Genomic DNA, 144,179 nt, shown 5'->3' on the forward strand with positions numbered 1-144,179 from the left:
CATATGTCAGTTTGATTGGGTGCTTTAGTGTTTTATGGGTGTGTAAATGGTGTGTGAGTACCTCTCTAAGTGTGATAGCAGGTTTGTTAGTTGCTCTAGGGGTATGTCAGTGGCTGTATTAGTGTGTGGCTGGGTGTATGAGTGGCTGCATTGGTGAGTATGTGGCTGGGTGTGTTAGTGGTGTATTGGTGTTTCGGTGAGTGTGTGAGTGGCTGAATCAGTGTATGAGTGGGTGTGACAGTGGGTGTATCACTGTGTAGCTGCATGTGTGTTAGGGTTTGTACACAGCAAAGAGCATGTCCTCTCTCACTGCACTAGTGGGTTCTGTAATAGCTCCCTTTTAAACTTACTATTGAAAGTCTTTCTTGTTATCTCACCTTCCCCCCCCCCAGGCTTCTGTGTATGTTGTTTAATGTGCTGTTTTGTTTACACATTGGGCCTTGCTTTTACCAAGGCTTCTTTAAAACACTCCTCCCTAGGCCATGTGTTAATCCAACTCATTTGCATAATAACTGAAACTCTGCACACCTTTCAAGAACATGTGCAGCATGTGAGGACCACACCCAGCTCTTCAAACCACACCCAGCTCTGCACACCTTCCAAGAACATGTGCAGCATGTGAGGACCACACCCAGCCCTTCAAACCACACCCAGCCCTGTCTATAAAAGGCATCCCCCGAGCCTCACCCAGTGCTTGTGCTCGTCTACCTCCCGCTTACCTGAGAACAGATCCCTCGGCGCTGGCACTCCTGCTCTTTACAGACTTTCATTGACTTCAATGGGCGCAGCTTCTGGCTCTTCCTTCTTCCGGTTCCTCCTTGCTTCAGCCTCTCTCCTATGAGTAACCTGCAAAAGAGAAAGAAGACAAGGTTAGACTGATCAGTATCTCTTGCCAGCAACAAGTAAGTGCAAAACCTTGTGATTCAAACTCTTTGTTACAAGAATATTTTGCAGAACTTTGTGAAGCAAACATTGTTTTTTCTCATGGAACTTTTAAGAATCGAACAGTGGAAACCATTAACAGCAAGGCAAACAGTAAATCAAGGACTTGCACAAATTACATGCTGTATTTTGATGTAAAAGTACAGTATTTGTTTTATAAAAGATTCTGGAAATATGGGAAAAAAGTTTTACAGTAATAGAAAACACATCCCAGAGCAGTAACACATTCCAAACCTGGAAACTAGAGACCAGGATCCAAGAGGTACTTTTAGAAGAGAATTTCTAATAAATAAAGGGATAGTCAGGAACCCATTTAGGAATAGGTTGCACTTATCTGTTCTTTGTTTATGTTTCATTAGGCACCAGTTTCTACAGAAGTCAGAAAGGGCCGCAGATTTGTGCAGCACTTCAACAGTGGAAACGCAAGAACGGTGTTGTCTCTCTTTTTTTTATTTTATCCACTTCCCCCCTTCCCTTGAGCTTCTGTTCTTAGTGCACTGTTTTAAAAACTAGTGTGCTGGAACAAGCAGTTCCAGGGTGGGGTCGGATTGTCTTCAACCTCCATCAGAACTGAACAAGAACTCAGGTGAGCTGGGCTTTGACAGAAGCACAAGCCTTTAAAAAATTTCAGTTCTGGTGGACGATGAATACCGGGGAAGAAATAGAGGGCATTGTCGTCACGGATATGGCAGAGGCCCTAAATGAGGACTTGGCTCATAATGAATCAGTGTCTGGCATCTTGCAACATATGCAAGAGGAAATAGAGAGATTAAAGATGGAGAATACCTCTTTAAAACAGGATTTAAGCAGGTATAAATTTAGGGGATCTCAGTGGAACACAGCTTCTACGCCTTTGTTTAAAACCTCCTCAGAGACAGGGGCGCCATCAAAACATACAACTTTGCCTTCCCCAGTTGAGGTTACTGTTAATGTTCCTAATGTTGTGCCCTTAGCAGCACCTGAACGTTTTCATGGAGATAGTAACAAATTCCATGTTTTTATCAATCAATGTCAATTACACTTCATTTGGAAGCCACAACAGTTCCCTACTGATGATACGAAAGTGGCATTCGTCTTGTCTTATTTGGGTGGCACAGCAGCCAATTGGTCAATTCCTTTCGTGGATAGAGATGATCCCATCCTCCATAATTGGAATCAATTTAAACGTACCATGACCAGCCTTTTTGCAAAACACACTTTCATGCAGGCAAGTGATAATGAGCTTTTAAATCTTAAACAAGGTAACAAGGATTTATTGACCTATCTCACTAGTTTTAATCGTTTACTCACCGAGACACAGTGGCCAGAAGAAAAGCGTGTCTCCCTTTTTTATAAAGGTTTGAGAGACGAGTTAAAAGACGCGCTGGCTCATATCGTTGATTTGCCAAAAGACTATTCAGACTTTGTAGATTTAGTTGTGAAATTAGAACATAGACTAGGAGAAAGAAAGGGAGATAAATACAAACTGGAATCACGGTTAACTTTTATTAGACACGAGAAGAAAGACACAGATAATAAACTCCCTGAACCAGAGCCTATGCAAATAGGGACACTCAGAGGTCCACTCACATCAGAGGAAAAAGAAAGAAGGAGAAAATTTAAATTATGTTTATATTGTGGCAGGGCAGGTCACTTTGCCAGAGAATGTCCAGTAAAGCCTAAAACTCCACGAAAGGGTGCTGTTTCCTCCACCTCCTCAACTGAATCGGGAAACGATTAAGCTCGACAAGGGGAGAGGTTACTTGTTCGAGAAAACATCTTAATCAAACCTCTAATGCTGCAGCCTTCAGGGTACCGCACATACCTAGACATTTCATAATTCAGGTCGTTTTAATTGTTACTACCCAAGTGAGGCATTCTCTTCCTGTCCTACTGGACTCAGGCGCGACAGGAAATTTTGTGGATAATAAGTTAGCTGAAATCTTAGGACTTCCTATGTGCCTAAAGCCTTGTCCAGAAGCAGTATGTGCAGTGGATGGGTCAGAATTGACCTCTGGATTAATCACAAAACAAACAAGTCCACTTGTTATGGTCTGTCAGAACGGGCACACAGAGGTGATTAGCTTTGATCTGATAGATACTCCTCATTTTGGTTTGATTCTCGGGGTACCCTGGTTAACAACTCATAACCCAAAAATTGATTGGGTGAATAGAACTGTTACTTTGGATTCCTCTTTCTGTAGAACCAATTGCTATCAAGAAGCAGGTACAGAACAGAGCACAGTATTACACTGTGCTAGTGTTACACAAGATGAACCAAGTCTCCCTCCTGAATATTCTGACTTTAAAGACGTCTTTGATCCAGTAAAGGCTAGTGTGCTGCCCCCACATCGGTCTTATGACTGTGACTGCCGAATAGATCTTATCCCAGGGGCCCCTTTACCTAATAACAGAGTATATGCTTTGACTGACGAAGAAACCAAATACTTAAGAACCTACCTAGATGACCTACTACAGTCTGGGTTTATCCGTCATTCCACATCTCCGGTGTCATCTCCACTCTTTTTTATCCCGAAGCCGGATAAATCCCTGCGCGCGTGTATCGATTATAGAGGACTAAATAAGGCTACAATAAAGAATAAATATCCTCTTCCTCTAATACCTGTGTTGTTGGATCAATTAAGACATTCTACTGTATACAATAAACTAGATCTGCGGGGAGCATACCACCTGGTCCGAGTAAAAGAGGGGGATGAGTGGAAGACAGCTTTCAAGACAAAGTTTGGTTTATTTGAGTACACAGTAATGCCCTTTGGGTTATGTAATGCCCCTGCGGCCTTTCAGTTCTTTATAAATGAGGTCCTACATGAATTCCTGGACGTTTGTGTCATAGTATACATAGACGACATCCTCATTTACTCTAAGAACTCAGAAGAACATACCCAACATGTTCGTGCAGTATTATCAAAGTTAAAAGAAAATCATCTTTTTGCTAAGTTAGAAAAGTGTACTTTTAATGTCAACAAGGTGGACTTTTTAGGATACTGCCTGTCACCTCAAGGAATAACTATGGATGTAAAGAAAATCAGTGCTATTGCTGATTGGCCAGAACCATCCTCTGTAAAAGATATTCAGAAATTTCTGGGTTTCGCCAATTTTTATAGGAGGTTTATTGCACATTTTGCAGACATTGCGGCCCCAATAACTACCTTGTTGGGGAAAGGGCAACGATTTCTTTGGACTGATGAGGCGGCACACGCCTTTCAACTCCTAAAACAAAAGTTCACTTCAGTCCCAATTCTGAAACATCCTGATCCTGACTTGCCCTTTTTTGTTGAAGCGGATGCTTCACAAGTAGCTTTAGGAGGAGTTCTCTCTCAACGAGATGCAGTAGATGGCCAGTTACATCCTATAGCCTTCTATTCCAAAAAGTTATTGCCAGCTTAACAAAATTACACTGTGGCTGAAAGGGAACTACTAGCTATCAAAGTAGCCTTTTCAGAATGGAGGCACCATTTAATGGGAGCCAAGTACCCAGTTACAATCTTTTCTGACCATAAGAACCTACAGTTTTTTGGATCACTTAAAGCACTAACACCACGTCAGATGCGCTGGTTAAATTTTTTTAGCACATTTGACTTTGTTATAACCTATAGACCAGGTGCACAACAAATTCAATCTGATGTGTTATCTAGATACGGACATACCTCAGACATGAAACAAGATAAAATAGGAGAACCCATTATTCCTCCCCAAAAGTTGTTGGCACCAGTACAACAGAAGGATTTCATCACAGATCTATATAATGCACACATGCAAATAGCACCTCAGGATTGGTTAAAGGATTCCCATAACACAATACAACGAGGTTTATTGTATCACGACAACATGCTGTTAGTGCCCACCTCTGAATTACAAACACAGGTGATAATTTGGCATCACGCCTCACCCTTGGCAGGTCATCCTGGTTGGGTAAAAACCCTGGAAAATGTGCAAAAACACTTTTGGTGGGACACTATAAGAAAGGACATTAAGCAATTTGTCACTACCTGTCCAATTTGTGCAAGACATAAATCATCTCATAAGGCTCCTGACGGCTTGTTAATACCAATGCCAACACCCAAACAACCTTGGCACACTGTGAGCGTAGACTTTATTGTAGGTTTACCACCTGTAAAATCCTTCACAACAGTGTTGGTTATAGTGGATTTTTTATCTAAAATGGCACATTTTGTACCATTACGGAAATTACCCACGGCGGCAGAATTTGACGATATTTTTATAAGGGAAATTGTGCGTTTACATGGTTTGCCAAGCAAAGTCGTTTCAGACCGAGGGAGCCAGTTCAACTCCAGATTTTGGAAACATTTTTGGGAAAAACTGAAAATAGATGTGGCCTTATCCACTGCTTTCCACCCAGAGACAGATGGACAGACTGAACGACTGAACCAAACCTTACTTCAAACGCTACGTTGTTTATTGGCTGATTATTCTAGTGAATGGTTGGAAGCTCTCCCTGTAGCAGAGTTTGTTTATAATAATACTGAGCATTCAGCTCTACTTTGCTCACCATTCTATTTCTTGCAGGGGTATCATCCAAGAGCTATACCCATTTTGTTAGAAGATTCCCTGTTGCCTACAGGAACGGATAGACTAACGAGGTTAGGTGACATACAAGACAAAGCCAGGAAACATTTATTAAAGTACAAGGAAAGCATGAAAAGACAAGCAGACAAACACAGGTCTGAGGCCCCAATGTATAAAATTGGTGACAAGGTATGGCTCTCCACAAAGAACCTAAACATAGAGGGATCCCGAAAGCTGCAACCACGTTTCATTGGACCCTTTAGTATAACTGCCATAGTAAACCCGGTAACAGTAAAATTAGATTTACCAAAAGAATATCCAGTACATACTACATTCCATGTATCCTTGCTTAAGCCGTACAACTCAAAAACCCGACCTGAACCACCACCTCCACCCATACCAATTAAGGGAAATCTGGAATATGAAGTGAAAAGCATAAAAGACTCAAAAAGAATTAGTGGACGTCTGTTTTATTTAGTAGAATGGAAAGGATATGATGAATCTGAGAATTCATGGGAACCAGCATCATATGTACATGCCCCACAGCTGATTAGACAGTTTTATTTAAAAAATCTAGGAAAACCCCGTCCTGTAGGAGGGCCTTTGAGGGGGGCAACTGTTAGGGTTTGTACACAGCAAAGAGCATGTCCCCTCTCACTGCACTAGTGGGGTCTGTAATAGCTCCCTTTTAAACTTACTATTGAAAGCCTTTCCAGTTATCTCACCTCCCCCCCCCCTAGGCTTCTGTGTATGTTGTTTAATGTGCTGTTTTGTTTACACATTGGGCCTTGCTTTTACCAAGGCTTCTTTAAAACACTCCTCCCTAGGCCATGTGTTAATCCAACTCATTTGCATAATAACTGAAACTCTGCACACCTTTCAAGAACATGTGCAGCATGTGAGGACCACACCCAGCTCTTCAAACCACACCCAGCTCTGCACACCTTCCAAGAACATGTGCAGCATGTGAGGACCACACCCAGCCCTTCAAACCACACCCAGCCCTGTCTATAAAAGGCATCCCCCGAGCCTCACCCAGTGCTTGTGCTCGTCTACCTCCCGCTTACCTGAGAACAGATCCCTCGGCGCTGGCACTCCTGCTCTTTACAGACTTTCATTGACTTCAATGGGCGCAGCTTCTGGCTCTTCCTTCTAACGGTTTCCGGTTCCTCCTTGCCTCAGCCTCTCTCCTATGAGTAACCTGCAAAAGAGAAAGAAGACAAGGTTAGACTGATCAGTATCTCTTGCCAGCAACAAGTAAGTGCAAAACCTTTTATTACCTGAAAGAACTTTGACAACAATTTCTGGATTCGTGTATAGACAATTTGAAACGAAATACCCTCCACGAACATTGTGATTCAAACTCTTTGTTACAAGAATATTTTGCAGAACTTTGTGAAGCAAACATTGTTTTTTCTCATGGAACTTTTAAGAATCGAACAGTGGAAACCATTAACAGCAAGGCAAACAGTAAATCAAGGACTTGCACAAATTACATGCTGTATTTTGATGTAAAAGTACAGTATTTGTTTTATAAAAGATTCTGGAAATATGGGAAAAAAGTTTTACAGTAATAGAAAACACATCCCAGAGCAGTAACACATTCCAAACCTCGAAACTAGAGACCAGGATCAAAGAGGTACTTTTAGAAGAGAATTTCTAATAAATAAAGGGATAGTCAGGAACCCATTTAGGAATAGGTTGCACTTATCTGTTCTTTGTTTATGTTTCATTAGGCACCAGTTTCTACAGAAGTCAGAAAGGGCCGCAGATTTGTGCAGCACTTCAACAGTGGAAACGCAAGAACGGTGTTGTCTCTCTTTTTTTTATTTTATCCACTTCCCCCCTTCCCTTGAGCTTCTGTTCTTAGTGCACTGTTTTAAAAACTAGTGTGCTGGAACAAGCAGTTCCAGGGTGGGGTCGGATTGTCTTCAACCTCCATCAGAACTGAACAAGAACTCAGGTGAGCTGGGCTTTGACAATGTGTGAGTGGCTTTATCAGTGTGTGGCTGGCTGTGTTGTTGGCTATATCGATCTGTGAGCGGTTACGTTAGTTGTTGTATCCGTGTGTGCATGGGTGTGTCAGCACCTATATTGGTGTGTTTGCATGCGTGTGTTAGTGGCTGTATCAGTGTGTGCCTGGGTGTGTCAGTGTTTGCGTGGGTATCTCAGTGGCTGTATCCGTGTGTGTCTGGGTGTGTCAGGGGCTGTGCTGGTGTCTCTCTGGGTGTGTCAGTGACTGTATTGGTGTGTGTGTCCGTGGTTGTACCAGTGTTTAGCTGAGTGCGTGAGTAGCTATTTTTATGTTGGGCTGGGTGTGTCACTGGCTGTATCTGCGTGTGTCAGTGGCTGTATCTGTGTGTGTCAGTGGGAGTTTCAGTTGCTGTATCAATTTGTGTCCAGGTGTGTCAATGACTGTATTAGAGTGTGTCACTGGATGTATCAGTGGCTATATCCATTTGTACCTGGTTGTGTCAGTGCCTTTATTAGGCTGTTGCTGGGTGTGTGAGTGGCTATTTCGGTGATTGGCTGTATGTGTCAGTAGCTGTATCAGTGGATGTCTAGGTGTGTCAATGGCTGTATTGGTGTGGGTCACTGGGTTTGTCAGTGGCTGCATCAATGCGTGTCTGGTTGTGCCAGTGGCTATATCAGTTGTTATTTCGATGTTTAGCTGTGTGTGTCAGTAGCTGTATCACTGTGTGTCTGGGTGTGTCAGTGGCTCTATCGGTGTGTGTCAGTGGGTGTGTCAGTGGTTGTATCAATGTGTACCTGATTGTGTCTCTGCCTGTGTTGGTGTGTGTCAGTGGGTATGTCAGAGGCTGTATCAGTATGTGCCTGCATGTGTCAGTGGTTGTATCAGTGTGTGCCTGGTTGTGTCATTAGCTATATCGGTCTGTGTAAGTGGGAGTATCAGTGGCTGTATTAGTGTGTGCCTGGGTGTGTCAGTGGCTGTATATGTTTATGGATTGGTGGGTCAGTGGCTATTTCTATGTTTGGCTGTGTGTGTCAGTGGCTGTATTAGTGTGTGTCCGGGTCTGTCAGTAGCTATATCGGTGTGTGTCTGGGTGTTTCAGTACCCATATCACTGTGTCAGTATTGTATCAGAGTGCACCTGGGTTTATCAGAGTCTGAATCAGTATGTTCCTGAGTGTATCAAAGTTAGCATCAATGTGTCACTGGACGTGCCAGTGGCTGTATCAGTATGTGCTTGAGTGTCTGTCCTGAGAATGTAATGTTACAGTACAACACTGAAAGAACGAATTACTAAAGTACATTATTCAAATAGATTGTGGCATTAATATGTATAAAAATAAAAAGTTCACAAATATGAGTTAGTGTTACAGTTAATAAAATTACACAAAGTTATACTTTCAACAATACATACTTTTATTAGAGAAACAAAATACTATGCATTTCTTATGCTTTAATACTATGGGGGTCATTCTGACCCTGGCGGTCGGTGACCGCCAGGGTCACCGACCACGGGAGCACCGCCAACAGGCTGGCGGTGCTCCTAAGGGCATTCTGACCGCGGCGGTTCTGTTGCGGTCAGATGCGGGAAACCGGCATTCTCCCGCCGGTTTCCCGCTGCCCTGCAGAATCCTCCATGGCGGCGGAGCGCGCTCCGCCACCATGGGGATTCTGACACCCCCTACCGCCATCCTGTTCCTGGCGGGTCTCCCACCAGGAACAGGATGGCGTTAGGGGGTGCCGCGTGGCCCCTGGGGGCCCCTGCAGTGCCCATGCCAATGGCATGGGCACTGCAGGGGCCCCCGTAAGAGGGCCCCACTCAGTATTTCAGTGTCTGCTACGCAGACACTGAAATACGCGACGGGTGCAACAGCACCCGTCGCACCTTCCCACTACGCCGGCTCAATTCTGAGCCGGCGTCCTCGTGGGAAGGTTGATTTGCCCTGGGCTGGCGGGCGGCCTTTTGGCGGCCGCCCGCCAGCCCAGGGCAAATCCCAAAATACCCTCCGCGGTCTTTAGACCGCGGAGCGGTATTTTGGTGGGGGAACTTCGGCGGGTGGCCTCCGCCGCCCGTCGAAGTTAGAATGACCCCCAATGTTACATTAAATTCAAACGTTTCATTTTCCCTTTTGTACTGTTCTCAAGTTCTTTACTTATACACTGTATATGATGTACTGTACAAAGAATCATCTTTGAACAATGGGAAAAAACAATTAAATAGATTGTAGGGAAAAACCCAGAACTGCACAGTATATGACTGTAATGAAGCAACACTATTCATTGCACTCACTACAATTCTTCAAACCATGTTTTTACCTATGCTTACTCCACTAATCTAAAGAAACATATGCTAAAAATATCCTTCATCATTGCACATGCTACAGTACTAATATTAGACATATAAAAAGCCTTTTAAAGACATCACCCCTGGTAGGCCCTATGATGTCATAAACACTGCTAATGCATCTACTACAATTCGACCATTTCACTTTCATACAATTGTAACCTTCCTTAGAAGTTTGGGTCAGAAACAAAAGATAAAAATTTAGTAGTTTATAAGGCAATCTTCGCATGAATTTGAGGCTGCTGTGATTACATTGTGTCCATCCAGTTTTACTTTTTAAATAGACATTGTAGTGTCCAGATGTAATAAAAACTCCTTCATGAAATATGATAGCCATAGTAGTATATCTTTTTCCAGGAATAGATATTTGTCCTGCTTTACAGTTTGTAATCTCTGTTTACAATTTAGTGCCATCTGCTCTGCATCGTTGTAGCATTAACTGCACCCCAGCATATAAAAAGCCTTCTAAGGACATCACCCCAGACGGTCGTATGATGTTAAATACTGATCATGCATCTAATACAACTACACTATTTCACTTTCACAATTGTAATCCTCCTCAGGTCTTTGGTTCAAGAAACAAAAGATAAGAATTTGGTGGTTATAAGTCAATCTTTGCTTGAATTTAAGGTTGCTATCATTACATTCTGTCCACCCAGTTTCACTTTTCAAATAGACAGTGCAGTGTCCATATGTAACACTAAGTACTTCATGAAATATGATAGCATTAGTAGTATATGTTTTTCCAGCAGTAGATATTTGTCCTGCTTTAAAGTTTTAAATCTCTGTTTCCAATTTACTGGCATCTGCCTTGCATCCTTGCAGCTTTAGAATAAGATACTTGGTCAATCTTTGATAATTTAAATCTGACATAAAATCTGATTGAGATTATAACAGGTATTGTTTTGTGTAGCTTGTTTAAACAATTGCAATATGATAATGTTAAATAACAAAATCACTCTGAATCTATTTCTTTACTTGACATGAGCAATCTTCAAACTCATGTTTTTATGAGTAACTAAGTTCAAATAACTCCTCAGTAGGTATTTATCTTCTTCTTAATCAGCAAACATCACAGTTAAAAACTCCTGTCCGTCTTCTTGAGTGTTTTGTGTAAACTGTACAGATCCACTGCATACATCTACAAGGTCTCAAATCTGTGAAGCACAATGTGTTTTAGTTCTGTCACTACGCAGATGTTGCAAAAAAACAAATAGTGCAGAACACAATGTCTTCGGTTGTTTCTGTTCAACTTCATGAACAACATGAGGCAATATTAAGAGCATGTTTCGAACAACATTAGCTCAGAGGTTGATACCGGATGGGTTTGACAACTGGTAATGAACAATATCATCTTCATTCTCTTTTTTTTCACTTAGCAACTTCTTTGCTCTCTTTATTTTCCTTATTTTCAACATCACTTTGGACCGATAGTGCATTTTTCATAAAGTGGGGACTGTCCTAACTGAGGAACATAAAGACTCCCTAATCGTTTATATTCTTTCACACAACTTGGATCAGCATTTACTTTACTGTCACCATATTCAATGAGATACAAACTGAACAATGCCCGAGCTCATGATAAGGCTACATTTGAAATTCCTTACTTAAACACAGTGCTACCAATGTTATTAAATGCTGCATCTACACTTACACCTTGAAGTTTATGAATAGACACAGCATATGGTAGAGAAAATGGAAACTATTGTGATCGATTATATAAGTCTTTTGTGAGCAAAACATGAACATCGGACCTAACAATCTGCTTTACGCCATCAATCTGATCAAATGGTATCACTAGGTATTCCACCTCATTCCTATTAGGTAAGGAAATAAAATCAATACATTTGCCCACAGTACCATTACCAAATTCTTCCTCAACATTTACATTTAGATGCAAAATTACTCTACAGTTCTTGCAAACACTTAAACATTTTTCCAATCCTGCAGTTCTTGAAACATATTTTTCCAATGAATCCAGTTTCACTTGTAACTTTCATTTAGGAATACTGTCACACCCTGGTGCAACATTTTATCTATTGCTGTCAGATCCAAAATTTCTTCTTTCTCCAGTTCCAGCAATTGCTTGTTCAAAGAGGTACATTCCCCCAGTGTAAGGATTAGGCACACAATTGATTTTACTTCCTGAATAAAAATGAACATTAGCTCTGCTGCTGTCTTGATTATTGGAAACAGATTTTTAAGAAGCTGACTTTCTAGCAGGTGCTTTCCCTCTTTTGGGAGAACACCTACTCTAATATCATTTATAATATTCCCATATTGAACGTCAGAGGCTTGTCGCATGTTCCTAAGTAGTTCTTTGTATTGGAAGTGTATCCAAATGTTCACATTTCTAATACTTCCCAAAGAATTCTGAGTTTCATGATGGATCAGTGTTTTGAAAATAGGGTGTCCTTTTAAGGGTGTGAGTTGTAGTAGGTTTCCAAAAACAATCAAGTGTTTGCTCTAAATAGCACATCATAGTCCGTTCTTAGAAGCTGTTGCATTCTCAAATGTACAAAGGCAAGTACCAAGTTTGAGACCTCACCTCATCAATGAATACAAGCTTTAACTTTTTTAGTACTCTTTGACACTTCATGACAAGCTTCACTGGATAACATTTGATACTCCAGTTTGTTGTCATGTTCCACAGGCAGCATAAGAAGTCAATGGAAGTAAATTCATTTAATGTTGTGGGCAGCTAATCCAGTGGGTGCTGTCACGACACATGACATATTACCCTCTATAGTCTCTTGTAGGAAGGTGGTGAGAGCTTCTATTAAAAATCTTTTACCAGTGCCAGCTTGACCAGTGACATACAACACTATAGGTTTAAGTGATATACATGCACACTCATCTTTGTGATGGAGGAAACAATGCTCAACTCTGTCTTTCCCCTCTATATACATTTCTTTATGCTCTTAATTTTGTCCAACTAACTCTTCAAAATCAATAGTTGTCTGTCTTGCTTGTTCCATAGCAGTCTCCACCTCATGCATTGCAATTGCAGCTTCATTTTCAATCATTGACTGTGCAAGAGGATCTTAACTTAGCAGACCTAAACTTTGGCTGCTTTGCAAACTCTCCTTAGCTATCTCAGCAGCAGTTGTTTTCTCCTGTTCAATGCCATCTTTTAAGATTTTCAGATAGTTAGGAAATACTGAACACTCAATGCTATATTTAGGAGCATTGAAAGAGTCAAGGGGCCTGATTACAACTTTGGAGGAGGGTGTTGATCCGTCCCAAATGTGACGGATAGCCTGCCCACCACATTACGAGTTCCATAGGATATAATGGACTCGTAATACGGCGGTGGTATATCCGTCACATTTGGGACGGATTAACACCCTCCTCCAATGTTGTATTCAGGCCCAAACTCTCCAAGTATTTCTGATTCAGAATACTAACGTTTAAATAACTGCAAAAATGCCAAATAGAAAAACTCACCTTTTTCAGCAGTCTGGCAGCTCAGTGTTTTATGATTGACTAAACTGCCTTTGCTGTATCTTACCAAACAACCATCACAACTAACTATTGCAAATTGAGCTTCATCTACATTTCCTATGACATTGTTTCTATATCTGTAGTTTTGAAGTATTTAATAAAGACATGCATTTTCAAGATGTGGACTTCTTTTTGGATAGTAAGTATCCAGCATGTTTGTTTTCACAATGTTAGTACTTTCTGGGTCAAATTCTGCAAGGTACTGAATTTCTGTAAAAGACTTCAACACTCTATTGTGCGTGCATGCTAGGCCTAGACTCACCCAAACAATTCCTCTTGACTTTGAATATAAACTAGTTGAACTCAATTGGTCACAGAACTGATAGGATCCGGTTTCCATGTATGAAAGCATGTTCAAACTGAAGCTGTACAATTTTTTTTGTTAAAGACTTTTCAGTAAAAATCTCTCCCCACATATTTTTTATCTCCGTCTTCTCTGATTTTTTTATTGATAAAGTCACATAATGAGCAACAGCAATGGAGTTGTCTGCCACAAATTGAATATTCATTTTGGCATTCCACATTTTCAGAATGACAGGATTGAAGTTATTAATATTTTTTGAAGCCTCTGTTCTTCTCAGGCTTTACGCATTTGTGGGTGATTTTCAAGAAAGTGTATGTCTCCTTACAGATAAAAAACTATTGACTCTTCCATTTGAAATATCAAGTCTAGGAAATACAAAATGACATTTCTTGTAAATGTTTTTTTTTCTCTGTGTTTCTGCTGGCAGTACTTTCCCCAACTATGTGATTGAAAATGCAGAACTTGCTGTTTTAGCCCTTTTTCCTCACTGATGTTTGGGATGCTACATGCAGCATACTGTTCTATGTAAGAAAGACAGACACATCTGTGTCTGTTCCAAATTTTGGTGCATCTTTTATCCACAACAACATATGAATATGAGGAGGGCATCTTGCTTGGTACTCTTTCCCCCAAAAGAAATCTGTAACTTCTCCCAGAGGTGGATTTTTCTTGTTGCAGATGAAGGAGAGCATGACTTGAAATCTGTGGTTAAAATACTTTAAAAAATGTGCAGGATTCATAGAGCAAAGTTCTCCTGATGTCTTCAAATTGATGCCCTAATTATTATATTTTGCTTCTCGTCTTGTAAGTCATCCCAATGCACAGTCTGCACAACTGAGGGCCACAAACCAAGTTGGTGCATCTAAATTTCGTAACATACACTTCAGCTCACCATGATGATGATACCAATATTCATACCGTCCACTTGCTCAAGTTGCCAACAGTTGTGGAAAACAGCAAACCTGTAAACTTTTATCCCACACACACATTGGAGCTCTTTTAGCTTGTTTCATCTGATAATGTTATATGGCATCCCCCTTCATTTATTTTGAATGAAGTGCATGGATACTGTAGCACACATACACTTCTTAACATATAGTTTTATCCACTTTTTCAAGCTGTCCACTTGAAGGCAACATGTCTTCATTTATACCAATTTCAAGTGCAAGAACATCTATAATTATTCTGTTTGAGACAAAATGTGTGACGCCGCGCTTTACCACAGTGTCCCTTTTGTAAGCCGCGGTCGGGCCGCCACTCCGAGTATCGGAGCGCTGTCATTACTGTGGCCCACATTTTTGTATTTCTTTGATGGTGCATTTCAGGAAGCACATTTTGTGCTCCCGGTGGCGCTGCCAGTATAGCCTGTTTTCCTGAAATGTTTTCTCTCCTTACCTGGTGGGGAGGACCCCTCTTCTTTCTTCTCTTTACTTGTTTTTCTCTGTTCACTTTGCCTTTTCTTTCTTCTGGTCTCTATGTTGTTTTCTTAGTGTGTTCTTTTTCCCAGCATGCCCTTTTCTTTTACACTGTTACCTTTTTCCTATTCTTTCCCAATCCAAGATGGTGTTGCTCTTTTTTCCTGTTTTGTCACTTCCTATCTCCTGGTACATACGCCCTTCAGTCCTGGTCTTCTTTGCATTGCAAACACTTCTGGTTGGTGGTGATCCTCGCTCCTGTTTCTTTGTGTTTTTCTCCAGTTCCTGTTGCTTTGATTGAGATTTCCCATTTTTTCCCCTTTTTTCATTCTTAGTTTTTTCCTCTTTTTCAGGAGTTCCTGTGTAGAGGGTTTTCCCACATTTTTTTTTTTTTTTCTCCTCTGGGACTCCTTCTGGAGGGGCAGGTCTGCTTAGACGTTCCCTGTCAAGCAGCCCCGTGGCTACTAGAAAGGATCCCCCTTTTCTTGGTCAGTCCAGAACCAGCAGAAGACCGGGTGCTCTTTCAAGTTCTCCAGCCAAAGATGAAAAGTGACGTGCAGACCGTGACAGAATGTAACTTTCTTCATCTTATTCACATCCACTAGTTTCTACCAGATATTTTGGTTTTCATGGGCACACCATTGACTAGAATAATAAGTGGTTCATCTACAACTCTCTCTACACCCACAGTTTCAATATTGAATTTACAATCTAAAGGTAAGTACACAATTCTACACTTAAGGCCTTTCTGTAGCTCAGTTGGTGAGGGTCCCCAGTCTTTGATGCCATATGAACTGTTGCTTGACAATTGATGTATAGATTGTATCAGTATTGTTTCATAAACATTTAAATGTCAAAGTTCTTCTGGTATTTGTACCAACTCTAACTTACTGAGTGTTGCTCTGGCAGACATTATGTTGTCTCCTAGTCTGTCATAGCAATACTTACACATAATCTGGCATTCAGACAAATCAAAACATTCTTCTACAAACAAGTACACTGCAAATTGTAACCACTTTTCTATATTTTCATGTTCACTTTTTAATAACACATCAACTTTTCTAGTTTGTAGATTGTAGTGAGTTTGCTGATAAATACAAACATAGCTTGGTTTCTCTGTAGAAACTGCATTAAACTTTACTATTGCTTGTGCAAAGTTATCAGTACTAATATCTGTGTTCTCTTCCACTACACCTGAACAAACCAACTCCTCACATTGCCTACACTCCTCCTCAGGGCCAAAGAAACATAACTGAATATCTTTACAAACATTTACAACCTGTGTCACTGTACCAAGCAACAGAGTTTTGTTAATTTCTCCTAAAGACAGTACAGGACTTTATACAAAGTACAGTCTTCTAATAAAATTTCACATTTTGAAATTATGAATAGCCAATATTTGACAATGATGAAAGGTGCTAGTGCACACTTTCCATTATAAATATGCCATTGAGTGTCTTTGTAAATTGCTGTATTTCCTGGCTTTGCTTCAATCTAAACCTTGCAAGATTGTAATTTTCGGCTTCACCCTTCTATCTCGAAATTGGCAAAGAAATCTTCTTAATACATCAATTGATTCCTGTTGAACACTACAAATTCTTCAGTCGTCCCTTTTATAGACAGGGACATATCTACGCCTTGCTTATACCTCTTCAGCTATCTCTTTTCTGTACATTTCTAGGAACCAGCTCCTCTTTTGGAATTGGAGTACCATATTTCACCTCATAGCAGTGGCCAGTTGTTTCAGCTGCATGCACTAATGTGTTCTCTTCTAGGTAGCTTTCTTCACTAAAGAAAGCCTCAGCACTAGATTCTCCTTTGAAATGTTTACAAAAATGACTTTTTTAATGATCCTTTTCTTTTTAACTATTTCTCTTCATGCGCAACACTGTTTTATCCTGTTATCCAGTGTTATGATCCTGTTGTGTGTTAAGATAAATAGTTTTTGGTTCAGGGCAAACACTTTATCATCCACACTTTTGATATGCTGTTTTTGATTCAGTCCTGTATTTCCCATCTTACTCTCCCTCATATTTTGTAACAAATTCTGTGTTACCCTACTTCTAAACATTCTCATTCATAGTTCCCTAAATTGCTTCTTTCTTCTTGTCAAACTAGGGCTTGTTTTAGGAAATGTCCTACTTTCAGTGTGAGCTAATTCTTCTGCGTTGTCATTTGACTGTAAATCTGACTTTTTATTTGAAAATATTTCCACATTTTAATATATACTGTTTTTAAAAAAATCTCCTTTGTTCTCTTACCAGCAGCTCTTTTTTATAGGTACATTCTCCACATCTCACACTTGTTTACTTTCATTTTCAGGCAGATACCAGTGTTTCCTCAGTTTTTTCTCTTCTCTATCTTTCTGGGCATTTTAAATCTTGTTCTTTATACACAAGTATCTGAAAAGAAGTCATAAAATACATGCAACTCTATATTAATTAATACTTCATTACCTACTATAGGCAAATTAATAGATATATAAAAGCTTATGTCAGTTCATAACAAGCTCTCTAACTATAAATTTATGTTTATAAGTTGTTCTACAGGCAGGAGTTTGAGTGTGCTACTGGTCCAATTGTTATCTCACTAACTGTAACACAGTATGTGTCACTGTTAATGTAAGTAACCCTTTGGGTATATAGCTGGCTGGGTTATTGACTGTATATGTATATACATGGCTATATAAGTATGTGTATGGAGTGGTAACTGTCTGAGTTTGTCCATCTTTGAATGTACAACTCTGTTAAGTACTGTCTATATTAGTGGTGTACTTAACACCTATGTGAGTGTGTGAGCAGATGGGCAATTGCCTCTGTTTCTGTGACACTGGGTTTCTAAGTAACGGTTTGGTTATATAGACATGTCAGTGCTTATATGTGTACCTGGCTCAGTGTGTAACTGAAAACATGCAAGTGCAACTGTCTGTTTTGCAGAATGTCTGAGTGCTGGATTTATGAATGGCTGGATAGGTGCATAACTGTATATAGCATTGCCTGTATGGATCTCTAAATGGCTATGTAAGTTGTTCTATAGCTAAGTACATCCATGTATGAATAATTCTATGGATACATTTCTGAGTGTCTTAGGGCCTGATTTAGGTTTTAGTGGCTGGGTTACTATGTTACAATGGTGACGGTGTAGCCCGTCTGTTGAAACCTAAATCAGGTCCTCAGTCTGTTTATACTTCACATCAGTAGTGGATGTAGAAATGATTTTCTGCTCATGTAACTGGGTGTATCAGTCACCACCTTACTGTGTTTAACCAAGTGAGTCCCTAAACAGCTGAATATATGTTTTTGTAAGAGTCTGTGTAAGTTTGTCACTATTCCTGTACAAATAGGTATCCTGGGTCTGTTTCAATCACCACACTAACCTGTGTACTGTTAGGACCTGTGCTTTATCTCAAGGTTACAATTTAAATCTACCACCATCCACTCTGCCTTTTATGCTTTGAAGGTCTTGTGAATCAGTAACATTCAGTTGGGTAATAATAAACATATTTTATTCTGTGCTAACATACCCTTACGGACAAGCATGTCCTTTAAAAATACACATATTTTGATCACTTTTATGAATGCCTCTATGGTGGGTAAATAGTACTATGAGTAGTTTTGGACATAAATCCTCTCTGACTATGTCAGAGTATATCGAAGTGCCTCTATCACTCTCTGACTGAGTGTACAATTGTCTCTATGATTTTGTAAATATGTATGTGAGTGGCTGTATTGGTGGGTGACTGCATATATAACTGGGTGTATGGCTGTGTAAATCTCTCTGTAACTGACTGAGTACTTGGTACATGAAAAGCTTTATGTCTGCCTCCGAGGGTCTGATAGTACCTCTGCTATTTTATTTCACCTCATATACACTCATAAGTTTTTATATGCATATACTTTTTCCTCAATTGATATACCTGTGAACTCTCCTTCCTGTTCTCCAATTGTTATCTCAGTATCAGATAGATTCTCTTGTCAGTAACAATCTGAAGTACAGAATGGTATACTACTCTCAGTACAGAGGAAGCATTAATGACAACCCTTCCCACTCTGATTTCAGTGATACTGATATACTAAGCAAATTCTAACCTTCCTTTTCAAAATATGATTTTCTTATACCGCTTCTGAATGGTCACTCTTTATTAACTCTTTGTGAGACTGCTGGTATGAAGTCCAATTATGTACTGTTCAAACATGAGATAGTTGACTTGGAAAGAACTTCTGTAGTACATTTTCACTAACAGCCTTGACGAAACATGTGTTGGTAAAGATTTAAAAGATGTTTTGAGATTACTAAAGGATGTTGGTGAAAACATACTGTGGAACTCAGCGTTGATTTATTTTGGAGTGCTCAAAGTTACTTCTTATGACCCAGTGTGGAAGTGGATTTGGGCAGATTTGTGGATCTGCTGCGGCACTCAGCAAGGCCCCCCCCCATGTAAAACTGGTGAAGATCTGCAAATCCATATGGGAGACCGTGAAAACATTTAATAGTCTGCAAATAAAGCATGGCCTTTACAGTTCACTTTATAAACATTAGTGAATTTGAATGCATAATGAGCAATATTTCCCTATCTAACTGCTTTTAAGATTAACAGTCTGTTTGCTCCCTTCATCCACGCTCTTTTAGCCCTGTTTTAATGGTGACCATGTTTGGAACATTCTCTGCTGGCACTAGGTCAAAAATTCACAACACTTTCTCTGAGCAGCATCCTAGCCTCAAATTCAACTTTAGCAGGTGCGGTTGACTGTCTGGAATCATAAGCATATCCCAAACAGCATAACTGTTTTTTATTTCTCCAAAGCCAATCACACCTGTAGATATCACTACCTCATTTTAACCACTTGCATGTTTACACAATCCAATCAATTATGTTTCTAAAATTTTAGGTGCTGTCCTCCAATTTAACTGCCTTTTATTTTGAAAACGGTCTCCTTCAGCAGCCTCCAAAATGTCCAGAGTGTGGATAGTGGGTCATGGTTTTATGTTTTAAGCCAGAGCAAATGCTAGAAAGAAAAAGTGGTATTGACAGGGACTTGGGATTACCTAATATAGACATAACTTGGGCTGGCCAGGGAGAGCTAAAGTGGCATCAATCGCTCCCTTAGCTTGTAAGCATTATGGACTGCCAACATCACGGTCTTATGATTGTGTACTGTGGTAGCAATGACCTAGGCACAATTACTGGGGTAGGATTGGAAACACTAATGATAGATAGCTTTGGAAAATTAATGTCATATTTCCCACACACTGCCTTGGTGTTTGCAACATTTGCCAAAGGTGGAAATGGTCAAACAAATTCTGTCCACAATATAAAATCCAGGAAACATGTCAATAAAATGTTTTCTGCATTTCTCAGAGACCACAATATGGGATCTATATATAACAACAATTTGCGCATTGATATGGAGGGAATATATAGAAAATATGGGAGTTTATTTCACAAACAGAGGCAACAGGGAGTACTTGAAAGTCTGCATCCTGTTCTATGTAATAATCAACTACATCATAAACACAAAGGCTCTTTTCAGAGCCAATCCTTTTTCCAAACACTGTTTTCTTTAATATTCTAGTCCTTTTTGTTAAATCTCATTAGAATTCACGGTTCCGTCGCAGATTCACAAACCAAAAACACACATCCACTACACAACAGCAACACTTATTGACATTCAGTGGATGTGGGAGTAGTCTATGACTGAGTTAGTGGGTGTTTAAATTGTGGTTTCTGGTTGGTTAGGCTATGCACCTAAGCCAGGCAGAAACCAGGGAAAGTCAGTTAAACACCAAAGATAACCTGTGCTCACCCACCAGTAGCTTGGAGCAGAGCAGGCAGGCTTATCATCTGAGGCAATGTGCAAAGCGTTTGTGCAACACACTCATACAGCAACACAATGAATGCACCACAAACGAGACTCCACACAGGATTATATGAAAATAACTTGTTAGATTATATATCCAACATGACCGAAAATGTCAAATCATCAATAATATGCAATTATTCAGAGAGTACTCGTTATCCTGATCACTCCAAGGCTAAAATGACATACATCATAAATACTTTCCAGGTAACGTAGGTTGTTATGGTGAATCGCATAAATTGTAGTAAACCATAGGGCACATCTCATCTGCACCCCTATTATACGTTATATGGTAAATGCGTGTGAGCCCTGTGGATACAATTGCATTTGGAAGAGAATGTATGGGGCAGAAGCACCTGCATGACTATTGCATTTAATAAGGTATTCTGGTGCCTCACTAAGCAATGCTGTACCTAACGGTGGCTCTACACTGCTCTCTGTGTCCCCTTCAAGGTTTTACCCCACAATGTCAGAAACGGAACAAGTGCCCCCAAGTCCTAGCTGTTCCTGGGACACCCGGGTCACAACTCTTCAGTCCAACATGGAGCTGTCCATGGAGGCGTGCGGGACGGTGAGCGGGACCAGGGGGGTCCGATATCGAGTTACAGTACCTTGCTCAATGCAGGTTTCAGTCCAGCCACATGAGCGTGCAGCACGGTTTTACTTTGCACGCAGTACCTCTCCTTGTCCGATCCAGATGATTACTCCCTCTTGCTGGGGTCCAAGTTAAGACTGCTCTCTCCAGATAAGCAACGTGCAGCCCACCCCACATCGGATTTTATTCTCTGAGGCCAACCGGAGTTGGGGTGGCGCTGGCATCATCTGGGCCTCCTCGTTGCCTAGGCAATGCAGCTCTGTTGGGAAATGCGACTCAGCGCACCTAATCAGTGCAGCGCAAGTCTGAAAGAGGACATGCCGGTCCCAGGGGCTATATCTGATCCTTAGAGGGCTCAGGGGCTCAGCCAGCTGAGCACCAGCCTGGCCAGGACAGTGTCAGTCCTTGATGAGGCACTTGTCCTGGTGATGCAGTGAACACGCAGTTCTCAGCAAAGAAACACTGGTGGATCAGTCATGCGCTGACGGAGACAACAACCCACTGACGGATTCATCAGTTACTGAGTCCCACCTGGGGGCAGAAAGAGGGAATCTGTGTTGGCCCTAAAATTTCATGAACAAGGGGCAAGACAACAAGCCCTTGGAGAACACCTGGGGGCACAAAGGGAGCAGCAAGCAGCAGGCCAGCACATAAAGCCAGGTTACAGAGTGGCAGTCCCTCTAGCTGCCCATCAGTCAGCAGGCAGCCAGCCAGCACAACAAAGCAGGTAGTCCAAACAGCAGTTCCTCCTGGCAGCACAGCAGTCATCCCGGCAATGTGCAGAATGTAGAGCCTGTTAACATGTCCCAAGCAGTGTCTAATAACAAGGGGTCAGGGACCCTGTACCTATACTCAAATATGCCTTTGATGTGAGGGGTGAATTCAAAGGGTCCCTCTGAAGTGCACAAAAATCCTTTTCAGTCTGGCCCTGGCGCCAAACAATCAGTAGGGGGTAAATCAGCCCTTTGTGTGAAGGCAAGACACAACTTATTCATGTGTTAGTATAAACCACCAATCCATCTCCCAGCCCCGGAAGATTATCAGTTTGCAGAGAAATACAGATGCATCCCTGTCACAACGAGCCATCCCTGTGTTGTGGATGTCTACAGAGAATGCACAAACTGTAGCCGTCACCCAGGCCAGATATGTTTTAGAAACAGGCTGCAACAACAAGATTAAGCACAGAGAAATGACTTTCTAAAAGTGCCATTTCTAAAATAGTAATATGAAATCCAGTTTCACCAGTAAGTAGGATATATAATTACCATTCTAAACATATACCAAACATGACAAAGCTACTTTTTTCTGATCATTACCACTGAAAATGGTATAATGGAATTCCCAATGCTCACCTATGAAAGGAGCAGGCCTCACAGACGTGAAAAACAAAATAGGCTGTTTGTCACTACAAGGACATGCATAGCATAAAAGTACATGTCCTACCTTTTACTTACACAGCACTCTGCCCAAAGGGCTACCCAAGGCCTATCTTAGGGGTAGCATATGTGTAGTAATAGGGGTGTTTAAGGCTTGGCAAGTAGTTCTAAATGCCAAGTGGAAGTGGCAGTAAACTGTGCACACAGGCACTGCAGAGGCAGACCTGAGACAGGTTTAAAAGGCCCCTTCTGCAGGTGGCAGAATCGGTGCTGCATGCCCACGACTAGCATTTATTTTACAGGCCCTGGGCATATTGTACGCCCCTTTACAAGGGATTTACAAGTAAATCAAATATGCCAAACAGGTGTAGACCAATTATACCATGGTTATAGGAGCGAGCAGATGCACTTTAGCACTGGTTAGCGGTGATATAGTGCTTAGAGCCCTAAATCCAACAAAAATGTCAGAAAAATAGGAGGAGGATGGCAAAAGGTTTGGGGCAACCCTGCAAAAAGGACCAGGTCCAGCAGTGGGTGAGTGAGTGTCTGAGTCTGTGTGTGAGTGGGTGTGTGAGTGTCTGAGTGGGTCCGTCAGTGAGTGTGTGACTGTCTGAGTGGGTATGTCAATGGGTGTGTGACTGTCTGAGTGGGACTGTGAGTGAGTGTGTGATTGTCTGTGTGGGTCTGTGAGTGGGTGTCTAAGTCTGTTTGGTTCTGTGAGTGGATATGTGGTTGTCTGATTGGGTGTGCGAGTGGGTCTGTGAGTGCCTGTATGGGTCTGTGAGTGGGTGCCCCAGTGTCTGTTTGGGTCTGTGAGTGGGTATGTGAGTGTCTGAGTGGCTCTGTAAGTAGGTGGGTGAATGAGTGGGTCTGTGAGTGGGTGTGTGACTGTCTGTGCAAGTCTGTGAATAGGTGTGTGAGTTGCTGTGTGGGTTTGTGAGTGAGTTTCTGAGTGTCATAGTAGTTCTGTGAGTGGGTGTGTGAGTATCTGAGTGGGTCTGTGAGTCAGCGTGTAACTGTTTGTGTGGGTCTGTGAGTGGGTGTATGTATATCTGAGAGGGCCTGTGAGTGAGTGTGTCAGTGTCTGTGTGGGTCTGTGAGTGTCTGTGTGGGTCTGTGAGCAGGTGTGTGAGTGTGTGGGTCTTTGAGTGGATGTGCACATGTCTGAGTGGGTCTGTGAGTGGGTGTGAAAGTGTTTGTGTAGTTTTGTGAGTGGATCTGTGAGTGTCTGTGTGGATTTGTGAGTGGGTGTGTGAGTATCTGAGTGGGTCTGTGACTGTGTGTGTGAATGTCTGTGTGGGTCTGTCAGTGGGTGTGTGAGTGTCTGTGTGGGTTTGTGACAGATGTCTGAGTGTTGTAGTAGTTCTGTGAGTGGATGTGTGAGTGTCCAAGTGGGTCTGTGAGTCAGTGTGTAAGTGTCTGGGTCTGTGAGAGGTCTGTGTGGGTATGTGAGTGGGTGCGTAAGTGTGTGGGTCTGTGAGTGGGTGTGTGAGTGTTGGTATGGTTCTGTGAGTGGGTGTGTGAGTGTCTGTGTGGGTCTGTGAGTGGGTTTGTGAGTGTCTGAGCGGTTCTGTGAGTGGGTGTATTTGTGTCTGTGTGTGTCTGTAAGTGGGTGTGTGAGTGTCTGTGTGGGTCTGTGAGCGGGTGTGAGTGTCTGTATGGGTCTTTAAAATGGTATGTGCGTATCTGAGTGGGTGTGTGAGTGGATGTGTGAGTGTCTGTGTCTGTTTGTGGGTGTGTGAGTGTATGTGTGGATCTGTGAGTGAGCGTGTGAGTGGGTCTGTGAGTGAGTGTGTGAGTGTCTGTGAGTCTGTCAGTGGGTGTGTGAGGGTCTCTATTGACCTGTGAGTGAGTGTGTACATGTCTTAGTGGTTCTATGAGTGGGTGTGTGTCTGAGGGGGCTGTGAGTCAGTATGTAAGTGTCTGTGTGTTTCTGTCAGTGGGTGTGTGAGTGTCTGTGTGGGTGTGTGAGTGTGTGGGTCTGTGAGTGGGTATGTTTTTTCTTTTAATTTATCGCCGAATTTGCAGATTTGTTGTGGATTCACAGGGATGCGTGCTGAGCAGGTCCGCGGATTCACACATGGAAAAACAATTGTGTGGGGGCATTTTCATGCCCATCAGGGATCTCTCCTAGACATCTATTTTAACCCCCATGGTATCATGGTACCTCTACTATGACTCCTTTAATTACTTTTTATTTCATTTGGCTTACTCCTGGGCCATTCCAAGATATATATCAAATAGTGGCCACCAGTTTCCAGTCCGGTTTCAGCCAGCCAATCAGGGCATGAGGCTCCGCGCATGAGGATCCGCGGATCTGCCTTGGGGGATCTGCAATATATCTGCATCCCCAGATTTCTATATTTCTTTCTTCTTTAATAATTCCAAAGCTACTGAACAGATTTGCACTAAATAACAAAAAGAGATCTTTCTGTACCAGGGGCCAGATGTAGAAAAATCCGGCATTGCGACTCGCAATTTGCAAGTCGCAATGCCGGATGCACGACACCATCTGCGAGTCTCAAGGGTGTCGCAAATGCCCACCTCATTAATATTTTGAGGTGGGTCGCAATTTGCGACCCCCTTGCGAGTCGCAGCACTCACAGGGATGGTGGCCTGCTGGAGACAGCAGACCACCATGTCTGTGACTGCTTTTAAATAAAGCAGTTTCTTTTTTTGTAATGCAGCCCGTTTTCCTTAAAGGAAAACGAGATGCATTACAAATGAAAAAATGAAATGTATCAGTTTCATTTTTTCACAGCAGGCAGTGGACCATAGAACCACTGCCTGCTCTGAAAACACGTTTTCAAGGCCATTCACAACGAATGGGTAATCACCAGTGTGACACTGGTGGTGACTGCGATTGCTTTGCGACTGCGTTCGCGGTCACAAAGCAATCTTACATCGCGCTGTGACTCACAAATAGGAAGGGGAACACCAGGTTACCGACTCGCAAAATGGGAATGGGCATTGCGATGTGGGTTTTGCGCCTCGCAAACAGCGATTTTTGCTGTTTGTGACGCGTAAAAGCCTTGCTACATCTGGCCCCAAGTTCTAGCTTTCTGACAAATTTGGGGTAATTCTGTTCGGCAGTTCGGGCCGTAGTCATGTTCAAAATCAACATGGGAAAGTGCATAGGAAAATGAGTTTTGGAACCCTCACCTTTTATTCAGCCTCCACTTAACAAATCACCCCAAAACTTTTAAGACAGCAACTGAAGTGAGTGGCAAACTAGTTCAGAAACATTTGTGAAGATTCATCAAACTGCACCAAAGTTATTGTCAAAACAAAAAAAACTTTGTTTATGAGAATTGGGTCCTAACACACAATCTTTTCACCATATAATAACAACTTTTTAACACTAATTTGCATGTGGTATACACACCTTTTGCACATAGAAATAGTTTAGATCACATAGCACCTTGCACTTTAGGCTGAGGCCTCTTCCTAAGTCCATATTGAATACATGCATTTATGGAGCAACCTATAATATAGATCGGGACAGAGAAGATTTATCTACACAATACATGGTTCGCTTTTTAGATATGTATTCATGTACTATGATACAATTAGACACAATTTTGGTTCAAGATATTTATTGATTAGACATAGAAAACAAAGTGTAGGTTGACAGTAAAATGGGAAATTGAAACAAAAGATCAGACTTCACTGAAGTTAACTTAGAAACTGTAATTTTTAATCGATAGGAGATCGAATTGATAATATATAATTGGTTTTTATTCTGAATTCAATGATGAACTTGATTCTACATATTTAAATTATAACTTAATTGATTATTATCTTATCTATTGTTTTTAGATATTGAGGAATTTTGTACAACAAACCATTTATAAGATTTTACAGTACTTTGCATTATTTAAAATATTTGTGAGAAATTGATTAATCTTAACAATTGAAAGAATTACAAATATTGGTATACCTACAGAGATAAATATATCTCACAACCATATATCCCAAAAAACATACTCTAAAAATATTTCATGTATGCAATTCATGTAGGTTGACTAGAATAACTGATGATAATGGTTCTAATGATGCATTAACATGCAAGGTTATGCATAGAATAGTTAACCTATGATTTTCATGAAAATGAATTAATGATATGTACTACACATTTGGGATATCTATGTGACATACATGATATATCTATGTTTAAATTATTTGAATTATTGTAAGCGATTCATTTACCAATTGTAGATTTTAAATCTTAAATTGTAGTTTTTTTCATGTTTTAAGATGGCCGCTGCATTGGATCAAATCACTATGTCATGAAAATAAAGGAAGGATTTAAACTTGTATTTATATGGTGCCGGCCTGATAGCCGGATTTGTCCAGTAGAAGGCGTTCTGCCGAAACACGTTGACATCTTACTTTAGGACTCTGTGATACCCTCATAAGAAATAAATTCAATGAACTGAATTGGCTCTTGCTCCATACGATGTTGTTTCAATAATTGGGATCTGAGTAACGGGATCGGTGCAGCCGTCAGATGGTTATCGTTCCATCTGTTGAAGATTATTATTATATATATATATATATATATATTCAAAAAACAAGATTCTCTTTCTGTTTTAGCAAGAGAAAACCGCACTCTGTCGTTGTGCCAAAAATACCTTAACTTTTAATACATTAGTGAGATCATAAACAAACAAACAGGAATCCCCTGACGCGTTTCGGTCTCACCAGACCTTGTTCACAGGACACTTTCCCGTGGGGGGGGGCACAGGAAGGCAATTCTTCAGCTGGCGCCTCTCAGAAACACGTGCATGTTTTCTATTCATTACTCTATTTATGGAGCCGTTTTAAAAGCACTGCAAATTCATCCACCAGCTTTCACGCCAAAATAAAAGTGTCAACATAACTCTGGTAATTAATGTTCCTGCTGGACAGAGATGGGACTTTTGTCGGGTGGCAGTTTTGACTCATCTAAGGTAGCACAGATGGTTAATATGCCTGCTGCAAAGACGTGCATCATGCAAAGAACAGTATTTTATGTGCATAACACAGTGGGTTATTGCTTTTATGACAGAGATTATTTTGCCACTGTGCATTTCAGAAGTTACAATCGCAATGTAGCATAGAGAGCTAGGAACTGCCATCAAAGAGCTACATGCAACTATGTTTTTACCCTTGTCTTTCATTATCCTAATGCTTGTAAAAAATTTACTTACGTAGAGATACATTCTTATTATTAAAGTCAACGCTAACCACTGTGTTACTTTCTGAATCCCGAGTTTGTGTGTCTCCAGACCAAGCACTCTAAGAAAATGCCTACCAGTAAAGATGACATGTGAATCCTACACCTTGTAGTCCAAAGTAAAGCGCTCCAAAACCCTACATAAGAGGTGCTATAAAACAAATGAATTACATGTGACAGCAAGTTTATAGAGAGACGAGAGGCTCATATGCTTTTACTTCTTTTCTCCACCACATTTATATGTGGAAAACCTTCTCAGATCGTATGTACCTAAAAATAGAAACAAATGGCTTGGGAAATGTAGAATCTGACCTGAGGATTTTGCTTCCCTAAAAAAGACCAAACATTGAAAAGTTAGTCATTGAGATGCAGTGCAAACTTTCCCCTTAAAATGTTTCTATTTTTGCATAATTGTCAATATAAAATAATGATATCTTCAGTAGTTTGAGTATGTGTTTGGTTTATACTGGTTTGTGTATTTTTGCAAATTACTGTTTGAAATTTATATTGTACAAGATGCTTGGGGATCCCCGGCTTCCAATAGTGATTCAGTGGGAGTCCTCAGGAGACAAAAGGTTGGGAACCACTGAATAGAGCATTCTGACAGGCTGAAAGGGCTTTTGTTCCTGTGGGATCCCATAGGATCTCAGTTCCCATAAAAAAATATCAAAAGAGCCCAAAACATTTATTTGTACCGCAGGTACACTGGAAACTCCCAAATGACCCAGCAATGCCTCCTGTGAGGTCCTATAGGACCTAGCATTACCCTCCTGTGTGGTGCCGCAGAAATACAGTTGGGTACTGCAAGACTGTACAAACATTAAAAAGTGAATCTTGCCCTGTCCCGCAGTACCTTGGCATGCTACTTATGCGGTAGACCAGTGAAAATGTTTTTTAAAAATACAGAAATGGAAACTATGGATTGCAGAGATTTGTGATTTTTTCCAACCCTAGGGGGTCAGCCAGCACTGGAGCTCGGATGACCACTCGCAGGAGGTTGGGTGCAGAGTCTGCAGCTATTCCCACACCGCACATGGCCAAAGGTAGAGTGTGGTGTGGGGTGGGGTGCAGGACCTGACCTGTAGCCAGGCCCTGAATTTAATCCCCTGCAGGTGACCCACCTCCACCCCACACTGCCTTTGGCACCTCAGTAGTAGTAAAAATAGAGTATAATATCACATCATTGTGGATGATTTCACAGATATGCTTCATATTCAATTTGCTGAGAAATTATATGCTCATTAGTACTACTATTGTTATGGAAACTCTGGCCTACATATATGTTGCTGAATACATTGCAGTATGAAAAGCTTACAGAAAACTGTCATATCCAGTGGATGATGTGATCATTGATGTCATCAGTGATGTCATGTGAGATGTCATCAGTAACATCATCAATTAATTTATTTAACATGTTATGAGTCATGTAATATGTGATGTCATAAGCATTGCATAGTGGGGGTGCAATTTATACTTAAGTCGGTAAAGTATAACTGGTGAATGTCATTGTTTTTGGGGGTTTTAGATGTTAGTTTTTATATTATCAGAAGACATAACTTTAGCATCAGTGTAACCTTTGTTTTTTTCAGTGTATTTTCCATTTTTTTTATATAAGCTAAAATCATAGGCCCAGATCTACAAGAAATGGCGTAAAACTTTCCTAGCGCAGTTTTGCACCAAAAAATGTAACGCTGCTTTACACCATTTCCCTGCACCATGTAAGTAACAAAAGTGAATGTCGCAATTGCTGAAAAAGTGGTGCTAACCTGATTTGCAAGAACAACAGATGATGGACGGGATGCAGAGCAAATCAAACATTCACCCCCAGTCACAGATCTGGGTTTAATCCATCAGTTTTTTTGCTTGCCATGCCATTCCAGTTTGCCTTATTTGCAGCATGTTACATGACGGTAATCGTAAAAGAATCACTTTTCAGGAACTAGACATCATTTTCCAAAGTCAAGCCATACGAGTCCAGTGGGTGCTGGCCCAAAATGTGCAGGTGGAGAGGTAGACCATGACGGGCAGTTTAGCTGAAGTACAGAGGTGCCTCAGTCCCACTAGGGACAACTCTGCTGCCATCAGAGACACCCACTCCATGCTGCATACACTGAAGCAGTTCCTGGCCGAAATCACTGGTGTCCTTAGGCAGAGGCACAAACAAATTCTCTACCAAAGTAGCACCAGAGAGGTTGCCAGCAGGCTGGGGGAAATGCTCACTGTAATGCAGTCCATGCATCAGGAGCTGGTATCCATCAAGAAGTATTTGGCTGCCTACCACTATGACGTTGCTGCTGTGTGCTGAGAAACCAGCAGTTTCTCCTTGCTGCATTGATGCCTTACATCTTCCCACAGATGACAGCTACTGGGACCTGAGATTCAACTTCTTCTGCCCCTAATGTGTTTGCGACTCACTCAACTCCAACTCCAGCATAATCCCTGGCACACAGGGAATCACACTCTTCAGAGAATGAAGATGTTGAAGAAATAAATCTCACCGGTAAAACATCCTGGTAGCTATAGTCAGTGGCCCATGGACAGTTTTTTGTTAGCTCTGTGTTTAAGATCATGCCAGTGTCACTAGAACAATCTACGTCCCCACTTCTCTTACACACTGTTGACCAATCAGACCTATGGTCTGTCAATGTGACCCATCCTACATAATGGTAATGTGACCACCTCCCGACTGAAGCACTTCTCTTCCACACCTGTCTGATTACATGTTCCCCTACCTCTTGTATCTCATTGGCCGTCTCTCCTGGGGTCTATCTCCTGTGCAATGAACTAAATCAGTAACCCACAATAGGACATGTAAATAAATGCATGTTATACATGACCTGTGTCAATCTGTGTCTGAGGTTGAAAGTATTGGAATAGAATGCATCATGTGATGGCAAAAAAATGGAGCTGTGCGTTTCTACAAGTGAAATAAATATACTGAGGTGTGTCACTCACAAAGTGCAGGGCGGGACATATAAAAAACAGCAAAGTGAAAGCGTGTGCCTACAGTAGCTCATGTGTATGATCTACAGCCCAGCCCAAATGCAGACATCATGGCTACAATGTATGACAGGCTTGCAGGTAATAGTTGTATTATGTCCCTTTAAGAATGACAACAGTCCTTAATGTATCTTTGCACTCTTCATGTGTGTTGGAAAATTGAGCACACATAGTGAAAGCTAATCTGTGAAGCAATCATCGTATTACTCACAAATGTGTCAGGCAAGCCACTCCCCTGGGTTGGTGTTAGTAAATTATCCATTTCCTCAGGTATACATATCATCGTATGGCTGATGCTGTGTCAAACGTCATGAAATGTGCTTGGGTATGGCCAAGTCACCCGTCATTGAGTGCCCCTCTACTGCATCACCTTACTGCAGGGGAGCTACACCAGAAAAGTTGCATTGTGCACCCAATGTGCCACAGTGCCCATTTGTACATATGTGTAAGTAATCAGCACCACTGCATTGTTGCAACAAATGCAGGCATAATGGTGTCAGTGCATTGCACATATGCCACTGAGTATTTCCCAAAGGAATATGTGTGTCTATGTGTCTGTAATAATGCCAGGTATACTGACTGCAACATGATTAAAGTGACTAAGAACTATGAGGAGAACCAAGTGATACATGAGGCATCCAAGCATGGCTTGTGTCCTGTAGCATGCATGTATTGTGACACCTGATCCCAAATACAACACATAGGGCTGGGCTACGCAAGTCTGTTAGTTACATAGCACTATCTATATGACAAAGACATAGGGGGTCATTCCGACGGGATGCGGGAGCACCGCCAACAGGCTGGCGGTGCCCCGCAGGGCATTCTGACCGCGGCGGTGTGGCCGCGGTCAGAACAGGAAAACCGTCGGTCTCCCGCCGGTTTTCCGATGCCCTCAGGAATCCTCCATGGCGGCGCAGCTTGCTGCGCCACAATGGGGATTCTGACACCCCATACCGCCATCCTGTTCCTGGCGGTTCACCCGCCAGGAACAGGATGGCGGTATGGGGTGTCGTGGGGCCCCTGGGGGCCCCAGCAGTGCCCATGCCAATGGCATGGGCACTGCAGGGCCCCCCGTAAGAGGGCCCCACAAAGAATTTCAGTGTCTGCTCAGCAGACACTGAAATTCGCGACGGGTGCAACTGCACCCGTCGCACCTTCCCACTCCGCCGGCTCCATTCGGAGCCGGCTTCCTCGTGGGAAGGGGTTTCCCGCTGGGCTGGCGGGCGGCCTTCTGGCGGTCGCCCGCCAGCCCAGCGGGAAAGCCAGAATGGCCTCCGCGGTCTTTCGACCTCGGAGCGGCCATATGGCGGTTCCCTACAGGCGGGCGGCTCCCGCCGCCCGCCGGGGTCTGAATGACCCCCATAATGTATATGTAAGGTTGTGAGGGCCAGGCATGAGTGACCCTGTCGTAAAAACCTTGATGTAGGCGGGATCCATTGACAAATATTCCATTGAGATGGCAAGTCACATACCTTCAAGATACAGTCAATTTAAATTAGATTACCTGTGTCAGGATGTGTCTTCAATAGCTGACATCACACTATTGGCAACTTGACAGGAACTTTAGCGCAGGTGAGACACATTGTCACATTTGTCACAAAGTACTGCTGGTCAGGTCACTGCAATGTGTAAAATAAATTACTGTATATAGACATGCTATCACCTACACAATAGAGAGGAAGCTATATTGTACAACAAGATTTATTAAACAACATACTTAAGTCTACACACTAACTAAATGTACTAACTAAACCATGCTAACCTACCTTGGGCCAGATGTAGGAGGAAAAATATTTGCGAGTCGGAAATAGCGACTCCTTGCGAATCGCTATTTCCGACTCGCAAAACAAGATGCATGAAAAAATCGCTATACCAAATTGCGATTCGGTGCAGAGTCGAACCACAATTTGCGACCTCGCAATTTGAAAAATCGCTATTTGCGAGGTGGCAAATTGCTCAAGGGTGTGGTCCGGAGTCGCAAATTGTGACTGAGTTGCGAATTGCACGCAGGTGCAAATAAAATAGTGAAAAACACACTTCCTGGTTCTGAGTGATGACATCAGAACCAGGAACTACCCCTATGGAACAGGGAGGAGCCTACCCAGCACAAACAACAGAGTTACACCCAGCTGAGAGGACCTACTAGAACAATGGCATCTCAGGACAAGGAGACACCCAGTGCTGGCAGGAAAAGAAAACTGAAGTTTTCTGAGAAGGAGCTGGAGGTGCTAACAGAGGAGTGCTGCCTGCACCATGATGTTTTGTTTGGAAAGGCAGCAATGATTGTCCCTGACACCCAAAAGAAGAAAATCTGGCAGGACATCCTCAATATTAATGCCATTGGAGTCAGCCACTGCACAATAGATGAGGTCGACAAAAGCTGGTACGACCTCCGGTCCAGGACCAAGGAAAGGGTGGCCGAGCGTATGAGGGTGATGCATGGCCCTGGAGGAGGTCCATCTACAGTACAACCCCCTACAGCCATAAAGACCATGGTGGAGACCACTCTGGAGCCGGAGCCAGTAATTGGAATTGGAGACCTTGACAGTTCAGCTCTAGGAACATCCAAAAGTAAGTACCAAAATTACTTTATTTACACCATTCTATGCACCATGCACACAACCACAGCACACATAAGCATGCATCCTCCAGATTTGCTCCATGCCTATGTTGCAACCTATAGAACAGTGCATTATGGGCAATGTGGTACCGTAGTCCAAATATTGAGAAATATTTATTCTGAGACATCAAACATATGTGAGGCACTGGCAGTGTATCCCCTGTGTCCCACAGGTCTTCCACAAGGACCCACCAACAGCCCTACTGTGCAGGGAGATGAACCAGCCACACACATAGCAGACGAGGCAGCCACAGAACTGCTGGGGAGTGCATGACTACACCACCCTTCCAACATGCACCAGAGAACATGGATGAGCCTGATCTGGGTCTTGAGGCAGCCAACGTGACACCGGGGCCACTGATGAGGGAGAGTCGGCCACATAGGTCAGCTGGCTCTGTGCAGAGACAGCAATGCCCAATGCAGTCAGTAAGTGAGGAGGATGTCACCGACAAACAATTGTTAAGACTGGAGGCATCCTTACTGCAAAGTCACCGGCTGCAAAACAGACACATGCGGGTGATGAATAGGAACCTGAACAGACTGCAGCAGACACTCTCCCAGGGTGTTGCCAATGTGGACAACTAGTTTACTGCTATGAACACAAACATGACAAACCTTACTAGCTCCATAAATTATTTAGTAAGGGAAATGGTGGCAGATAAGGCACATGCAAGATGCAGGGAGTGCAACGCTGCTGCTCGTTTGGACAGACTGAGTGTATCAATTGGGCGCCTTGCAACCACAACAACCTGCCTGTCAAGGCGCACAGTGAAGCTGCAGGTGGAACTTGGCCATTTTGCTGGTGATATGGCAAGAGGACTTGGGCGCATCAGCCATGCAGTGGACCTGATAGAGACCAGCCAGGCAGCAAGGGGCATTGGCGTAGTCGCAGGAGGCTGTGAGCTACCAATTTGTGTTTTGACTGAGGCACATGAACTAAATGTGTCAGACTTTACTTTTTGCTTTCTTCATGCAGTTTAGTTGACAATATTTTCTGCATTATATTCCTGAAATTAAAGGGATCATTTGTAGTACTACACAATTGGGCTATGTGTGCCTTACATGTGTGAGTGTTGTCACGGTTGCCACATACCTGCCAAAGTAGTGGGTTGCCATGTGGTTCCGTCTCTGTCTGTCCTCCATTGCAATGCTTCCATCCCCAGGCTGTCGGTGTGGTAGCTCTTGCTCCTCATCCTCCGAATCTGTGTCGTCAGGTGGAGGATGGCACAAGTTGCAATGATCTTGCATGCAGTTTCTGGGTATACTGGAGTGCCCCTCCACTTTTGTGCAGGCATTCGAAACATGACTGCAACAAGCTGAACGTCCTCTCTATGACAGCTCTGGTCCGCCAATGTCCTATGTTGTATTGCCTCTCATTCTGATTGCCAGGTGTTAGTATGGGGTGAGTATCCATGGTCTCAGGGCATATGCACTGTCACCTGTGTGACAAAAGAGGCAAAATTATCAGGGCATCACAGGGTTACGCAGTGACATGTATTTAAGGCATCAGAATGTACTCGACAGTACCTAATAAATATCCTTCGCCAAACTCCCCACGTTCTAGGCGTTGATGTATCCCACTGTGCCTGAATATGTATGCATCATGTGTATTCCCTGGATATTTAGCCACAATGTCAGTCATGGCATTATGGACGTCACATACCACCTGGATGTTTAGTGAGTGGGTACATTTCCTATTGCGGAACACATATTCCAGATTTGCTGGTGGGAAAATTGATATATGTGTCCCGTCCACACACCCTATTACATGGGGGAAGTTGGCAATTCTGTAGAAGTCCAATTTGGTGCTGTTAATTTCCGCCTCATTCCTGGGAAGGTATATATAGCTGGACATGTGTGCGAGTATGGCATCTAGGAAACGTCTGAAGAATCATAAGAGGGCACTTTGGGATACCCCACCTGCCACTGCAATCACCCCCTGATAGCTACCCGAGGCCAAGAGGTGCAGTGAGCAGAGCACTTGCACATGTGTGGGGATAGAGCAGCCGCGCATTGTCTGGCGTTCAAGGTGAGCTTTCAGCAGTTCAATGATCTCTAGGATAACTGCGCTGCTCAGTCTGTATTTATCATATATCTCATCCTCAGTTTGTTGAAATAGTGTCTGCCTGGTTTGGTATATCCTCTCCTGTCTCTGCCTCCTCCTCCTCTGCTGGGCAGCCTGGACTCTCCTCCATGAAATCACGTATAGTGCAGCCATTTTGAGAAACCCAGATGCCTTCTGGGTCTCCTTTTATACTTTGGTTCTGGTTACCACCTGTTCGTAATCAGTGCTAATCTGGGTTTGAATTTTCAAAGAATAAGAGTCTTACTCCATAGTTGATTTTACACAAAGTACTTGGTTTGCATCAAAAATAAAGTTGCATGGACGAGCGTGCGACGGAAAAATCAACATCATTTCTTCTACGGTCGGGTAGGAGATGTGCTGTTTTTTCTCCCCCGCAAGAAAGTGATGCAACGATTTCTGGACAGGGCACCTCGGATCCACACAGGTTCACAATGACTTTGACGCCCAGCGACGATGTGTGAGAAATCCGGTCGCACACTGCATAGGGTTTGCATTGCTATCAGCAGCCACAAGCAGGTGTTGTGTTGTTTCTCCAGCCATGAAGCATCGATCTCCCAGTCACGATGCAGGTGAAGCGTCGATTTTAGCTGCGAAGCGGGTGGCATGTTGTTTTTTAGCTGCATTGCAGGTGGTGCGTCGAAAATTTCCCTGCACGGTGTTCTGTGCGTAGATTTCAGTCCTTTTTCTGCCAACATCACCTTGGAAGGGCCGAGGGACTGAATAGGACACCACTTGGCAGGGCAGGAGTCTCAGCAGAGAGACCAGGTGCTGGCAGAGGAAGTCTTTGGAGGCCCTGAGACTTCAAAACAGGAGGCAAGCTCAGTTCAAGCCCTTGGAGATTCTTCACAAGCAGAGATATACCACAAAGTCCAGTCTTTGTCGTCTTTCGGGCAGAAGCAGGAACTGTAGGCCAACCCAGCAAAGCACAGTCACAGGCAAAGGGGCAGTATTCCTCCTCCAGCTCTTTAGCTCTTCTCCTCGCCAGAGGTTCCTCTTGGGTCTACTACTTATACTCCTTTCTGCCTTTGAAGTAGGCAAACTTCAAACAAAAGTCTCTGTTGTTCACACGATCCTGCCTTGTGCAGGCCTTCCCCCAGACACACAACAGAAGGCTGAGACTGCGTTGTGTGAGGGCAGACACAGCCCATTCAGGTGTATGTGACCACTCGTCCCTCCACTCTAGCTCAGATGGTCCATCAGGATATGCAGGCTACAACCCAGCTCCCTTTGTCTCACTGTCTAGAAGGGATTCACAAACAGCCCAACTGTCAGTCTGACCCAGGCAGGGAATCCAGAAACAGGCAAAGTCACAGAATGGTTTAAACAAGAACATGCCCACTTTCTAAAAGTGGCATTTTCAAACTGACAATTTAAAAACAAACTTTACCAAAAGATCTATTTTTAAATTGTGAGTTCAGAGACTCCAAACTCCAAATTTCCATCTGCTCCCAAAGGGAAAATGCATTTAAAAGTTATTTAAAGGCAGCTCCCATGTTAATATATAAGAGAGATAGACCTTGCAATCGTAAAATCCGAAGTGGGCAGTATTTCACTGTTAGGACATATAAAACACATCAGTACCAGTCCCACCTTTAACATACACTGCCCCCTGCCCATGGGGCTGCCCAAGGCTTACATTAGGGATGCCTTACATGTATAAAAGGGGAAGGTTTGCCCCTGGCAAGTGGGTGCACTTGCCAGGTCCAATTGGCAGTTTAAAACTGCACACACAGACAGTTCGGTGGCAGGTCTGAGCCATGTTTACAGGGCTACTTATATGGGTGGCACAGCCAGTGCTGGAGGCCCACTAGTAGCATTTGATTTATAGGTCCTGGGCATATCTAGTGCACTTTACTAGAGACGTATTAGTAAATCAAATATGCCAATCATGGGAAAGCCAATTACACATACAATTTACACAGGAGCACTTGCACTTTAGCACTGGTCAGCAGTGGTAAAGTTCCCAGAGCACCAAAAACAGCAAAAGCAGAGTCCAGTACCCAGTCAAAACATGGGAAACAGAGGAAAAAAAGATAGGGGAGACCACACCAAGGTGCCAGATCTAGCAGACACTTACTGGCAAAATCGAGGTCAGCAAAAGTGGAGACTTCTCCGATGGTATAGGGAGGGGGACCACCTGCAAGAGTAAGCATGAGACATAGCATTGTGGATCCTGATCACTTAACAGCATAGTTACATATTGCACATCACACAGATTTACCAGACGTACATGGGGGACTTAGAATAATAAAACCCCAAAAAGGCAAAATGAGATGTGTGACATAAATTGCATAGGCCAGCTTGACATGTTAAAATTCATGCAGGGACAAAACATACACATATCAGCCACATTGTACAAATTTTGCAAAGGTCTCATCAGTGCATCATTTACTAATCATGGAAAATCCTCATGTCACCCAGTACATACGTGACTCAAGGGAAACACTCAGGCATGTTTCCTTTACTCCTGCATCACTTCCATCATCACATGTACATGACTATGCAACATCTGACATCTGTCAATCCCTTAGTGGTCAAGGACATATCTTCTAGTGTAAGTGTTCTATACATCCATGACACAGTTATTCCAACAGTTCTACTCATCATCCCTTTGTCAAAGGACCATACATACTACACTGGGGATAAGGTGAGTGATGAGCTATTTTGCCAACAACATGTTGCATCACTGGCCTTTTCATGGTTGCATATGTTCAAATTGGACCCCACCCACTAGGCAGCACTGATGCTTCACTTTTAAAATTGGGCATATGTCAAAGAGACATGCAGTAGCATTCGCTCAACTGGAGTAACTCACAAAGTAAGTATACTCGACAACTGTTTCGCCAACCTCAATTCTGAGGAAGTCCAGCAGGTCACACTCATGTGCAATTAGGACTGCCCATTGATGTTTTAGTTGCCAGAAAGTCCTATTCACCTGAAAGATACAATTTATGTGGCCCAGAACCTTGCCCCAATGCAGCTTTCTGGCCTCTGTGCAGTAACCCTGGATCACCCTACCACCTTGGGCTACCATGTGGGGGAGGTAGTGCAGGACCAACCATATGAAACCCCTACCTCATCAGCTCCAAAATGATGGACTCTACCTTTCCCCAACATTCTACCCTCACACAGCACCGTATACTCCCAAAACTATACATACTTTACCCTAACCCCAACTTACATAACTACCTAAATACCCCTAATACAAACACCCCACAATACAATGTCCACACAGTAGGCAAAATAATTATTACACACCAAATGGACACAAAGAACAAAACAGGGACACAACACTCCAATGCACTTCAAATCTCTCCACAAAAAAATAACGACCTCCCTCCAAGACAGACAAAACGACTGTGAGTAGAAAATGAAAGTAAAAGTAAGTTTGCAGGTCCTGTTTTGCATCATGCCAGATCTATGACATCAGTCACTGTGCACATGCAGGACATTTTTGGGAATGCATCTTTTTTTGACGCAACGCTCAACTGCATTATTTGTCCATGTTGTCACCATAGTAAAACATAGGATAGTACATATGCCTTGCATGGTATGCTTCATATTTTTCACACACAACATGTGTAAAAAACACGCATATGACCAATGTGTTGTTTTTTTAGGTGGAAATGTGTGTAATGTGTGTTTGCAGACGTATAGTGTCATGTAGTACACTTGTTCACATTTTTCATGCCTTGTGGATTAATATACTGCTTATGTCTGTTCGTATGACACATACTGTTCTCTACACGTGGACAATGTATGTGTCAACTGTGTACAGGGATGATGATACATCATGCTAAGGCTACATTTTGTTATATCATTGTACATGTGCACTACAGGTATTTGTTTCATGTACTGACATTGTGTTGTCATCAAATTCCAATCCCCATATCACACCCACGGGTGGCATGTACTTGACATGGAATGTGATTGTCACATTAACCTGTAGACTTGTGCACATGTCACATATTGTGTCCAATACCCTAAAGTGCAGGGTGCATGCCGTCATGCAAGGCTGTGGGTGGGTGGTTTCATTTAGTGCTGCAGATGTGTATTGTGATGTGATTGACGGAAAATTGTAATGGTGTATTTTTTAATGACATGACATGCATGTGAATGACAATTGTTTCTCGTGTATCTTCATCTTCTGCAAACTACTGTAGTATGTTCTGGGTTGTCGCTTTTACAATCCATGTACTGAATAATGGGTCAATGCAGACCTTCTGTGCACTGTCTTTGCACATAATGATGTATTACATGTTGTCCAATGTTGAAACATCTCTCCTGTACCTAGGTGTGCAGAGACGGTTTCAGCATACACCAGGTCCATCTTTGCAATTACGCATGTTCAACTTTGCAATACACACAATGAAGGGGCAACAAGGGAGTACAATTGCGAAGTAATTTGTGTAACGGTTCCTTATACAAACACTTTTGACAGTGGCTTTGCTCTTCATGTGTCATTTCACTGACATAGTTTTGACACACACTTTGTATGGCAGGGCTGTTGCCAGACAAGCAGTGCAGAGTATACATCAATGCACAATGATGTGCAGTGACACGAAACCATTGGCTACACTCCCCAGCCCTATTATCTACTAGGGACTTGCAGGTCGATTGGTGTCTGCCATACCCATTTTCTACTGGGACGGTGGTCAATCAGTGTTAGCCATGCCCTATTATCTACTAGGGACATACAGGTCGATTGGTGTCAGCCGGACTCAGTGGACAGTTGGTGTTAGCCATGCCCTATTTTCTACTAGGGATTAACAGGTCGATTGGTGTCAGCTAAACCTATTATCTACTGGGACTCAGTGGTTAATTGGTGTTAGCCATGCCCTATTATCTACTAGGGACTTACATGACACTGTGATATGTGGTTTTCATGTCTTCCCTCTGTGATGTTATACTTCATTTGTAGACATTTGGACGGGGACATGTGTTGCAACCTAGGGTACAAAGAGTGTCAGTGCCAACATGCCTCACTCATACTTGTTAGTTCGGGACTATCATACTGGGGGACTTGCCTACAGTGAGAGTGTCACGTAAAGTAGCATACACAATGTGAAAACTTGTGTGTGGGCTCACATGGCTAGAGTGTTGATTGGAGACTAAAGCCCTTATTTATACCTTTTGGTGCAAAACTGCACGAAAGCAGTTTTGCACCAAAAGGTTTAGCACCGGCTTGCAACATTTCTGTGCACCAGCCAGTGACCATATTTATGGAATGGTGCAAGCCGGTGCAAAGGGTAGGCTACAGTAAAAAAAAAAATACTTAAGTCGGGTGGGGCTGGCAGTATAGAAGAAGGGAGTTTAGCACCAAAACATGATTTTAGGCAGGTGAGAGTAAAGAAAAATGACTCTAACCAGATTAGCGTCATTTTATGGAGCTAAACCTACGATGCAACATTCATGCCCACCACCCCAATCGCCAGCACAGGGGACAAGGGTCCCCTGGGCATGGCCATTGCACCCTGTGCCATGTATAGGGGCCCATTACAGGGCCCCCTATGGCACTTTAAAAAATAAAATGCAATACTTACCTGTACTTCTCTGTACTTACCTGGGATGGGGTCCCCCATCCTCTGCAATTCCTCTGGTGTGGGTGGGGGTGCCCTTGGGCCTGGGGAGGACACCTGTGGGCTTATTCCATGGTGTTGCACCAAAGAAATAGGCCCACAGATCCCCTAATGCTTGCCCTGACCCAGGAATGAAAAAAATGGGCAAAGCAAGCTTTGCACCATTTTTTAACCCCTCCTCCCTCCCGTGCACCATTTTTGCACAGGAGTATAAATATGGCGTTAAGGCCATAGAGTAATTTTTTGCACGGGAACGCCTACCTTGCATCTCATCAAGGCAAGGTAGGTTTCCACTTCCAAAAAATGACTTTAACTCTATTAATTTGGTGCTAGACTGGTCTAGCACCAAAGTATACATATGGAGTTAGTTTTTCACCGAATTAGAGTAAAAAAATGTATGCTAATTCAGTGCAAATAGAGTATAAATATACCCCTAAATTTGACATTTTGTGGTGATTCCCACACGTTGCAGCTTCCTTGTGTACTGTAGGTATCTGTTGTCACTTGGCTGCCACTGTTTGCTGATTTTTATTTAGCTCCTTCTGTTCCTCAAACTAACTGTCCAGCCCTTCATGCACATTGCAGTATTTGGTTAACACAAAACTTGCTCATACACTTTGGTTCATATCCAGGACTATCAGTATTTGCTGTGGCATTTACATTCTACGCAGGATTGGTGGCTGGCTCCCACACATTTACAGACTTCAGCCATAACACTTGTGCAATCTGTGAGTGACCTTGTAAGAATGACCAGCGGGAGTCAACGCTTGCAGAGGTTAAATGAAAAGCAGGTTTATTCTGAAATAGGTTGTATAACAAGTCCTACACCAACCACGTCCTTATCTCTTCATGCCATCTCTCTCTCTCTCTCTCTCAACGGCCTCCTCACCAATGCCTCCCACATTCCACTTACCAACATTCCACATTCTCCCTATTCTTACGCTCGTGTTGGCTCTCACATTCTTATGCTCGTGCCAGAGCAACCCACATAGAGGATACCACACCATCTTCCTCATATCAACTCGAAAAAGAATAATTAAATACATAAATAAATAAATAGCATATTAACGGAACTACACATTAATAACACTTAAACATCAATAACACTTGAGTAATAAGAAGATTATGTTACATGCAAACCAACACAAACCGCCTGAAGTTAGCATCACAAAATCCATGAAGAAAGAGCAAAGTTCAATTTTCACGTTATATAGTCTTTGAACCATAACGGTGTTGATGCATTTCTCTTCGGTCGAGTCTCAGTAGGATCTCGTATGCTAGGAACACTTAAAGCATTTCGACCCTCTCGAGCAGTAACATCTGAGAACATGCTTTGACCTACAACAGGCCCCAAACATTTGGCCACTCTATTCAAGTTCCAAATCCTGTGATCATCTGTTTTCACAGCATTTTTGAACAATTTTATGACTTTAAAAGGACCTTTAAATTTAGATGATTTCCCTTCCTTTCTAGGAGACTTTGGGGGTCATTCTAACCCTGGCGGTAAAAACCGCCAGGGCGAACGACCGCGGTAGCACCGCCAACAGGCTGGCGGTGCACCGCTGGGCATTCTGACCGCGGCGGTTCAGCCGCGGCCAGAAACTGAAAGTCGGCGGTGTACCGCCGACTTTCCGCTGCCCTTGAGAATCCTCCATGGCGGCGGAGCGCGCTCCGCCGCCATGGGGATTCTGACACCCCCTACCGCCATCCTGTTCCTGGTGGTTCCCCCGCCGGGAACAGGATGGCAGTAGGGGGTGCCACGGGGCCCCTGGGGGCCCCTGCAGTGCCCATGCCAATGGCATGCGCACTGCAGGGGCCCCCGTAAGAGGGCCCCAAAAAGAATTTCAGTGTCTGCCTAGCAGACACTGAAATTCGCGACGGGTGCAATTGTACCCGTCGCACCTTCCCACTCCGCCGGCTCAATTCTGAGCCGGCGTCCTCGTGGGAAGGGTTTTTCCCGCTGGGCTGGCGGGCGGACTTTCGGCGGTCGCCCGCCAGCCCAGTGGGAAACCCAGAATGACCGCCGCGGTCTTTTGACCGCGGTACGGTCTTCTGGCGGTTCCCGCTTGGCGGGCGGCGGTCGCCCGCCAAGCTCAGAATCACCCCCTTTATTTTAACATAATCACCTTCACACAATACTGTTCTCTTTACAGCTTTACGCTGGTCATACCACGACTTTCTTTTCGCTTTCACCTCTCTCTCTCTCTCTTTCCAACCTTCAATGTTACCCACTTGATCATTGACCTCCTTTCTTTTCTCCGTTACCCACCTAGGTTCCATCTCACTGTAGTGTGCCCTACCCTTAAACAATTGAAAAGGAGTGACCCCTGTGGTGGAGTGTGGCGTTAAACGATATTCTCGAACTTTTTTCTTCACATCACCCTCCCACTCAACACCATTAACTAGCGCTAATTGCATGCATTGCTTCAACACCTTAATAAAGCGCTCAACAACTCCATTGGACTCTGGGTGATAAAGAGCTGTTCTCTTATGTTCTACATTTCTTTCTTTCATGAAGGACTCCGTTGCTTCAGAAACAAATTGCACTCCATTGTCAGTTAACAAAGTACAGGGGAAACCCTCTCTTTCAAATAGGTCATCTAAAAAATTAATGATGTCCTTTGATTCAACAGAATTCACGAATTTGACTTCTGGCCAACGTGAAAACATGTCAATGCAGACTAATATATAACGGTCAGTAGAATTCAGTCTTATTGGACCTAAAATGTCCAAAGCTATATCAACCCAGGGACCGGAGGACTCTTCACGCATGACCATGGGTTGAATCCTACACTTCAATACTTTATCAGAACACATGCACTCATGACAATTCCTCTCTGCCCTTTCTACCATCATGTCCATGGCAGGCCACCAGTAGGCATTCCTTAATCTCTCCTTTGTTTTGGATATGCCCATGTGACTTGAGTGAGCACAATTTACAAGTTCCATTCTCAAGCTAGTTGGGGGAACCAACTTGCTGCCTCTCATTAAAAGCCCTTTCACCACAGATAATTCATTTTTAACCTGCCAGTAACCTGACAATTCTTCATCTAGTTTTTCATTGACACCCCAACCATTAATGACCTTATCCTGCACTAGCTGCAACGTGGCATCTTTAGACAATTCATCCATCCATGTTGGTTCTGAAATCGCTCCCTCCGTAACTATACAAACTTTTATCTCCTCATCAGCCACTATGTCTGCAAAACACCCTCCTTCAAAAATCTCATCTTCTTTTCCTGTGTTTATACAAAGTCTCGAAAGACAATCCGCCTGAATATTTAATGTGCCAGGCATGTAGGAGATCACAAAAATAAATTCTTGCAGTGCCACTACCCACTTTCTGATCCTATGAGAAATCATCTCTATTCCTTTTTTAGTAAATACCTCTATGAGAGGCTTGTGGTCCGTCACTATCTGAAATTTATGTCCCCACAAAAATTTCCTCAGTTTTCTCACTGCCCAAAAGACACTAAGCGCCTCTTTTTCAACAACAGAATAGTTGAATTCTGCTTCCTTCAAACATCTGGACACAAAAAGAATCGTCCTCACTTGACCTTGTTTTTTTTGCAATAAAACCGCACCAAGCCCTTTTGAGCTAGCGTCAGTCATTAGAATGATATCATCACGTGCATCAAAACTTCCTAAATCCACTGCCTTATCTAGCCTGACTTTGATGTCTTGATACTCTCTTTCACATGCCTGATCCCACTTAAATTCCGCTCTTTTCCTTAATAACTGTCTCATGTTATAAGTTCTTTCTGCAAAGCATGGGACAAATTTATTATAAAACTCCGCCATCCCTAAAAATTTCAAGTTCTTCTTTATTTTGTGGACTTGGTAAATTTTTTATAGTATTGACTAAACTTGCCTTGGGACGAATTCCTCTTGCCTAAATTTCATGACCCAAGTATTCGATGTTGGGAATGTTTATCTTGCACTTCTCAGCCTTGAGTGTCAGACCATTGTTGCGTAGCTTCTCTGAGACCATTCTCATTCTCGTATTGTGTTCCACTAGATTGGTCCCTGTGACAATTAGGTCATCCTGATATACTTTCACCCCTTCCATGCCTCCCAAAATTCTTTCCATGACCATCTGAAAGACTGATGCTGCTGAAATTAACCCAAACGGCATTCTTAGGAACTTAAAGGTACCAAATGGTGTGATAAAAGTGGTCAGTTCCTGAGAAGACCTATGCAAATTAATCTGATGGTAAGCAGAGGTCAAATCTAGGGTAGAGAAGTGCCTTGCCCCACAAAGTGAACACAACAACTCAGTAATATTTGGGAGTGGATAGCGATCTATTATGACATTCTTGTTTAGATCTCTAAGGTCAACACAGAGCCTAGCGTCACCATTGGCTTTCCTTGCCATCACCACTGGTGCCACCCATTCTGAAGCCTCCACCTCCTGAATAATTCCACTCGCAATGAGTTTGTCAATCTCAGCTTTCATTTTTTCCCTTACCAACAAGGGAACATTCCTTACTTTCGTTGCCTTCGGCTGTGCTCCTGGTTTAAGCCTGATTCTATGTATATAGTTCTTAAGACAACCTAAACTCTTGCTAAATACATCTGGAAACTCTTCCACTCAACCACATAGATCTTCTGACACAGATTGAACCATGTGATTTTCCTTAAGTCTTACCGGGGGATCTTCATTTGGATCAAGCAAAATTCAAAGATCACGTTGATGAAACCAACTAATTAAAGAGTCTCCTTTTTCAGAAATATATATCTTTGCTGGAATTAGGCGTTCTTTGAATTCTATACTTCCCCAAAAGTAACCCAACAGTTTTATTGGCTCACCACCATATCCCTTGGGTATCACGTCTGGTTTGAATAACTCAACCGACCCTTTTAAATTCTGATCATAAAATGTTTTTGGTACTAATGTGATTTTTGCCCCAGAGTCAAAGAGAATTTTAAGAGATTTACCGTTAACCAAGATTGACTCTACGGGACCACCAGAAGACCCAACACCCATCTGCAAAACCTGGACAACATTCACTGCTTCTGTAACATTTGTGTCACTATCACACCACACTATTCTCATTTTTTTTACGTTATTCTTCATCCTGCAACATTTTGCCAAATGTCCAACTCTACCGCAACTTCTGCAGAGCATTTTTAGGGCAGGACAATCTTTGTTATTGGCCATATGGCCGATATTCCCACACCTAAAACACTTCCCAGTAAAAGTTTTCTTCGTCAATGTCATTGCTGATTCTCCAGCACCTTTATTGTCAGTATTGTTGCATCGTATCACTTTCACAGACGCTCCTTCTTCTCTTGTTGTGTCCGATACAATGGAGTCTTTACGAAGGACCTCAACACATTTCTTGGAGTGTTCACAAGTTCTGGCCAATACTAGGACTTCATCTAGGGATGGATTATCTTTCTGCCACATGCTCTCCTTTGCTTTTTCCAAGGAGCGCCCTAGCATGAATTGATCCCTTAAACGTTCTTCATAAGTACCTCCAAACACACAAGTGGAAGCAAGTCTTCTGAGTTCTGTTATATACTGTTCCATGGTCTCCCCTTGACGTTGCATCCTCTTCCCAAACTGGTACCTTTCTAGAACAGTACTCACTTTTGGTAGAAAATGTAAATCCAGTTTTTTCAACGAAATTTCAAACTCATTGAGACCATTTGAATCTCCATCAGAGAGCTCCGGAAGATTTTCAAAGACTTCTTGGCCCTCAGTCCCTAAACAGTGCATTAACAGTGATGTCTTCCTTTCCGCACTCAGAGAAGTACCACACACCCTAGCATAATTGTTAAAAACTTTTTTCCACTTCTGCCATGGAATAGGTGGATCCCCTGGAGAGGTTAAAACAAACGGTGCAGCCGGTACGTTCTGCATGACTGTTGGATTAGAAGTCAAGTGAGTAGATACAGTTACCCTAGCCTCAAGACAAAGAAATTATTCATGGAAGTCTTGTCTTTTCGTTCTGAACTGAATTTCAATACAGCATTCCCAAAGATAAAATTCAAAATCCCAGTGAAAAAACGCGTTGAATCAAAAATGTTAAAACATTTTCCTGCAAATAACAGTTGCTGAAACTGAATCCATTAAATTTCGTGCCTCGGATAAGACGCGACGGCCCAGCGCGTCCTAGTTACTGTTGCTATGTGCGAGGTTTGTGCTCACGGCGCGAAGGCCCAACGCGTGATGGTTACTTTTGCTATGCGCGAGACATGTGCTTCCTGAAAGACGCATTGCTAAGCGTCGCCAGGGCCGCGCATGAACACTCTCGCGCTGTAACAATTTACGGGCGGAGAGCGAAAATAATACACAGGTGCAAGCGCAAAGTACCTTGGATGACTGAAGTCTCAAGGATCGTTTTGTCAGGACTGCCGAGACCTGTTCTTCACCATATGGAATTTGCCTGCATCTGCTCTCTCTTCATTTTCTCGGTGGATCCTCGTCGCCAAATGTAAGAATGACCAGCGGGAGTCAACGCTTGCAGAGGTTAAATGAAAAGCAGGTTTATTCTGAAATAGGTTGTATAACAAGTCCTACACCAACCACGTCCTTATCTCTTCATGCCATCTCTCTCTCTCTCTCTCAACGGCCTCCTCACCATGCCTCCCACATTCCACTTACCAACATTCCACATTCTCCCTATTCTTACGCTCGTGCTGGCTCTCACATTCTTATGCTCGTGCCAGAGCAACACACATAGAGGATACCACAGACCTCCACAAAGTAGCTGGGCCAGTTGAGTAGGGGAGTGTTTCAGATGTCCTTCAAAATGTGTGGGTTTCACATGTGTACTCACACACAGTTGCAGCCAATATCCTTTATCAGATGCACAATGAGTGTGGATTGCATGTCTGATTAGTTCTGACAGATATGAATGCAACAAGCCTGTGGTAATATGTCTGTGTCCTGTGTGCCACATGCATATATCCTAGGATTTGGAACATGAAAGCTCATACTTTTACATACATGCGAGATGACAATTGACTTGAGTGTTAAAGGGCTAGACATTGAGGTGTTTTGCCCTCTGTATTTCAATCAGTATTTGTCACACATGGGATTGACACTGAGGGGTGTGTTGGTATTTTTCTCCTGTGAAAGTGCCAGTCAGACATTGATTTGTCACATAGCTCACAGTGACCCACTGACGCAGGCACTGCCTACTGCCGACCTTTGCCTAACCCATGGATGGCATTCATCACTTGGATCTTACATTTTTCTGCTGTCATGTTTTATTCTGACAGACTTGTGTGACATAAGTGTAGCTATGAATTGATAAGTATGTTCAAATGTCAATGCATACATTTCACTTGCACATACCTTCCTTAGTGCATTGTGTGTGCATGTGGGAACTTCTAGAGCGTGTGAATCATTGTCTACGAACTGTTGTGGGCTGCTTTTGGTTTCAGATTTGTGGATGGTTTACTGTTGCATGCTAAGGTCTAAAATTGCTCCAAGACAGTTGTGAGGAAAAGTGATTTATTTATAGCAATTGTAAATAGTGGCTATATCTTGGCAGCATTCATGAACCTTTTTGTTTGCACTAATACTGCCCTTCTGTGTGCTCCAGCAGCTGTATTAAGTAGTCCTCTTTAAGATGGTGGGGCATCATTGTCCTCATCCTCTTCCCTGGGGACCTTCACCTCTTCCTCCAAGGGAACATTGGTCCTCACACATATTTTGTGCAATATGACACACACAACTATAAGTTTGCACACAAGTGGTGGTGAATACAAGTGGTGGCCAGATAAACCAATGCATCTGAACTGGCCCTTTAGAATGCCAAATGTCCTCTCCACCACGTTCCTGGTCTTTTTGTGTGCCTCACTATATGCCTTCTCAGAGTCGGTTTGTGGGTTGGTAAACGGGGTCACCACCCAGGTTTGGAAGCCATATCCCTGGTCTGCTGCAATGGGAGAGGAAAGACAGTGTTAGACTTGCTCTTGCGTATCTTTTCAACTGCCTGACACAGTATTGGTGAATGAGTTAGGAGATCAGACTTACTTCTCAAGTTGTGTGAGTTCCTGTTTGCATACATGATTACAGTGGTGTGTTGTGGCACACCTTACAGTTGAGTGTGTAGCCTCGGGGGCATGGGAGTTGTGTTTTTTGAATGGCATTACAGTTCACCCATGAAGGATGTGTGTGATGTTATGGCATGTGTTATTTAACTGTGTATCAATGAGTGTGCATGTGCTTTTTTTATATGAAATATGACGTGATGTGCCCTTGTGCGTTTGTTGTGACTGATGTTACTTGAGGCATTTATCCACTAATACTTTTTTTTTTTAAGTACATATTTACTTTACTGATATTTAGCATCTATTTATTGAAATTTGCCAGTTTGACATTTCTACATTGTAAAGTTACAGATTGTTGCTGTTAGGATTTGTTGCTTGTGGTATTGTTATTCTCTGTCACCAGAGATGACTACTACTTGAGTGGATGTGGATATCTTTTTAATACTGCAACCAACTTGCCTTTCTGTAGGCATGCTTTTGTAGTTGCATGACCCTCCTCACCTCTTTTTTCACTTTTATTTTCCCCCAACCACTCCCATTTAGTAATCAATATTCTCAATTTTCCAGACACTGTCATTGCCCCTAAAACATTTACATCAAAATGGTGTATTCAATGCTGAATCTTCTGCACATGTGAGGGGGAACTATGAAAAAGGATAGGCATGGAGATCTCGGGAGATGCCCTAGTGCATTACACTTGTGAGTACTTTAAGAAGCACTAAGGAAGCACTACACGCCATTTCATAAATGTCTTTGTGCTTCAGACTATTAGGATCATGAAATCCATGTTAGATAGTAGTGGTTTTAACAAAACGCATGAACACAAAAAAAAGAACGATTCACTTTTCCAAGAGTTCTCTCATATAGCAGCTGGAGATTAATGAACCATTTACATTGGGCAATAAATATTTGCTTAAGATTAAACACATTCCCACAATGAGATGGATTGAGAATGAGGGAAACCTGGCTACTGATATCCAGCAAACATTTTGATGCTAGTAACATAAACCTAGATTTATTCCGCAGACCTTGATGGGTAAGTTACTAAGTATTTGGACATAGATCCACGGGCATGGAAAAGAGACAAAACAGTACAGGCCCTCTCTTTAGTGTGATTGATAACAATGTTGATAGCCAAAAGGACTGGACCTCCACATTCAAACATCCATTACTGGAAGCGGAATCTCACAAGGTTTACGTTCTGGTGCACAAATGTAATGCAGCATTTTCAGAACCTTCTTGTGTTTATCATGGTATAGCAAAATGCAAATGTACCAATTACAATGGTTAACAATATGTAACAATGAAGTATAACAATTACAATAGTTAAGAGGAGGGAGTAATTCCAGTTCACAATGCTTAATAAAAATATTCATTTTTTCACATATCTTGAATCAGGCAATTTGAAGTCTTTTTGCCACGTATGCCTTAACCTTTAGTTGGGGTCACTGAATTTATGCGGCGGGGGAGGACCAATTTACATGGCAGGGTTGCCTACATTAAGTGGCAAGAAAATACAAATTATGTGGCATAATGTGGCACAATTTGTGATAATATTACTTTATTATTTTGCCATTTTTACACCTGGTAACAGTGCCTGAGAAAATAGTTCACCTTTATTAGTACCAATTTAAGACTCAAATACAGCAATAAGCAACTGCAAGATGACCAGTCAACCTTTGTGAAAAGCCTGCCGGTGCACCAGAACGTGAGTTGCCATATTTTTTTGTAACTTTAGATATGTTTGAGGGGCGTGCCCAAGCAATATGGCTGATAGGACATGCTTCTGAGGCGGTCCACATGAGCTTTGTACAAATCCTGCACAATCCTGACACAAAGGCATAATTTGACACGGGACCCTTTGGAAAAGCACCATGGGGCTTACCTGGCGCTCCCCTGAGAGGTTTTCGGATTCTGGACGGTGCCCCACGCCTTGCTTTCTTTGGTTCTGAGGCTATTGACAGCAGGTCTGCCGTGGAGAGTAGCATTTCCCTGTGCCTGCCACAGTGCAGGGAGATGCCTGGGGGATGCGAGCTGGGTGTGGCACCTGGGGGTTATTCCTTTTGGGGCATGGCCATTGGCCGCAGGGCATCAGAATGGCAGGCTCCCACTGCCCTTTGAAGGAAAACGGAAAGCTGCTCCCTGTGTGAAGCGTGCCGCAGGGCATTGCTGTAGCATGACAGCACTGGAGGCATGACCGCTGGCCCCGCCAAGATCCTGTGGGGGCCCTGGAAAACAGGGGCAGGGTCACAGGCTGCCTACTAGGTCAGAGGTCGGACACCAGAAGAAGAAGACGCAGCCCTACCCAGGGACCCCCACTGCAGACAAGGACACCCGAGGCCTCACTGGGTCTTCTGAGGAGAATCTGGTAGGTGGGCTGTGCATTCCCCCCATCATCCTGAAGATGCTGGTCAGGGCAGTCACATCTTTGGGGGACTCCAGAAACTCTGTGCAAAAGGGTTATACATAAAGACACACACTTCAGCAGGCATTTTGCCCCCTTATGGGTACTGGTCCCACTTGCAGGCTGGGAGGACACCATACATTGTTTGCAGGAGTCCTGCTGAATTGCCTACCCATGGCATTGTTTAGAAACATTAGTTGGTGCTCATTGAGGGCTCTCTCTTCTGCAGAGTGTGACACAATTGGCCTTGCACCATACACGCCAAGAATAATCTTATGGTGAAAAGCAAAACCCAGGGCCCCCAACAGAGCAACACGATTGACCACTTTACCAGGACCCGGGTCAGCACTCCCCGAATGATGCATAAGGACCTACACCGGGACCCTAACCTTGTGGTGTAGATGGGGTTCTTCTAGTCCGGATGACGGCTGCCTCGTCACCTCCGTACTGGAGTTGTGGCAGTACAACTACCCTGCTCAATATCAGGCCCTTAGTCATTTTCATACAGTAAATGTCTTGCACAATATTACTATATTGACGTTCTTTGAGTTGTCATAGGTTATCTTAGATCTTTCCGTAATCTGTGCTTTTTAAAAACATTAGGTTTTCTTTGTTAAAGGAAGTAAATGAAGAGTTTTAGGATATACGTGTAAAGTTAGAATTTTTATGCTTGTGGCAAATACTTTTTTGTCTTGATATTTTTTGAGCGTCTTTGTATAATAATTTGTGCAGTGGTCTCTTGTGGAGAATATTTGCATAAATTCGGACTTCCTGTTGGAATCACAGATCTTCTCTGTATAAAAGAAAATGGTTGAATAATTAATTGAATGAATTAAGTAATCGGGTTGAGAATTAAACTTTGACGGTGTGCATGCAAGGTTTAACAGGGTTACTCTTTAAATAAAATTAAGAAACTGGCTTTAGACACATATGCCAAAGAATGAAGGAAGCCCACTTCAGTAACATAAAATACGCAGAAATAGATTTTGGAAACTGCACCACATAGTGTCATAATAACATAAGTAATGTGACAGAATTGTATATGCAAATCGGAATGTGCTGCATCCCTGACTCTACAGCAATTAATTTATCCCTCAGGAGAAAATTAATAAGATGCAGTTCTATGACTGCTGAGCTCTATCGCATGCCTGAGTTCATTTTTGATAGATAGTGTGTAGGGCTCTGAAAATACATGATAGTAATATTTCATTAGTCTGCACGAATACGTTTTCTTTATTCTGCTTAACAAATTATGTTGCAGCCTTTTACACGCAGACCAGACCTTACCAGTCAATTCTTCTTTGCTGGCTGAAAACTGGGAGGAAAAGTGACCTTGAGCCATTGTCCTGAAAAATTAGACATGAACTGTGATCTGAATTATGCATGTTTCCGTAGGTAATAATGGGCCTCATTCACAAAGGTAGACTTACACGTTTGTGTGTTTATTCTTTTTCTGGATTCACAAAACTGCAATTTAAGAGTAAGTTTAGGACTTTGGAGACCCACAGAGGGGGCGGAGAACTCCACACATAAGAAGATAGGCTGGGCCTATCTTCTCATGTGTGGAGTTCTCGGCCCTGTTGTAAAATGACTATTAAATTGCAGTTTGTGAATACTGAAAACGAGTAATCTTACCCACACTGTGTAAGTTTACTTTGGGAATCAGGCCCTAGGAGTTTAAAGTTGTGCAATCAATGACTCGTATATTTTGCAGGCCACATACACACTATTGAAATGCCATCTTGTAAAGCAGAAACCATGACTGAGAAAATCATTTGGGTGTCAACTCCAGGTCTAAACCTTTTCCAAAAGAACCTTAATCTGCCTATGGTTAGGGCAAGGTGATATAAGGCCAAAAGGGTCTTCCCAATAGTTTGAACTTCTGAGCCTGATTTAAGAAAAATGGCACTGCACCCAGTGCAGAGCCACTTTTCTTGCACCCGTAGAGCCCCCCCTAATGCCACCATGACCATGTGTGCACCGTACCTAAGATACGGTGCACCATCGCAGTAGTTGGGGAACTACCGTCAAAATCTTTGATGCTAGTTCGTAGCTTTGCAGGAGTAGCATAAAAAATGTTGATGTTAATCCTGCAAAACCCATTGAGGCCTATTGCAAACAATGGTGTGCCTCCTTTTAATGCCTGCTCTTAAATTTCTTAAATTTTTTCAGCTCCCCAATGGAGGAACACTCCCTTTGCATACATTATGCCTGGGGCAGGCATAATGTAGGGCAAAGGGTTACAAAGTGGTGCACTGCATGCATTGCACCACTTTTTAAATTTGGCGCAGTGATTTTGGTCATAATGGGCCACATTAGCGTAAAAGAAATTACCCTAATGTGGTGGAAGGAGGGGCTAGGGGATCTTAAATCTGACCCTCTGTGTCTTGAGGCTGTGGGGGATAATGTAGTGGCATTCTTGTACAAATCTATGAGGTGTCCAGCTTCCCTATTCATCCACCTAGTCTAGACTGTGCCTTACGTTAGCAGATGTGTCCCAGCATGCTGCATTCTCATGTCTGACAATGTACATGGGTTTATGATACTGCACATGGATGTCTGATTGTGCATGAGCATTGCACAGTGGGGGAAATCTAAACAACAGTCCTTGCGCAATGGCGGAGGAAAAAACTGAATTTATTTAAGCCCCCATCCCTGCCTTGCTCAAGGGTGAAGGGTCTCAACTGGAGAGGAGTTGTTTTTATGCCTACATACCAGCCTCGCCCCAGAGGGCTTTTAGGGCCTTAAGCCTCTATACCTTGACCCAGGGCGGGAGGGTTGGTCGGGTGAGGCAGGTTCAGATTCAGATCACATATAGGCCCGAGCACCCCCCCAAAAAGTTTCCCCCATTTGTGGACCATATCTTTTTGCAAAGTATTTGTTAGTCAATGCCACCAGTTTGATTAATAGGGTCATAGGGTTGCTTAAAAAAATGTAACTTCAGAGTTGCACCTGAAAAAAGGAAATTGTTTAAATAAAACGTGAGAAATGTAATAAGGTCCCCATCACTGACCACGACTAGTAAGTTAAGGGTGTATAAATAGGGCCCTGTAGAGACCTGTTTCAGTGTCTATTTTTGCTGCTGCTTCTTAGCAATGCCACTGCCAGGACCATCCTCCTCTGACGGAAGCCTTAAAACTTGAACCAGCGTTTGTGTGCTTTAAACATAGAGATTAAATAATAATCTAAAACAAAGGTAAAATAACGCCTTACTTTTGTGAAAAACAGGAGTCTCCCGCCGAAACTGAGAGACTTACCTCCCAAGGTGTAGAAAAAATTGAAAGGTGTTCTTTCCACCCTCTACCCAGCAGACTTGTGGATTGACCTGGTCCTCCAGGGAATAAAGAAGCAAAGGGCAGTCTTGCCTCAACCGCCTGGTTTAGCCAGTAATGGATTTGCCCAGCAGGGAGGAGGGGTGAAAATGACCTGCCTGGCAGCTGCTTTTGCTCTCTAGTGAGGTCGCTTAGCCTTCCCTACCCCCACTCTGTGACCACCCAGCGGGGGAGGTGAAGAGACAAACCACAAGCAGTTTATTTTTCCCCCATGAGGATCAATGATTCCTCCACCCCCATTTGCCAAACGGTCCACGCCCCTTCCCTTTAGTGCAAGTTTCCAGGCCAGCATTATGTTGCAATGGAACTGAGGCCACCAAATGGGCCTGTAGTGAATAGGCAAACTCAAAACCGCACAAAATATTGGACGCCTTACAGCACAAAATAAACGCCTAACTGACCCCTTTCCAATCTGACTCAGGGGTGTAGGGTGTTAGTGAAGCATGTCTCCCTGCCTTGCAAAAACCTCGGAGTTCATTTTCTGGGTGACTCAGCCTTGATCAGTGGCAGGTAGGGGAGTCAATAGAGGAAGTGGGCTTGCATTTGCATTTTTGTAATGTGCCAGTGTTTAGTACACCTAAAGAGATTGATTTGATTATGATATCCTCACTGATTAACTACGGATTTTGAAAGCTTAAGTCTGATCTCGTCTAGAGCTATTGTAAAAGTGGTAGAAAAAATTAGACCTTTAAGTAGTAAAGATGACATCCTTCTAACAGCGTTTAACAAGCTATATATGTCAAAGCTACCCTTAGTCATTTCATACTTAGTAAATGCCTTTTTCAATGTGTCTTTTCAATCAGCTTTTTGCCCTGGCACGAGTAATGAAACTCCAGTGCTGGATGGATATTTGAGAACAACTTCTCCCTCACCAGCATCAAAGGTGTCCTGCTGCATCGATTTAATTACATCTAGATGCGGGAACGGTGGCCCATGGGTTGTTGTCCAGGCACCTAACCAACAATTGGGAATCTAGGGAAAAGCACTGGATTAGAGTTACTAATTTCTTAAAAGGCATACCAAGGTGGCTCATGTGGGGCATTTATCATCTGCTCCTCCTGGATTGGCGTGTGGCGACCCTCAGGATTATCATGTGCCTGCATTGTCCCCCTAACTCATTTAATTTCAGCCTATGGCCTGCAGTATCAAGTGTGTGTAGGAGATACCCAGATTATGTTGAATCTTTCCGACTCTGCCATAGATCATCATTTCATCACGAATCTGTCTGTCTGGAATATATAAAAGCACTGGATGACTTCAAACTACTTATACTTAAATGGAAGGGAACTTAACTTTTGTTTGTAGGCAGTCACCCAGCTTCCTTGAGGTTTCCTGCCTTCTGATTTAGGTGCTCCCCCTTTTACAATGGATCGTTAGAAATCTGAGTATTTTTGGGAAATCCATTCTTTGCTTTGCCTCCAAGTTCTCACTGTTGCTAAACCAACCCATTTTCACCTTTACAATGTTTCTAAGACTGAGCCTTTTATGAGCCCTGAAGGACTTCAGAATTGGTTCAAGTGATAGTGTTCTTTTGGCTTTTATTTTTACTGCTTAGAAATATGCATGAATTTCACCCACAAATATATTTAAATTCTGCAAGCAGTACAAAATTGAGCTTTAAACTCATATTTGAGCTAGTAAAATGTGATTATAGGTCAAGCTGCCTGGCCCGACTGGCCTGATTAAACGCTGAGGAACAAATCGAATTCAGAGTTCTATTTGCAGTCTGAAATGTCGTTTGTGGTGTCTCTCCATTTTACTTGGCAATCAATTTTATTTTCACCAGCACTCACAGTTTTTATGTTCCTCTTCTGACACTAAGAGACAGATTTATGGAAAGTGGTGCTGCACCGAGTGCAGCACCACTTTCCCTGCGCCCCGTAGCACCCCCTACCACCACCATGTGTGTGCCTGTATTTAAAATATGGCGCACCATGGTGCAGGTTAAGGGGCAATAGCGTCACCTTTCATGACGCTATTGCTGTATTCTGCATGAGTAGAGCCAAAATATTGGTGCTACTCCTGCTGAGTACGTAGGGCCCCATTCTAAAGAATGGAAGGCCCCTTTTAATGCTTGCTCTTGAGCAGGCGTTAAAAGTGCTTGAAAAAATGGCTAAAGCAAATCTCATAGATTTCCTTTTTTCGGGCTCCCCTAACAGAGGTATGGCCCCTTTGCATACATTATGCCTGGTGCAGGCATAATGTAGTGAAAAGGTTGCAGGGTGGTGCAATGCATGCATTTCGCCACCCTGTAAATACAGAGCAGGGATTTTGGCCTCGTTGGCACACATTAACATCTGAATAAATTGTTTTAATGTGGCGCAAGGTGGCGCTAGGGGCCTATAAATATGCCCCTAACTTAGTGCTGCCAAAATGGCATCATGAGAAATCAGGAGGCAAGCTGTTGAGTGTAGTTGGGGTGAAATATTTGAACAAGCTCTATGCACAGTAAACAGAAACATTCCCCTGCCCTGAGTGCCCAACAGCATGTCTAATTTGTATCCCAAATTTGTATTTGCCTGTCACAGTCATAAACCCAACTTCTGATGGGCAGGCACATTCAGGTAGATCTCCTAATCCCTAAAAGGAATAATATCTAGAGTACCCTCTTTGGAGAAAAGACGAACAGGAAGGTTTCTCTCCTCAGCACAAGATAGGCTCATACAGATAAGGAGTGTTAGGAGACAGATAACCTTATGAGAGAACTCTCATCTTCAGGACAAGTACGGTATATCGAAAACAAATCCATACCCTGGCCTCGTAAAACAATTGTTGGTATTTTACAATAGAAGATTATTTATTATGCACTATTTTTAAATAGATTTTATGTATCAGAATGATGATAATTATCATGGTAATCTCGAAAGCCATAATAGAAAACAAGGTGAGGATCAGAAATATCTCAATTGCACTGTTTTTCTTTTCATTAGATTATGCTAGCGCCTGCATTATATTTACATATACATTATCAGCCCCATCATTTTTGTTTTGTCTGAATGGTTATTAGAATGCCCTAACTATTTATGTTCCAAGCCATTTAAGTATCCTAACATATTTCAGAAAGCCATGAGGTCTGCAATCGGATCGTGGTACTTCATCATGTTCGCCTGAAAACCAGTCATTGTGGCTGCCCCACCAAAATCTTCAGTACTCTTTATACCTTCTCCTCCAATTATTTTCTATGGAGAGGGGGAACTCCTGCGCAGCTTCTCATATCACTGCTTCTCAGTACTAGCAGAGCTCCTGTAACAGAAGTACATAGAAGGCAGGTAAATGTTACCATTATATTTCCTTCCAAGTCTGATTTCTAAAAGGCCAGATGGCAGTTTTCAGAAAACAGAAATGTTAACTTCTCTATTTTGTTAGCGCGACTAATGTCATCTTGCAGTTCGGAAATTAATATGGTGATCTCACATACACTGTTAACATTACCATTCAAAACATTAATTTTATTGTCTCTAAGCCTGGAACACACACACTTTAAAGAGTTAGTGCTGTTGTGATGACATACAGTCTGGGATGGTTTGTATGTAACTTGCATGTACTACGAGGAAAGCCTTTCCACACAACAGCATCACACTATCTACTGTGTCTGTACAACCTATTCTGTGACCTGAAGGATGCTCTAAATAGTCCCTCATAATAGTTGTAGGACTGATGTCCTTACACTAGGCGAATCACATAAAGCTGTGGTGGTAGCATGACCGTTTTGTAAATTTGTAGTGTAGCATGACCTTTTTCTGTGTTTCAGAGAGAGTGCAGTCTACTGGTTCCATCCATGGAATGTTCCACTGCTATGTGAAAACCAAAAACCTTGCACTGATATTCCATATGCTTGTTGAGTGCATGTATATGCAATAAGTGTTTAGCATAGGACTCTGTGTGTTAATCGTCTGAGTACTGGGTCCAGTCAGATACATTTTAGATGCTCCTGGTTTAGCATGGCACAGTGTATTACCTGCATTCATGTGGCTGGAAACTCACGAACCAGACACTGAAGCATTAGTGACAGAGCTACCATTAGAAATTCAATGAGTACTTGTCAGCAAACCGCTCCTGATTTGTTCTGAGCACTGCCGTTTGGCAGATGGTACAGGTGAGGTGTGGGATGGCAGTTTCTGTTTTTGCAAAGTGAGGTAGTTTCAAAGCAAATCTTGCCCTTTTGTCTGTTCTCAGTTGTGGATTCAGCAAGGCTAATGCCAGCCAGCTGCAGAAGCCTCACACTTCATTGTGCCCTTGTTCCAGACACTCATGCTTGGAGCCAGCCCCATTTGGAGAACAATCACTTTGCACAAAGCTGTCTGAAGAATAGCTAAACATTGTATTTGAAACAGAAACATCCTAAACCTGTTCTGAAGCCTCAGACAGTGGATCGACATTCCCTGTCTGGAAAAAATGCATAAAAGTGGGATCCAACCCATTCAACTTTGCTCCAGATCCAAATTCCTTTTGAACCACAGGAATGTTCTACAGAGTTTTCAGAGAGCTGTTGAGTAACTAGGGTTTGTGTTTGTCTCACTGCTAGTTTTCCAGTGGTTGGGGAAACTACATAAGGACTTCACTTTCTTCAGGAGGGGGGGTGTTACTAAATTGTTTTGCATGAAGCCCAACATGCCGATGCTAATTAGAGGTTAGTTGAGAGGGGTTCACTAAAACTGACGCAAATAGACAAGTGACCAAATCTATGCTTTGTTGAATAACGTGATGATGATACTATGCTGGAATAACCTATGCTGATGCTGTGTTATGTTCTAATGTTTGTGATTCTTGCTTTGATGAAATCTTATCAGAGTTGCCATATTGTGACTATGCTAATGTGTTTCTTGGTTTTGAGATTAATAAACTTACTAGTAGAATTGTAATCAATAAGGAATAAAATCCACAAAACTCATATAATTCTGGTGTGGTTATTCATGACTGAAAGGTCATGGTGTTTCTGAGTTTCATTAAATGTCATTGACTAGGTGAATTGCATTGTTTTAATAAATATTGATGACGTTAGTGACATATTGATTGACATGTTGATTAGCTATCTGGTCCTAAGGTGTCTTCAAACGGTCAAAAGATTCATTGGCCTAAAACGAGTCCCAAAGTGAGTAAAATAATCATAAAGGGACGCGTTAACAGTTCTGGTAGCAGAGCAACGGTTTAGGCCCTTTGGGGACCTAGGACGGAGGATTATTGTTTAATTTGTTTTTTCAAGATAATGCAAATTGGAGGTATGATGTGTTTCTAAATTCCCCATGACTTTCCCGGGATCTCGGAGCCTGACTAAGTGAGTTGGGTATGTTCTTGGCGTTTTAGTATATATGGTGTAGAATTTGCGCTTGCTTAGCTTTTGCATATTGCAGGTGTTTTATGAGATTTGTGTGAATTTAGGCCAAGTAATGTTGTTTTAGTAGGAGTGGGCGTACTCCACAGTATGAGAGTAGGGAAGTCGGCGAACTTCATGTGAGTGTGGCGCTTTGTGCTCAAAATTATCCACGTGGTTGTTGTTGGTGATGTACGGACCCATCGTGGTCTAAGACTCCGGAGTATATCGACAAAGTGTAGGAGACACTTGGGTTTATGTTGTAATTTGTGCGGTTTATTAGGTCAATCGGGCATGGTTGACAAGTCGAGTTTGAGTCATATTGTGTGAATGAAACCTTCGATGAAGATTTGGCAAGTTCTAAAGTGCACTAGAACGAACCATTGACAAGTCGAGAGTAGGATTTGCGGGTCGAATTCTGCTTGCGTATGCGGGAGCTGAGAAGGAGAGAGTAGCGGCCGAGGCTTCAAGGGAAATGTCTGTAAAGTTCTGAAGCAAATGTGTTACCCTTCCTGTAGTAAACCGACAAATTTGGGTTTTGTTGTTAAAGGTGCTCGCAATATATTGCATAAGTTTTGTGTGAGGAGGACAAGCCGCAAGGCTTTGTCAGCTGCAGTGTGTGAGTGTGACATCAGTGGTGCCGCGCTGGGATAGGTCAGTTGCCGAGAGGGGTCGCGCACGGATTGGCAGCCGTCCGTGAGAGGTAATAAGTTGAGAAAGGTGGGTGAAGAGTGTTCTGGGAATTAAAGTCACTTTCTGATTAGATTCAAAACAAAATAAAAGATGTGAAAATGAAGTTTTTCAAGGCTTTAAAGAGTGCATGGAAGGGAGATACATACATTAGGGCGAGTGAAGGGGAGCCTACACCGCCTGAGGGTACTCCAGCTTATATTGTAATGGAGGAAAAGGGAGTCGCGCAATGTCTTTGGATGAAGCAGTGGCGCAAATTAACAGAGAAGGAGGGATGTTTAGCGTTTCCAGAGCATGGAACATTCAATACAAGAATTTTAGAAAACTTGAGGTGGATGTTAAGTGTACAGAAACCACCTCCGAGACCAGCACAGTTTGAAGCATTAGAAGTCTGGAATTTAATGGCCATATGACAAAGACAGCAAAAATTCGAAAGGAAAATGAAAAGGGCAGGAAAGACTTTAGCTGAGGCTAGGTGGGACAATGAGAGCAGAATGTGAAGAAGGGGAATAGTTGACGGACTTAAATTGTTTCCAGCAATAACCCAGGAAGATGAGACGCAGGGGAAAAAAAGCCACCTGTAAGACAGACAAGGGTTCTAGCAAGTCAAAGGAGACTCAGAGGTCTTGGGTAGATGAAGATGATTCAGATGACAAAGAGTTTCTTAATCAGTTGTTACATGATCGCCCGCCACCATACGCTATAAATTATACTACTCCGAGTACTAGTGCGGGTCCTGAGGATTCGACACAGAGTAAGAGAATTACAAGTACAGTGCAGACAAGCGATACAGTTTTGATACGAAATGATGACAGTGTACCCACTGCACCAGATATGCAGACACAGTTGCAACCTCTGCCAAAGATTCAAAGGATCTATCCAGATGTCCCAGTATTAGAAACAAACACTAGTTTGATGGTGCCGCCTGATCCGATATATACGAGATCAAAGCAAGTACAGATTGAGCTGACTCCGCAATTGCTGCCCCAGCCGCAGCTACAGCTGATTCTGGGCTACAATCCAGTGGCAGGACCGCAGTCAGTACCTGCACCAGCCACAGTGAGTCAAACTTTGTGAGTTACTGCTCCACGGGGTTTGGGACCTGGTCAGACGCCAGCTGCCATATCATTACCAATTACTGTCGGTCCGCCAGTACCACTGTATGCGCAGGGTAAACCTGTCATGTGCGATCAGGTAGCGAGGACCCAAGAGGTAATAAGAGGAGGGTTCATAGGAACTCCCCAGCCAGTGACATTAAGGGAACGAGCAGCAGAAGGAATCAGATCTTTGCTAGACCTCAGTCCGATTGGGGCTCCTTTAGAGGGAATGAGACAAGCAGGGCTAAGTGTGCTAGCCCCACAGACACTGAGTACAAATACATCACAATCACCATTAATGCAATCAGGAAACATTTCATTGCAAGGCTTTTCTGTATAACAGTTGAATGAGTGGTTAGAAAGGACCAATGCTTCACAAACTACTACAGTGACCGCAGAGAGGTCAGAAAGGGATGAATACCTGAATTTTGTGGGACTGGGTGTAGAAGCTGCAGAACTGGTGGAAGGAACAATGGGGGTGAACAGATTAGAGTCATACATAGAAGCAGAATTGAGGTATCTGTGCCCCAAAAATCACTAAAGAAGTGAGTAAGATACATCAGAGGTTGGCAAACCTGGCGGATAAATACAACATTGATATTGAGAATACTAAACATTTGAAAAGAAGCTACAGATTAGACTTTGATTCTAAAGATTTTGATCACATGAGATCTGCCGCAATGAAAGCGCATCTTAAAGAAATACTGCAAAGCGCGCAGATCTAGGAAGCCTTAGAGAAATGGGAAGGCAGATGGGCAAAGAAAAGAGATAAAGAGAAAGGCGATGATCCGGAACTAAAGCAGGGTAAAGCCGCACCGGACACGGGGACAATAAAAATTTTACCAATGAGAGAGACAGCCGGAGGGGTTCTAGTCCACGTATCGTGGTCTAGGGGAGACATCCTATCATTCACAAATGATTATCCCAGGTTGAGGGAGAAGCCAATAGAATGGTACCAACAGACGGACAGGTTTGTGAAGCTTGCGAAATGTCTCTGAGAGGACTTGAATACCCTGTTTGAGATCATAGTTCCACCTGACTTATGGCTTGAGTGCAAGAGAGGTGTGGACTGGCCGACACAGGAACCGGCAAGGGATAAGGTGACTGGAGTACCATCGGAGGAAGTGATGAAGTATTATCATAAGGTAATTGAATTTTTAAAGCAGAAAGTGTCGCCGAAAGTGACTGATTGGCAGAAAATCGATCGAACCTCACAGGAGGCCAAAGAGTCGATTCATGCTTACTATGAGAGACTGTTGAAAGCGTTCAAACATTACAGTGGCACTGAGACCATAGAGGCGAAAGACATGAACCATCTTGTGTTCAGGTTTGTTGAAGGGTTGGGACCAGAGATTAGCCAGATGATTAAGAATCATTTGATCTGTTGGCAGGCAAAGCCGATTGATGAGGTGTTGCAATATGTGAAATACTGTAGTGACGAGATTGAGCTGAAGCAGAGAAAGTTGAAAGAAAAAGTGATGATGATGCAGATTAAGGCAGCGCAAGCAGGGATGCAGGGAAATGGAGTGTTTCAGGCACAACCAAGAGGTCGAGGTCGGGGTTTTGTGAACCGTGGCTCAGATTTGAATACTGGTGTGGTTCAAAATGATGTGCAGGGAATGAAAAAGGTGTCACCATGTCACGCGTGCGGGGGCGTCGGGCATTTGAAGCGGGAATGCCCAAATATGGTGCAGGATGGTGTTGTTCAACAAAGCAATGATGTCGGTACATTTCGAAATGTGAGGGGTCCAAAACTGAGGGGTCCAAATCAGAACTTCCAGAATAACATGGTGCAGATGCAGGGGTTACAGCCCATGTAGCAAATGCAAATGCCGCGTGTTCAACCAGCACAAATGCAGCAGGTACAACAGCAGGTTCCCATGGTACCTAGACAGCAAATGCAATTACCATTAGCTCCAATGGGACAGCAACAGGTGATGCTTCCTCAACAGGTCACAGGCAAACGATGAGTCAAAATAACACAGTACAACAGTTCCCATTGCGTGGTGAGGATGGAATAAACAATGAATGGTCAGAGAGGGCCCTATGTAGAGGGGAAGGTAATGGGTCATAAGGTTTCATTCCTAGTTGATGCAGGAGCTACACGCTCTACAGTCAGGAGTGCAGAGGTTCCGAATTTACCACTTTCGGGGCGTACCATAAGAGTGGTAGGAGTAGCAAATCAGTTTTTTACAAATCCGATTACAGACCCGGTCCAAGATGAGATTGGCAACTTCCAGGGACTGCACAAATTTGTAGTCTGTGATTCTAGTCCAGTATCCCTACTGGGAAGAGACTTGCTGTGCAAAACGAGGTGTTCCATTACCTGTTCCAATGAAGGGATTGAAGTCCAGACAAACAGTGATGATGAAGGGGACGATAGGCAGTTTTCAGAGTCAGAGAGGGAGACTGCAAATGAAGATTACCCTCTGATAACTTTATTGCAAATGCTTAGAGTACTTGACTTGCCACCCGAGTTGCAGGGAACACTAACAGAGAAAGTGTGGGACCTGACAGGAAAAGAAGTGGGATTGATAAAAGGAGTAGAACCGGTCAAAGTACAGGTCAAGCCGAATGCAGTGTTTCCGCAGGTACCGCAGTACCACATGACACAAGATGTCCTCATTCAGGTAGCACAGATAATTGCGGACTTTGTGAAGCAAGGGGTTCTGAAAGAAGTGATGAGCAGCCCGTGTAATTCACCAATAATGGGTCTGAAAAAGCCTTGTGGGAAGGTTCGAATTGTGCAGAACTTGAGGAAAATAAACGAGATTGTGATCAAATGTTGCCCCATAGTGCCAAATCCAGCAGTAATCATGTTTCAGGTTCCGTGTGATGCAGAGTGGTTCACAGTTGTGGACCTGTCTCAAGCATTCTTTTCGGTGTCACTTCATGAGGACAGCCAATTTCTCTTCAGTTTCAAATTCCTGGACAAGGTGTACAGTTGGTGCAGAATTCCTCAAGGGTTTTCTGAGTCACCTTCCATCTTCAATCAGATATTGAAGAAGGACTTGGAGTCATTAGAACTGCCTTTCAGTTCGACTCTGGTACAGTACATTGATGATCTGTTAATTGCGTCCAGAACTAGAGACGACTGCAGGTATGACACAATTGCCTTACTGAACCATTTGGGAAAGAACGGACATAAAGTGTCCCCAAAGAAGCTGCAATACTGTCAGAGAGAGGTGAAGTACTTAGGTCACCTGATTGAGAAAGGGTCAAGAAAAATATCCAAAGAGAGAGTGACAGCCTTACTGCAGATGAATCCCCCGACAACCAAGAGAGATGTCAGAATGTTTCTGGGAATGGTGGGCTACTGTTGTCAGTGGATTCCCAACTTCTCGATTATCTCTAAACCATTGATAAAACTGACAGGCAAGGAAGTTCAGGATGACCCGGGTAACATAATCTTGTCCGAAAAGGAGATGAAAGCATTCATGGAGTTGAGAGAATGAATATGCAGGGAACCAGCCTTAGGTATGCCTGATTACACAAAGCCTTTTCTACTGTTTTGTCATGAACGTGATGCATGTTCTTTGTCTGCTTTAACACAGGTCCATGGAGGTGCAAACCGCCCAGTAGCATATTTTTCAGCTACTTTGGACCCAGTCGCAGCTGCCTTACCGGGTTGTTTGCGTGCAGTTGCAGCAGTTGGTCAAAGCCTCACACAGTGTGAAGGCATAGTGATGGGACATCCCTTAACAGTAATGGTTCCTCATTCAGTTGAAATTTTGCTAACCCGAACCAAGACACAGCATATGACAAATGCTAGGCTGACTAGATACGAGACCATTATTCTGGGGTCTCCGAATGTTTCTCTCAAGAGATGTACTGTATTGAACCCGGCAACTTTACTTCCTATTGAAAATGCAGACATTAGTGATGCTGAGGAAGTAGAACATGATTGTCTTGAGGTAACGGAACTGTGCACCAAACCAAGACCTGACATTAAAGATACCCAGTTAGAAGAAAATTATTTCATTATGTTTGTTGATGGTTCATGCTTGAGAGACTCAGGCCCTCATTCTGACCTTGGCGGGCGGCGGAGGCCGCCCGCCAAAGTCCCGCCGTCAGGTTACCGTTCCGCGGTCGAAAGACCGCGGCGGTAATTCTGACTTTCCCGCTGGGCTGGCGGGCGGTCGCCTTCAGACCGCCAGCCAGCCCAGCGGGAAAGAGGCTTCCACGATGAAGCCGGCTCGGAATCGAGCCGGCGGAGTGGAAGCTGTGCGACGGGTGCAGTTGCACCCGTCGCGTATTTCACTGTCTGCGCAGCAGACAGTGAAATACATGTAGGGGCCCTCTTACGGGGGCCCCTGCAATGCCCATGCCAGTGGCATGGGCACTGCAGGGGCCCCCAGGGGCCCCGCGACCCCCCCTACCGCCATCCGGATCTCGGCGGTCCGACCGCCGGGATCTGGATGGCGGTAGGGGGGGTCGGAATCCCCGCGGCGGTGCAGCAAGCTGCGCCGCCGCGGAGGATTCAATGGGGCCGCGGTACACTGGCGGGACCCCGCCAGTGGTGCCGGTCCGACCGCGGCTTTACCGCCGCGGTCGGAATCCCCATTGGAGCACCGCCGGCCTGTCGGCGGTGCTCCCGCGGTCCTCCGCCCTGGCGGTCAAAGACCGCCAGGGTCAGAATGACCACCTCAGTGGGAGTACTGAGAGCTGGGTATGCCGTGTGCACAATCACCGGTATTCTAGAAGCTTCCTGGCTTGAAAGAGTGTACTCTGCACAAGTGGCTGAATTAATTGCCCTTACTAAGGCATGCCACGCAGCTGAAAACCTGAAAGTCACTATCTATACTGACAGCAGACACGGATTTGGAATTGTACATGATTTTGGCCAATTATGGTCACAGTAGGGTTTCATGACCTCTTCTGGCTCACCAGTGAAAAATGGCGAAAAGATTAAGGATTTGTTGCATGCGATTCAGTTACCTCTTGAAATTGCCGTGGTGAAATGCAATGCTCATGTTAAGTCACAGGACTTTGTGTCAATGGGAAACGGCAATGCCGATCAAGTCGCAAGGTTTTGCGCATTGAACTGCATATCGTTCCGAGATCAGTGGGAATTGTTACCTGAAACGGAGAATGAAACATGTTTGAATTTTGCATTAAGGGTGGTTGACACATTAGATGAGCTAAAGTTACTGCAGGGACGTGATGGTAAAGAAGAGAAACGCTCGTGGCAGACAATGCACTGTGAACAAAGAGCTGATGACATATGGGTCTCAAATGAGGGGAAAATGTTTTGCCAAACAGTCTTCTGTCACAGTTTGCGAGGTTCTATCATGGCCAAGCCCATATAGGGAGAGATGCAATTATCAGATTGTTCAAAATTGATTGGTTCAACCCAAAATTCAGACAAGCTGCAGAGGTTATCTGTCACAGGTGCATCATCTGTCAACAGATGAATGCAGGAAAAGGGACTGTGGTAAATATGAGCCACGTTGGGAGAGCTGGTGGTCCATTTAGCAGGATGCAGATGGACTTTATTGAAATGCCTGTGTGTGGAGGACTGAGATATGTGTTGGTGATTGTGTGTGTTTTCAGTCATTGGATTGAAGCTTACCCTACATGTAGGAATGACAGTCTCACAGTAGCAAAGCTGTTGCTTAGAGAGTTAATACCACGTTTTGGATTCCCAATCTCTTTAGAATCAGATAGGGGCAGACACTTCGAAAATGAGGTGATTAAGCTCTTGTGTGCCGCATTGAACATTGAGCAAAAGCTGCATTGTAGCTATCGCCCTGAAGCATCAGGACTAGTGAAACAGATGAATGGTACCTTGAAGTCGAGAATGGCAAAAATGTGTGCAGCTACCAATCTGAAGTGGCCAGATGCATTGCCCTTAGTACTGATGTCAATGAGAAATACACCTGACAAGAAAACTGGACTATCCCCCCATGAAATTCTGATGGGTCGAGCTATGCGATTGCCCACAGTACCTGCGAATGCTCTTGTAAATATCACAGATGATATGGTGCTGGACTACTGCAAGGGTCTGGCTGATGTGGTCCGCTCTTTCTCTCACCAGGTGGAGGCTAACACACTGCCACCGATCAGTGATCCAGCTCACACCCTGAAACCTGGTGACTGGGTTGTTGTCAAGAAACACGTGAGGAAGTTGTGTTTGGAACCGCGCTGGAAAGGGCCATATCAAGTAATACTGACAACCACTACTGCTGTGAAATGTGCAGGACTTCCGAATTGGATACATGCCAGTCACACAAAGAGGGTAACGTCTCCAACTGACGGGGAACTTGAAGTATCCAAGACAACAGCTGCAGAAAAGGAAGTCTCAGGGCCAGAGAGTATTCAAAGGGGAACTGAGACTGAAGGAGAGCCCACTGAGGACGGCTCAGTCACTCAAAGTGAGTTCCAGAGGGGTGACAGTGAGCCTATCTCAGCTGAGGTAACAGGGGAACCAACGCAAAGAGATGTTCTCCCAGAAGCAGACGGATTCAGGTTTGAAGTTGAGCCTGTGACAGACCCTGAAGGCGATGGAGAAGAAGCAGAGGGAGGTCAAAGTGAACTGACTCCTCCTAAGCCGATTGCAGGTCCATCAAGAGAAAATACCATAGCACAAGAGGAGGGCGCTGTTCAACGTTCTGAAAAGCCAAGCAAGAAGAAAACACATAAAGGAGATAACTGGCCGAAGCCACAAGCTGCAATAGAGAAGGTGATCCCTGGAGACACAATTGAGGAAGAAGTTGATACAACCAGAAAAGAGGATCTCAGTGAAGGAGAATTACAAAGTGAACGCAGGCTGAAAAGAAAAAGAGTAGCAAACAAAAGGTACGCAGGTCCTGAATGGGCGTATGCAACATCAGCTGAATGGCAACAAGAATTCTTGGCGTTCTGTTTTGATCGAGAGGTACCAGGTCAATACTACGGCACCTGAATTCAACTCTAGAAAGAGACTGTGTTAAAATATTGAAATTAAAATTGAAAGCCGAGAAGCTGAGAAAAGAGACTGATAAACTACTGGATGTGACACTGATAACCTGAATTGACTTTGAAAACCGATTATGACAAGCTGCTAAACTTGATTTGACAAAAGGGTCCTGGAGTGAGTGAAACGCTGTAAATACTCGCAGAGAGAGAGAGAGACTATTGAAAAAAAAAAAAGAGAGCTTTTATATCGTCCTCAAGTTGATTGTTTGCTTTATATTATTCTGCTATTGATTCTTTACAGATCATGAGTTGCACTAAGAGTAAGAATAAAAAGGGTAGAATGTGTGGTTGGTTGAGCGTTATTCTAGGTATTGTGTGTGCAATAATAATTATAGGTGTGATTGTGGGAATGCCATGGATAGATAAGAAAGTGACTAACAATGCTTCAAAACCTGAGACTGCTACATTAACACCGTGGGAGACGTTGGAGCAGGATGCAAAATATTTGCATGAGGGAACTAATTCAAAAGGGGAACTATCTACTAATGTCTTCCATCGCCTGTTAAATGAGTATGTTGACACAATGGATGCAAAGAATTGTTATGTGTGCACAAAGATTCCTTCGTCAGTACAAGAAGGGGTTACTTATCATAGCTTGCCTCTAACTTACAGGATAAGCTGTAGCTTGCTATTAACAAGATTCTATGAACAAGAGCATGTGCAATATTTCTATTCTAACTTGGATGTAGTGTTTTCTTTTGTACCTGTGATTGAGTTTCTAAACAAATTAGCTAAAGAACATAGCATAAAATTAGTTTGGGGTTTCTTTGAACCAACACTAACATTTGGGACAGCTTATGCGCACTGCAATAACCTAACCTGCTTACTAACACCTGTAGAGAAGAACTTCTTAGATCACACTGATGATAGACGAAAGGCATTAAAGGAAAGGTTAGAAAAGGGATTAGAAAAACGCATGCATGCAAATGATTATGCTTATACTGCAATAAAGACGCAAGGCAAATTAGCTATAGACGCATTACATGTAGGTAGGCTTTGTATATATAGGCCAAAATCTGAGCATGACACTTTATCTGTGGGAACGAGTGAATACAAGCATGTGTTTTTGTTTCAGAGTAAATGGACATTCATGTTAAATGGACGGGATCCATCGATCCCTGGGATCTATTATATATGTGGACTTAATGCTTATTACCGTCTTCCTAAAGGATGGTATGGGACATGTTATTTGGGAGTAGTTTTCCTAAAGATTTACCAGATTGATGACTTAAAGCAAATTCCTAAAATGTCTGAATAACAACACAATAGACAAAAGAGAGAGACAGCGGCTGCTGTCGTGGGTGACATATTTGGAGCTATAATTCCTTTAGTAGGGGTTATCTTAAACTCCATAAAGATTCAAAAGTTGTCTACTATTGTGGATAACATGCTGACAAACTTCACAGGGGCTATACTCCTGATGGATACTGAACTTGCTGCGGAAAGAGCTATGACTCTTCAAAACCGGCTTGCTTTAGACATTCTTTTAGCAAAGAGTGGCGGAGTCTGTAAGATGTTTAACGAGCGTCATTGCTGTGCGTTCATTCCTGACAATAGCAACAAGATTAGAGGTATGCTTACTAACCTAACAAGAGATAGTGCAGATTTGAAGGAGCTGAAGGAACCTGGAGTTTGGGAGAAAGTTGGGAAAGGAATTACAAAAATAGGGAATTGGTTTAGTAATATTTGGAATGGGGTTCTTGCAAAAATATTAGGGGGTCTATTGATTGTTCTGATTTGTTTATTGGGATTATGGGGATCATGCTAAATGAATAAAAGAATTAAACGAAATTGGACAAAACGAAATAAAAGAAATGAAGAAAATGAAAGGGAGAAAATATTTAATGAAATTTGGGAAAGCTCACACAAACGACAGGATTTTGAAATGCGCATTATGCGCAAGGTGAAAGGTTAAGGGAAAGGTTCGTGTGATGACAAGTGTCATTGGAGGAGGGACTGAGAGAGCGTGAAATGTTTATGTACTAATGTATAATAATGTCACCCAGAAACTGTATTAATGTACTTTGCAAAAAATGTGCACTTGAAATGTGCCCACAGGAAGTGGCCGCCAATATATACGGGGACTAATGAAAACTGACTAATAATGTTAAGGTGATATGTTATGATATGATTTTACACTAACAACAATAGCTATATGTAAAGGTTTTGCTAACAAATCACTAGGCCTTAGTTAGCATGAGTTGAGCCTAGCTGCCTGACTCACATATTAAGTGTGTTTTTCTAACGTGCAATGTGCTGACTTGCTGAAGGACATGAACTCTTGTTTTTTTCTCTAAACTAGAAGCTGAATGTAACTGTAGTAGATCCTGTTATCATGAAATTCGACTAGCTTATAGAAACATTTTAGCTGAATGCAACACTGTAGACCAGTCGTAGGTACAAGGTCGCCTGAACCGGTACAGACAATAGAGCCACTGACCGAAGATGTGCAAAGGACCTATGAAATCATACCGGACATTCCACCCACTAAAGACGTCAATCATAAGGACCAATAAAATACGTGAGAACTGTTATGGGGTGACACATTCAATGACCTAATGTGAAGTTAATTGGTTAAAGATAGTGGGGTGCAACCCCTTGTCCAATAGAATTTTAGGGGAATGTACAACGAAAAGGGGATAAAAAACCCTTGACACCAGGAAGTAGATTAGAACTAGGGAGAACTAGATAGGAGAGGGGGAGATTTTGATGTGATTTGCTATGATCCAGAGACTTTGTCACTTTGTTTAGTGACTTGCTAATTTTACTTAGAACCATCCTTGCCCTTAGATTGCCCATTTACCCTTTACCTCCTTATGAGGGAAGTGCCCCTTTTACCTGATTGCTGAATTCCTGATGGCGAATCAACTGATGTCCTGAGGACGAAGACCGAACCTGAGTGCTGACCTCAAACTGGAAGGTAACTATATGACAATGAAATTGTGATTGTCTGTTTGCTTTTCCTTTCTAGGTACCAACTGCTTCTTTTGACAGAGACCATAGTTAGATGTATTTCAAATTGGTGTTACTAAATTGTTTTGCATGAAGCCCAACATGCCAATGCTAATTAGAGGTTAGTTAAGAGGGGTTCACTAAAACTGACGCAAATAGACAAGTGACCGAATCTTTGCTTTGTTGAATAACATGATGATGATACTATGCTGGAATAACCTATGCTGACGCTGTGTTATATTCTAATGTTTGTGATTCTTGCTTTGATGAAATCTTATCAAAGTTGCCATATTGTGACTATGCTAATGTGTTTCTTGGTTTTGAGATTAATAAACTTACTAGTAGAATTGTAATCAATAGGGAATAAAATCCACAAAACTCATATCATTCTGGTGTGGTTATTCATTACTGAAAGGTCATGGTGTTTCTGAGTTTCATTAAATGTCATTGACAAGGGTGAATTGCACTGTTTTAATAAATATTGATGACGTTATTGACATATTGATTGACATGTTGATTAGCTATCTCGTCCTAAGGTGTCTTCAAACAGGGTCAAAAGATTCATTGGCCTAAAACAAGTCCCAAAGTGAGTAAAATAATCATAAAGGGACGCGTTAACAAGAGTATCATGGAGCCAGAGGCTTTGGCTTGAACTTGTGTTTTTTAGTTGGAGCATCATCATCATCATCATATGGAGACACATCCACCATCATACGGCCTCTGTGAGAAAGTCATCCTTTTTGCCCTGATCACCCACATTTTGTGACTAATACTGGTGGTTATTGACTTGGAATGCATCCTGAGCCCTACTAACTAGGGTCAGTGCTCTGTTTAAAAGGTACAGGATAATTGGTGTAATTACAATTGGTTGAGACAACATACCTGTAGGACTTTAGTATATGGTAGGACATGTAGGTTTAGAGACTTCAAATCAAATCAAATCATAAACATTTATAAAGCGCGCTACTCACCCGTGAGGGTCTCAAGGTGCTAGGGGGATGGGGTTACTACTGCTCGAAGAGCCAGGTCTTGAGTTGCCTCCGGAATGCGAGGTGGTCCTGGGTGGTCCTGAGGTTGGTGGGGAGGGAATTCCATGTCTTGGCCGCCAGGTAGGAGAAGGATTTCCCACCTGCCGTGGTGCAGCGGATGTGAGGGACGTCGGCGTGAGCGAGGTTGGCGGAGCGAAGTTGACGGGTGGGTGTGTAGAAACTGAGGCGACGGTTGAGGTATTCGGGTCCCTTGTTGTGGAGGGCTTTGTGTGTGTGGGTGAGGAGTCGGAAGGTGATCCTTTTGTTGACGGGAAGCCAGTGCAGGTGTCTCAGGTGGGCGGAGATGTGGCTGTTGCGGGGTATGTCGAGGACGAGGTGGGCGGAGGCGTTTTGAATTCGCTGCAGACGTTTCAGGAGTTTAGCGGTGGTTCCTGCGTATAGGGTGTTGCCGTAGTCCAGGCGGCTCGTGACGAGGGCGTGGGTCACGGTCTTTCTGGTGTCGGCGGGGATCCAGCGGAAGATCTTTCGGAGCATGTGGAGGGTGAGGAAACAGGAGGATGATACGGCGTTGACTTGTTTGGTCATAGTGAGAAGTGGGTCCAGGATGAATCCGAGGTTGCGTGCGTGGTCTGAGGGGGTTGGTGCAGTGCCAAGTGCCGTGGGCCACCAGGAGTTGTCCCAGGCCGACGGGGTGTTTCCGAGGATGAGGACTTCCGTTTTGTCTGAGTTCAGTTTCAGACGGCTGAGTTTCATCCATTCTGCGACGTCTTTCATTCCATCTAGCAGGTTGGTCTTGGCACTGGTGGGGTCCTTGGTGAGGGAAAGTATCAGCTGAGTGTCGTCGGCATAGGAGGTGATGTTGATGTTGTGTTTGCGTACGATGTCGGCGAGGGGGCTCATGTAGACATTGAAGAGAGTCGGGCTGAGCGAGGAGCCTTGTGGGACGCCGCAGATGATCTCGGTGGGGTCTGAGCGGAAAGGTGGGAGGTAGACTCTTTGGGAGCGGTTGGAGAGGAAGGAGGTAATCCAGTCCAGGGCCTGTTCTTGGATCCTGATGGAGCGGAGGCGGGATATTAGGGTTTGGTGGCAGACGGTGTAGAAGGCAGCCGAGAGGTCGAGGAGGATGAGGGCGACTGTTTCTCCGTTGTCCATCAGAGGTCTGATGTCGTCTGTGACTAAGATGAGGGCGGTTTCTGTGCTGTGATTGGCTCGGAATCCAGACTGAGAGGGGTCGAGTAGGTTGTTGTCTTCAAGGAAGTTGCTAAGTTACTTGTTGACGGTCTTCTCTATGACTTTGGCAGGGAAGGGGAGGAGCGAGATGGGGCAGAAGTTCTTCAGGTCGCTGGGGTAGGCCGTAGGTTTCTTCAGTAGGGCGTTGACTTCTGCGTGTTTCCAGCTCTCGGGGAAGGTGGCAGAAGCAAACGAGCTGTTGATGATGGTCTGGAGATGCGGGGCAATGATGTCGTCAGCTTTGTTGAAGATGAAGTGTGGGCAGGGGTCCGAGGGGGCACCGGAGTGGATGGAGTTCATGGTGGCTTTGGTCTCTTCCGTGTTGATGTGAGTCCAGGCGTTGAGGGTGATGGCTGGGGTTGTAGGTTCTGTGGTGGTTGGCTGGGTCTGGTGTCCGAAGCTGCCGTGTAGGTCGGTGATCTTACGATGGAAGAAGGTGGCGAGGGAGTTGCAGAGGTCTTGTGAGGGCGTGATGGCGTTGGCGTTAGGGTTGGAGAGCTCTTTGACAATGTTGAAGAGTTCTTTGCTGTTGTGAGTGTACTTGTTCAGTCTGTCTGTGAAGGAATTTCTTTTGGTGGCACGGATCAGTTGGTGGTGTTCGCGGGTAGCGTTCTTGAGGGCAGACATGTTATCTGCGGTGTGGTCCTTGCGCCAGGCTTTCTCGAGGGTGCGGCAGGTTTTTTAGATTCCTTGAGGGTGTCTGTGAACCAGAGAGGTTTTTTGGTGTTGGTCTGTCTTGGGAGGCGTCTGAGGGGAGCGAGGTTGTCTGCGCAGTTGGTGATCCAATGCGTGAGGCTGAGAGCTGCGTCGTTGGGGTCGTGGAGAAGGTGGGTTGGTTGTCGCTGAGAGTGGACAGAAGCTGTTCCACAGGGATTTTGTTCCAATGTCGGCGTGGGATGGATTGTGTGCGGAGGTGGCGAGTCTCGCGTCGGAAGGTGAAGTGGACACATCTGTGGTCGGTCCAGTGTATTACGGAGGAGTGGCTGAAGGATACGTGGTTGCTGGCGGAGAAGATGGGGTCGAGCGTGTGTCCGGCGATGTGGGTGGGGGTGTTCACCAGTTGCTTGAGACCGAGGTTGGCGAGGTTGTCGAGCAGGGCGGTGGTGTTGGGGTCGTTGTTCTGTTCCAGGTGGAAGTTGAGGTCACCGAGGAGGATGTAGTCCGGCGAGGCAAGGGCTTGCGGGGAGATGAAGTCAGTGATAGAGTCGCTGAAGAGGGCGCGTGGTCCAGGGGGTCTGTAGATGAGAGTTCCTCTGAGGGTGGTCCTGGGGTCGGTGTGGATCTGGAAGTGCAGGTGTGGCGAGGGGTGTGTCTTCGGTGGAGGTGGTGACGTTGATGAAGTCCTTGAAGACGATGGCGATTCCTCCACCTACTTGGTTGGTGCGGTCTCTCCTGGAGATCTTGTAGCCGTCGGGGATGGCTATGGCGATGTCGGGGGCCGAAGAGGAGTTCATCCAGGTCTCAGTGATGAAGGCGACGTCCGGTGCGGTGGAGTCCAGGAGGTCCCATAGTTCAACGGCGTGCTTGTGGACGGAGCGTGCGTTGATCAGGATGCATTTGAGGTGGTTGTTTGCGCGTGGGCTGGCGGACAGGGTGGTTTCGCAGTGGAAGGTGAGTTTGCAGGTGAGGCATGCGAAGGGTCCATGGGTGCGTTTAGGGTTGGCTTGGAAGCAGGTACTGGAGCGCCCCGGGTTGAGGGCATGGAGGGTGTTGGGGTCGTAGCGGTGCTGTGGAGATTGGGGGTGCTGGGGGCTACGGGTCATGGCGCTGTGCGCGGTCCAGGCGCGGACGGGCACAGACGGGTTTGCCTTTGGCGCGCCAGCGGCACGGCCGCGCAGCGGCCGCCATAAGAGGGAGGAGGGGGGAGGAGGGGTCAGCTGGGGGTGGGGGGTGGTAGGGGGGCGACGAATGGGAGCGGGGCCGAGCAGGAGGTGGCGGCGGGAAAGTGGAGGGTGGGGGGGTCAGGTAGAGGGGAGGGGAGAAAAGATAGGGGAGGGGGAGTTACAGAGGTGGAGGGGAGTAAGGAAGAACAGAAGAGGAGAAGAGTCAAGAAGAAGAGTAAAGAAGAAGAGAAGAGTCAAGAACCGAAGAGAGAAGAGTCAAGAAGAAGAGTAAAGAAGAAGAGAAGAGTCAAGAACAGAAGAGAGAAGAGTCAAGAGAGAAGAGAGAAGAGTCAAGAGTGAAGAGAGAAGAGTGAAGAAGAAGAGGAGAAGAGTCCGGAGAGAAGAGAGAAGAATCAAGAAGAAGAAGAGTCAGGCAGAAGAGGAGAGACCTGAGAAGCAGAGGGGAAGCGTCCAGAAGCTGAGGAGAGGCCACAGAGGAAGAGAAGGAACACGCAGAGAAAAGTACAGAGGAGGAGAAAGAACACGCAGGTCGGGGTGCAGAGAAGAACACAGAAGAAGAGAGAACACGCAGGACGGGGTGCAGAGGAGAAAGAAGAAACAAAGATGAAGAATACCGATGAGGAACACAGATGAAGAAACAAGAAAGGACACGCAGGTCGCAGTGCAGAGGAGAAAGAAGAAACACAGATGAAGAACGCAGATGAAGAACACAGATGAAGAAAGAAGAAAGGACACGCAGGTCGCGGTGCAGAGGAGAAAGAAGAAACACAGATGAAGAACACAGATGAAGAACACAGAAGAAGGACACAGAAGAAGAGAGAACACGCAGGACGGGGTGCAGAAGAGGAAGAAGAAACACAGATGAAGAATACAGATGAAGAACACAGAAGAAGGACACAGAAGAAGAGAGAACACGCAGTGGATTTGATGCCCTTAAGTGTGCACTGCTGTTGTGTCTGCTGTCATTTTAAAGCCAGCAGTGCCATGTAGGATGGTTCAAAAATACAACTATGCCCAAATTTGACTTTGGAATTAAAAGTACTTCCAAAGTCTAAAATGGCCTTTTTAATACATATGTCACCGTTAAGGTCTGTCCTAAGTGCCCCAAGTGTAATATGCCTTGCTATATAAAGCAGGGACATGTTACGATATGTTTTATACGCCCTGGTGAGTTAAAAACTTCCAAATGTGTGTTTCCCTCTCACAGTGCTGCTGGCTACATGGGCTAACATTGGAAGGCTTTATTAAACTTTAATAAAGTCTAACTTTTGAAAGGAGTGAACTAGCCACCTCATTCAAAGTATCAATATAATAGTTACAATAAATCCCAAAACTTGCCAAGGTCAGATTTATTGTAACTATTGCAGGAAAGTAGTTTTAGATATTCCTTTCATGAAGTTACCTACAACAGTCCTGTAGCAGCCCCTTCTGAGTGGCCAGCCTTTGACAGCCTGAGCCAATCTGCTTACTGATTAGGGGTGAAGGGGCCTGGGGCTGAAACAATAGAGACATCTGGTGGGTGGAGATTTGCTGCCTGCAGATGCCAGGCCAGGAAGGGGGGTGGGTAGCCAAACTGGTCTTTAAAGGGAGAAGCACAGATAGTACAGGAACCAGGCCCACCCCCTACTTCTTGTGCCCGCAGCTAGATAAGAGCCTCTCTAATTAGTTTAGGACTTGGGCTAGAAGGGAAGTGTAGGGAAAAGTTAGCCACATCTGTAGGTTGGGTTAGCCAGATCTGAACTCCAATTAAAGATTTTCTCCATTTAGATTTTTGTGGAAATGTGCATTCTGGGACAGAAATATGCCACACATTTTCCAGGAAGTGGTTATAGCACTGGGTGGCAACTTGAACCCCATTGCCCCACCTCTTGCCAGCCCAGAATCTGGAATAAATATGGGAGTGCTACACCTCTCCTCAGATCCCTGCTTGGAAGCATCTGGAGATGAAGGACTGCCCTGCTGAAACCTTGGACTGCTGAAAGAGAGGACTGCAAACAAAGGACTGCACCTACTGCACTCTCAATGCGTCTCAAAAGAGGTCTTTTACTATCTTAAAAGATCAAGGAATGGACTCTTTAATCAGTAACCACAAGAAAAGTGTTGGAAGAAGTCACCTGCATCAACTAACACAGGACAAGCCCAGCTGACCAGCTTCACCTGGACTTTACTTGGAATTGACCAGTTGCATTGTGGGAATTGTAGTCCCCAAACCTCAAGAGAAAAATCAGAGCTTATTGACCGTTGGCTGGTGCTGGGGACCCTTCAAGACCCTCAAAGGACCTTTCAGCAGATGTTCAGAAAGTTTGAGAACTTTTGGATAACTTTTTCGAAAAAGCTCCAGAAGAAGAGAGTCAGGCTGCCAATGTCAAACCGCAACTCAGCCTGACTGTGCTGGGATGTCTAGCTGAAAACTCTGGAGCTCCTGTCTGTCAGGGATGAAGACAAGACCTCCAGGAGGTTACCAAAGCATCGTGCTGCAGCAGGCCACCATAGTGGAACCAAAGTCTGGATCCAGGAATCCGCTTGCTCGATATCGAGAGAAAAGCTCAAAAAAATGACTAATTACAAAGGTCAAATCTTTACCAGGACCTCCCTCCTACCCTACCTGACCCATGACCCATTGACCTAACACTCTGACTTGGTCCCTGTCCAGCGTGACCAGATTGCTGCGGTTGGAGCTTTTCACTTTTGGGTGCTAGAAAGCCCATTTTTGTATTTAATCTTTAAAAAATCATATCTCTGGATCCCTACACTGGATGTTTGCCATTTTGGTGTCATTTTAAAGATAACAATATTCATCATTTTTATGAATTGGAGTTGGAATTTTATTATGTGTTGTGTCTTTCTTATTTACTGTTTTCATGATATTAAATGCTTTACACACCTGTCTACTAAGTTAAACCTGACTGTTCATCAGCGAAGCTAACAAGGGTTGAGCAAGCATTCATTTATTGAGACTTGATTGAACTTTATTTGTGATTGTTGTGTTATTGCTAGTTGTGGGTACCTACCTATATCTACTTACAAACCACCTTCTAAGAGCCTCCCATCCAACACCATGCTTATCTGTACATCTACTGTTAAAGGTATGCACAACTGCTAATATATACCCACATGCACACATCAGTCACACAGATATATATACAATCACACCCAGTATTATACTTCATACATGCACCAGCAAAGCCACTTACTATTGTATATGCAGGGGCTACCATCACCTCCTTTCCCAAATCCACCATACTAAGGGGGTCATTCTGACACCGGCCGCCGGCCTGGCTGGAACCGCCAGAATACCGCTGCGCGGTTAAAAGACCGCCGCGGGTATTCTGGGTTTCCCGCTGGGCTGGCGGGCGACCGCCAGAAGGCCGCCCGCCAGCCCAGCGGGAAACACCCTTCCATGAGGATGCCGGCTCCGAGTGGAAGGGGTGCGACGGGTGCAGTTGCACCCGTCGCGATTTTCAGTGTCTGCATGGCAGACACTGAAAATCTTTGTGGGGCCCTGTTACGGGGGCCCCTGCAGTGCCCATGCCATTGGCATGGGCACTGCAGGGGCCCCCAGGGGCCCCACAACACCCCATACCACCATTCTGTTCCTGGCGGCCAAAACCGCCAGGAACAGGATGGCGGTATGGGGGTCGGAATCCCCCATACTAAGGGGGTCATTCTGACACCGGCCGGCGGCAGAAGCCGCCGGCCTGGCTGGAACCGCCAGAATACCGCTGCGCGGTTAAAAGACCGCCGCGGGTATTCTGGGTTTCCCGCTGGGCTGGCGGGCGACCGCCAGAAGGCCGCCCGCCAGCCCAGCGGGAAACACCCTTCCATGAGGATGCCGGCTCCGAGTGGAAGGGGTGCGACGGGTGCACCCGTCGCGATTTTCAGTGTCTGCATGGCAGACACTGAAAATCTTTGTGGGGCCCTGTTACGGGCGCCCCTGCAGTGCCCATGCCATTGGCATGGGCACTGCAGGGGCCCCCAGGGGCCCCACAACACCCCATACCACCATTCTGTTCCTGGCGGCCAAAACCGCCAGGAACAGGATGGCGGTATGGGGGTCGGAATCCCCATGCGCCGCCATGGAGGATTCCCCAGGGCAGCGGGAAACCGGCGGTACACCGCCGGTTTTCCGTTTCTGACCGCGGCGAATGCCCATGGGAGCACCGCCAGCCTGTTGGCGGTGCTCCCGCGGTCGTTGGCCCTGGCCGATTTTACCTCCAGGGTAGGAATGACCCCCTAAGTCACTTTTAAATCCCTTCCCTGTTACCACTTAAAGAAGCTTGTGTGTCAAAGGATCTACAATAGCATTAGAACATTTCTGAATTGAGAATGTTAGTGCATTAGTTGAAGTTTTGCTATACTATGGTGGTGGTGACGGTGTATGTTGTAGCTGTGTGCGTGTATGATAGACTGTGTTTAGATGTATGATGCTATTTGGTCAGATGTATAATTGTCGCTTTGTTGGTATATGATAATAGCTGTGTCACCGCTTTTATTACTTGAGTAAGCTTTCAATGTGATGGTCTGGAATCAATCTTTTATTATACTAGTCAGTGTGAAAAATGTTCTATGGCTTACATGTATTGTTCCTGTAGTCACACTATAAAGCACTGATAACTGCTGGCTGTCTAGGTGTATGACACTCGTTTTGGCATATTATAGTGTTTTGTTGCATTATGGTTGTTGTGAGTTTCTACCATTATGTGTATTTGGATATTTGAGGGTAAGTGTGTTTCCATATAAAGGAGTGTGTTTGGGGAAAGAGGGTGGTGGCTGTGGGGCAATTAGATGATGGTTATACAGATGTATGTGACCGGGATTGGGTATTTGAAAGTACATATGTGGTTGAGTGACAGAATGCCTGTGATCACATACAGGTATTAGTGTGCACGAATAACTGCACGTGTGCCATCAAATGTGATATTCTGCTATTGGCTGCTTTATTGTGATTGTGTTGTCATATGATATTTGGTGAATGCTGTTATGAAGGAGGATGGATTTATTATGCAAAGGAAAACATGATGGTGGGTCATTGGCATATGATGTACTAAATTACATTTTGCCGCAAGTAATTTTTTATTTGAACAGGCCCATTTGCAAAAGGAAGAAATTGGTGTAGCTGTTCTCTTCATGGTGCAGCTAACAGAGGTATTGGCTGGAACTACGTATAGTGGAGTTATTTAGCTCTGTTCCTTCGGTGGGTAGTGCATAATTATGGGTTTAGCGTACTTGCCATATAATCTGTGCCATAATTTACAGATTTCAACAACACGTTTAGTTTCCATCTCAAATTAATCAAAATAATACCACTAAGGGAATATGCTAATATTATATTTTATCTCTTGCATAATGTAAATATCCATGCTGCATAATTGATCCTCCATTGACACATAATTCTCGCAGCCTTGACCATGGTGAAGCTCTGCATAGCAGTATGGTATGGGGGCTGTCATGTGATGATGAAGCATATATTAAAAGAAACCATTAAATGTTTCCATGTTTCCCAGCTACCTATGAAATATGGATTTTTATCCCACTGCATTTTGTGCACCAAAACCACTCAAACAACTAATATATATGATGTGTTTACAAATTCACTTTACCCTGTAGCTGAGCGTTCGCTTCCTGTTGTCACTCGAGCACAGGATCTTCCCAAAGGTCCAGGGTTACACGCCAGTGAATTATTTAATAGAAGTTGAATGTAGTATATCGTAAAAAAACAGAAATGCATTGGGAAAACTATAATTAAAATGGGGTTATGGTTAGAATTGGTTAGAACACTGACATATATGTTTGAAAAGAAACCTCTAGAATTTACTTACAAAATCACAGTAAAAGTACAAATGTTGTCATGAATTGAAAGCACCATTTACTGTTAGTTCTGCAATCAATACCTTACAAGGCAGTCATGCAAACCATAACTTACACACCAAACACAATGAATATTGCTTCACAATATTTATATCAATAAGTGACAACTTGTAAAATCATTAAATGACCACACGTACTCAAAAATAAATAATAATATGTTCCAAGAATAATATTGATATATTCATAGATTAGAAATCCCATCTTCAAAGAGAAAAAGAATTGCCAAACAGACCTTCTCCTGTGCCACACCCTAACTCAGGAACCAAATCCATGGAGATATAAGAATAAATCCTAGCCTCTTAACATCCCCAAAAAGGTCAAAAAACCTTTTCTCGAACTTGTCTTCCATAATATATATATTCAGAAAGGCATTACTTTGAAGCTACATTAATGATGTTTATGTCCGTTATCAGATGTTTTTCTATATTTATCATGTTAAATGTAAAGCACCCTGTGGTGTTCATGGCTAGGGTTGTACTCTATAAATGCTATAAATAGATGAATGACTGAACAAATAAATAAATAATAGTTTCTTTATTAATGGTAAGGCAATAATTAATGTGACCTATAAGATGATACTTGTAATTGCAGAGTGAGGTAATGAGCATTGCATTTGGTATGTGAGTTATTGTTTGCCTGGCTGTTTTTTTAAGCTAGTTTGCAGATTTTTATTGAAGAATATTGATACATTGGTGCCTTAGGTCTGGGCTTAGTAAACTCCCCAGGCACATGTATAGGGTTTTCCATGGGGGTTCCAGGTGAATCTAGATTGAATGAGCAAATTTGCTTTACTTGATCTATGGATCCAAACAACACAGATTCACACATATTTTGCGATCATGCAGAGGTCAAACAGTGCAGCAGTGAGAAAACATTGCTTAATGCCTGAATTTGTAAAGCGCGCTACATACCCGCGAGGGTCTCAAGGCGCTGGGGAGGTGGGGTGCTACTGGTCGAAGAGCCAGGTCTTGAGGAGTCTTCTGAAGGCCAGCAGGTCCTGGGTCTGTCGTAGGATGGTGGCGACAGTGTTCCAGGTCTTGGCGGCGAGGTAGGAGAAGGATCTGCCGCCGGCAGTGGTTTTTCGGATGCGGGGGACTGTGGCGAGGGCGAGGTTGGCTGAGCGGAGGCTTCAGGTGGGGGTATGGAAGCTGAGTCGGTTGTTGAGATAGGTGGGTCCGGTGTTGTGCAGTGCTTTGTGTGCGTGGATCAGGAGCTTGAAGGTGATCCTTTTGTTGATGGGGAGCCAGTGCAGGCCTCTCAGGTGTAGTGTGATGTGGCTGCGGTGGGGGACATTGAGGATGAGTCGGGCCGAGGCGTTCTGGATGCGTTGGAGTCGTCTCAGGAGCTTGTTTGTAATTCCTGAGTAGAGGGCGTTCCCGTAGTCGAGTCTGTTAGTGATGAGGGCCTGGGTAACGGTTTTTCTCGTGTCGAGGGGGATCCATTTGAAGATCCTGCGGAGCATACGGAGGGTGTTGAAGCAGGACGCGGAGACGGCGTTGACTTGCCTGGTCATGGAGAGAGTGGAGTCGAGGATGACCCCCAGTTTGCGTGCGTGGTCTGTGGGTTCCGGGGCTGTGCCTAGTGACGTGGGCCACCAAGAGTCGTCCCAGGCTGATGGGGTGGTACCGAGAATGAGGACCTCCGTCTTGTCTGAGTTCAGCTTCAGTCTGCTGTCCTTCATCCAGTCGGCTACGGCCTTCATTCCTCGGTGGAGGTTAGCTTTGGCGGTGTAGGGATCTTCGGTGAGGGATATGATCAGCTGGGTGTCGTCGGCGTAGGAGATGATGTTGGGGTTGTGTTGTCGTGCGACGTGGGCGAGGGGGACCATGTAGATATTGAACAGTGTCGGGCTGAGGGAGGATCCCTGTGGGACGCCGCAGATGATCTCAGTGGTTTTGGAGCGGAAGGGTGGGAGGCGGACGCTCTGGGTTCTGCCGGAGAGGAAGGATGTGGTCCAGGCCAGGGCCTACTCTTGGATACCGGCATCATGGAGGCGTGCTGATAGGGTGCGGTGGCAGACCGTGTCAAAGGCTGCTGATAGGTCGAGGAGGATGAGGGCGGCTGTTTCTCCTTTGTCCATCAGGGTCCGGATGTCGTCAGTGGCGGCGATGAGGGCGGTCTCGGTGCTGTGGTTACTGCAAAAACCGGATTGGGAAGGGTCCAGGATGTTGTTGACTTCGAGGTAGCGGGTCAGCTGTTTGTTGACAATCTTCTCGGTCACTTTTGCCGGGAAAGGGAGCAGGGAGATGGACCGGAAGTTCTTGAGGTCCTTGGGGTCCGCCTTGGGCTTCTTCAGAAGGGCGCTGATCTCGGCGTGCTTCCAGCTTTCTGGGAAGGTTGCTGTCTCGAAGGAACAGTTGATTGTTTTCCGGAGGTGGGGAGCGATGGCTGCACTGGCTTTGTTGAAGACGTGGTGAGGGCAGGGGTCCGATGGGGATCCGGAGTGGATGGAGTTCATGGTTTTGATGGTGTCTTTGTCGCTGATGCTGGACCAGACGGTCAGGCGACTAGTGCCTCACAGATTCCATTCTAGAATCACACTGCAGAATACAACAATTGGGCCCCTACCCACAAGGCTTCGTTTTTCTGGGTTTAATGAACTGTACAGACTAAGTTAACCTGTTCTTTCACTACTGTTTATTCATGGTTCAGCAGCACTTTTCGTTGAAAAGGCATTTTTATTTTTGTCTAAAGTGTCTTCCATGTGGAGGATTTGCACCAAAACTGGCTTGCCAGTTTGTGTGATGATCAATGCAGAGGTTTGATATTAAGGAGGATCAAAAATGTTGTTTTTTCCCATTTTAGCTCCCATAGGAAATTTTGCTCTTGCCCATAGGGAAAACTACTTCACCAATATATGCCAATCTTGCTATGGAAATAGAACTTTTGTTAGAAAGTGTGATTTCATTGATTTGGTGTAAATTTTCTCAATAGTTTTTAAGATATAAGCATTTTCAAAATATTGTTAAGCAAGCTTTAAGTGGGTCACACTTTTTCACATCTTTTTTAATTGCGATTAAAAAAAACAGCAAATCCTGTCAATCACACAATTTTTTTGTCAAGTGTGATTTACAGAAGAAAGGAATTTGCTTTTTTCTGCCATCTTGAAAATAATACGTTTTATTGGAATATTTGATTTTCGTGTGGTGATAGTGAAAACAATTCACAGCCATGAAGGGACCATAAGAGGGGACGAACCCCTGGGGGTGCTGTGTGCATATAAAGGCATAGAAAAATAGCCCAAACAAGGGCAATATTGAATATTCTCTCCACCAAACTCTAAATCACCCCCTAACTCTTTTGTGGTGCTATGCTATGTGGATACAGAAACTAATACTTCAACTACCTTGATTAATAGTGAATGCAGTTTACAATACATTCAGAAAACCAAAACAAGTATGTCATTTAAAGTCTTTAAAAGGAATTTCAGATTTTTACTCTGCAGCCAAAAACATAACTTTAGTTTAATAGAATTAACCATGAAACAATACTGCCTTAGAAAAAAATATCTACGTCTATACAAACACTGATGGAGGCACTCCAACATCAGTCAGCTCAATTGAAGAATTGCAGTTGTTACAAGAAAGGGAATATCCAGAGATCGCTGTAGTGCGGTTTGCATTTCAAACTGAGTGAGAAGCGAGCAGACAAAACAGCCACTGAGAAGCAAGGTTCTTCAGGTCAAGCTCTTTATATACTTGAGTTAAAAAACGGCTGCCATGTTCTAGTTCACGTTTGTTCTAATTTGGAATGAGATTTTCACTATGCAGACACCATCTTTAGTTGGCAAAGCTACACCAGACACTTACCATTTCAGCTTCCATCTTAGACATATACAATGTTGCTTAAATCTGCATTAGATATAAAATATGTGACATTCAATGATACAATGTTCTAAGTGACTAAATATAATAACCATAAATATACCTAAGGCCTGTGACCCTCAACCTTAATTGGCACCTCTGTGAATTGTCTTCTTTTCTGATCATAGGTAATGCATGCAGTGCTGTTGTTGCTGATGGTACCGCCCACCCCTCTAGCCACAGTCCTTGAGCCAGGAGTGTTTAGTTGGGAATCAGATATTTTCTTCACTATATGAATATAGGTAGCTGGTTCCCAAGACCTGTCTTCAATGCCAAATCCTACCAAATCCACTAAATATAGTAGTGTATCTCAATATACCAGGGAAACCAAAATACTCTTCACTTCATATTTTTGATCCGAACCTACTACACCGGATGGAAAAGGCTGCACCATGCATGTGTCTTCACTAGTTTTAATAGAACTTCATGAACGACTGTATGAAAATTCTTTGTTTATGGTAAGGGCAGTTTCACAGCTGTATCATTTAATTATTTTGTGTTGGAAAATACACCAATATGAGGAGATCAAACGTTTAATTTTCCATGCATATGCAAATGTTTAGAAAGCCAGACTAAATCCCCAGACTGAATCTTCAGGCTAGTAAGTTGTAGCCTTATGTTAATATTTATTTGCATATTTTTTGTACAGTTCTTTGACTTTTACTAAAGCTGTCTTAGGCTCCTCATGTAGATTAAATGCAAAGAAGGCATATGGCACATATATTACTACTTGATCCACATTTTTAATTCTATCATTTTTTGTCATGATGCAGATGTCAGAGGCAGATACATATTGTACTTCATGAAAGTTCTTGCTAATTAAATATTGAAACACAGCTGGTGTGTTACACAAACTGAATGGCATTACTTGGTATCTGAAAAACTCATACCTGGTATGGAAACTTCCATTTCTATTACACAAATCAAATGGTATGCACCTTTTAGATTTTATTTAGTGAAAATCTGCATTTCTAATTTGATCAATTATGACTGGTGTTAAAGGTATGGTAACGTGATTCTTAGCTATAATTCAATTCAAGGTTCTATAATCTATGCAGCTGCATAGCACACCACCTTTCTTTTGCTGTACTGCTGAATATCGAAAATATAATATCAAGATAAACAAATATTGAGACCACAATACTAAAGACCACATTATCGACTTTACATTAACCTTATATAAAACACTATCAAACAACATACTTTTGAACATTACAATTTCGAATAAACACAGCTCAAGGCTATGAATAATGAAACATGCAATATAGACCCTCATAAATTTATAATTAAACAACATGAAAATACTTAATTACAATACCAAAATGTAATATATATAGTAAAGAAATCATAATAATAGCATCTATGTTTAAAAGAATGTCAAAGCCATGAAGTAACTTTTACCATGATTTTTTTTTTAAATCAATTAAACCAATCACAATGCTAGAAACTACAAACACCCAACAGAATGCTAATATCAATTAACAAACTAATATAAAGGAAGACACATTTTTCACAACTTTTGGGCCTGCACCCAGCTAAGAAGAAGGAAGCTAGCCATGTTGCCCAAAAAAACAAAACAAATTATAAAAAACAAAGTAATTACAAACTTATAAACTTAAAAACTAACTTGCTCCTATTTTAAGGCAAATACATTTAGCAATTAATAATACAATTAATGTATTTTGCTACTTTATGACCTCCAAAAACACAGATACAGAGGTAATAAATGGAAATACCAAGGAAATACAGAGCAAAACAGAAGGATCAAAAAACAAAGCAACCAACTAAAAAAGTGCTCCAAAATGTAAGTAATGATGAAATATAAAATGTGCTAAATATAACCTGGTATCTATTTAAAATAACACATAGAATAATAAAGTAAATTTTATGTTACATTTGAACTGAAAAAAAACAGATTACAAAATGTTCAGAGAAAGAAGCAAGTTTCACTAAACCACTGAATGGAAAACCCCTGTTGACATACCTAGGCTTCTCCTACAGCAAAGCGGTACCAGCAAAGAATGTAGCCATTGGAAATGCACCATATGCTATTCAAATGGTTGCAATGTGAGGGCAGTAACTGTAAATGATGAAGTAGAAACTGGTACTGAACATAACCAGCTGCCAATATTGCACCATTGGTCATAAGTTCCAAGTGGTAATACACTTGGTAATACACTTAAAGAATATGTTCACAGAATTTCGACACAAAACACAGCAAAATTACCAACTGTGTAAACTATAGCTAGACAATGAAGAAGTGAGAGAATAGCAAACCCAGCACCTAAAACCTTTGTTGAAATATAAATCCAAACCATTTAATTGAATTACCCAAATATACCTGGCCCTGGATTACGAGCCCCAGATTCCAAAGCGGCAGGAGCCGCCTATTGCCCACAGTTTAAGCACGACATCAGCCACACAAATCAGACACCACCACACCATAGCGCGGGATATTCTACCTGGCCCTGGACTATGGGCCCATGATTCCAAAATGGCAGGAGCCATCTGTTGCCTTCATCGGGTGCATAAATCAGACGTCACCTCCCTGCAGTGTGCGATACTCTACCTGGCCTTGGATTACGGGCCCCAGATTTCAAAGTGGCAGGAGCCACTTGTAGCCCGCAGTTTGAGTGCACCATCGGGCACATAAATCAGAAGCCACCTCCCCACAGCGTGGGATGTGCCGCAGGCTAAGGGCTGGCCTGTCCATACTCGTTGGAGCCTAGAGAAGGCTGGCCTGGGCCACCCCTCTTTCGGTTGAGTTCCTGGAGTTCTTTGATGCTGTGCTTGGTGGCTCACCTGCGACCTTCCAGGTACTGTGGTTGCACTTATATGCAAATATTTGTGGAGTGCTCTCCCTTTCCACAAAGACTGTTTTAGAAGGTACAGGAGAACGAGGGAGGGATTCTGCTCTCGTCTAGTGCGCCCGACTGATCCTTTAGAGTGCTGACTCCTGCTCTGACATAGGGAAGAAACTGTACTGGTGTCATTGAAAGCCCTGAGAGTACGAAACAAAGGGATCCCACCCCAGGTAATAATAAAGAAAGGACGAGGGAAGTTCACTCCAAAGAAGGTTAATCAAAACACAACACATGGAAGTAAATTGAGATGCTCCACAGTGTTTATAGAAATACTTGGTGGATTCTGGCCGTTTTGAGACATTGGGTGATATTTTACATTTGCAGATTGTGCTTGTTCTCCTCCTTTCTATTTCTTCTTTTTTTGTGGGGTCTGTAGTAACAAATGACTCCCTTAATATACTATAACACTGGTCCTGTCATTTTGGCCCTGTGGAGGAGCATCTTGGGAACAGTGTAATGCTGATCAACTTAATTTGATACTACGCACTTTCTCTCTGGAGTGGGGAATAGCATAGAAACTAACTGAGTAAAGAATGGGGAAGTGCAAAGCAACTGGGGAACCACTGGGCAGGGAAAAGACCCCAAAAATAATGAGAAATTCAGGGGATAATTGTTCAATGGCAGAAATAGATAACCTAATAGAAGAGGTCGAGTCCATGTGAAGTGACAAGGCTAAGCTGGCCAAGTCATCCGCCTTGAAAATAACCACCTTTTACACAAAGAAGGGGGGGGCGGTGCAGTGAAAACGGAAACATCTCATAAATCTGTACCATGTCATGGTGTGGAGCAACAGGGACCCCAACTTTTGACAACAGTAGCTATTGACAAAACCTCAATGGTGCCAATCCAACCACTAGGCCAATAACCAAGAGAGAGCCCAATACCATCAGAATTAGATAAAGAGGGGGAGGTTGACCTTTGGCATTACTTGTTCAAATAGATATACACTTTTGGCAACTACAGAGTCAATCAGCGCTAGTGAGTTAAATACAACTGGTCCCAACTCTGCACCTCAAGGTCCCCTAATAAGAGAAGATCCCCAGGAGGGAGGGGAGTTAACCCAGTCTTCAAAATGTTAGGCTGCAGGCATACTCACAAAGAACTGAGGGAACTAACTGTGAAAACTGATAGTCTAACAAGTGAGGTTCCCGAGTTTGTAGATGCAAGTAAGTGACACTCCATTTAAACCATCTCACCCACCGACTCAAGGTCCGTCAAGTATACATTGCAAACCGTGGCTTGCCCCAGACCAGATACATCACACCTCAACTGGATTACCCCAGTGGCAGAGGAACCACAACCTAGAGCATGGTATTCCACAAAATAGAGATAATATGCTACAGATGAAAGCATGAGATAAGGAGGTCCATTGTGCATCAAGGCATCCCTCTAAAGTTTCACAGCCTCAAATTCCATTTATACAGCAACTGGGGAACATAAATACACAACACTCACAAAGAAGGGTTGAGCACAGGCGAAGCCAAAATTGAAAAAAACATGCAACATTTCAATGAGCACTCAAACACAATCAGGGAACATATAGGCCCTCCTTTCAGCCCTGGCGATAAATCCCGCTTACCGCTGTGCTAAAGGCCGCCAACATAACGTGGCTGTGGCGGAAAACCGCTACAGGTATTACGACCCACATCTTGTTATCCGCCACAATACAGACACCCACATAAGTCTGCCATACCAAAGGTCAGTGATAAACTGGTGATACCAAAACCTACACCGTCACGCCAAGAAGAATACGCCCACACTATCACAACCCATGAATCAACGTGGTGGTCTTTCAGCTGCGGTAATCCATTGGCGGTACACACCGCCGCGCTGAAAATACACACACACTTACAAAACACAACCAGATTGGACAATTCAAAATACACACACCTGATACACATACACACGCCACACCCACACACTCACACCACTATAAAACACACACCACATTACCCACAAGCCCTTAAAACAACATTTTTTTTAAAAAGCTGAGAGAGAGAGCATAGCAAACACAACACCAGCATCCACAGGCACTCAACACCATCACTCATACAACATCCACGCACCTCAAACAACACACCCCAACACAACACATCACACAGCACAACAAACAGCACCTCACACATCACCCACACCACATTATGGCACCTCAAAGACACACCGGGTTTTCTGAGGAGGAGCTAAGGGTCATGGTGGAGGAAATCATCTGGGTAGAGCCACAGCTTTTAGGATCACAGGTGCAGCACACCTCCATTGCTAGGAAGATGGAGTTATGGCGGAGAATAGTCGACAGGGTCAATGCAGTGGGACAGCATCCAAGAACACGGGATGACATCAGGAAGAGGTGGAACGACCTACGGGGGAATGTGTGCTCAGTGGTATCCAGAGACCAGATTGCTGTACATAGAACTGCCGGTGGACCCCCACCTCCTCCCCCACAACTAACAACACAGGAGGAGCAAGTCTTGGCAGTACTGCATCCTGAGGGCCTCGCAAGAGTGGCAGGAGGACTGGACTCTGGTAAGTCAAATCTTTACTACTATATCCCCCCACCCCACCTGCATGCCATCACATACCCCCACCCTCACCCAATCACCCCATCACTCCAACACCTCAAATATTCCCCACTATCACAACCCACCCATCCCAATACCAAGGCCCTGCATGCAACACCTATGCATGGACCCCATCCCCAAAGCATGTCCAGTACAGATACCCACTCAGACCCCAAAACAACAATCACACAAGGGCAAACACAATAATGCAAGCACAAGAGTAGAGGGTAACTCACCCAATGCACAAGGTGGCACACACAGATACTAAAACTATGCATTGACACCCTAACAGGACCCATACCCAACGTCACCGGACAGGAGGTGCCAGACATATCCAGTCCCCCCACAGAAGAGGCCCACAGTGATGACAGCAGCTCTGCACGCCTGGATCAAGATGACCAGCCCGGCCCATCAGGGACCTCTGGACAGTCGGTTCCCCTGGCACTGTCACAAGCCACCACAGCCCCTTCCCCCTCAGGAAACACCACCAGAGCACCCACCCAGAGAGCCCAGGCCACTGTCCCCAGGACATGTCAATCCAGCAGTGTGTCTACTACTACAGGGACCCCAGGCAAACCCACCAACCCAAGACAATCAGGGACCTGGGGTCAGTGGCAGTGGGCACACGGTTCAGGGGACAGAGGCACAGGACAACAGGGAAGCTGGGAGGACTGCTGTGTGACAGGGGGAGGACAGACCCAGGGAACCCACTCTCCACGAGGCACTCTCCAACATCATGGGAGCATACCACCATTCCCAGGAGACCATGGGCACAGTACTGGCCAAGTTTCAGGAGACCCAGCGGCTGCAGGAGGAACACTACCTTGGGATCAGGGAGGACTTGAAGTCCATTAACACCACCCTGGTCACCATTGCAGGGGTGCTGGCAGACCTGGCCAACACCATGAGGGACACAGTGGGACACAAACGGGCCCCTGACACTAGCCTGGATGATGAACAGCCCTCCACCTCCGCCGGCGCTAGTGGACAGAAGGCACCGCCACAGGAACAACAGGCCACCAGCACCCCACCCCCTGCAGAAGGAGAACCACCCCGCAAACAGTCCCTGACCAGGAACAAGACAGAGAACATTGCCAAGACCCCCACCAGGAAATAAGACTCTCCTGATTGTCACCCTTCTGTCCCACTTTGTCACCCTGTCCACCTTAAACTGCCATTGCTCCCCTTCCTATGCCCCCATGGACAACGCACCTGTGAGACCAAGAGACTGAACTCTTCCATGGACATTCCTCCACCATCACCCAAGCCCATTGCACACACCCCTCCACTTATTAGCACAGAAATAAACACCCTTGAATCACAAATCAATCTGGAGTCAGTCTGTACTTTCACAAATGTGTAATTGCAGCCTCACAGAAATATAGCAATGTCAATGTACATGTTCACATACCAATGTTACACAGTTGTTGGGCAGCAGTAAACATAGCAGAGGGCACAAAGTGGGACCCAGATCTGTGAAATGGAAAGGCGAAGTGACATGTCAGGGTCCATACACAGAGGTAAAAAGGCAGATTTATGCTATGTCCTACAGTAGTATGAGATGTGGGAAGCAGTGCCATCCTCTTACCTGTGTCTCACTGGAAGTATTGCATGATGATGTAGTTTCGGTTGTCTATATCTTCTTCTTCTGCCTCCTCTTCTTCACTGTCCACAGGCTCCACAGCTGCCACAAAACTGGCATCAGGCCCATCCTCCTGCAGAAAAGGCACCTGGCGTCACAAAGCCAGGTTGTGCAACATACAGCATGCCACGATTATCTGGCACACCTTCTTCGGTGAGTAGTATAGGGATCCACCTGTCAGATGGAGGCACCGGAATCTGGCCTTCAGGAGGCCGAAGGTGCGCTCTATTATCCTCCTAGTTCACGCATGTGCCTCATTGTAGTGTTCCTCTGCCCTTGTCCCGGGACTCCTTACTGGGGTCAGTATCCATGACAGGTTGGGGTAACCTGAGTCACCTGCAGATATCGAGGGACAACTGTTAGATATCCTCCAAACATTAGGGAATCTCCCATACCCAGACACCTATGTAAACTGTGGGGACCTTGGGCTCACCTATAGCCACACACAGTGCCTCTGGAGTTGCCCCATCACATAAGGGAGGCTGCTATTCCTCAAAATGTAAGCGTCATGCACAGAGCCTGGATACTTGACATTCACATGAGAGATGTACTGGTCTGCCAAACACACCATCTGCACATTCATTGAATGGTAGCTTTTCTGGTTTCTGTACACCTGCTCATTCCTGCGGGGGAGAACAAATGCCACATGTGTACCATCAATGGCACCAATGATATTGGGGATATGTCCCAGGGCATAAAAGTCACCTTTCACTGTGGGCAGATCCTCCACCTGAGGGAAAACGATGTAGCTGCGCATGTGTTTCAGCAGGGCAGATAACACTCTGGACAACACGTTAGAGAACATTGGCTGTGACATCCCTGCTGCCATGGCCACTGTTGTTTGAAAAGACCCACTTGGTAGAATATGGAGCACTGACAGGACCTGCCCTAGAGGGGGATTCCTGTGGGATGGCGGATAGCTGACATCAGGTCTGGCTCCAACTGGGCACACAGTTCCTGGATTGTTGCACGATCAAGTCTGTAAGTGATAATGATGTGTCTGTCTTCTATTGGTGACAGGTCCACCAGGGGTCTGTACACCGGAGGATGCCGCCATCTCATATGCTGCCCCACCGGCGGACGTGCCGTATGGAGGAGAAGGGTGAGCAGAGGGTCATACGCCAAATACGTTTCACAAGGCTGTTTAGCACAATCGTAAAATTATCTCTATGTGCCTTTGTCTATCTGTATTCCTGGCCTAAATAGGTATGATGCAGTTAGTTGGCTGCCACGTGGCCCACTGAAATGGCAGCTGCCTGACCTGTAAGGAGGGACAAGGGGAAATGAGGTAACTGCGCTGGCGTTGTGAAGCGTCGTGGTAGGTGGTTGAAGACCGCTGCGCAATTCAGCATTGGTTATCACTGGGCCCTATGGGTTCCAGGAGCCAATGACGATGTACGCCAGTGGTGACGGTACGCACAGGCCGCGGACGTGACTGCCATTTTCTATCTGCTCCCTCACTTGATACCTGACATTCAACAGGAGAGGACCTACACTGCAAGTGCTGCTGTGACCTGCGTCTGGAAGCGACAATGGCTACAGTGTCTGGGGAAAGGGCCCCTGCCTTCACTGCGGAGAAGTTGGAGAAACTGGTGGATGGGGTCCTCCCCCAGTACACGCTACTCTACGGTCCTCCAGACAAACAGGTGAGTGAACCATGTGCATGGTGGATGGGACATGAATGCATGGAGTGTCGTGGATGGAAGAGATGGGGGGGACAGGCCAGCATGTGAGGATAGTGAGTGTATATTTTTCTGGGACAGGGTGGGAGGTTTGTGGCCAATGTGTGAGAAGAACTGTACGAGAGTAACATCCTTTTTTACTTCACTATTCCTCTAGGTCAGCACCCACCAGAAGAAGGGTATTTGGCGTGCCATCGCTAAGGAAGTGCGGACCCTGGGGGTCTACCATAGACAGAGCACCCACTGTAGCAAAAGATGGGACACCTGTGCCGCTGGAGCAAGAAGACGGCGGAGGCCCAGCTGGGGATGGCCTCCCAACGTGGAAGGGGTGCCTGTCGCACCATGACCCCCCTGATGTACCGGATCCTGGCGGTGGCATATCCTGAGTTGGATGGGCGCTTGAGGGCATCACAGCAGCCACAAGGGGGTGAGTACACTCTCATTCAGCTGACTCTATGCACTTGACGAGGTGTCTGGGTGGGGGAGGTGGGTTCCCCTAGGCCAGGGCAGACGCGCAAAGGTAGACCCATTGATTTGCAGGCTCATTCCCACTCCAACCCCAGAGGTGGTATTTGCCCTCTACACCTAGTCAGGCTCCCATGGGTTCCAGCTGTGCATGAAATGGGTCTAGACAGAGTCCCCCTTGGGCATGTGCTTTCCCCTGCACTGTTAGTGCATGGCTTAGTGCATAGGGCTGCTCCCTGTGTGTTGTGTCCGCCAACGGTAGTGGTGATGCAGGCATTGACCATGTGTCTCCTCTGTATTTCCCCCCGTTTTTGTTTTGTCACCCTGCCCTTATGTGCATTAGCATAATCTGGCGGAGGTGCATTGGCACCGGAGCAGGAGGGAGCTGCAACCCACATGGCCCTGGAGGGTGAAGTAACGGAGTCAGAAGGCACCAGTGGGACAGAGGGCGAGAGGAGCTCCACGACGGGGACAGGAGCAGACAGCAGTGACAGCGACTCCTCCTCTGATGGGAGCTCCCTTGCGGTGGTGGGCACCTCTGTGCCCACCGCAACAGCAGGTACAGCCGCCACCCCCCCTACCAGCAACGCCCTCCCAGCAGCCCCTCATCGAGTTTCCCGTGCCCGCTCACCCAGGAGGGTGGGCATCTCCTTCGCCCCAGGCACCTCAGGCCCTGCCCCAGTCAGCCCTGCTGCCCTCAGTGAGAAGGCTATTGACCTCCTGAGATCCCTCACTGTTGGGCAATCAACCATTTTATATGCCATCAAGGGCGTCGAGAGGCATTTGCAGCAAACAAATGCATACCTGGAGGGCATTCATTCTGGTGTGGCAGCCCAACAGAGAGCATTTCAGGCTCTGGCTTCAGCACTGATGGCAGCCATTGTCCCTGTGTCCAGCCTCCCCCCTCCAGCTTCCTCTACCCAGACCCAAACCCTGTACCTCACCCTATTCCAAGCACACCATCAGACCAGCATGCACACTCAGCAACACACAAGAGTGGACATGGCAAACATAAGCACCACATATCCCACAGGCACTCACACAAGCACCATCCCCATGCAGACACACCAACATCCACTGCCTCCACTGTGTCCCCCTCCTCCACATTTCCTCCTCCCTCCGTGTCTCGTCTCCACTCACACCTGCATGCACTACATCTTCATCCACTATCTCCATCACCATCACCAGCACGCCCATCACCACAAACCGCTCATGTGCAATCACCACCCCCACTACCATTAACACATCCTCTGTGTCCTCTCCCAGTGTGTCTGTCAGCCCTCCTCCCAAACTAAACAAATGCAGGCACACACCCACCCAACAGCCATCTACCTCACAACAGCCTCCGGCCCATGTACCTTCACCCAAATTCAGGAAACGTACACCTCCTACAACCACTACCTCTTCCTCCACTCCCAAACCCACTCCATCTTCCCATCCCAGTGTGTCTAAGAAACTCTTCCTGGCTAACATTGACCGCTTCCCTACACCTCCCCCCGTCCTCTCCCTAGGGCCAGGCTGTCCAGGTCCCGGCCCAGCACCTCAGTCAGCAAGTCCAGTCACATCGCGGGCGGCACCCATCAGGGCTGCCAGTGTGCCACCTAGCAAGGCCAAGGATCAGCACATTCCGCCACCTGCCAAGGTGAAGAAGGTGCCGCATGCTGGAGGGAGAAGCCACACCAACCACCCAGCAAGGGCTGCTCCAAGCCAAAAGGGCACAGTGCCAAGGAACCGGCAGCGACATCAAAGGTGGGGAAGGGACACAAGGTGAAGGGCAAGTCAGGACAGGGCACAGAGCCTCCTCTGAGGAACCAGAGTCACCCCTTCTGGCAACCAGAACAGCAACCTGTACCGCAGTGGACACCGCCACCTGCACCGCCACCTGCATGTCTGCTGCTTCAGAAACAGTCCCCAGCATCATCCCCAGTGGGCAGCCGTCCGAGGCTGCAGGAGACGTCCTGCTGTGTCCCTCCACAGATGCTGACACATTCACCACCGCCAGCATTTCCACCACAGACACCGCTGCAACCACCACCACCAGCCCCGCGATGTGCTCTGACAGTGCCACCACAGCTGACATGGCTATCATCCCCAGTGGGCAGCCATCCGAGGCTGCAGGAGATGTCCTGGACCCTGCACAGCTTACATGAGGCACAACACCCAGCACTGTTTGTACCTGCAGGTGGCGGGCGAAGTCGCAGCAGGGTAGAGTGTGTCTCTGCCTCCATGGAGTATCATGGTACCTGTTCCCAGGCAATCTCATGGCACACACACCCAGGTGAGGGAATGGGACCTGCCACACTGCCTGTGAAGCACTCTGGGCACAATGCCTCCTACAGAACCAGTGGAGAATCACATCCATTCCCCTAGTCCTTGGCAGGATGAAGCTCTCTGGGCACAATGTCCCCTCCAGAACCAGTGGAGACAAGCATCCACTCCCCCAGTCCTTGGCAGGATGAAGCACTCTGGGCACAATGCCCCCTCCAGAACCAGTGGAGAATCACATCCACTCCCCCAGTCCTTGGCAGGATGAAGCACTCTGGGCACAAAGCCCCCTCCAAAACCAGTGGAGACAAGCATCAACTCCCCCAGTCCTTGGCAGGATGAAGCACTCTGGGCACAATGCCCCCTCCAAAACCAGTGGAGAATGACATCCACTTGAGAGACAGGGGCTTTGCTCTCCCCAGGATAAAGCAGTGGACAAACCACCCACTGGAGAGACTTGAGAGACTATGGCTTTGCACTCCCAAGGATAAAACAGTGGGCAAACCACCCAGTGGAAAGACTTGAGAGGCTTTGCACTCCCCAGGATAAAGCAGTGGGCAAACCACCCACTGGAGAGACTTGAGAGACTGTGAGTTTGCACACCCCAGGACCAATCAGTAGGCATGGAGTCCCCTCGTGGAGCAGTGGCGTTGTCCGTTCATCCGGCTGAGGTGGCCCGCCTTCCCCCTGAAGTGCCTGTTTATTTTCGATCTGATGCCCCAGCAGTGTTCTCTCCGTTTCGAGTCAGGTATCATGTGTGGGCTTCGCCCATGCATTTTGGGCCCACTGGCCCACGGACAATGACTTCATTACTATCCGGACTTGTGTAATTGGTGTACATATTTGTATATACTGATATTTCAATGATTACACTCGTTACAATCATTTAACTTTGTGCTTGCGTTCTTCCAGGGGGTGAAGGGGTGTATATGTAATGTTGCTGCATGTATTTGTGTGTATGGTGTTCTGGGTGAGGGTGGGGGTGGGGCTGTTGCGTGTTGCGTGTGTGTGTCACTCTCTTTTCCCTCCTCCCCTCCGTGCTAGGTGCAGTACTCACCGTGGTTGTCGCCGGCGTCTTTGCTGCTGCTGATACAAGAGGAGGTAAACCAACATGGGTAGGACGTGTAACTCGGGCTCCATGGCGTCCTGGTTCCTCAATGGGTGTTGAAAGGTGAGTGGCTTCCCTTCTGTGTACTATTTCCTCCGTGCTTTTGATGGCGTTGGTACCGCCCAGGAAAAGGTGGCGGATAGGCCTCTTGTATTACAGTGGACGGAACCTTGTCTTCCGCCTGTCTGTTGGCGGTTACAGCGCAGTGTTTGTTTCTACCACCATGGCGGTCGGAGTGTTAATGTGGCTGTCTATATTGGCGGTTTCCGCCATGGTCGTGATCTAATTTTTTTTTTCGCCGGCCTGTTGGCGGTATTACCGCCGCTTTAACACCGACTGCCAGGGTTGTAATGAGGGCCATAGTATTTTTAACAAATGTACCAAAAGTAGGCCAAAATAACGGGGAGAATGGGTACCCTTTTAAAAACAAAGTCATTCACTGGATTAGGTACAGGTGCCAATGTTTGTTGGTTGTGCACTCGGATATCGTGAGAGCAGAACGGCTAGTCAGCAGGAATGGAAGTAATGACACTGTTGCCCTCGTTGTTTGTGATAAAACAATAGTAGATGGCCGGGTCACCTTGCATTTAAAATCTGGTCCATTTCTAAAAACTACAATACGATTTAAGCTACATAACCCATTGATCGAGGAAGGAATTTAATCTAGGAATCAGTATGCCCTGATGAGCCAAGTAAGGCACAATCAAAACATGAAAAACCTTGAGGCAGTTGACTGACTGAGCTATATTGCACTAGTTGCAACAGGCATTAGGGAATTACTGTGCAGTCAGAGCCAAACACTAAGGGTAACTTTAGACACATTCTCAGACAGGACCAGATATCAGGTGCTACAGAGGGAAGGAAGAGGGAAGTCCATAAACCGCAATGGCATGGGGATAAACATGAGGCTTAACCAAGCACCCTAATAACACTGGATCTAGAATCAATATGTCTAGTCTCTTGGAATGTGGCAGGACTAAGATATAAGTTAATGGACCTTGATTGGCATTAGCATGTTGACCAGTTCCTTCTCTGCCAATTCCAGGAGACTTGGCTAGTGGACCAACCACGTAAGCTGGCTATACAACTTATACTTATAATCAGATCAATGCAACCCCCTCACTGAGTGGGAGACCCTCAGTGGGGTTGGTCCTCTGGATAAAAATCTCACTAAATACCACAGTTACTGTGTATCCTATAGATTCACCTGACATTTTGGGAGGAAAATAACCCACACAGAGTAAGGTTTTGTTAGACCTGTTTAATGTGTACATAAGGCTGCAGAGGAGCAACCAGGAGTCAAGGACTGTGGAAACTTTAGGTAACAGCCTTACAATCATAGCTCGTAAAGATACAATTATCATGAGGGTGTTGGACCAGGCCCTTTTTGCACGTTCATCCCCAAACTCTTTGCTTCCTTCCTCCTATTTTTTCGGGTCTGTTTTTGTTGGCTTTAGGACTCTGGGCACTTTACCACTGCTAACCAGTACTAACGTGCAAGTGCCCCTTTACAAAATATGTATGTAATTGGCTTATCCATGATTGGCATATTTGATTTATTAGTAAGTCCCTAGTACAGTGCACTAGAGGTGCCCAGGGCCTGTAAATCAAATGCTACTAGTGGGCCTGCAGCACTGATTGTGCCACCCACATAAGTAGCTCTGTAATCATGTCTCTGACCTACCACTGCAGTGTCTGTGGGTGCAGTTTTTAACTATAAATTCGACTTGGCAAGTGAACACACTTGCCAGGCCTAAACCTTCCCTTTTCTTACATGTAAGGCACCCCTAAGATAGGCCCTGGGTAGCCCCAAGGGCAGGGTGCAGTGTATGGTTAAGGTAGGACATATAGTAATGTTTTTTATATGTCCTGACAATGAAATATTGCTAAATTCGTTTTTCACTGTTGCAAGGCCTGTCAGTCGAATAGGTTAACATGGGGGCCACCTTTAAATATGATTAAAGTTTAGATTCCCTTTGGGAGCGGATGGACATATGGAGTTTGGGGTCTCTGAGCTCACAGCTTAAAAATACATCTTTTGGTAAAGTTTATTTTAAGATTGTGTGTTTGAAAATGCCACTTTTAGAAAGTGAGCATTGTCTTGCTTATACCATTTCTGTGACTGCCTGTTTGTGGATTCCCTGTCTGGGTCAGTTTGACAGTTGGGCTGGTTGCATCTCACACTAGACAGTGACACAAAGGGAGCTGGAGTGTAGCCTGCATATCCTGATGAGCCATCTGTGCTAGGAGGGAGGAAAGGAGAGGTCACTCACACCTGAAAAGGCTGTGCCTGCCCTCACACAATACAGTCTCGAACCCCCTGGTGAGTGTCTGGGGCCTGGTCTGGGCAAGGTAGGATTTCACATTCAAGAGAGACTTTGCTTTGAAGAAGGCCTACTTCAAAGGAGAAATTGGGTATCAGAAGGGTGCCCAAAACCACAGACTTCAGAACACTTCTGGAAACCAAGAGGAACCTCTGCTTGGAGAAGAGGTGAAGAGCTGAGAAAGAAGAGCTGCCCTGCCTGTGCTTTGTGGAGCTATCCTACAGTTGCTGCTTCTGCCAGAGTAAGTGGGCAAAGTCTGAACTTTGTGTCCCTTCCATCTTGTGAAGATCTCCAAGGGCTTGATTTAGAGCTTGAGAAGTCTCAGGGACAGCAAAGACTTCTCCCTGCCAGCACCTGGAGTCTCTGGAGAGACTCCTACTCTGCCTTGTGGGCCCCATCCAGTTCCTGGTACCCTGAAAGGAGAAGCTGGCAGCCTAAGAGGAAGAAATCCACACACAGAACGACATGCTGGGAAAAGACTGATGCGACTCCGGTCTGTGGCTGAAAAATCGATGCGCCGCCGGCTTCACAGCTGAAAATTGAAGCTTGCCTGCAACGCGACTGAAGAATTGACACACGGAGCTGGAGAAACGATGCGCAGCATCGCTGACGGAGGCTGGGAGACCGCAACCCATGCTGTGTGGTTTTCAGATCATCGTGCGGCTGGATTTTCAACACAAGTACCGCTGGCCATGTAAAAACAACACATGACCTGCCCGGACCCGATAGTGCTGAACGGAACGATGCATCGTTCTCCTGCGGAGAGAAGAAACGACACGCCCGACCCGACGAAAGGAGAAACAACACAAGGTCTCGCTCGTGAGTGAAATCAACGCATTGCAAGCCCTTTTTGACGCACAATTGCCCGTGCAGGTTTATTTTTTATGCCCCCAAGGTACATTTTCACTCTAACAGTGTTAGTGTGTGCCTAAGATTACATGAAGACTCTTTTTGCATTTTTAGTGATAACTTGACATGTATATTGGGGATGTTTGTCATTTTGGTCTTGTTTTGTTTAGATAAATATTTCCTATTTCTCTAAAGCTGTGTTGTGTAATTTTGATGTGTTTTCATTAAGTTACTGTGTGTGTTAGTACAAATACTTTACACCTAGCACTCTGAAGTTAAGCCTACTGCTCGGGCCAAGCTACCAAGGGGGTCAGCAGGGGTTAGCTGAGGGTGATTCTCCTTTAGCCTGACCAGAGTGAGGGTCCTTGCTTGAACAGGGGGTACCCTGATTGTCAACCAAAGACCCCATTTCTAACACTGGGGCTTTGTGAAGCCTGAAGATGTCCTGGAGGAAGAAGCAATAAGCCTTGGCAAGTACAACAGTCATGGTGCACAGGAGTGCCAGTCCAGTGGCAGATGCCCACAGTCTCCCAAGTTGAAAAGAAGACAACCAGGACACAGAGAAGGCCACAGATGAACTACCTGTGTTGCAGGATCTTTGGATGTCCGTGGACAGCAGACTCCACCAGCCGGTTGACCTTGTCTTGAGGTGGCTGCAGTTACAGGGGAGTGACTCCTTCACTCCAAGGAAGATTCCTTCATGCTTCCTGGTGCAAACAGAGACCTTGTGACCCTGGAGGATGCAGACCCTTGGATGTTGCAGAATTCTTGCAGGATTCGGAGAAACAATGTTGCAATGGGAACCTTCCCACCAGAAGCAGACTTGATTGGCTCAAACGAAGACCAGCAGCGGTTCCAGAGGCCAGTAACAGAAGATGTCTTCCAGAAAGTTCCTTGTAGAATCTTGCTTGATGAATCTGAACACCCACCCATGAGGGATCCCTTAAGTAACACTAAAAGGAGGCTGGTCTCTCTCTGCTTTGACTCACCTATCAGAGGGAATCAGGGACATCATCTACCTGGCCTAACCAGTCAGATGCACCCAGGAGCCTCTGCACATCTTATTTTCAAGATGGCAGAATCAAGTGGCCACCTGGTAGAGCTCTGGGCACCTTCTTTGTGGAGGACCTGGACAGGGGAGTGGTCACTCTCCTGTCCTTTGTGCAGTTTTGCGCCAGAGCAGGAACCAGAGGTTCCAAAACCAATGCAAACCAGATAATCCAAAGAGGGTACCAAATAGGCCCCTCCTAACAGTCTGGTGGTGCTTAGAAGCCACCACACCCCAGCCTTTAGACACCTAATACACAAGGAGAGATGGTCACACCTCTTCCTTGCAGGAAATCCTTTGTTCTTCACCCCCAGCCTGAGCCTGGATCACAAGCAGGAGAAAAGAACATTGTCTGGGATCAGCAGCAGCGTGGGCTGGCAACTGGACCACGTAAGGCTGCACAGGCAAAACTGGGAGATCCCCTAGGGAACCCCCAGAGTGCATGGTATCATTCAAATAACACTGGAATCTGTTTAGTTGCACGATTCCAACATGTTTGATTCCAAACATGCCTAGGTTCGGAGAAGCAATTATGTAGTTTGACCACTCCTGTTGACCAATTTCCTCTACATGCCTTAAGATGGCTTCCCTGCACTTACAGAGTCCAGGAATTGGCCTGGAGTCTGTAGATGTACCCTCCTCGCTGCAGGGTGCCTTCACACTTAGAGACATGCACCCTGCCCTTGGGATGAAGGGCCTACCAGAGGGGTGACTCATAATGTCTAAGTACAGTGGTTAGGTTTGGTAGTGAAAGGGTGCACCATTTAAGCAGGCTACATTGGCAGGCCTGCAGTCATAGTGTGCATGGGTTCCTATGGGTGGCAAATTACATGTTGCAGCCCAATGGGGACTTCAGGTGAACCAATACTCTGGGTCTAGGTACCATATACAAAGAACGTACATGGGGGCACCAGTATGCCAATTGTGGGTGTAAGAAGTTACGAGCAACTACATTTAGGGGAGAGAGCACAGTTACTGGGGTCCTGGTTAGCAGGATCCTAGTGAACTACAGTCCAACAACACTGACATCAGGCAAAAAGTGGGGGTAACTATGCCAGAAAGATGGCGCTTTCCTGCATATGTCTTAAACGCTTTACATCAAAGCTCTAGATTAGGCAGCTCACAACACAATTCCTCATTGCCAAGCTAAACCCATGCTTTGAAGAGTTCCTTGATATATATATATATATCCAACCCCATTTGGTGAAAACATTATGGCCCTCATGACAACTTTGGCGATTATTTATCAAGACCACCAAAGCCACAGCCACCAGTTGCCTGCAGTGCTGGTGTTTTTTCTGCCAGAAATCTGGTGGAAATCCATCAGCAGTTGTGTTGGCGTTCGGCTCTGAACAGCGGTCCCACCACCCGCATCGCAATGCCAAAAGGATGCTGCAAGCCGTATTACAACAAGTAACAGCATGGCGGTGTCCTGATGGCAGGGCACTGCCAGAGGTGGAAGCGCCTGGACCCGTCCCCTCCCGGACTACCTCCTTAACTGACGAGGTAAGTTGATCATCCGACAGGGGAGGAGGTGTTGAGTGAGTGTGTATGGTGTCTGCGTGTGTGTTTGAATGCGGGGGAGAGGGGTTGTTGATTGCATGTGTGTGTGAGTGCATGTATGTTTGTGGAGGGGGAGTGTATGCGTGCGTGCAGCAGTGTATGTGTGAATGTGAATGGGCGTGTATGTCAAGTTTGTGTGGGGGTGTGTTTGTGTGCATGTAGAAGTGGTTGGTTCATGCGTGGAGGTAATTTGATGTTTGTGCGAGTGTGTCCTGGAGACCGCCATAAAAATTTTGGTGGTCTCCCGCCTCATAATACCGATGGCAGTGTTGCGGGTTCCGCCGTGCTGGAGGTGACAACCTCCAGCACGGCGGACTCCGGAAAAGCGGGGGGGATGGGTGGGGATTTGGCGGTTTGTCATCGGCCGAATCGCCGACCTCGTTATATGGCGGTCGGTGGTGAGACCGCCACTGTGAAGACCGCCAAGGTCATAATGAGGGCATATATATAGCCTTCAAGTTAAAGCTTTCACCCCGAAATAGAAGCTGCATGAGATTACTCAAGAAGATACTAATTGCATTTTATGCACTTTGGGTAGCACTGAAAATATTGCACAAATGTGTTTCTTCCATGACCTATGTAAGCACAGAAGGAAATGGATAAAACCGATTTGCTGATTTATGGGGTTTAGAAAACATCTAGAAGCGCTAAGAATTTTAAAATATGAAACAATCCCCTATGTAGTCTATGGCCAGAGTAAATACGTACTTGCAGTTGTTTCTATATGTGGGAAGATGGGACTGAAATTTCAAATTGATATGAATTTAGCATTCAATGGGTTAACTAATTATAGTTTTTACTCATATGGATTGATTTTAGCTGTACGTGTTTTAGCAAATGCACAATACACTATTTTAGACTGTGAGATGTAGCATTGTGTACTTGCTTTTAATGTTTTTACTGAAATAAAGCTTGAAAAAAAATAACAAATTACCCAAACAAAAGAAGACTTTTTACTATATCAAAACTTAAATAATGAGAAACGAAGTTTAAGTTTACTTCAGCAAAAAATATCCATACTCAACACAATGCCACATAAAGCTTATGGATAGTGCATGCCCACCCAACTATATACTATGCATGTACAACTTCAAGAAAATAACATATCACTCTTAATTGCACTATTACCTAAAAAACAAACAAATGGAAATTTGTAACACAATAAAAGAGAAATGTAACAATTATGCACCAAAAAATCATCATAGTCTTTGAATTTGCTATAATTCAAACATTATCAATAATGTATCCAAACATCCAAATAAAAGGATTTTAGTTTTTGTTACAGTAGACGCATATGGCACCACCTCTAACTTCTACAGGAGAGCATAGCAGTGTTAATCCTTGTCTGCCTGTACTACTTTCTGAAAGGAAGTCCCGGCCCCATACCTGAATAATAAGCAGGGGTAGTTTGCCTGTTGTCTGCTGGCAGTCCTCACAAGTGGCTGGAGCGACAAGGCCAAATTCAGCAAAGCTGCAACAACATGATACAGCATAAGATGGCTGGTTGAAATGGCCCCTCTAACCTTATTTCTGCAAGTGTGCTGTTTTTATGATAAAACATGTACTTGTCTAAGAACTGGCCTAACGTGATAAGGTGCACTATGTATTCTTGGACAGCCAGTACTTGATAGATTATCATATACAGCTTTGAGCAGGGCACAAGATGAGAATGTCGTGCAGAAGAAACTAATAACAATCCCAGCACGAAAGGCAACTGATAAAAATAATAAAAGATCACTGCTAAAATGAAGCCATGCTAAAATGTTAAAGAGAATAAATGAAACAAACTAAATAAAAGGGGAGCAGGTCGCAGGCCTAAAGCTAAAATAAGTGTACCCAAGCATTGTGCTAAAAGGGATCCACAACAACCTATATTATGCAGTTTGCATGCAACTTTTTTATGCCATTTCATGTCACTGTTCTATATTAGGATTGTAATTTATGAACTGCTGTAACAAAAGGATCTGTGTGACAAAAGTTGTAATCCACTGAGCTATCCACATAAAATACTGCTCTATGATCTGCATAGTACATGTTCTTTGCAACAGGCACATTGACACTGCGCTACTTTATGATGAGTCAAACTGACACTAGACAACACTTTGATCTATACAGCAGGAACATTAAACACTAGTGTTATCTTAATATTTTTATTGCTGCCTGAAAAATGCTGGATGCACTAGGAACTCTGTAGCAGGTGATTTAAAAAACACAAGTTATTTCTAAACACATCGCCACATGAGGTCAGAGCCAGGTACAGCTGCACCAGTCGCACCTCCTTTAAGCCAGCCCTGCATTATTTCATCTTTCTTTTGTGACATTGTCCAGTTTTCAGATTGACCTTGTGGAGGGATTACTTGTACAATAGCCTGCACAATAGCTTGTGCTCAATTAATTGCTGGATTATATGTAGTGAGTCAAGTAATACCCCAAATCATTTGGGAGTGGGGGGCGTCAATCAACTCAAAACATAATTTTTACTTGTGAAATTGGAAACAGGACATGATTAATTCTGCTTTATAGTGTTTATATTTTCTAATGTATAGCACCCTTTACATCTTTGCATACTTCCAATTAGTGAAGTTCCTTGTAGCTCCTGAGTCAACTAGGGCAGATAAATGAGTATATATCTTCTAAAGATGCTGCAGTGTTACATCTAATATCAGATGAGCTGCGGGGATCATGGATAAAGAGGTCTCAGAAGAAAGATCCTACTTCCTTTGAGCTTGGTTGCTTGCCTTGATGCTGTCACGTGCTCTTCTTTGGGCAGATCCTTATAAAATGTGTGTCAAAGCCACAATACAGATGAGATTCCTGAAGCTAGGAATTTCGTTTTCTACTTTTGAAAGCTGTTGGCATATAGTTACATTTTGCAAGGTCATGAGGACAAAATACTTTTTTCAGATGTCACGTCAAAAAGTGGGCTATCCTAAATTCTATGTCTGAAGCTATTTAGGGCCAGATGAATCAAACAATTTTGTATTCGCAAACGGTTCGAATTGCAAAATCCGACCGTTTGTGAATGCAAAAATGCCTTTCAAGATTTATGAAAGGCATTTGCAATGCAATTTCAAAGAATCGCTAAAATAGCGATTCCCTGAATATGTGACTCCATTTACGGAATCGCAAATTGCGATTCTCTAAATAGGAAATCGCAAATAGGGAATTACTATTTGCGATTTCCAAAGCACATATATCATGCATTTCCTACATGCGAATTGGGCATTTAGGAAATGCAATTACCACGAAAATCCAATTTGGTGGTAAGCATGTGTATTTTTTTAAAATGCATTATAAATGCATTTTTAAAAATGACATGTAGTGCACACATGCCCCTAGGGAATGTGTGCGTTCACATGTCCACAAATATTTTTTTGGGGTGCACAAAAGGGGGCCATAGGCCCCCAGCAACCTTGGGGTTGCATTACCTAATTTGCGAATTGCTGACAGGAATTCCCTAATTGCGATTCGGTAACAGCGATTGCAATTTTTAAGAAATCACTATTAACAAATCAAAATTTTCATACATCCCATTTTGCATTTCTTAAATAGCGATTTCTTAAAAATCGCTATTTAGGAAATGCAAACCGGGACTTTGATATATTTGCCCCTTAGTCTTTTCTCAACTTTAGTTTCCTCCAATCTGGGATCTATTTGTGATACTAGATCTATTCATTCATCAAAATCAGTAGGTCATTTTGATGCCTGAGTTTGCACATCTTTCAAATGTTAACTGAGTCTTTGGTAAAAAAAAGAGTATCTCTCCTTTTCCTTGGACCATCCTGTTTCGGAAACCTTAAATTGAAACTGTGCTAAATAATTTAGCAAATCTTTTTGTTTTATGCTATGTTAATTCCTGTAACACTATTAACTGGACTTCTGACTACCTATCCAAAATTCATTGGTCATTTCTTAAATGACCAAGATCATCCTTACATAAATATGACAACATAAATGGCACTTTGCATTCTGTAATAGTAAACTGCAATGGTCATGAAGAAAATTATATTGCACCAGTTTGTAACCCCTTGCGCTACATTATGCCTGAGCTAGGCATAATGTATGCAAAGCAAAAAGGGCGTTCTCCCGTTAGGGGTGCAGAAAAAATGGCACATAGAAATCCAACAGATTTCTTTGTGTCACTTTTTTGGCACTTTTAACACCTGCTCAGAGCAGGCGTTAAAAGAGGCACACCATTGTTTTCAATGGGCCTGAATGGGCTTTGCAGGATTAGCATCAATCTTTTTTAATGCTAATCCTGCAAAGCTCCAAACTAGAGTCAAAAATGTTGATGCTAGTTTCCCTAACTACCACTATTGAGCGCCCTATCTTAGATATGGTGCACACATAGTGGCGTTAGGGTGGCACCAGGGGGGTGCAAGGAAAGTGGCACTGCAATGGATGCAGCGCCACTTTCCTTAAATCAAGCCCTTGGTTTGGATACATTGCAGCTGATGTAACTGTGGTAGTCATTTAAGACACTTCACAAACATTAGTCGGCAAAGGTAGCAGTTTCAGAGTGACACACAAGTTCTCATCCGGTAGAGAATTCTTAACTGCTTGTAATTGATCTAATCGGTGAAAACCTTTTGATAACTACTGATATAAAGTTTAATTTTCTGTTCAGACCTCAGCCATATCTTTTTGTGGGACATCAATAGATAACCCTATTTTACTCAAGGAGTAAGCACCAGGATATATGCCGGGCAGTGAGTCATTGTGGGTTTCGAATCTTTCAGACTCACTGATCTGCTACAGAGATGTCTACTAGGCTTCGATTCTGCTTTGTCTTGCCCAGCTTGTATTCCAAGGAGGCTAAGCAGCCTCCTTTTGCAAATTCAGGGGGAAGTGACATATGGAAAACCACACTTGATTGCATAGCATTCTGTCTTCTATCTAGTATGGATAAGTCTCATCCTTTTGAGTCTTGAAGAAAGTAAATAAAGAACATTACTATATAGTCTTCTGAACTGAACTAAAATACTGTGTGTATCAAAGGACGATTTCAAGAGACCTGTAGAGTCCAGTATTCAAGGTTTATAATCAGTATTTTACAGAGCATAGTTAAGGTACATGAGTTTCTCCTCTGTATGAATCAAATCACATCATTCTCATAACTTTATAAATGCATATAATTGATATTTCACTGTTGTTCAATAACGTCTTCTTATATTATATCCTCTATCAACCTCTGTGGATGTGCTACAATGCCCAGAGCAAAGAGTAAATGAAGCAAGTGTGTGATGTAATCGCTAGAACATAAAGTATGAAATCTTGCTTTAGAATGTTGGAGTTCACAGGTACACACAGAGGAATAAAGACTTGTGTTTCCTAGCTCTGTGTGTGGCCTAGTCATGCAGCAGGTATCAGGCTGGAGAAAACACTATACCACAATACTTTAAAAGAAATCTTTGAGGCGCTTTTCCGATTAATTGCTATTTGTTGAAAAGCAATAGCCAAAAAAAGGTCAATCAATTTATTTTGAAATAGGGCTGCATCAGTATCGTCAGCTAGGCTGACTAATAATATGGAAGAAATTTAAAAAGAGGATTGAGTATGAAAAATCAGCTGGATTTACTTCCAAACGTTATGCCAGAATGCCAAGGCAGAAATGCATGTCTACAAGATCGTTATTAGAATGAACACAAGACCAATAATTGGCAGTTGTAAGTGGAGGTAGTTTCACAAGTAAGGAGGGAGTTAGATATAGGGGGTCATTCCGACCTTGGCAGGCGGCTACCGCCGGCCGGCAGGCGGAAACCGCCATGCGCCCGCCAATGCGGCCGCACTCACGCGGCCCCCATTCCGACATTCCCGCTGGGCCGGCGGGAATGAGGCCGCAACACGGTGTTGCGGCCGTGCGATGGGTGCAGTTGCACCCGTCGCGCTTTTCACTGTCTGCTATGCAGACAGTGAAAAGCTGGCTGGGGCCCTGTTAGGGGGCCCCTGCACTGCCCATGCCAATGGCATGGGCAGTGCAGGGGCCCCCAGGGGCCCCAGGACACCCCTTACCTCCAGCCTCTTCCTGGCGGTGAAAACCGCCAGAAACAGGCTGGCGGTAAGGGGGTCATAATCCCCAGGGCAGCGCTGCCCTGGCGGATTATCACCGCCGAGGCAGAAATGGCGGAAAACCGCCGGCACCGGCGGTGCGACCACGGCTTTACTGCCGCGGTCAGAATAGGGAAGAAAGCACCGCCAGCCTGTTGGCGGTGCTTTCAGTCAGGGTCAGAATGACCCCCATAATCTATTAAATTAAAAAAATAATGTTTGCATCATATTGCCTGTTCTCGGTGTTTTATGAACTCTTAGCCATAGTTTGTCCCATAAAGTAATTGACCAGGTAAAGTTAAAGTCTCTCTCCCAAAAAAGTTACATTTTAGATTTTGTTTTGCACAAAGGAGGAGGAGAGAGAAGTTTATATATGAGGGAGTCTTTAGGAAATGAGCATAAAACAAGAAGCAGCCCAGAGCCCAGGTAGATGCAGAGAAGAGACCAATGACACATCAAAAGAAAAAAAAAAGAGTATCTAGTACTAAATTCAGAAGATGTAAGAAACTAGGTTAAAATGAGGAAAGGCAATAAAAATGTGACAGAAAGTGAGAAAGTAAAAGAAGGTGACAATACTGAAAAAGGTCTAAAACCCATATAATACCTTGATCCCTCCAAAGCTTCCAGTAGATTGGTCTGTTTTGAAGTTCAATAAATTAGCTGTACCGCAAAGGCATTTGAAGAAACTTTGTGGTGGACAAAGAGCTGGATGAAGAATATGACCATAGCAAAGAGAAGGTATGCTTCAACACATACGGGCATATTTATGAGCGGTTTGCGTCATGCTTGCACCACACAATGTGGTACATAAGTGATGCAAACCATAAGTCATATTTTGAAGCTTTGAGCTGTTCTAAAAATATGTAGTAAGGCAACGCAGCACAGCGCAAATCGCTGCGTTGCCTTACTCTGTGCTGAGAAGGTGTTCCATTGGTGTTGCATGGGTGTTCCCACACAACTCCCATGGATTTTGACGCATTCCCAGGACATGTAAATCTGGGAATGCACTAAAACCTTACGCCCAGGGGAGGCATAACAAGGAGAAATATATTTTTTTCTCCTCATGTCTTCGTATTTCTATGTGTGCTGCATTCTGCAGCACAGATAGAAAGAGCAATATGCCTCCCAAGACTGTTTTTGTGCAGAAAGGTGGCCCTGCACAAAAACAATCCTGCATGCAATGCAGACACCCTTGCAACACTGTGCAAGGGTCCTTGCGTTGACGCTAAGCAGCCCATTGTGCACCAGCACAGAGGAAAAGACAGGAATGTGCTGTATGTCTTAAATATGGTGCATTGCTGCCCTTTCCCAGTGATGCAGTGCAGCACAGCAGGGTGACGTGCTTAATATGCGTCTAAGTTGTCTACGTTGTTAGCTATTCAGGACTTAGAGAAAAATTAAACAATTCTAGAAAAAAGAAGGGTGAAATCAGTGATTCCTCAATGTGGAGCCACAATGGAGAAAAAGCAGAAGTGCGGCATCTTAGCCATAAAGAATATTGACGAAGACAAAAGGCTTTGTGATATTGACGAAAATCAGGAAAAAGAACACCTCCCTCCTGTTTAGGTTTTTTAGACATGGTCAAAGAAATGCGGGACCTCGTTCATTTCCATAAAAAAAGTACTGAGAAGTGAGGCAAGCTTCCTGACATATAGGTGAGGGATTCTGACCAGTATTATGGATATTGTATTTAGGATAATGGGTGAGATAATTAACTTAATAGCATCTAAACAACCCCACCAGGATAGAAATAAAGGATTCGAACTATAAAGCAAGGAGTCGCATTTAGAAACAGCTTCTTGTGGATTAAGTTGGACTATTCACATGATGCACTTAGAGAACCAAAGACCCAAATACTTGATCTTAGAAGGGGACAGAGTAAAACCTGAAGATAGAAATAGAAATGTGTGCTTGGTGCAATATTTAATTAAAGGAAAAACTTCAGTCTGATCAAAATTATTTTTTTATCTTGGGAGATAGGTGAGAAAAGGGAAGATTCATCTAAGAGAGCTGGCAATGAAATATCAGGATTAGATATGAAAAGTAGAATGTCATCAGCATAGGCTGTTAATTTTAAATGGTGGCTCCCTTACTGAAAGCCTGATATTAAAGAGTTGTCCTCAATATGAGAGAGGAGAGGGTCTAAAGCAAGAATAAATAAGAGACAAGAAAGAGGGCAATCTTGACAAAGGTTCTTTGGAATGGGAAATAGGGAGACACTCTTCTATTAAAAATGACAGAAGCTCTAAGATATTCATATAATAAGGATATAAGAGAAAGAAAGTGAGGACCAAAGGCATGCCAGCACAAAGCTGAGATAATAAAATTCCAGTCTAATCTATCCAAGGCTTTATCAGCATCTATCATAATTGCTGCTAATAAGTAGAGCAAAGAGCAAAACAATTAGCTTTATCAAGAACATCAAATAATAAGTATGTATTATCTGAAGAATGTCTACCCTTAATAAAGCCTGATTGCTCTGTCCCAATTAGCCTAGGTATAAATATATCTCAGTATAAGGCCAACATTTTTGCAAAGATGTTGTAATCAACATTAACAAGAGAGATGGGGATGATACATTTTACCGTGGATAGGGTCTTTACCCTCCTTCTGTATGAGACAAATAGATGCTTACTGAAATGTCCCCAAGACAGAATCAGAAGAGGCAAACATTGGAATAATTGTAATAATCTTATTTTGAAAAGCCATCCGGCCCAGGTGATTTGCCTTTTTTAAACATGGACATAGTGTGGCTATCTTCTTGTACAGAGATATTTGCTTCTAGAGGAGAGAAATCGATAAATCTATTCCTAGAATGACAAGAACCCTCCAAATATTTAGCAATATAACTTGTTGAGGTACAGCTTCTGGGGTATATAGAGAGTGATAAAATTGTTCAAAGTCAGCAAGAATATAACAATCTTTTAAGATAGTAGTTCCCTGGTAATTGTGTAGATGATCAATTTTGGTGTGTTGTTTCTTAACGATTTAATTAGTTAAGAGCTTTCCAACTTTGTTACAACCGCCATAATATCGAGCACTACTCTTAAGCAACATGGTGAAGGCAGCAGGTGTGGAGACTTCATTAAAACAAAGTTTTGCTTCAATCATGTCTTGCAATATCACATTAGATTTAGATGAATAAAATGTATGCTCAAATCCTCAATAAATACTTTCAAATCATTATTTTCTTCTTTTTTTTAAAAGTGTATTTTTCCTAGCTACTGCTTTAAACGTGTCCCACAGCAGTGGAGTAGCGAGAGTGCGGTCATTATGGACTGCAAGAATCTTATATGCAAATGAAGTGAAGTCAGAAGTAAATGTACAGTCTTTCAACAAAGAGTTATTGAATTGCAATCTGCCATTTGATTTGCTAATAAGGACCAATGTCCACATCAGTAATGACCAAGGCATGACCTGAAATCAGAATGGACCCACTCTCACTGGAGACAACATTTTGTAATAAACTTTTGCTTTAAAACATATGATCCACTCTGGACAGAGAACCATGAGCCGGAGACTAAAAAGTATAATCTCTGGAAGTGGGGTGACAGAGTCTCCATGAATCAATCAAAACTCCCTGGGACGTGACTAAGAAAAACTACTTATGCATCCTGGTCAGTAAACATGTAGTGAGAGATTGACTGTCTATAAAATAATCCATAATCTGAGTACAGTCACCCCAGTAGAAATTAATAATTCATATATTTTATACATTTCTGTTCCATGTCAGTCCATAAATGATAATCAAGCGGTGTAAGGCATAAACATTAAATACTGTCAAATGAATTTTGTTAATTAGAATTGTAGTTATTGATTGGCTACCTACCATCTCATCTATTTCTTGGTATAGGACCATAATATCTAATCACTTGCTGCAAAGAACAATTGCACCATTTTTCTTATCGAGGGAAGGGGAGGCAAGAAGCAAGAGCCATCCCCACCCAATGCTTTTTAAGTTTCTGAGCCTCAAGGTCAGATAGGCACGACTCCTGTAGAAGAACTAGATCTGGATTCAATTGAAAGTGAGAGAAAATGTTCTGCCTTTATATGGGATTAATAAAGCGTTTTACATTCAATGAAATAACTCTGAAGTGTATAAATTAGAATTTTTTTTTAACTCATGCGGTCTTCATTAGTAATCAATAAAAACAGTGAATTAAAGATTAGGGAAATGAAAGAATCAGATGGAAACATAAAACAAAAGGAAAACAAGCTAGGAGGACATAGATGAGAAAAGGGAAAATGGACAAAAAGCAAAAAAGACAAGATATGTTAATCAATTAATGACTGAAAATATGTACCTGACTTAAATGAGAAAAAGCATGGTGGAGTGGAGACAACACTGTAGGAAGATAGCACAACAGGGAAGCAAAGCACGTCAAGGGTAATGTGTATGATAAAACAAACACGGATAACTGAAGACTTCCTATTATTACACCTGTGACACAAACAAAAGAAGAAAAAATAAAAATAAAAACATCAAATGGACAATCCTGCAGTACAAACAACCACAAAACACTATAGGGTAACAAGGAATACAATTTTAACATTTGCACAACTGTGAAGCTGCAAAAGCTAAAACAAATAAGTCAGAAATAGTATCACCGACAGAAGGGTTTTGATCTATCCATCAACTCACTTGTATGATTGTTAAGGAACTTCTGAAGCACAGAGGGGTCCTGATAGGTCATAATCCTGTCCTTGTAAGTGGCTTTAAAGATACAGGATTGAAACAACTCTTAGTGATCTCCCAGAGCATGAAGTGAGAGACGAAGGTCAGAAATTATTTACGATGATTGGCTGTAACCCAGGTAAAATTTGATGTAAGGAACATTTTACTACCAGAACACATTACTTGTTTCTTGGCCTCTGCAGCATTGAGTACTTTGAGAAGGACTGTATATTCCACAAATAAGATAATAATGCCTCTGGATTTAAAAGGAGAAGTAGTAGAACTCATACATTGAACAAACTGATCGGCTCACTGAATTTATATGATGATGGAAGGTGGTAAGTCAACCAGTTTAGGTAAAAAAAGATGCACGAAATGCATCAGGATCTTCACCCTCAATTTCTTCTCGAAGACCATAAATGCATAGGTTATTCCATCTATTCCTATTTTCCAAGACTTCTGGCTGCTTCTTTAACTGAGACACCTCCTTTTCTATTATAGGTATTTTGTGTATTTTGTGTATATCATCTTAAATGTCAGTGACTCTCTGTTCCACTTCAGAGACTCTTCTTTCAATGAGAGACCATTTGTCGTCCAAACTGCATACTCTTATTAGTATCCTCAACAAAGGATACTATACTCTTGTCTCATCAAGAAATACCTCTAAAAAACGGGAAGACAGTTTTATCCAGTGGAGGTCATATTTAAGTTTCCTGGTAGCAGAGGATGCATTATGCAACTTGGAGGAGGAAGACGATGCCACAAGCTTCAGAACAACAGAAGGAAGTAATTCACCGGAAGCTGGACCCGTCGCCATCTTATGTAGACAAGGTGCAGAAAACAGGGCTGTCTTTAGTGCCTCAGACACTTTAGATTTGATTCTTTTCATCCTGTCCATACAAGAAAACTGATACAAAGTGGGGGTTTGGATGAATTCTCAGAAGTAGAAAAGCAGCAATTAATAAATAAGGCCAAAGCCAAAGAGTGATGGAAGCACTATTGGCAGGACAGAGTCATATTTTCCAAGTGGAAGAGAAATGAAAGGCTCACAAATAAACAGACTTGTGACAGTCTAGGTAAGACTAGTTAATTCCATGTTATGCTCAATGTATCTGCAATAATAAAAACATAGCTAGGTGGCAGTGGAGAATGTGCAGAAAAGTGAGAAACTGACAGTATTGAGAGCGCATAGGAGCGAGACTTACAATCTCTCGTCTAACTGATATTTTTTTAGTTAATGGAGACATCGAGGGAATCAACAATATTAAACAATTTTGAGTTCTCTGAAGCCCATTTGGCCAAATAATAAAGACCAAGTATTGAAAATTAAAGTTAGGCAATTTATCTCCAGTCAATAACCAATCCAATATAAATGCAAGTCATGAATATGTTAAAAAGGTACATGATTATAGCTGGCAAAATGAAATATCACAATTGGTTCAATCTAATCAAATTAAAATACAAAGTAATAATTACCACAGCGATACAGAAACTGAGAATCAGAAATAGGTGTTCCATATAGAAAGTCTTGCTCTCTCTTCTAAACATGATATGACTCTAAAATCATATGGTTAAGGTTCAAAGTCAGGAATGAGGCAGGTTGGGATGAAAGCTTAAACAATTCCAGAAATGTGAGAAGGTGGCAGCATAGTGAAGGCTTCAATATAATTCTTCCAGGAAAAGGAATACATTTTTAGCATGAATCTTCACACTTGCTAGAATAAGGGAAGCAGGGAGGTCTGTACCCTTCAAAGTCCCAGCGAAGTCTGCCTTAAATTCTGACAGCATAAGCATTCATTAAAACCAATAGAACCTTCAACATCAATGTTATCTTCTCCCTCCTCCATGAACCTATCCGCCTTGAAACACACCTGCAAAAAAACAGAACACTCAAGCAAAGCACTTTTCAGAATTAAGGCCTTTAGTCAGTTAAGTTAGCCTGAATCTAACTAAACATTTAATGTGCTTTTTGAATACATGATTATAGATGAGCATGTTAACTTTCAGAAAAAATAAAATATGAAGAAGAGGAATACATTTCACTTCAATAAATGCAACTTAAAGAGTAAATGGAAAATGTAAACAATGAATACATGTAAGCACTTTTTATGAACATTAAGATGCACGTTTATAAAGCTTCAGTCTTTCAGTGGTTACATTTCTTTCATGCATCTTCATACTCACACATTATTTTTATTAACTCACACAGTACATATAATATCAAATATAAATGCATATTTTGCTCAATGATGGAGTGTAAAGGATGGAGTCTAAATTTGTGCTACTGTAATCCCCCTCTTATGGTGATGCCAGCTATCACAATATCACATATGTGAATCCATATGAGGTGAGATCACATCAAGGCCTTAAGGTTTTCAACAACTTCTGTCTAGTATTTTCCAGATGTTTCAGGCCATCATAAAATCTACACCGACTGTCCTCCATTTCCATATCCCTTCTAGTTCTTTTCAATCACTTGAAAAGTTATCTTTCCTTCTTTGCCTTTACACATTTATATCTCTTGAAGATGATGAACATACATATCACACAGATGGCAATAACAATAAGTGGTCTTAAGACAGAACCCACTATTCCACCCCCTAAGTTCCCAAACCATCTGCCAATCCTAAAAAAACACATAACCAATTGCTTCTTAAATACCTGTAGCCTCTAATTCCTGTAAATCTCCTCTCAGGTCTGTAATGTTCCTAATGTTTTTTTTCAAGTCCTCACCCTTGTCAGGGATGTAGATGTAGCATTGATAGACCTTTAAGATCCTGCAGAGTCCTCTTCTTTGCAAGAAGGATGTCCAGCGCAAGACAATTCTGCAAAACCAGGGATCCCATTGCTATCATTTCAGTGTGTATAGCCCACAAGGAACTTGCTGTACTTGTGGACAATTTATCCAATATAGTGGACAGTTTTTTAATCTTATCATCATTCAAAATTTAACCTACAATTGAAATTACTGTACCACAAATGTCACCCACGATTTCAGTACCACTAACACCTCGCTTAGACTATGTTTCATCTCCCATATAGGTTTCAGATGTTCCATGTGATAGATCTTTGAGAAAAAGACACTGTTAGACCTGACAACATTTATTTACGTTTACGTCACGCTAAAGTACGCCCTACGTAACCCATAGGGCAGAGTGCTATGTAGATAAAAGGCAGGACATGTACATATGTTTTTATATGTCCAGGTAGTGGAAAACGCCTAAATTTGTTTTCCACTACTGTGAAGCTCGTTCCTTTCAACTAGCATTAGGACTGCCCTCATATACTATTTGAGTGGTAGATTCTGATCTGAAAGTGGTAACCGGGTCATATTCAGTATGGCCAGGATGGTAATAGAAAATCCTGCTTATTGGTGAGGTTGAATTTAATATCACTATTTTAGAAATGGCACTTTTAGAAAGTGAACATTTCTCTGCACTTAAAACCATGTGTGCCTTACAACCTGTCTCCAATTCACATTTGGTCTGCGCTGGTTGACAGTTCCTTTGTGCATTTCACCCAGACAACCACAAACAAAGGACAAGAAAGTCACATCTGCATACTGAATGGGTCTTCCTGGGCTGGAAGGGTGAAGGGCCTGACACTTACATTTCAAAGGCCACTAGCCTGCCCTCAAACAATAGACTGATAACCCCCACTGGGACCCTGGCAGACAAGTCTGGACTGAAACAGGAACTTGTGCACTTCAAAATCACTCTTTGAAGTCTCCCCCACATCAAAGGTATTTTGGGCTATATAAAGTGGGTCTCTGACCCTTCTGGACCTACACCTGCACCCTGTCAAGAGGAACCGCCTGGCTGCCCAAAGCACTCATCTGGACAGCTTTGCTGAAAAGGACTGCTGCCCTGCTGTTGCCCTGCTGGCCTCTGACTTTGCTGGAAGGAATCTGCCTTCCCCCAAAAGTGGTCTCCAAGGGCTTGGATTGAGCTTGCCTCCTGTTTGTGAAGTCTCAGGGCCAACAAAGACTTCATCTCTTCAAAGAAATTCCTTGTGCTTTGAAAATCGAAGCAACACCTGCCAAAAACAATGAGAAGCCTGCCTTGTGTCTGAGATATCGCCACACAGCCGACCATAATGATGCAGCCCGACTTCCTTACTGGAAATTTGACTCAGCACCTGCCTTGCACCAGAAAAATTTGATGCATCACCTACCGGATCGATGCAGCACCTGTGCCTTCTTCCAGCGCATTAAGGATTTTCACGCATCGTCCTTGGGCATCAAAATATTCAAGCATCGCAGTGAGGAACCAAGACTGCGCACCGAAAAACAACACAAACCCCTTGCAGCATGAAAAGAAACGATGCATCATCTGTGTTGGGTCAGAAAATCCAATGCAACACTTTCTTTTTCCATGCACCTCCTCCTCTGCGATCTCCGTGCTTCGTTATTTTTTACGCATACCAGGTACTGTGTATAATAAAGAGAAAACTGTTTATTTCTAAGGATAAAGACTCTTTTAAACCTTTTAAGAATGATATTTCAACTTGTGCCTACTGGATGTTTGTCATTTTGACCTTATTGTATTTAGATAAATATTATCTATTTTTCTAAACTTTTGTGGATAATGTTTGTGGTGTTTTTACTGTTTTACTGTATAATTTATTGCACAAATACTTTACACATTGTTTTCTAAGCTAACCCTGACTGCTCAGTGCCAAGCTACCAGAGGGTGGACATAAGATACTTTGGATTGTGTGTGATTTACCCTGACTAGAATTGTGATCCCTACTTGGACAACGGTGTATACCCCTGCTAACTAGAAACCCCATTTCTAACTTTGTGATCAGCGGTGAAGATAGGACTTGTGTTTGTGCAGTGCCATACAATAGCTACGTGTACACTACCTACCCACAGTTGAAGGTCAATTTGATTTGATTTCTTTTTGCTACAATTTCCCTGCTCGACATTCTTTAATCAATCATATACATCATGTCTCTGGATGCGTCCACAAGTGGAGCTGGGGAGTTTGGCCTGGCTAACTGGAGGGATACACTGTTAACCAGCTGAAGGGCTTTTGCAAGGGGATGGGGGTTTCCACTTGTGATAATCTTGTTTTTCTGTCAGGGACACTATGAAGGTTCATTAGCACAAGAAACAAAGCGTCTGGCCACTTCAGAGATGTTGATGCACACACTTTGGCTAATCTGGCTAATCTGGCTTTCAACATCCCCTTCACCTACTACAGGATGCCTAAAGCCTAAGGCTGGAAACTGCAATGTAGTCTTCACTCCACTTGTAATGCTGCACACAGCATTTTCAGGACCTCATGATTGAACTGAGTTCCTCAGTCTGACTCCAGTGATATCGGGAAGCAAAACCCAGGTATCAACTCCCTCAACAACAAGCTACTGTGAGGCTGTCATTTCTCCTGGTTGGGTAGGCCTTCACCCAATGGGAGAAGATGCACACAGTCACCAGGAAATATCACAGCCTTTTGCACACAGGCATTTCGAGGTGGTCCATCTGTATTCTGTTGAGTGGCCCTCCTGATCTTCCTGATGTGGCTCAATGTCACTGTATTTCTTTTCCCTACATTCATCTCTTTACACACAATAGATCTGTGGCACAATTCATCAGTCACCATGTAAATCATGGGTTAAACCAATGCTGTCTGACTATCCTGACCATGGCGTCCCTCCTAATATGTGCGGGTCCATGGAAATGCCTTGGCATTTGGAATAACATGCTGTCAGGCAACACCAGTCTGCTATCCACGGAAACTGATATAACATCTCTCTTCACACATCCTGCTCTGATCCAACCCTGCTGTGCTGGCTCTAACACTTCCTCCTGCAATCTCTTCACTTGCTCCCAGGTACCAAGGTTTGACAACAAAAGGTTATGTTTGGTTTCAACTTCAGATTTGTTCACATACTCAACATTGAAGGTTTGTGATCCTTCCGCACAATTTCGGGTGACCTCATCAGCCTAATGGTTACCCACTGTCATATCATCATCACCAGTGTGGTCAGCAGAGCACTTCACAACAGAAACTTGTGCAGGTAGCAGTAGTGCTTCCAGCAGTCTCATAACATAGTCCCCTTTATGAATCGGAGATTTAGATGATGTTATAAATTCTCTTCGTGATCATAACTGCCCAAAATCACTAGCAATATCAAAGCTGTACTGACTATCTGTAAATATAGTCACTCTCAACTTGTAAGAGTCAAAGCAAGCTCTAGGAAGACCTGCAAATTCAGTCACTTGTGCAGAAAACACTCCTCGAAGCCAGGATGCTTCAATTACTTCTGAAACTGTACAGACTGAATAAGCAGCTCTTAAGTTTCCCTTATTGTCTCTTAGACAAGACCCATCCACAAACAGTATGTAATCAGACTCTATCAGTAGCTCATCCCATAAATCTGGTCTTGGCTTGGTTCATATTTCAGTGACATCATGGTAATCATGCTCAACTGCTCCATCATCCTTTTCAATGTCTGGGAGAGACATGAGGGTAGAAGGATTCAAAGTAGCACATCTCTTAAGAGTTACATTTTCAGCTGCAAGTACAATCTGTTCGCACTTTGTCAAGTGGCTGTTTGTAAGGTGCTGAGTATGAGTATGTGTTAACAATATCTGAACTGAATGTGGTAGAGGAACAGTTAGAGGATGTCTCATTACAATACTCTCACATTATTCTCTGCTGACACCTACTGTTGCCACAGCTTTAAGACACCCGAGCAATGCTGTGGTTACAGGGTCAAGAGTAGCAGAAAAGTATGCCACAGGACGTATCACATTTCCATGCATATGTGTAAACACTAAGAGAGCGTAGCCCTCCATCTGACTGCAGAAAAATGTAAAAGATGTATTATAATAAGGTATTCCTAGTGCCAGGGCACAACAGAGACTTTCTCTCATCGCTAGGAAGGCAACCAAGCAGTTATTATCCCACTGCATCGGATCAGATGCATCCTTGTTTGTCAGCTTCTGTAAAAGCTTGGCCACTAGGGAAAAGATGGATGTCTATTGGTGACAGTAGCCCACGATTCCCAGAAATATCCTGTCTTCTCTCTAGGGGGTTGGCAAATTCATCTTAAAAACTACTGATTTTCTTTCTTGTGACATGTGCCTCACTCCTTTCTCAATGCAATTTCTGAGATACAGAACTTCATTCTGACAATACTGCAGCTCACTCAGAGACACTTTGTGGCATATTTAAGAGCCCCTAGTGCCAATAGAGCGTCACTTTACGTGACGCTCCAGTGGCGCTAACCTCTGCTCCATATTTACAAGGAGGTGTATTGCCACTTTTTGTGGCGTTATGCCTCCTTGTAAATATGGGCCTCTGCAACACAGTTTTCAGCGTCAGAGGGGCGTGCAATGGGTGTTGCTGTGGGTGTGCCACAGCAACACCCATTGCATTTTGATGCTGTTTCTGATTTATGAGATTTCGTAAACCTAAGGCAGCGCCAAAATCTAACGCCATTCTGCAGCACACACAAAAGTGCCAAAGCACCATTAGTATTGTTTATGTGCAGAAAGGGCACATAAACAATCACACCCCTCAACGCAGACATCCTTGCACGATTGTGTGCCGTATTTGATTAAATACAGCGTATCCCTGTGTTGTCAAAATGACGGAGTGCTGCAATGCTAATTTTGGCTCAGCGTCACTCTCCGTCATTATCCCATAAATATGGGCCTTTATGTCCATCCTTAGGTAAGTGGTTCAGTTATGCAATGGTGTCTTGTTTGCAAGCTTATTCAGTATCAGACCCCACCAACAGATTGTCAATGTAAGGTATTGGGACAGGGCATGATCAGGGCTTCAATATTCTTTTTGAGGATTTGGTTAAAAATTGAGGGTCTCTCTGTATACCCTTGTGGAACTCAGCATCATGCCAAAACACAGTTCTGGATCCTGAAGATGAAGAGGTACTGGCTGTCCTCATCCATGGAATAGAAAAGAATGCCTGACACAAATCGCTTACTGTGAACCACTCAGCCTCACATGGAAGCTATAACAAAATCACAGCTGGATTCGGTACCATGGGCCAACAGGGAATAACAATGTTGTTGAGAGTTCTCAGGTCCTGCACTATGGGGTATTTATTGCTAGGCTTCTGTAAGCCCGTGATGAGTGAATTACGTGGACTCTTTTTTGACTCCTTCAAAATGCCTTGCTGTATCATTGACTCGATCACAGGAGTAATTCCAGCAATTGTTTTGGGGGTCAGATTGTACTGTGTGTTCTTGGATACTCAATACTGGGTTTTACTTTTATGTGGACAGGCTCAACTCCTCTTATGAGACCAATGTCCTTTACTGAAAAGTCCCAGACCTCAGGCTACACTGTATTTCTAAGATCGTGTGGTAAATCTACGTGATATGTCATTACAGGATACAACTCAGTCTTTGACCTTTGACTCATTATTTTAAAGCCTATGGCCCTCATTACAACCCTGGCGGTAAACCTACCGCTGTGCTGACGGCCGCCAACATACCGTGACCGCGGCGATAATCTGCCACAGGTATCATGACCCACACATAGAATACCGCCACAATACAGACACCCACACAAGTCCGCCAGACCAAAGGTCAGTGATAAATTGGCGATAGCAAAACTCACACCGCTACACCAACAGGAATACGCCCTCAGTATCACGACCCATGAATCAATGCCACGGTCTTTCAACCACAGTAAACCATTGGCGGTACACACCACCGCGCTCAAAATGCACACACACTTACAAGACACCACCACATTGGACAATTCAAAATACACACACCTGACACACATACACACACCACACCCACACACCAATATTAAACACACACCCACATTACCCACACCCCTTTACGAGAAAAAAAAGATTGCGAACAGAGAGAGACACAAGCCAGGATCACCCACTCAATCTGAGCCACAGAACACCATCACCCATACACCATCCACGTACCTCACAGCACACACCACAACACAGCACCCCACACCTCACCCCACACATCCTCACACATATCACTCACACCACATCCATGCCACCCCAAAGACACCCCAGGTTTTCTGAGGAGGAACTTAGGGTCATGGTGTAGGAAATCATCCTGGTAGAGCCACAGCTATTCTGATCACAGGTGCAGCAAACATCTTTTGCAAGGAAGATGGAGCTATGGCGGAGAATCGTAGACAGGGTCAATGCCGTGGCACAGCATTCAAGAACAATGGATGACATCAGGAAGAGGTGGAATGACCAACGGGGAAGGTGCGTTCCATGGTTTCAAGACACCAGATTGTTGTACAGAGGACTGGCAGTGGACCCCCATCTCCTCCCACAGAACTAACAACATGGGAGGAGCAAGTCTTGGTGATCATGCATCCTGAGGGCCTCGCAGGAGTAGCAGGAGGACTGGACTCTGGTAAGTCAAATTTTTACTACATTATCCCCCCCCTACCTGCATGCCATCAGAAACCCCTACCCCCACCCCCATCACTACACCAACTGACATATACCCCACTAACACAACCCACCCATCCCAATACCAAGCCCTTGCTGACAATTTCTTTGAGTATGACAACACTATCTACCACGAAGTGAAGGGCACTTCAGTGGAAAGCACATTTGATCTGAGCCTAGCCTGCCTGTATGTCCACCAATTTGAATGTAGGCACATCTATAGCAACGCAACCCATACCTGCAAATATTTGATTATGGAGCCAGTATATTGATTATGTCCTTACTGTTTGGAGAGGTGATATGGCATCAGCTACAGAGTTCTCCACATGGATCAATACAAGGGATCCTTATTTTCAATTCACACAACAAACCTGCAGACAAAAATAGTCTCCTTCACTTTGATAGTCATCATCCCAGCTTCATGAGAAAGAATTTGCTATTTGGCCAGTCTTTACGCATTAGGCAAAACTGTTCTGACATCACCACCTATATGGCACAAGCAGAGAAGTTAGCAGACAAGCTTGAAGCACGCAGGTACCCATCTAGGGTTATTTCACGAGCCAAGAAACAAGGCTGCAATAAAAATAGAGAGGCCCTTTTAGAAACATAACCTAGGGAACAGGATAATAGATTACCATACCTAACCATGTTCATGCTTGTGTCCAATAAAGTAAGGAGGATATTTTCTAAACATAAAGGTATTCTGAAAAAAAACAGGCAATGACTGCCTGCCCCCATTTTTCTCTTACAAGCGGAGTGCAAGCCTGAGCAGCAAACTGGTACGCACCCTTACCACACAGGATAACAATACTACTAAGGTGTCCTGTACTTTGTGGGGCTTATCCCCAGTAGTGGGCCATTCATTTCCATGTGGCAACTTCTAGGCATGCAGTTTCACCAAACATTATGAAGAGTTTGACATTGGCACAGATCGTCCTTGGACTGTAAAACAACACACCAATTGCAACACTGAGAATGTGGTGTATCTGATCACTTGCCCCTGCAGTAAAAGATACATTTGGATGACAATTCAATTTTTTTTGCTAAGAATCAGTGAATACTGATGGACAAATAGGTGTAGAAAGAGTGCCACCTGTATGACAAAACGGTACCTAGAAAACAGCACTCTGACAAGGATCGCAATTGGGTTATAGTAGAGGATATTGTTCCCAGTCCCAGTAGTAACACAGGCCAGGTGCTGTTGAAAAAAGAACAATGGTGAATCTGTATTCCCACATGTATGGCCTTAATGATAAAATCCCTTGGCTGGGATCATACTGTTAGGTGTGTCAGGAAGCACACTGAGCCTTGCATGCTGATGAGGGACATATTACCCATTCAGGCCTTTTCAGTAATTTATGCCTTGAAAGTGAGATGCAGTGCCATATCCCTCATTTCTGGTAAGTATTGTGCTGGGTATGGATACAATTCATTTCAACTAAATGTACAATTAATGTCTACTTGAACTCAGTGGTGGAAATGGCACTCCTAACGATGATACAGTAGGTTATGATATCAAATGACACAACTCTCACTAAAACTAGTCTCACCATCATGCTTACATGCACTGTCACCCTGACATTTGGTGGATGACTGTGTGTGTGTAGATAACACTATTTTCTATTTTGGATGAGACATCTGCATTTCATAAATGTCCCTATTTAGTCCAAACTATGCCCCTCTGAAATTTCCTTTCATTAGACAACTATAATCGGTTCTCCAATGCTAATTGGTTAAACCTAGACAATGGACTGTAAGAAATATAGTTCTCTGCACGTTTGCTTATGCATGAATGTTTCTCAGCCTTACAAACTTGGGTAAATGGTGTTTTGCTTGTGTGGTAATTACCAATGAGTCAATGTCTTAGACATACCCCATTCTGAACTGAATTGCAAGTGGGATTCTTGTTTTAACTTTTTTTTACATTTTTGGTGACAGTTGAATAAACAAACTACATTTTTCATCAGTCACACAGAGATGTGAAGTACTGGGTTTTTCAGAACCCAGTGGTGCCAGGGAACACACCCTAAGACTTCGAGTCCTTCCTGTTTCAGACTCCAGAAACACAGAGTCTTCTTGGTGAAGTCAAAGATCTTGTTTATTGGCTGCAGCCAGTAACAGGTATCCTAGAAGTACAACACGGTGTATATTCTCAGGAGACTGCTGCTCTTGCAAAGCTAACCTTCTCTTTTATACAAAATATTATGCTTTGGGCAAACGTTCCTTATTTTACAGTTGACCATTCACATATTTTCACTACAAAGAAATAGCAGGGTTATGATGACAAGCCCATATTTCAGTTTGTCCAGCCCTCAATCAATTACCCGGCAAGGCTCAGTACTTTCATCAGATATCAACGGACCCCCAATATAAACAGGCACCTCCTCCTTGTAAAGCAAGTCATAAAGAAAGAAACAGGGACAGGTGCGTGTAAGATTAGGCATGGTTTGTGTGTGATGAAAGGTTTTATGATGTGTTGTGCCTTGATACTAATCTAATTCGGCCACTGGGAAAGAAACTGGCCGAACAGGTTTGGCTTCAGGCAGTGGAGTCAGCTTGCCCAGGTCACAGAGGAGTCAGCAAAGATGTACATGTCCTTCAGACTCGTTTTCGGCATTTAGTCATTGGCCTATGTGAGGGCAATCACAAAATGGCTGTCGTTTAAATGGAACCCGAGGGTTCAGGACGGAAACTCTGATATTCGGGTGATTTCGTTACCCGAATATGAATACAATGCTTGTGCATACTATTCTAATCATTCTCGGTCTGCTGATACCAAAATCGTTGTGATACGATGATGTTTATAACACGGGTCCAGAATTTTCAGTACGACAGACCCTCCTTTTGCCCTTACATAGGCAATAACCTATACTCACGCTAATCTGAGTCCAGGTCTATATTCATAAAGTCGTTGAGATGTTGCTGTAGCATCATCCTATTACTTAGCCCTTGATACAGGTTTCCTTACACACGATGTAGCACAGAGGCCACATATTGCAGGAGCACACTGTACACACAGACAGGACAGGAAAAGAATGGCTAAGATCATCCCAATGACTACCAGAGTCTTCCATCCCCAGGCGGATATCAGCTCCCAGAACCACCCCATCAATGACCAATCTCCTTTATCCACGTGAATAGATTCGGAGATCTTATTCAGTTTGGAAATGGTCTGGTAGACTGTCGGAGCGTTATCTGGGATGAAAACACAGCAACTTGATTGGATCACTTTACATACCCCACCTCGGTCTGCAAGTATGACGTCTAATGCAACCCTGTTCTGAAGAGTAATAAGGCGATCCGACTGGAGCTCAGCAGTCAAATTACCAAGGGCACCGGCGGTTTCAACTACCGTGGATTCAACCACCTTTGTCAATTGCCTTATGTTCCTGCTGTTAACCATAGGACCCCAAAACGGCAGAATACCCTTTACGAAATATCCAAATTCTTGTCCTGTAGTGTCTTCTTTACTTATGACACCTCTAACTATCCTTGTCTTATGGTAATCTGCCGCGGCCGTGTAGGTGGGAGGTAACAGGAACGAAACAAAACATGTGCCTGAGAAGTCAGGGGGCAACCATGTATAGGCTCTATTATGGCAGATAAAATAGGTACCCTTAGCTGCTAAGAACGAAGGAGAAGTCTGAGATGCAAAAACATATGTTTCAGTGCAGATACTTTTCCCTAACTGAGCTCTGGGATTCTTGCCATTACCTTGCAGACATAGGTGACCCTGATGGGTTACAATCCAAATCGGGGAGGATCTCTTTGCTCGCTGGTTCCCACTCAGAGTAACTCCATATCCTGTTATGTTCCATCCAATATATGCTAGTGTCTCATCTCTCGGGATAGTCTCATAGGAAATATCTTCCCTAATCATATCTACTATACCCTTAGCTAGAGCACTATTCTTAGGATTATCTTTCACAGAACGTAGGGGGTTGGCTTCATACGCGTATATGAACACCTTTCTATATGCCCATACAGAACCATTATGGCTGAAAGGCAGGACCAGATAAGGGATACCTTTATCAGTAGTATGAGGCATAAGACCACACACCCAACAGTTAGTTGTGTTCACTACTAATTGGTGTTGGTGTAGAAGCTGAATGAATGAATTGTTGACAAATTCTAATCTTCTGGCAGACTCGTGTTCAGGCAGGGGTGAAAAGAATGCGAGGAAACAGTAGAAGGAGGTATGGGCTGTGTAATGGGTGCAAATGTCACTTGAAAAGAGAATAAAACATATCCTATTAAAAACGTCATTACACTAAGCAACATGAAAATACATAATATCAAAAATTGTTTCTTTGTCATTATTATACCCATTCTGGCTTTAAAGTCCATCTGTCTGGCAGGTCTCTCATTCTTGAAAAACTCCATCCTCTCTAATTGCTGCTCGTGGTGGTAGGGTGTTCTATGCTAGGGAATGCTTCTGTCAGTCCAGGGCAACACCCTTAGACCGACCAGAACTGTCGACCTAACGTCTTCAGCTGCACTCCAAAGACTTGGGCAACCACGGGTCGAAAAGAAAAAAACAAAAATAAGAAAGTTTCTCAGATGAGAGAGCCGCACCTTTAAAAAAAAATAGCAAAGGAACGGGAAAAAAATTATTTGTCCTTAGTTCTTGGTCTCAAATTATAACGGCTTTTTCCAGGTACTGTCTGGTTCTGGAACAAGAGTTCAGGCTCTGTAGTGTTCAATCGAATTGACGGTGGCACAGCTTCTTGCAAATTATTGTCACTTTCTCGTTCAGAAATTGTTCCTTTTACACGTGCATCGCTAAATGGCAAAAAAACGAGGCACAGTCTCAGTCTCAGAGTCAGCGATCCCCTCCTGGACCCATCGGTCGTACGGTAGAGGAAAAGGGACCCTCTTGCAGTGTACGCCGTGGATCCAGTTCTTTTTCCCTTCCACTCGAACAGCTGATCTTGTTGAGAGAAGGACGAGGTAGGGGCCGGTCCAACGGGGCTGGTCATTCTTTGTCCGCTGGAAGTTCTTGACCAGCACCCATGATCCAGGATCGATAAGATGTCCTGGAGCTTCAGAGACCTGAGGCAGAGTATCGTGAACCTGTTGGTGTAGAACACGCAATTTAGCCGTCAATTCATACAAATAATCAAGCAGTACAGGGTGTTCGATCTCACTGAATTTTGTTGGTCTTGGCACTCCCCATATGTTGGCCGGGCGGCCGAACACAATTTCATAGGGACTAAGTCCCACTCGCGAATGCACAGTCATTCTTGTTGATAGGAGTGCTAGAGGCAGAGCGTCAGGCCATTTAAGACCAGAGCTCGCTTGTATCTTTGCCAACTTCAGTTTTAGCGTGCCATTATAGCACTCTACTAGTCCAGCGGTTTGGGGGTGATTTGCAGCGTGGAATTTTTGCTGGATACCTAGCCCCTCACATACTTTTATCAACACTCGACCCACAAATTCACTCCCATTATCACTCCAGACCATTCTCGGCATTCCAAACCTAGGGAAGAATTCTTTGGCAATGGCTTTAGCTGTGGATAAGGCAGTGTTGTCTTTTAAGGGATATGCTTCTACCCATCTTGAAAAAGCACAAACAACAACGAGTACGTATTTCAGATTGTTGCACCTTTCCATGTGGATGAAATCTAGCTGCAAAACCTCGAACGGATACGTTGGAGGCGCAAAATGACCAGCTGGAGTTGGGGTTCCCCTACCAGGATTGTATTTCAGACACACCATGCAATTCTTGACCACATTCTCTGCACATTTAGGAATTCCAGCATTTTGCCATACTGGAGCCAACAACTTACAAATCCCTTTCACACTGATATGGGCCATTCCATGAGCCATTGTCACCACTGCAAGCACATACGCATCGGGTAACAACCATCGCTGATGTTCTGACAAGTCAACCCAACAACCATTTTCATCCAATTTACCCGTACTTTCTTTCCACACACTCAACTCTTTCTCTGAAGCTTCAGCTTGAAGAGACTTCACACCCGCTATCGTATCTTCACATATTCCAACGTCACCAACCCATCTTGCGGGGCCTGCAACATATATTCGATTCATCACATCTTTTGCTGTTTCTTTTGCGATTTCGTCAGCAAATGCATTGCCACGACCGACATCATCAGTAACCTTCTTGTGTGCACCGCATTTCACAATCGCAACTTGTAATGGCAAGGTCAGTGACTCAAGAAGCTCATTCACCAACTGACCATGCTGAATTTGAGCTCCTTGCGAAGTCAGGAACCCACGTTCTTTCCACAATCGTCCAAATCTATGGGCCACACCAAACGCATACTGGCTGACGGTATATATGGTCACTTTCATTCCTTTCGATAACACACACGCTCTCGTAAGTGCAATCAGCTCTGCTGCTTGAGCTGAATTATGTGGTATACGTGCAGCTTCAACAATCGTATGCAAAGTTGTGACAGCATATGCTGCAGTCGTATCACCATTCGGAAGCTTGAAGCATGAACCATCCACCCATAAGGTACCATCACACTTTACAAGAGGAGTATCTTTAAGATCTACTCTCCCTTTCGTTTCTTCTTCTGTCCTAAGAAAACAATCATGTTGTTCAACATCATCTGTCTCTACTGAAATCGGCAATAACGTGGCTGGATTCAACGTATTGCACCTCTTTATGTGCACATGACTCGCTAACAGTGTCAACTCGTAACCTGACAATCGAGCACTAGTTAAATGCTGTGTCTTGGTCCTGTTTAACAACGTGTCCACTGCATGTGGAACCATCACAATCAACATATTATTCATCACTAACCCAGCAGACTGTCGAATAGAAACAGCTGCTGCCGCTGTGGCTCTCAAGCAACTCGGCAATGCTTTAGCTACTGGATCCAAAGTTGACGAAAAAAATGCGCATGGGCGCTGCTTGTCTCCAAAAGACTGTGGGGGTCATTCTGACCCCCGCCGGCGGCGGATGCCGCCGGCCTGGCGGCAACCGCCAGAAGAGCGTACCGCGGTCGAAAGACCGCGGCGGTCATTCTAAGTTTCCCGCTGGGCTGGCGGGCGACCGCCAGAAGGCCGCCCGCCCGCCCAGCGGGAAACCCCCTTCCACGAGGATGCCGGCTCCGAATGGAGCCGGCGGAGTGGAAGGGGTGCGACGGGTGCAGTTGCACCCGTCGTGATTTTCAGTGTCTGCCACGCAGACACTGAAAATCTATGTGGGGCCCAGTTTGGGGGCCCCTGCAGTGCCCATGCCAATGGCATGGGCACTGCAGGGGCCCCCAGGGGCCCCACGACACCCGTTCCCGCCAGCCAGGTTCTGGCGGTGGAAACCGCCAGAACCAGGCTGGCGGGAAGGGGGTGGGAATCCCCATGGCGGCGCTGCTTCCAGCGCCGCGTGGAGGATTCCCAGGGGCAGCGGGAAACCGGCGGGACACCGCCGGTTTCCCGTTTCTGACCGCGGCTGTACCGCCGCAGTCAGAATGCCCATGGAAGCACCGCCAGCCTGTTGGCGGTGCTTCCGCGGTCGTTGGCCCTGACGGTCCATGACCGCCAGGGTCAGAATGACCCCCTGTGTCAGCACTGACAATGCACAACCCTCTTTCCCATGGACATACAGTGTAAAGGGCTTACTGTAGTCGGGGGTACCCAACACAGGAGCCGAACACAATGCATTACGCAATTCGGAAATACTTTTCTGACAATCTTCAGACCACGGAACGGGGTTTGGTGTATCTATATAGGTCAATGCTACCAAAGGTTTGGCCAGCAAAGAAAAATTCGGTATCCATTGTCTGCAGTATGATGTAATGCCCAAGAAAGCACGTACTTCTCTCTGTGTCCTTGGCACACTCAATTTTGCAATTGCCTGAATTCTTTCTGAGGTCAGTTTCCTTCCCTCCTTCGATAAGAGATGACCTAAGTAGGTCACTTCTTGTCGACAATATTGCAGTTTTGAAAGGGACACTTTGTGATGTAAATCAGATAAATGACGCAACAACGACAAGGTAGCTTCTTTACAAATCTCTTCAGTATCTGTAGCGACTAGCAAATCATCGACGTACTGAATAAGGGTAGCGCCGTCAGGTAAAACAATTGCATCAAGCTGTGTTTTTAAAGCCTGACTATATATTGATGGACTTTCACAGTAGCCTTGTGGAGCGCGTTTGAAGCGGAAACTTCGGCCTCCTAAACTGAAGCCAAAAATATCCCTGCTCTCCTCGGCAATCGGGATGCTGAAGAAAGCATTCTTTAAGTCAATCACCGAAAACCAGGTGGCGGAAGCTGGAATCATAGTCAATAGGGCAGTGATATTAGGAACAACTGGAAACTGTGGCACAACTATTTTATTTACCTCTCTAAGATCAATCACAAGCCTGTAAACAGGTGGCTTAGAGGGGTCAGTACGTTTCAAAACAGGCAGAACAGGACTATTACAAACGTTGCCTCTTGTCTCTTCAATTACATCTTTTTCAATTAAATCATAAATGATCGCTAGCAACGCCTTTTCACCTTCACTAGAGATCTTGTATTGTTGAATGCGTGGTAATTTAACATTGGCTTTCAATGTCACAACATAAGGCGGTATTTCCAACAGACCCACGTCATTAGGACCAGTAGCCCAAATGGTATCAGGAAGAAACGACAATTCGGTCGGAAGTTTATCCTTCGACAAATACATTGGAGAGACCATTTTCCTACCCAGTGTAAGTTGTACTCCCGAAGGAGAACAATATAATGTCGCATACAATCTTTTCAACAAATCCAATCCTAACAAGTTTTCACCACAACCTGTCGTCAGAATAAGGGGTGCTTCCAATTCACAAGGTCCAACAGAAAGGGACATAGGACTAGAAATCGGGTTCCTAACCGGGGCGCCAGAAAAACCTACTGAAACATTCATCTCGCCAGACAAAGGTGCGCCAGGGAGTTTTGAGTGCATAATATAACTCTGTGTAGCACCAGTATCCAACAGAAAAGGCTCCGACACACCTGAGGTAACCACCTTAACATAAGGTCCATTCTGATCTACTGGAACTAAAAAAACTCCCTCTCTTCGTCTATGGCTGTCCTAGCAATTATTACCTTCCAAGTTCTCATCTTCTGCATAGTAGTCGTCAGCATAGTACTGAGCCGTCCTACCAGACGCGTTATGTTGCTGGTCAAAACTATTCATTGAGTTTTGAGACGGAAAGGGACGCGTGTTCTGGGGAAAACTTCCACGTCCTCTACCTCTAGGAGCTTGTTGGAACACCTCGACCTCTTGCGCCAGAAGCACCATTCGTACGCTGTAACAAAATAGGACAACTATACTTGAAATGACCCTCTTCTTTACAATATGAACACTGATTGGGACCTACAGGAACACGTGGTTGAGAAAACTCAAACCTTTGCGAGTTTCTCTGGAACTGTTGAGGTTGCTGATAGTTACTCTGACCACCACGTGGCGGATACGCCTGTTGTAAAAGAACCTTTGTCTTTAATTCTTTAGTTTTCTTGTCTGCTCTATCCTTCTCATCTTTATCCCTATTTTTGTAGTACTGTGCAGTAGCCAATATTTGTGCTGAAGAGGAAACGGCCCAAGAACTCTCTGAATCCTTCAATTTCTTACACAGCTCGGCAAGCAAATTGTGCACAAACTTGTCGACGAACAACCGTTGACCACCTTCTGTACTCATATCTTGACCACTGTGGTCGATAAACGTTTCCTCAAACCTGGTGGAGAAATCAGACACTGTTTCATCTTTCTTCTGCTTACACGCAGACAATTTATCCCAATTCACACGCATCGCAGGCATTAAAGTCTTCATGTAAGTAATGATCCTAGCAGGCAGTTCTGCTACCAAAGGCTCAGGCTTGGCACCACCAACTTGTCTATCATTTGCAGCACTAATATTAGCCCATGAGTCACCTAACTCTTGTGCATGATCTGTATGGCGAATCAATCCCCACAAAGGCTGTGGAACAACATTCCCAAATAACATGTCTATGTCGGCTAAATTCATAATGCATGAGTCTGCAGTCTGTGATAATTCCTTATAATACCCTGCAGGGTTTTTACGGGGATCAGGCAAAGTCTGCTTAAGGGCTAAAACTTCAGCTCGCTTCCACGGAACATGTACCCAAACACGCTGAAAATGAGCTGGGACAGCATCAATTTGATTAGCAACATCAGCCGCAACGGCGTCCTTCCATACCGGAGGGACTTCTCTCATTGGGTACTGTCGCACCTTTTTTTTAACAGAGGAGTCATGTTGGAGCAATGACTGAGAAGGATCCTTATTCCTAAAGGACAATAACGTTGCAAATGCTTTCTCAACATCGGGACCCACAATCGTGCCTTTTTCAAACTCAAACCGTACACGGCACAAATCAGGCGGATTTGTTTCCAAATCATTATCCTCCAATTCCTCACAAAGGAATGCACACATTTTCTCAAAAACGTATCTTTGTTTCGGTGCTTCCCATTGACGGAAGACATCCATAACAGACTCTACATCGTATCTTAAAGGGTAAACAACCCATTTACGCGCCATACGGTCAAACATTTCTCTTTCTTGAGAATTAGGCAGTTGACTATGTGACTGCTTACGCTCCGAATCTGGGGTCACACCAGATGACCTAAAGAGAGGAAATATAGGGCTGGCAACAGTATCTGTCATTCTCTGTCGGACAGAAGGAGAAGTTGATGAAAGAACAGGAGGAAAAACAGAGGGAGGCAAGGCAGACGCAGAAGCAGACGCAGAGGCAGTATCAGGAAGAACACCAGAAGAGGCAGTCGATGTAGTACATAAAGTCGCAGGAGGTACAGATGGAGCAGGTAGCGAAGTCGGCGGCCCTTGAAGGGGCTGTGCCATAGTAGTAGGAGCCAACTGAAGAGGAGCTGGCGGCTGTGGAAGAACCTGAGGCACAATAACCGGAGGTTGCACAGCTAAAGGTTGCAGAGGTGCTGTAGCATTCTGCGCATAAGGGGGTGGCGAACTCAACAAGTGTGACATTAAAGGATCTTTCTCAAGTTCTTTTGCTGCATCTTGCTGAAGAAGCAGAAAAACTGGATAACATTTATCGGTCACCAATTTACGTTGCCTGTGCAACTGCTCATTCATCTGTTCTTCTTCATCATCTTTAAACTGCATGGCAGCTTGCATTATCGAGATACCCTCTTCCCTCTTATTTCTCTTTGCTAATTTAATTTCCTTCTGTTTGGCTTCCTTACGCCATAGGCGGAAAGAGTCAAACATCGCCGGCCGGGCTTTCTTCTTAAAAAGTTGAACCTCCAGATTATTCAGAATCTCTGTGTCAAAACTACCATATTGGGGCCATTTTAAAACACCATCTTTCCCGGTGTATCGAATCCATACTTCATTATATGTGAGGGGGCCTATGCCATGTTTCACATATAGTTCATAGGTTGGAGTTCCAATTGGAGGAACCGGACACGAGTCCTCCAATCGGGAATCCCTATTATAACCAAGACAAAACAAATTTCCATGTCTGCTAAGACCAGGCATCTTCGCTCTCTAGTCTAGCTTCAAACTTCAAATGATTATCGAATACGATAGCCTCGTGAATACACGAATCCCTCGGCTTTGGTACTTGCAAGTTCCAAATCAAAGATCCCAAGGGGATACCAAACTAAGAACCAAACTAAGGACTGGGAGACGCTCCACTTATACTTAACTGAGGTATCGATGACGTCACCAGAAGACTCGTTTATCGTTTCGCTCTACCAAATCATCAAGGGTCCAAAACAGGGCGATAGTCAGGGCAGCAGTCCTTCGTAGCCGTCGGGAAGCGGGGAACCTCGCAGCAAAGACTTTCGGACCACGTCGACATACAGGGGTCGATAATGTGGCGGCCTCCCTCCAGAATTTTCAAACGAAGCTCCTCACGAACCTCTGGCTTGGACTGGTACCGCTGAAATCGCCCCACGCTGGGCGCCAACTGAAGTACTGGGTTTTCAGAACCCAGTGGTGCCAGGGAACACACCCTAAGACTTCGAGTCCTTCCTGTTTCAGACTACAGAAACACAGAGTCTTCTTGGTGAAGTCAAAGATCTTGTTTATTGGCTGCAGCCAGTAACAGGTATCCTAGAAGTACAACACGGTGTATATTCTCAGGAGACTGCTGCTCTTGCAAAGCTAACCTTCTCTTTTATACAAAATATTATGCTTTGGGCAAACATTCCTTATTTTACAGTTGACCATTCACATATTTTCACTACAAAGAAATAGCAGGGTTATGATGACAAGCCCATATTTCAGTTTGTCCAGCCCTCAATCAATTACCCGGCAAGGCTCAGTACTTTCATCAGATATCAACGGACCCCCAATATAAACAGGCACCTCCTCCTTGTAAAGCAAGTCATAAAGAAAGAAACAGGGACAGGTGCGTGTAAGATTAGGCATGGTTTGTGTGTGATGAAAGGTTTTATGATGTGTTGTGCCTTGATACTAATCTCATTCGGCCACTGGGAAAGAAACTGGCCGAACAGGTTTGGCTTCAGGCAGTGGAGTCAGCTTGCCCAGGTCACAGAGGAGTCAGCAAAGATGTACGTGTCCTTCAGACTCGTTTTCAGCATTTAGTCATTGGCCTATGTGAGGGCAATCACAAAATGGCTGTCGTTTAAATGGAACCCGAGGGTTCAGGACGGAAACTCTGATATTCGGGTGATTTTGTTACCCGAATATGAATACAATGCTTGTGCATACTATTCTAATCATTCTCGGTCTGCTGATACCAAAATCGTTGTGATACGACGATGTTTATAACACGGGTCCAGAATTTTCAGTACCACAGATGTGCATGGATTTCTGTTGAAAACATTCTGTCATAGGTGATGCCTGAGTAGATGAGTCACCCATTGACATGGGGGCGATACATTTTTAAACTACATTCCTCATCAGCAGCACGGCTGACGGTGCGCTTCGGCATCAGCACACTCGCTGTCCTCAAATCTCCAGAGCCGCTGCTGTTTGTGGCATCGTCAGGAGGAGAGTGGAGCATGAGATAGGTGGTCCGATGGAGGTTGACGTTTGAAGAAGTAAGGCCCATATTTATACTTTTTTAGTGCCGCATTTGCATAATTTTTTGATGCAAAAGTGACACAAACTTGCAAAATACAATTGTATTTTGTAAGTTTGTGCCGTTTTTGCATCAAAAAGAGGCGCAAATGCAGTGCTAAAAAGTATAAATATGGGCCTATGTCTGGATATGCAAGTTTGAAGTACTGAGTGGAGAGTATAAGTGGTTCTTGGAACACATGAATTAATTACCGCTTTCTCCTTATGTTTGGTTTCAGAGTGTGACTACAAGACTCCCCCTCACCGCTCCTTCATGAAACAACAGTACCCCATAGTTAGGGTGAGGTTTATTTGTTTATATGCGAAGGGTGTGATCTGACTTCACCTTAATCAGTGTGACTTAAGAATGATTCGGATGTTGGGTTTACATTAGCATGAATTTTATATGGCGTGCTGTGAATATACTTGAGCGGCACAATATCTTCACAAGGGACTAGCTGTGTGCACACGTATCCAGGCGACCATACGTTTGTGTCATCGTTTGTTCCATTGTCATTATCATATGTGTATTTTTCATTTATGTTTTTTTTGTAGTGTCACAATACATATACATTTTTTAGGTTTTGCCTGCACGTGAGCTTGTGAGCATGCTCGCAAAATCTTTTGTCAGTAAAAAACCTTAAAAGTGGGTTAGAACCAGCCCCTTACTTACCTGAACGTACCATTGGCTTACTCCAATGTCACTCTGATTTATGTGATTCGGATTGGACAGCACACCATCTCTACGCCATCCTGCTTCACTTCCTGTTGTCTTCATCTTCTACGCTGTCGGGCTGCTTGTGGACCAAGTACTCCGTCCGGTCATTTCTTATTGGACAGTAGCCAGTGTCCTTCCGCAGTGGCACCACGCTGAAGGTATTTCTTTTATTTATTTTGCTTTGTGCTCCTTGGCGGTGTTGTGTGGGCATGTCGCTGTGTCTGTGGCCAGTGACTTATACCCCATTAAACATGCAGGATAGAAGTAATGGTGGCCCCCTGCAGAAGGGCTGCAGAGAAGTACAGATACAGCAGATAACTAGTTTACAAGTGCCGCTCCACTCCCTCAGAGAAAAACACTGCAGAGAAGTTCTGGTACAGTCCCTGTCCATGTTTGTAGGGACCCGGAGAAGTGCTGGTACACTGTTCAGTTAATGTAGTACAAATAATGCAGGCACTGTCCCATTAAATGTATCGCTGTGAGACAAATTGCTGGTAGTTCTCCAATATCATTTGCAAAGATGTACTGGCACTGTCCAATTAAATGTATTGGAAGTATGAGGAGAATAAATAAACGTAACGTGCCAATTAAAATTTTCCAGCTATTCTTGGAAATGTAGATACAGTCCCCTTAAACGTATTTCTGAGAAGTTCATGCACAGTCCAAATGCACATGTTCCACAAGGCTGGAAAAGTACTGGTGATTGCTAGAAGAGTCCTGATGAACGTACTGTTGTTGCGACGAGAAGTGGTTCCTGTCACACTGTTTTTCAGGAGTCCAGATACATGGTCATGCTGTCCCATTAGCAGACCCACACAGAAGTGCCAGCAACGCCCGGTTCAAGTCTCTCTGTGCTGCAGAGAAGTGCTGCAGAGAAGTGCTGGTTTTGAGACTATGGCACCACTGGCCCTCTTACAGCACTGCCTGGTGCTGTCTCACACCCCCAGCATCTTCAACCCCCCTTCCTCTCTCCTGCCTGCCCTTCAAGGGTGCAAGAGAATCTTTGTGTTAGAGGCTTGCCTTTTGTCCTCACCGCGCCCTGACTATTGAGCTGTTGTGGAGGGACCAGCATCCAGGACACTTCTCTCAGCCAGAGGTCTTTTTATATGTGTGAAGTGTCACTGCAGACTGCTGGGCACTTACACATCAGGTGTATGCCTTGCCAGGAGTCCATGGGCGCTGGTCTATCATTTTGCATTATGTCATCTTTTTTATTGTAGGGTTTTTGCATTCTATCTTGCTATCTAACTGGATTCGAAAATTTTATAAACTTTTTATGTTGTGATGTATGTTGAATTAAAAGACAACAACCTAAACATCTATTAATGGTTTATCAGATTTAAAACAAATATTATCATAACATTTTTCTAATATTTAGAATCCAGTTAGATAGTACGATAGAATGCAAAAGATAAAACAAAGGTGAAACATATTGGCTTTGCCAGTGCTTGCTTATATTTCTTTCATAGGACCAATTACTAAATAGGAAAAAGATCCTGTGATTGGAGTACCCAGAGATTCGTTATCTGGCATTGTATGCATGTGCACGGATAATATGCATGAGCATTTTTTGATTGGGGATACAAATAGGGTCATGTAGGGTTTTTGGTCCTGAAGAAAGCCTGGACTCCTTTGTGGGCCAAATAAGGGCTGCAACACGTTGACCTGAGAAGAAGATTATCAGCATAATTAAGCCTCATACATCCTATTACGTATTTTAAAAGTCCCTTCACCACCGTTTAATAAACCTTGGCTGTCCTTTGGTAGGTGATAGGGATTTTAACTGGATTCCACTGCTTTTACCTGGTTTTTGCTATACCTTCTCTCAGTCTGGTGATGAGGGGCCGCCCGCCATTAGAGAATGCTTTGGTGAGTGAGGGATGGCTCATGATGAAGCTTGACACCCAGGGGGTGTGTGAGGCCATGCCATTTTTTTAAACAAATGCCTGTTATGTCGTCAGTGGAATGCCAGGATACAGGGTCCACCTGCAATAAAGGAATCTCTCACAAGGCATGGTGATTCATCACTGAGTTTGGGCTGATCTGATAAGAGCACATTGTGCTTTTGTGTTTGGTCCTATGTTTATAGCCATATAATGGCCTGGTGTATCTTCGGATGGTGCCTCTTCTCCCTCTCGAACAAGTATTATCACATCTCAGCTGATCAATTTGCAAACAGCCTTAAATAATTTCATTTTTACAACAGTAAGGTCAACAATTACAGAAAGATTTTTTTTTCAATTTCAACTAAGGAATAATTTATTTTCATCCACAATTGTTCGATGTTAACAGCCAATAGAAGTGGGGTACTCTATGATTGAGTCAACCAATAAGAGTGCAACACCAACACCAAGCGTGGAAACTTCGCATGGGACACTGTAACAACTTTCTCACTCCTCACAGCGGCTCGCTCTCTTATACAATTCTTCATGAACATTGCAATACAAGCACAATAACAATGCCAAGCAACATTTCAACAACTTTCTCTGCTCCACTAAAGAATCAATAATATTCAAAACACAAGAAACACTTTACAGCCAACTCTGACTCACACCGGAACGAAACCTCAACCTGTGGGGAATCACCTGGATTAATGCAGCTTCACCCCTGAGCAAGAGGATCCACCACACCAATCACACCTTACTTTCACACAAAGCTATTGCCCCTATCTCAACTGTGTAGCCAGCGGTACCTCATGTATAACACCACCAAACTTAGCAGACAATTAAAACACAGTGGGGGTAATTCCGACCCCGGCGGTCATGGACCGCCGGGGCCGGGGATGCGGGAGCACCGCCAACAGGCTGGCGGTGCCCCGCAGGGCATTCTGACCGCGGCGGTTTGGCCGCGGTCAGACAAGGAAAACAATGGAGGAGCGACATTTAATCATCACCTACAGGTTTGACCGTGCCACTATCCAGGAACTGTGTACCCAGTTGGAGCCTGACCTGAACTCACCAATCCGCCATCCCACAGGAATCCCCCCTGAAGTGCAGGTGCTATCAGTGCTCCATTTCCTTGCAAGTGGGTCTTTTCAGACAACAGTGGCCATGGCATCAGGGATGTCCCAGCCTATGTTTTCCAACGTATTGTCCAGAGTGTTGTCTTCCCTGCTGAAACACGTGAGGAGCTACATCGTTTTCCCTCAGGTGGAGGTTTTGGCTACAGTTAAAGGTGACTTCTATGCCCTGGGACATATCCCCAACATCATAGGTGCTATTGATGGGACCCATGTAGCTCTGGTCCCCCCCCACAGGAGTGAACAGGTGTACAGGAACCGGAAGAGTTATCATTCAATGAATGTACAGATGGTATGTTTGGCAGACCAGTACATCTCGCAGGTAAATGCTATGTTCCCTGGCTCAGTGCATGACTCCTACATCCTGCGGAATAGCAGTATCCCGTATATGATGGGTAAACTCCAGAGGCACCAGGTGTGGCTATTAGGGGACTCTGGTTACCCCAACCTGTCATGACTATTGACCCCAGTGAGGAATCCCAGGACCAGGGCAGAGGAACGCTACAATGAGGCCCATGGGCGGACTAGGAGGGTGATCGAACGCACCTTCGGCCTCCTGAAGGCCAGGTTCAGGTGCCTCCATATGACAGGTGGTTCCCTATTCTACTCACCAAAGAAGGTGTGCCAGATCATCATCGCCTGCTCGATGCTTCACAATCTAGCTTTGCGACGCCAGGTGCCTTTTCTGCAGGAGGATGGTCCAGATGGCGGTGTTGTGGCAGCTTTGGAGCCTGTGGAGCCTGTGGACAATGATGAGGAGTAAGCTGAGGAAGAAGACATAGACAACAGGGAGTCAGTCATACAGCAATATTTCCAGTGACACACAGGTGAGAACATTTCTTTTCACTATCACATTCACTTTCACACTTCTACCTCTATCCTGTCTGTCATTTAGTAGCAGTATTTGGTAACAGAGTTGTACCTTTCCATTACGGTTTCACAGGTGTGGTTACCAACGTGTGTCATCTGCTTGCATCCTTCATGGACTTGTGATGTGTGACATAGGTATGTTGGCATTACAATTGAAAGAGCATTTTGTCACTGTAATTGCTAATACACTATTTCAAAATCACAGACTGACTCTAGATTGTTTTATGCTTCAAGGGTGTTTATTTAAGTGCTCATAAATGGAGGGGGGTTGTAAAATGGTGATGTGGGATGGTGGAGGAATGTCCATGGCAGAGTCCAGTCTATTTGTCTCACAGGTGCATTGCCCATATGGGCATAGGAAGTGGAGCTGAGGCAGTTCCAATCTGGACAGGGTAACAAAGTGGGACAGTGGGAGGACAATCAGGGTGGTCTCATTTCCTGGCGGGGGTCTTGCCAGCTTGCTCCGTCCTGTTCCTGGAACTCAGGGACCGCTTGCGGGGTGGTTCTCCGTCTGCAGGGGGTGGGGTGCTAGTGTGGTGGTCCTGTGGCGGGGCGTCCTGTCCACTAGCGCCGGCAGAGGTGGTGGGCAGTTCATCGTCCATGCTAGTGTCAGGGGCCCCTTGGAGTGCCACGGTGTCCCTCATGGTCTTTTGTATGTCCTTCAGCACCCCTACGATGGTGCCCAGGGTGGAGTTGATGGTTCTGAGTTCCTCCCTGAACCCCAAATACTGCTCCTCCTGCATGCGCTGGGTCTCCTGAAACTTGGCCAGGACTGTCGCCATCGTCTCCTGGGAGTGGTGGTATGCTTCCATGATGGAGGAGAGGGCCTCGTGGAGAGTGGGTTCCCTTGGCCTGTCCGCCCCCTGTCGCACAGCAGCCCTCCCAGTTCCCCTGTGTTCCTCTGCCTCCGTCCCCTGGACCGTGTGCCCACTACTACTGCCCCCAAGTCCCTGTTGTTGTTGGGGTGGTGGGTTATCCTGGGTTCCCTGTAGTGGTGGACACAAAGCTGATTGACGTGTCCTGGGTATGGAGGTATGGGCCCGCTGGGTGGGTAATGTGCTGGTGTTACCAGAGGGTGGAAGGTCAGTGTTGGGCTGTGCCTGTGTGAGGTGAACCGACTGTCCAGAGGCCCACGATGGTCCGGGCTGGTCATCTGGATCCAGTTGGCCAGAGCTGCTGTCGTCACTGTGGGCCTCTTCTGTGGGTGGAGTGGAGATGTCTGGACCCTCCTGTATGGTGACGTTCCGTAGTGGTCCTGCAGGGGTATAAGAGCATGATTATTGCATGTGTGTGTGTCATGGTGTGCAATGGGTGGGTGTGCGTGTACCCCAGTGCAAGCATTCCTGTGTGGGGGTTTGTGTGATGATGGTTAGGGGGTTGTTATGGGTATGTGCAGTGAGCATGCTTTAGTGCTTGGTGACCATGCTTAGTTGTGTCATGCAGGGCTTGGTGTTGGGATGGGTGGTTTGTGTTATTAGTACACTAGTGAGGAGTTGGAGTGATAGGGGAGGGGGTGAGGGTGGAGGTGTGTGATAGCATGCAGGTAGGGTGGGGGATATGATAGTTAAGATTTGACTTACCAGTGTCCATTCCTCCACCGACTCCTCCGAGGCCCTCTGGATGCATGATGGTCAAGACTTGCTCCTCCCATGTTGTTAGTTGTCGGGGAGGAGGTGGGGGTCCGCCGCCAGTCCGCTGTACTGCGATGTTGTGCCTGGAGACCACAGAACGCACCTTCCCCCGTAGGTTGTTCCACCTCTTCCTGATGTCCTCCCGATTTCTTGGATGCTGTCCCACAGCATTGACCCTGTCCACGATTCTGTGCCATAGCTCCATCTTCCTGGCTATGGAGGTGTGCTGCACCTGTGAGCCAAATAGCTGTTTCTCTACCTGTAGGATTTCCTCCACCATGTCCCTGAGCTCCTCCTCGGAAAACATGGGGTGTCTTTGGCGTGACATGGGGTGATGTGGGTGATGTGTGGGGTGGTGTATGTGTTGATGTGTGTGGTGCTGTGTAGTGGTGTGTGGTGTTTTGTGCGTGGACTGTTGTATGGGTGATGGTGTTGTGTGCCTCTGTGTGGTGGGGTTCTCAATTGCTGTGCTCTCTGTCTCTCGGCTTCCTCAAAATTTCTGGTCATAGGGGTTTGTGGGTGATGTGGGTGTGT

Source organism: Pleurodeles waltl, chromosome 3_1 (assembly GCF_031143425.1).
Source record: "Pleurodeles waltl isolate 20211129_DDA chromosome 3_1, aPleWal1.hap1.20221129, whole genome shotgun sequence".
NCBI lineage: Eukaryota > Metazoa > Chordata > Amphibia > Caudata > Salamandridae > Pleurodeles > Pleurodeles waltl.